Source organism: Pezoporus wallicus, unplaced genomic scaffold, assembly GCF_028554395.1.
Source record: "Pezoporus wallicus isolate ANWC-B61680 ecotype Strahan unplaced genomic scaffold, APGP_CSIRO_Pwel_v1 contig_5116, whole genome shotgun sequence".
Lineage (NCBI taxonomy): Eukaryota > Metazoa > Chordata > Aves > Psittaciformes > Psittacidae > Pezoporus > Pezoporus wallicus.
The window spans coordinates 667983-812161 of record NW_026642000.1 but is presented as its reverse complement, the minus strand read 5'-3'; the positions used below and the strand labels follow the sequence as shown (position 1 = coordinate 812161).

The 144179-nt window shown below is 44.3% G+C and overlaps 2 protein-coding genes across 4 annotated transcripts in view; one reads left to right on the top strand and one right to left on the bottom strand.

Moving 5' to 3' along the window:
* LOC130608520 (tubulin monoglycylase TTLL3-like) overlaps nucleotides 1–1022 on the top strand; it is a 2449-nt gene extending 1427 nt beyond the window's left edge. Inside the window, 5 exon segments of the mRNA XM_057426472.1 lie at nucleotides 1–32; nucleotides 236–409; nucleotides 411–481; nucleotides 579–778; nucleotides 781–1022. The exon segment at nucleotides 1–32 is cut by the window's left edge and continues 112 nt beyond it. Of these exon segments, the coding sequence (XP_057282455.1) occupies nucleotides 1–32; nucleotides 236–409; nucleotides 411–481; nucleotides 579–778; nucleotides 781–1022 (719 nt within the window).
* Nucleotides 1023–32424: 31402 nt separating this feature from the next.
* Nucleotides 32425–113689, bottom strand: TRABD2A (TraB domain containing 2A). 3 transcript variants are annotated; one of them, XM_057426494.1, is made up of 7 exons: nucleotides 113568–113689; nucleotides 105365–105925; nucleotides 59511–59657; nucleotides 57134–57308; nucleotides 44193–44283; nucleotides 38735–39007; nucleotides 32425–34016 (listed from the first exon to the last, which is right to left on the bottom strand). In XM_057426494.1, exons 1-7 carry the CDS (start codon nucleotides 113667–113669, stop codon nucleotides 33836–33838), a joined length of 1530 nt encoding a protein of 509 aa, XP_057282477.1. In that variant the 5' UTR covers nucleotides 113670–113689; the 3' UTR covers nucleotides 32425–33835. The 3 variants fall into 3 exon arrangements, with proteins under 3 accessions (XP_057282477.1, XP_057282478.1, XP_057282479.1); XM_057426495.1 differs by having other exon boundaries at nucleotides 38735–39004; XM_057426496.1 differs by lacking the exon at nucleotides 59511–59657.
* Nucleotides 113690–144179: the final 30490 nt, after the last annotated feature.

The following is a 144179-nucleotide window of genomic DNA, read 5'->3' as shown; positions in this document are numbered from 1 at the left end:
TCCAGCAGAAGTACTACCACTACATTGGTGCAGTGTGTGCAGGGCAGGAAGGTTTGGGGGGGAGACATACAGCATGGCAGTGCTGGTGCTGACCTGCTGTGCCACCACCCTGCAGTGAGCAGGCCAGGCTGGCACCCAGCATCCTGCAGTGAGAGCAGTACAGGGTCCTGCTGCAGCAGCTTCAGGGCTCCCCAGTGAAGAGGGGTCTCACCAGCACCATGTTTTCCCCACTCAGGGATCACCTGCTCAGTGGGTGGAGGAGGTGCTGGTGGTGGTAGGGGAATGTGCGGTGCCCTCAGTGCAGCTGGGAGAATGGGTCATGCAGAAGTACGTGCAGTGGCTGCTGCTCATCTTGGGCACCAAGTTTGACCTGCAGCAATAGCTCCTGGTGACCAAGTGGGACCTGCTTCACCATCTAGTTCTACCACAGCAACTACATGCACTTCTGCTCCCAGCCCTTCTCCCTGCACAGCCTGCTCCAGTAAGTGCCCACTACCCTGGTGCCCCAGGACCCCAGGACCCTGGCACACCTGGTGCCCCAGCGCCCTGCTGACCCTCCCCTGCTCTTCCCATACCAGCTCCAGGCACCTCTGCAATGTCACCATCCAGAAGCGGTGGAGGCTGGCTGGTGGCCAGCACCCCAAACTGTGCCACTACCTGTTCTGGTCCAGCCAGCAGTTCAAGCTCTACCTTCAGTGAGTGGGGCGTGGGGAAGCCTGGAAGAAGATGACCATCCCTGTCACAAAGGAGACGGTGGTGGCTGACCTGCGCCATGCCCAGAAGTGGTGGGGTCCAGCAAAAGCAGCTTTGAGCTCTACGGAGCCGACTTCATGTCTGGGGAGGATTGCCAGCCCTGGTTGCTCGACATCAACACCAATCCATACATGGTGCCCTGCTCAGCGGTGACCCGATGGCTCTGCACCACCATCCAGAGCGACACACCACGCATGGTCCTGGACCACAAGAAGAATCCTGGCTGCTTCACTGGTGCCTTCAACCTCATCTACATTGAGATGGGTTGAGGGGGGGGCATCAGGTGGGCACCCTGAGCCCCCACTCACCACCTGAACATGAGCAGCATGAGCAGCCAAGGAGGCCAAGGACATGCTGACCTGCATCAGCACCAGTGTGGCAGCAGGGCCAGGGCAGGGATTGGCCCCCTGTACTGGGCACTGGTGAAGCTGCACCTCGAATCCTGTGTTCAGTTATGGGCCCTCACTACAAGAGAGACATTGAGGTGCTGGAGGGGTCCAGAGAAGGGCAATGAAGCTGGTGAAGGGCCTGGAGCACAAGTGTGATGAGGAACAGCTGAGGGAACTGGGGATGTTTAGCCTGGAGAAGAGAAGGCTCAGGGGGACCTCACTGCTCTCTACAGCTACCTGAAGGGAGAATGGAGCCAGGAGGCGGCTGGTCTCTGTTCCCAAGGAACAAAGGATGGGACAAGAGGAAACGGCCTCAATCTGTACCAGGGGAAGTTTAGACTGGTTTTAGGAAGAATTTCCTCCCCAGAGTGTGGTCAGGCACTGAAACAGGCTGCCCAGTGAAGAAGTAGAGTTGCTGCCCACTGAGGGGTTCAAAACCTCTGTAGACAAGGCCCTCAGTGACATGGGTTAGTGGTGGCCTTGGCAGTGGTAGGGAACGGTTGTCCTTGATGATCTTAAAGCTCTTTTCCAACCCAGTTGTTTCCATGTCTCTCTGAAGGCAATTGTGCCTCTGCCTCCCTACTTGGGGCTGAAGCTTTTGGTGGAAGGCTACTTGCTAATAAAGCTCCAGCTGCAAGCGCAACAACCCCAGCCCAAACTCCCCACCTTCCAGCCTCTTGTCCACCTGGTGGTGCTCAAGTCACCTGTGGTGCCCAAGCCTCCTGTGATGGAGCCCAGGCCACTTATGGACACCAAGCCTCCTGCGGTGCCCAGGCCACCTGTGCTGGCCAAGCCTCCTCTGGTTCCCAGGCCTCCTGTGGTTTCCAAGACACTTATGGACACAAAGCCTCCTGTGGTGCCCCAAGCCACTTACGGACATCGAGCCTCCTGTAGTGCCCAGGCCTCCTGTGGTGCCTAAGTCCCCTGTGATGGCCAAGCCAAGGGGAAGAACCACTCAGCTCCCACGGGCTGGAGCAGCGCAGGTTGAGCTGGCTCCTCTGGGGCAATTGTGCTCCTTCTCCTCTGGCTCTGTCCTCCAGGAACCACCACAGCTAAACCCCCTGCTGCAGTGGGCTCAGGTTGCTCTGCCCCAGCATGGGTAGTGCAGGAAGATGGGTAAGTCCGGTATGTACCTCAAGGGGATTTAATCTGGGGGGAAAACAGCCAATGAACTCAATTATGTGCTGTTGCCTGTTATAAAACACTTCTATAGCCCATCAGCTAAATGCCCACCTCCACTACTCTGGGCTTTGAAAAGAAAATATGTGCTGTTGTGATGATCAGGGGAGAATAAAGTCATGGAAAAGTCAGCAGCAGCAGAACTGTCCTCAGGTCACCATCAACTGACCCTGACTTCCCTCTGATCATCACCCCAAAAAGGATGAACTTTGATGAGACCAGATGAGCTCAGCAGAGACCAGACGAGTTCAGCAGTGTTGTCATCAGGCAACAATCCAACACTACACACCATCTTTCCTGCCCTGAAAGACTGTTACAACAGACAAAGCCCAAAATCATTGACTGAATGAACTCCACAAACTTTATAGGGATGGTCCACGGACTAAGGAATGATATCTGTCTCTTTGTGTGTGTATATATCAAGAGACAAAAAGTGGTGGTACATTTTAAAATGTGGGACCTAAGCACCATGTGAATAAGGGGCAGATACTGTCCTGGGTTCAGAAGTAACACTTACTTTTCTCCTTAGTAGCTGGTGCTGTGCTGTGTTGTGTTTTGTCTTTAGTCTGAGAACGATGCTGATAACACACCGATGTTTTAGTTGTCGCTAAGTAATGTTTACTGCAACCAAGGACTTTTCAGTTTCTTATGTTCTGCCAGTGAGGAGCGGCACAAGAAGCTGCAGAAGCAGAGACAGGACACCCGGCCCAAACTAGCCAAAGGGGTACTCCATACCACAGCACGTTATGTCCAGTATATAAACTGGGGCTCATCTGGAAGGCCCAGATCACTGCTCGGGTTGGGCTCAGTATCGATCAGCAGGTGCAGGTGGTAAGCAATCGTATTGTGCTTCACTTGTGTTCATTCTTCCCACCCCCCCACCCCTTTCCTTTCGAGTTTTATAATCTTTACTCTTGTTATTTCCCTTCTTAGTATTATTATTAATGGTAATATTAGTAGTTTTGTATTATACTGTAGTAATTGCACTGTTCTTATATCAATCCGTGGAGTACACATTCTTTTGATTCTCCTCCAAATACTGCCGGGGGTAGGGAGGGAAGAAGAAGTGGGGAGAGTGAGCAAGCAGTTGCAGGGTGGTGAGTTATGTTTGAGCTTATACGATGACAGGAAGTCATAGCAATGAACAGAACAGAGTAGTTCAGTTAGAAGATATACAAGCAACATTTGGTCCAACTGCCTGACCACTTCAGGGCTGAACAAAAGTTAAAGCATGCTATTAAGGGCACTGTCCTAATGCCTCTTATATGGTGACAGATTTGAGGTATCAACCCCCTCTCTAGGAGCCTGTTCCAGTGTTCAGTCACACTCTCAGTAAGGAATTGCTTTCTACTGTCAAGTCTGAACCACCCCTGACACAACCTTGACCCGTTCCCCTGTGTCCTCTTACTGCGTACCAGGCTGTCGTGGTTTAACCCCAGCTGGCAACTGAGCACCACGCAGCCGCTTGCTCACTTCCCCCACAGAAGGATGGGGGAGAGACTCAGGAAGAGTAAAAGTCAGAAAAACTTGGGGTTGAGATGAAGACAGTTTAGTAGGTAAGGCAAAAGCCACGCATGCAAGCACAGCACAACAGGGAAGTCCTTCACTACTTCCAATCAGCATTGATTGTGATCTCTCGTTCCTCACTGCTTCAATCCAGGTGCCAAATCTCACCCAGCTGCTTGTGCCCACTGTCCAGCTGAGTGAGTCTGCGTGGCCTGGAGTGTTGTGCAAGGCTGTTGGTGCTGCTGTTGTTCCTGGGGAGTTGTCGAGTGCAGCTCCCAGTGACCGACCCCAGAGCTGTTGAAGGATTTTCCACACCCAGCCCTGCCAGGTTCAGGCAGCTGGGGCACCCAGGAGGCACGCTTGCAGCAGCAGCAGCAGAGGTGAGCTGCATGGGGAAACCTCTCCCTGGGCAGCTGGGAGGGCTTCCTTCTTGAGGGACCTGGGCATGTCTTCCACCCCTCGTCAGGCCAGACAACAGTCTTCCTTCATGGCCATGGAGCTGGAGACCCACTGCCCAATCTGCTTGGACAGCTTGGAGGATGCCAGCTATGTGATGCCGTGCCTCCACCAGTTCTGCTACGCCTGCATCCTGCGATGGGCTGAGAGCAAGCCCGAGTGCCCACTCTGCAAGTGGAGGGTGAGCTCCATTGTGCACTCAGTGAGGGCGGATGATGACTTTGAGGAGCACATCATCCCGCCACCTGCATTAGCACCAGTCATTGTCCAGCTGGCAGGAGGAGCTGAAGAGCACCCAGCCAGCCAACACCTTCAGCACCCTGAATCACCCCGACCAGCAGGGGCAGGGCCACTGCCCTTGGCTCCAGTGGGTAGCTTCCATACCTATGTATGGGCATCCCTTTTCCGTGTCTACCCCACTGTGCTTCAGCCCCTGCTGCCCTGGCTGCAGCAGGAGCTGGGGCAGCTCTTGGGGAATGCCCAAGAAGTGGCAGCAGCGCAGAGCCTCGTCACATCCAGCCTGCGGTACTTTGGGCTGGATGCAGGGGCTTTGATCCAGCTGCTGCAGGGCTCCCTGGGCAGGCACACAAGGAGGTTTGTCCAGCAGCTCATTGACAATGTCGTGAACAGCTGCAGCGGGGAAGCCCGACGTCGCCTGGGCCTGGAGGACTCCCATGCTGCCGGGAGGCAGGAGGACAGTCCCACAGTGGCCCCTGACCCCGCTGCCTCCTGATGCGGGTCTCCTGCCCCCCAGCCCGGCACTTCAGGGAGGTCCCGACAGCCCCTTCTCTGCCTCCATTCCCACCCACAGGGAGCAAGAAGAGGCCCAGGAGGAACCCACAGAGGTGGTGCCGGAGCCCTCCATGCACAGCCAGGGCAACGAGCGCTGCCCTGGGAGGCCCCGGTGAGCCCCAGAGAGGAGGGCCAGCAGATCCCAGGACCCTTCCAAGTCCCCCAGGAAGACACCCCGTCATCAGTGACACTGGGAAGGTGCCTCGGGACAGTTTAATGGCAGATGGGCCAAACATCAGCTGCAGCACACGCCAGCCCCTTCTGGTCCCAGACCCTAAATCTATTTAGCATCTATATTTAGTAAAAATATTAAAGCATCAAAGCTGTAGAAAAATTCTCTGTGTTACTATCAATGCCTTGTGCATTGCTATCCCAACCTGCGCTGCTTTCTCCCACTTCTCCTGGTGCTACGGCTACTGTTTCCTAATGTGTCCCCCAGGCCCTATGGACACTGGGATTGGCCTCTTGTGACAGGGGCTGCAGCAAGGCAGGAGCCCCCAGAAGTTCAACCAGGTAAAGTGCAAAGTCCTGCACTTGGGATGAACAACCCCAAGCACCAGCAGTCAGCACACCCTGCAGGCTGGCTGACTGGAAAGCAGCATGACAGAGAAAGGTCAAGGGGTGGACACCTAGCTGAACATAAGCCATCTTTCTTGTCTTCCATGTGCCTTAATATGGCCTCCAGGATGAGCCATTCTATTACCTTTCCTGGGACAGCACAGGAAGTTCCACCTGAACATAAGGAAGAACTTCGTTACTGTGAGGGTGATGGAATACTAGAACATGTTGCCCAGAGAAGCCGTGAAGTCTCTTTTGCTCCCAAAAGCCACCAGGACCTGTTACTGGGCAGCTGACTCTGCTTGTCCCTGCTTGAGCAGGTGGATTGTATTAGATGACCTCTAGAAGAGTTCTGACTAGAACAAAAGGAGCCAGAGTGCCAGCTACGTATCTGGGTGCACCAGCTTTTTTCACCAAAGCAGAAAGAACCACAGAAGATGCAAACCTCTCTCCTTCTATCTCCACCTAAAATGCAACATGACTCAAGAGCTTGATTAAACTCAGCAATGGCCAATGTCAGCAACCATGGGGCCTGGCCCTCTGCTCTTGCAGTGCCCCTTTCCCTTCAGCAGGGTGCCATGGGTCCTGGATCTGCAAGGCCACAGGGCCAGGACATCATCTGAGCACCAGAGAAACAGATCTCCTGCTTTTGCAGGAACTCTTCCCCCTCATTTGAGTACTATGGATCCTGGCCCTCTGGTCTTGAAGGGTGCTTTTGTTCTCCAGCAGTGCAGAAGTGAAGATTTGCTAAGGGACCATGTGTGGGAAAGCTTGAACATCTTGAGTTTAGAACTGCATGTAGAAAGGAAAAATAAGGTTTCCTTAAAAGCTCACAGACCTTGAGGAGAGTTAGAAAACTGAGATATGAACCATCTGGATCAGAAGAATAACAACCAACATCAGAAAGATTAGGAAGGCAGAAGTAATTTTGAAAAGCCTAACAAAACGGAAGACAACTGTTCCTAAAGGAACTTGATTCATTATAATACTAAAAAGCACACCCCCTGAGATAAGAGACCCTGACCTGTAGAGACTCTTGCTCATGGATCAGGCCAAGTAAAATATATATACTCTGTGCCTTTAAACTGAGACAAGAGCATGACTATAGACACAGACTGTTACATACTCAGAAACCCTGTACCTTCACTGTTTGAAATGCACTAAAGTGGACAGCTGGCAGGCTGAGGGTGTGTTGGCTTTGTGGAATTACCACCTAGCACCCACCTCTGAGCAAACATGAAATAAACAAGTATCTCCACTCTGCGTGCTAACTGTCTCTCTGCATACTGGGTGAAGATCCCTGGTTTTGGGACACTGACTTGAGCATCACTGAAACTGCATGACTGGTCCTGTTGGACCCACTTATTCAAGAGCCAAGGGACTCAGGCTTCTGCTTTTGTCAGGCCTCTTTTTCCCAATCGAAGCCTCATGGTGCCTGGTGCTCTGCTCTCGCAGGGGCCCTTTCCCTGATAAAAGTAACAGGGAGCCTGACGCTCTGCTCCTACAGGTCCTCTTTGCCATGATGCTAGTGTTACAGGCCCTTGGAGCATCAGGAGGCCTTGTCTACTGCTCATGCAGCATCTCTGCCCTCAAGTGTCATGGGACTTAGTCCCCTGCCCTCACAATGCCTCTTTCCACGAAGCGAAGTGGCATGGCACCCAGGCCCCAGCTCTTGCAGGGGACTTTCTTCCCATTTCAGTGACATGGATCCTCACACTGCAAGTTTGCAGGATCTCTTTTCCTTGACTAGAGTGCAATGGTGCCTGACCCTTTCCTGTGCAGGTCCCCTAAACCCTGATTCATGTCCCCTAGGGCCCTGCCCACAAGTCTTTGAGGGCCTCCTTCCACCCACTTGAGTGCCATGAGGGCTGCCATATGGACTTGCTGAATCCACCTCCACTGACTCCAAAACTGCAGGGCACCCAGGGACCGTGTGACCTTGCAGCTGAGCCTTCATTCAGGCACCCGCAGGCCCCAGGAGCACCCCGTGGAATGCCATGGGGCCTGGCTCATTGCTCATGCAGAGCCTCTATGCCCCTACTTGGGCACGATGGCTGCACACGGCTCCTGTGCCATGCGCAGGCTGCCATGGAGTCTGACCCAGTGCTCCTGCAGGCTGCTTTTGCCGTGGAGGTGAGCCCTCTGGCCCTGCTGGCGTCCTCCGTGGGGCCTAGCCCTCTACTCAGGCAGCCTCTGTTTGCCCTGCTCTGGCTGCCATGGGGCTTGGCAAGGCAGTCAGAGAGAGACAAAGAGGCCCTGAGAAACCCAGGGCAGACCAGTGGTGCTCAGCTCAGAGCAAAGAGGCCCTGCACGAGCCTGGCAGGATGACTGTGTTGTTGCTCTCACACACAGGTTTCTTTCTGCTCTTCCAGCCTTGCAACTGCCATTGCTTTTCCCCTGGTCTTTCGGTGTATCTCCTGTCTGGGACCACAGGCAGGACAGAGGGCCAAGATGAAGCCTGATGGGTGCTGAGCAGAGGGGATCACCTCTGCTTTCCCTGGTTAGGGGAGAATGAGGGGAGAAATCCCTGAGAACAAGTCAAATGCTGCCTTTGACCTCCCATGGGAGGTCATAGCAATGAACAGAACAGAGTAGTTCAGTTAGAAGATATACAAGCAACATTTGGTCCAACTGCCTGACCACTTCAGGGCTGAACAAAAGTTAAAGCATGCTATTAAGGGCACTGTCCTAATGCCTCTTATATGGTGACAGACTTGAAGTATCAATCCCCTCTCTAGGAGCCTGTTCCAGTGTTCAGTCACACTCTCAGTAAGGAATTGCTTCCTACTGTCAAGTCTGAACCACCCCTGACACAACCTTGACCCGTTCCCCTGTGTCCTCTTACTGCGTACCAGGCTGTCGTGGTTTAACCCCAGCTGGCAACTGAGCACCACGCAGCCGCTTGCTCACTTCCCCCACAGAAGGATGGGGGAGAGACTCAGGAAGAGTAAAAGTCAGAAAAACTTGGGGTTGAGATGAAGACAGTTTAGTAGGTAAGGCAAAAGCCACGCATGCAAGCACAGCACAACAGGGAAGTCCTTCACTACTTCCAATCAGCATTGATTGTGATCTCTCGTTCCTCACTGCTTCAATCCAGGTGCCAAATCTCACCCAGCTGCTTGTGCCCACTGTCCAGCTGAGTGAGTCTGCGTGGCCTGGAGTGTTGTGCAAGGCTGTTGGTGCTGCTGCTGTTCCTGGGGAGTTGTCGAGTGCAGCTCCCAGTGCCTGACCGCAGAGCTGTTGGAGGATTTTCCGCACCCAGCCCTGCCAGGTTCAGGCAGCTGGGGCACCCAGGAGGCACACTTGCAGCAGCAGCAGCAGAGGTGAGCTGCATGGGGAAACCTCTCCCTGGGCAGCTGGGAGGGCTTCCTTCTTGAGGGACCTGGGCATGTCTTCCACCCCTCGTCAGGCCAGACAACACTTATTCCCTCTCTTCCTTTCCTAGCACAACACCCACTGCTGCAGTGGCCATGAGAGAGAGTGGCTTGTCATCCCATGCTCCCTCCAGACCAGCACAGCCCGTGGAGAGCATGGCCATGGAGCCAGAGACCTGCTGCTGATAGGCTTGGATAGCTGGGAGAGTGCCAGCTATGTGATGCTGTGTCTCTACCAGTTCTGCTACACCTGCATTCTGCAGTGGGCTGAGAGCAATTGTGCTGTACATCATCTGTGCCTATTGTTTGTTTTTTTTTTACCCTTCCTCTTTTAGTTTTATATGCTCTCCCCTTGTTATTTCCATTATTATTATTACTGGTGGTAGCAGAAGTATTTTTGTATTATACCTAAGTTACTGGACTGTTCTTATCTCAATCTGTGTTATTTACATTCTTTCGATTCTCCTCTCCATTCCTCCAGGGAGCGTCAGATGGGAAGGAGAGGAGTGAGCAAGTGGCTACATGGTTCTGAGTTACCAACTGTGCTTAAACCACAACAGAAGAACAACCCCAGGCAGAAGCACATGCTGCAGGCTGCCCAGCTGGAAAGCAGCTTAACAGAGAAAGGTTGAGGGGTGGACACCAAGCTGAGCATGAGTCAGCAATCTTCTGCTGCCACAGATAAGAATAACAGTGTCCTGGGCTTCTCTGGGAGGAGTGTTGCCATCAGGTCAATGGAGGGGATCCTTCCCCGCTCCAGGACTGGTGAGCTTTCAGCTGAGGTGCTGGGTCTATCTCTGTGCTCCACAGTACAAGCGAGACATGGGCACACTGGAGAGAGTCCAACACAGGGCCTCTAAGCTGATGAAGGGACATTGGTGCCATTCAGTGGTGACCAATGAGAGAATCAGAGGCAGTGGGCACTATGCTGAGATATCGGCCACTCGTCCCAGTTTGGTATCATTAGCAAACTTGCTGAGGAGGCATGTGACCCTGCAAGTCACTGATGAATAAGTAAATCATACTAGACCTAGTATTGACTCTCGGGTGATGCCACTAGTCACAGGTCTCCAACTAGGCTCTAGACCACTGATCACAACCTTCTGAGCTCTTCCAGTCAGCCAGTTCCCAATCCACCTCATCATCTGCTCATCCCACTCACACTTACTGACCTTGCCTATGAAGTTGTCATGAGAGACAAGTGTAGAAAACCTTGCTGAAGTCCAGGAAGATAACATTTACTGCTTTGCCTTCACCTGTCCAGCCAGTTGTCCCATCACAGAAGATTGGTTAAGTGTGATTTCCCTTCAGTGAATACATGCTAACTATTTCTGATCACCTTCTTGTCTTCCATGTGCTTAGAAATGGCCTCCAGGATGAGCTGTTCCATCACGTTTCCAGGGACTGATGTGAGGGTGGCTGTCCTGTAGTTCCCAGGGTTCTCCTTGGCCTTTTGGAAGACTGGCCTGGCGTTCGTTTTCTCCCAGTCCTCAGGCACTTGTCATAATTGCAGTGGCCCTTCAAAGATGATCAAGAAAGGCCTAGCAATGATGTCCACCAGCTCCCTCAGCACTCATGGTGCATACCACCAAGTTTGTCTAAATGATCTCTAACCCAATCCTTCTCATGGATTAGAGATTCCTGAGGGCTAGCCTTAGCAATTAAGACTAAAAAATAAGACAAGCACTCAACATCCACTTCCCTCCCCTCATCAATCCAGGCACTTATCCCATTGTAGAAGACAATCAGGTCAGTTAAGCATGATTGCATGATTTCTCTTTGTTGGGAATCTTTGCCATCTATGAATTTTGAAAAATAAAAATCAAAGAACAGTAAAAACAAAATTCATAGTATGTTTAGTAACAGTAAAAAGTAACAGTAAAAAGTAAAAAGTAACTAAATGGAAGTATGGAATCCAAATAACCTCACCAAGTTCACTACATTAACTTTCCAAAAAAAGTTTATTGCTCTGATAGACACCTCCAAAACCTGTAGAAACAGCTTAGGAGTAGCCTGAAAGGCATAATGACCCAATTTATGTGTATTTAAAGCATCCACAGAAATAAAAACTCTTTTGTTTCTTGGTGCATGTAGGAGATAAACAAAAGGAATTAATTGGGAGATGTATCATTGCTTACAGTTTCCATTTATTAAATTAAATATACAGTTGTGGAGTAACCCTTTGAATTTTTGTCTCAAAACTGTTTATTTGCAACAAAGAACAAAAACTTTATTACTATTGTTATTTTGTTTATTGTTTATTGTTGTTTAACTTCATAGGACCTCTGATAATTCCATTATGCAGCCAAGTGTAGTTTTAGATCAGAGGAATGCCAACTCACAGATCTTGTTATGATGCAGACATCTAGGTGATGATTTTATTCACACCCTTGTGCTGTGAAACTTAAGAGCAAAACTTATCAGGTCAATAGAAAAAGAAAACGGAAAAAAATGGCATGAAAGCAGGGTGCTTCTGAAAGAAAGAGTAAACTAAGTACAAATAGGAGATAAAAATAAGGTTTTCATGGCATTTCATCTAGAAGCTGAAAGACCTGGGAAGTACTTAAACCAGACAAGTAACTTACAGCCATCATTCTTAGTCATAGATAGCCATCGCTTCTCAATATTTGTTACATTTTCTATTTTAAAGTCTTAGTAAATCATGGCAAGACATTTTACTATCCCAGGCATCTTAATTGTTTTCTATAATCTAAAGTAATGCCAAAAAAACAGACTTCAAAAAGGGTTTCAGCTTTCAGAAGAGTCTACAAGGGATAATTCCTGGAAGGAAAAACTCAAATCACTCAAATAAATGTGTACTTTCTCCACTGATATAATTCAGTATCTTGCCATCAGGGTTGGCAGAGGAAGAAGAATGTATGAAGGAAGAGGATTTGACAAATTTGAGAACCAGAGCTGACCAGTGAAATCTTTTGATTAGTTACACAAAGAAAGTAAACTGCTGTATACTTCTTATTCTTTCTAGCTGTGTTCCTTGGGTTTCCCAAATGTCACTTATCTATCATTTATTTTACACCAATGGGTAGGTATTTGCTGTTTGGATTATGGAGTGAATATGCCTTGTTAAGAAAGGGACATTTGCATTGCAGACAGAAATGTTGACATTAAAAGCCAATTGACAGCTCAGCAGAAGAGTCTGTAGTTAACCAACTGTACTGGCATGGTTTAAGACTAGATGTGAATTAAATATGAATAGTGTTTATTTCTATTACTGTTAGTAAGTTGGCTGACAGGCAATATACTACAAATATAATCCTAGAACCAGTTTTTAATGTCAGACTATATGGGTATGATTTAATATCACATAGTAAATCACACTGGTAATAACTTTTTTTTTCATATAACTCTATTAACATAGATTTGAAGTATGAAGTACCTCAATTTTGTGCTTAGCAGTAAACCTAAAAGAATTTCATCTGTTAAATTATACAGCTGAAATTTTGTTTGCTGTATTAATGTTTAATAGGAACTTGACTATGAAGCTAATTTTCAAAGTCACCATGCTCCATAATATGTCATTAGAATCACTGAACCATAAACTATAAAATAATTTAGGCCAGAACAGACCTCCAGAGATCTTGTATTTCAACCTCCTGCTCAAAGCAGGACTAATCAAATTAGATTTCTTGTTCAGTAGAGCACTTGTCTCTGCTTCTTCAGTACAGAGTTGACACCTTCAAGGATGGAGGCTCAACAGACTCAATGCAAACTAGTCTAGTATTTGCTCACCCACATGGTAAAAAAACTAAACCAAAACCAAACCAGCCAAACAAAATCCCCCACAAAAAACAAAGAACCAAACCCCAAACCAACAAAAAAAACCCTACAAAACAACCCAAAACTTTGCGCGTCCTGAGTCTTTTCTTCTACAGGTTAGACAAGAAAACCTGTTCTCTCAGCCTTTGTTAGTATGCCAAGTGTTCCAACCCTCTGACTGTCTTGGTGGCCTTCTACCAAACCTGACTCTAGTATGAGACAATCTACAGCAGAAAGTATTTCAAAATGTTGTCATTCTAATAAATAAATAATTCTTATATCACTTAACAGATAAAGAGCCCTGGAATGAACATCAGATGTAACTTTCTGTCCCAAGAAGAAATCTGGCCATTAGGAATTAGGCCACTGGACTACAGGGATTGAAGAAGGCTCACTGCTCTGCATGTATTCCTGGGAAGTCTCAGCACAAGGAATGCACAGCTGGCACCCAGCTCCCCTGAGCTCCAAGTCACTTCCTTTCAGCAGAATGAAGATACCAATGCAGGATTCACCAGTGCCTCTTAAAGGTATCCCCAAAAGTTGCATCACCACTATGATTTGGTTTTTTACCTATTTTTCTAATATTATCATTGATGAGACTAGTACTGTGAGGCTCTGCCAGCATGATAAGTGAGGTGAAGACTAGGCTGTGATTTGTGAGCGTGGGTGTGGAACAGAAGGTGAATACCGACACACATCGTCAGACCTTTTAACAGATACAAGATAGTCTGAGCAAGGTTTTGAAGCAAAATAAAGCAATATTTCCTCAAGAAAAGATACATTCTAGAGGGGCATAAGGATCCAAAAAAATAAAATATATTTTACTGATGGGTAGAATTACCATTGTTAAATTATGGCAAGCTGTCTAGCAATAGAAGGATATGCAAGTATAGAATGATTTAAGGATAATCATAAAGTGATTGCACAGCAGGTGGATGTTCTTAAAAAGAAAAAACCCATGATGAGCACAGCAGTGTCCTGATATGCTACTGCTCTGCATTTTGATTAACCACTCAACACCTAAAATGTGAAGTTGCAAATGTTGATATAACTATGCCTTTATAAATTAATAGCTGTAGAGGTGAAAGTGAATATACAACATGCAGCAAATAAAGAACTAAGCTGTGAGGCTTAAAAACTAACATAGGACATCTAATGACTATAGGTACCCAAGGCATGGTACTTCAGTAAGAAAATAATATTCATCTTGTTACTTCTGCATTCAAAATCATTACTTTGACATCTGCTCCACTGTGTCACTGGGTTTCTTTACTTTAGCATCAGAGTTTTCCTCAAACAGTTGTCTCAGAAAAATATTAAAATCTTTGCAATAGTATTCAGTTTCCACTAACTGACCATCAGAAGCAGAAAGCAAAAGTCAGGCAGATAATGTAATTTTGAATGCTCCAAGGAGGAGTAAAGAGTTTAAAAAGTATTTTGTACAGTATTTTTATGCAGAGTACCACTTGACAAATGTCCAGCTGTCATGAATGAGGTGAACTGCTTTCTGTTAACTACAAGGCAAGTATATTAAGTCAATCATCAAAGCCCAGGGCTAATTAAGGCAAAAGAAAAATAGTTCCCCGCGACATTAACAGTAAAACTGTACAAGTTGACGTACAGATTTGCTCAACTACACACACTTGTTTTCCCTGCTTGTCAATAGTTATCTGTGCTATTGTAATATCTCTGTGTAATTTAGGAAGGTTACTAAGACCAAATCCAGCCAGTACATCTTTGGAAATTAAGAAATACATTCTAAGGTAATTTTCTTACTGCTTTCCTAAGGTTATTGAAGTTTAAACAGACACAGTCAGCAAGAAACGTTTGCTTAGTTCATGACTGAAAAATGAAACTGTCATCTTGGACATTTGAGCACCTTTTTTTTTCTACTTTTTTGGTGCTCATATACTTATTTTACCAATCCTTCCCTAAAAGGGCTTGTACATATTTACATCTCCATAGCTGTGGCCTAAAGGCAGCTTGCACTCCTGACTTTGCACAATTTTTCTGACCATTAGCGTCATTAACCACAGCCTCAGGTTTGACATTGTCCAGACCCATTCCTTTTAGCTTTTCTTTGAAGTCCAACTAAGAGAGGAAAAATCTGTGAGGAAAAAAAAATATTTTTAAAGCATTTTGATCATAGTCTTTAGAGTAACAGAGAAGACTAGCTATTTCTGATTTTCCTGAAAAAAAAAAATCTCTATCAACTTGTAGTGCTTTGACCCTGGATGGACACCAGGTACCCACTCTATCATCCCCCTCCTCAACTGGCCAGGGGAGAGAAAATATAAGGAAAACCTGTGGGTTGAGATAAGAACAAAGAAAGATCGCTCAGCAATGACTATCTTGGGCAAAATAACATCGACTTGGGGAAATTAGCTTAATTTATTACCAATCAAATCAGAGCTGGGTAATGAGGGTCACGGCCTGCCTCACCATTGTCTGCACCAAGAGCTGCAGGGGAATCTCTGCTTCAGCACAGGAGCTCCTTCTCCCCTCCTTCTGCATTGGCCTTGAGGTCTGCAGGGCTGTTTTTCTCATGTATTCTCATTCCTCTCCCAGCTACAATTGCTGCTATGCAGCCTTTGCCCTGCTTCCTAAATACATTATCCCACAGGCATTATCACTGTCAGTGGTAGGCTTGGCCTTCACCAGTAGTGGATCCCACTTGGAAGATGATGGCATTGGCTCTATCAGACACAGTGGCAGCTTTTAGCAGCTTCTCACAGAAACCACCTCTGTCATCTCCTGCTACCAAAACCTTGTCATACAAACCCAATACACAAATCTTGCTATCAACTGGAATCAAAGCAGTTCCACAGCTTTTACTTAATGATGCAAGAATTTCCAAAGTAGAGTAAACACAGGGGTACTCAAGCATGTGAATATCAATGGGCTTCCAACAAACCAGATATGTCTTTTAACCCATTTAAGTGGAAATATGACTGCTGTTTAAAAATGAACCTATAGCTGAAGCACAACACAGCAGCACATTAAACATTTCAGAAGCTAGAAAAAACTTATGAACATCAAAAATATTTTTTTTAATTCTATCAAATCCTGTAAATGACCGTGTTCATCTTCTGAGCGCTGAATAAAATCACGACTCCGTAAGCAGAGTGAGGCATTCAGTATAATCAGTATGAAAGAAGTACAAAAGGAATTACTGATAAACCTAAGAAAGTTTAGAGGATGCCAAACAAACCATAAGGTTATTATGCTGCAAGCAATGAACATCTTTCATTTCAATTGCTGGTACACTTGAAATATTTGTGTAAGTTTTGAAGGATCAGACTAAGTTCAGAATTTAAAATAGAAGGTTGCACAGAAAAGCAGTCCATGAAGAAATCATACCCTTCTTGCTCTGGTCTGATAATCAGCAACAGCACAGCTTGTCAGGTACACAGGAGAAATATGCATCGCGGCTTCCACTTCAATGAGCCAGTCTTGTGCATCTCCTCAGGCGCCTAGTCCTTTGCCTCAGCTAACTTCAGGTTAATTTCCAAGTTAGTTATAAGGAGACATATTTCTGCCTACTTAATACCTTGTGAACGTCGTGCCTTGTTTATTTACTAAAAAGTATTAGCAACAAAGCCAAATATAATGAACTTCATTACCATAAAATGTTATTCCAGGAGGGTCATACCGGCTTAAAGACAGAATGCTTCAGTGCTGATCTAGGAGTCTGTATTTATTTTACACATTTCTAACAGTTTGTCTGTAACTTTCCTTTGTGGTACAATATACAAAGACAGTTTTTATTTTGTTAGTGGTAACAAATTAACATACTAAAAAAGAAACTTTTAAAATCATTATTATTATGTATTAACCTCAGGCGAGTATCATCCATGAAAACATTCTCCTGTTTTCCCGCATTTTGTAGGGCAAATACCAGTCTTGCAATCGGATCTGGACTGCGCAAGGATTAGCAGTTTCAGTCAGAATTTCCAGGAATTCATAATTCAGTAAAAAACAAGATCTGTTTTGTAAATTACAATAATAATAAAACTCAGATGAAACAGTAAGATGGAACATTCTCATACTATTTAAAAATACTGTATTTGGAATACATTTTGAAATGTAATTGTATGAAGTTTAAGTATTAAGTAAATGCATCTACTGGTATTCATGCTGTTGTTTTATACCAGGCTGAATATGAGCATGGAGAGCATTTGGTAGATGATTAAATGTTGTCATTATCTTCTTCCAAGACTTATTCATCTGTAAGAACATTTTTGCCTTACCAGGAAAATGCATTTGAATATCAGGAGCATTAAAAATACTTTCCAAGCACAGCAATTTTTTCTGACATCTCTACCACTCTTCCTAAAGAAATGTAAAAAAAAAAAGAGAAAAAATCCTGGCAATTATTGCCCAGGCTTAAGTCTTACAAATAAGAAAACTGAAAACAGAACACAACTTGTGTTGGGTCAAGCATAAGCATAAATTCTAATATTTCTGACAGCTATATAGCTAATACCAGTGGGAGAGTTTGTAGGTTAAAAATAATTATTTCCTTTCAATATTCCTTCTGCCACTGTTATTTCCAATTGCAGCAAAAGGTGTTGAAAAATTCAGTTTCACAAAATTGTTTTATTGTTCCAAAAACAAAGTATTTGCTTGCTGTCTTGTTTGAGGTATTTTCTTTCAGAGCAGAGTATTTATCTACCTCCAGCTGTCTCACTTTACCACTCGCTATAAATGTCATGCATTCAAACCACTTACTTTCCAGGAATCCTACATTTATGAAGCATCTGTACCATAAAGTATTTAGGTCTTCATAGTACAAAGTGTTTCATACAATTCAGATCTCAACCATTTGTGTGTGAAGACACCGTATACTTAAAATACTTCATTCTGTATCTATCTAAGCAGGCACACCTATCTATCAATTCCAGCATCTAGAAAGATAACTGCACACTATTTCCATGCCTCTACAATCAGCACAATATAACAACATTCCACAACCATTTGCTTGCCAGGTAAGGAACATTCTTAAGATAAAATCTAACCATAAATAATCCCATCATTATTTCATATCAAGGAAGTGACATGTTTTAAATGATTATTTATTTTCCCCAGATGAATGGATTTCTTATGACATAGAGCCTAGCTGTAAAACCATATCAGAGACGACAAGGAGCTCTCTTTTCAGCTGTTTAAATCCAATTGGTTTTATGAACTAAGATGATAACTTCCTCCTGCAAATGGTGGATGAGCCGACCAGGAGAGGAGCGCGCTGCTGGATCTCATCCTCACTAACAAGGAGGATCTGGTTGAAGCAGTAAGGGTTGAGGGCTGCCTTGGTTGCGATGATGGTGGAATTCAGGGTCTTGTGTGGTAGGACCAGTAGAATAGCAAGTAGAATTGCAACCCTGGACTTTAGCAGGGCAAACTTTGGCCTTTTCAAGCAATTGCTAGGGGAAATCCCATGGGCAAGGCTTTTTGAAGGTAAAGGGACCCAAGATAGTTGGTTGACATTCAAGGATTGCTTTTTCCGAGCTCAAGATCGGAGCATCCCGACACGTAGGAAGTCAAGGAAGAGGGCCAGGAGACTTGCATGGCTAAATAGGGAATTGCTGGGTATGCTCAAGTGGAAGAGGAGAGTTTACAGGTCATGGAAGGAGGGGCTGGCCACTTGGGAGGAATATAAGGCTGCTGCTAGAGGATGTAGGAAGGCAGCTAGGATGACTAAGGCCTCCTTAGAATTAAACCTGGCGAGAAGGGTCAAGGACAGCAAAAAGAGCTTTTTCAAATACATGGCAGATAAAACTAACACCAGTGGCAATGTAGGCCCACTGATGAACGGGATGGGTGCCCTGGTGACAGAAGATACAGAGATGGCAGAGTTACTGAATGCCTTCTTTGTCTGTCTACTCTGCTGCAGGCAGTCCTGAAGAGCCCTGTACCCCTGAGACCTTAGATGAAGTCAGGTTAATGGAGCGGTTTGCCTTAGTCAATGAGGAATGGGTTAGAGACCAGTTGAGCAATCTGGACATCCATAAACCCATGGGTCCAGATGGGATGCACCCGCGGGTGCTGAGGGAACTGGCGGAAGTCATTGCTGGGCCACTCTCCATCATCTTTACCAAGGGAAACGGGAGAGGTGCCTGAGGACTGGAGGAGAGCAAATGTCACTCCAGTCTTCAAAAAGGGCAAGAAGGAGGACCCGGGTAACTATAGACGGGTCAGCCTCACCTCCATCCCTGGGAAAGTGATGGAACACCTTATCCTTGGTGCCGTCTTAAGGCATATCAAGGATAAGAGGGTTATGAGGGGCAGTCAACATGGTTTCACCAAGGGGAAATCATGTCTGACCAATCTCTTGGCCTTTTATGAGGAAATAACACGGTGGATGGATGATGGCAGAACGGTGGATGTGGTCTACCTTGACTTCAGCAAAGCATTTGACACAGTCTCCCACAGCATCCTCACAGCTAAATTGAGGAAGTGTATACTGGATGATCAGGTAGTGAGGTGGACTGTGAACTGGCTGAAGGAGAGAAGCCAGAGAGTTGTAGTCTATGGGGCTGAGTCTAGTTGGAGGCCTGTAACTAGTGGAGTGCTTCAAGGGTCAGTACTGGCACCAGTATTATTGAATATATTCATCAACGATTTAGATGAGGGAATTGAGTGTACTATCAGCAAGTTTGCTGATGACACTAAGCTGGGAGGAGTGGCTGACACGCCAGAAGGCTGTGCTGCCATCCAGCGAGACCTGGACAGGCTGGAGAGTTGGGCAGGGAATAACTTGATGAAATATAACAAGGGAAAGTGTAGAGTCCTGCATCTGGGCAGGAACAACCCCAGGTTCCAGTGTAGGTTGGGAAACGACCTGTTAGAGAGCAGTGTAGGGGAGAGGGACCTGGGGGTCCTAGTGGACGACAGGATGACCATGAGCCAACACTGTGCCCTTGTGGCTAAGAAGGCCAATGGCATCCTGGGGTGTATTAGAAGGGGGGTGGTTAGTAGGTCGAGAGAGATCCTCCTTCCCCTCTACTCTGCCCTGGTGAGACCGCATCTGGAATATTGTGTCCAGTTCTGGGCCCCTCAGTTCAAGAAGGACAGGGAGCTGCTGGAGAGAGTCCAGTGCAGGACAACGAAGATGATTAAGGGAGTGGAGCATCTCCCTTATGAGGAAAGACTGAGGGAGCTGGGTCTCTATAGTTTGGAGAAGAGGAGACTGAGGGGTGACCTTATGAGTGTCTATAAATATATAAAGGGGGAGTGTCACGAGGATGGAGCCAGGCTCTACTCAGTGGCAAACAATGATAGGACAAGGGGTAATGGGTACAAACTGGAACACAAGAGGTTCCACTTAAACTTGAGAAGAAACTTCTTCTCAGTGAGGGTGACGGAACACTGGAACAGGCTGCCCAGGGAGGTTGTGGAGTCTCCTTCCCTGGAGACATTCAAAACCCGCCTGGACACATTCCTGTGTAACATTATCTAGGTGTTCCTGCTCCGGCAGGGGGATTGGACTAGATGATCTTTTGAGGTTCCTTCCAATCTCTAGCATACTGTGATACTGTGATACTGTGAACTACACAGCAGAAAACATTTCTTATTTTCTTTTCTTGGCAGTTTGCTACTCACTAGTGATGGAAAAATAAAAATAGAGCTGTTTCTGCCATTCATCTACATGTGTTTTAAGAGGTCCCATCTATCCTGAGGAGGCTACAGTTGCTATTTTAGTAGTGCTGTCATCAAAAGTAACCTTAATGAAGCAGTAAACAGTTCTCAATTTTGTGCCAAGATGCTCAGCCTTTATTAGGAATCAACAAGAATGAGAAATAGCAGATCTGTTTCCAGGCCTTTGAATGACTGCCTAGAGGGAAGGAAGTGCCTCCAGGTGGTCTGTGTCAGGGTTGGTCTGCACAGGGCTAAATTCAGATCTGAGCCAGCACACTCCTGCTTCTTGCTCTTAGTGCAAATGTGTTTCTATTTATGAGAAAAATATCGTACTGCAATAAGCACCGTAACTGTTTATGAGACTGTGGGACAACTATGAAAAGAAGTTTTGCCTTAAGAAAATATTTCGTCATCATAGGGTTATGAAGAATCCTATGCATTTAAATTTTGTATATGACATTTTTCTAAGAATCTAAGAAAATTTTTACTAACATGTTTTTACTGGATTATGCTACTGTATTATAGTTACTGCTGTTACTTTCATCTGTCCCACTCTGACATTTTTATGTTAAAGCATTTACATTTACTTGATTATTGTCTGTAGCACCAAACATAAATAATGGTGAGGATGAACAATAAATTCAGTTGCCTTTCAAGAAAATGTTCCGCCTAATTGGTAAAGTTACAAAATCTCTAAATCTAGTTATAATATTGAAATGTTTAGGTTTTAAAAATTAGATAAGTAACAAAATATTTTGGTAAGTGAAACACTCCTTTTTCATCAAAACTGACACTTAAAAGATTGCTACTTTTTTCCATTTTCTTTTGTAAGAGTACACAGTAGAATATTGCAACTACTTTTGTTCTCTTTAACTGAGTAACCACTACATTGTTTTCTCATTTGTAAAGCGAAGACTTTGCTTTATGAAAGCAAAGAAAGTTGCATACGAGCATGGCAGTGTGGGATTGAGCTGTCCATTTGCCTGCACCTTTGAAGTGTGGGCTGCACGCGAGGGATGGTGCAGAAATAACTGATGGGTACCACTGGAGGGAGTGGAGCAGAATCTGCCCATGGTGACTGCAGCCATAGACCTGGGAGCAGTGGGGTTCTGGGCCCCCTTGGGTACAGACAGCCCTACCTTCCCCTGGCAGGGTGAGCCACAGTGTACCTTTGAGGGCCTAGGACAAAACACAGATCTAGTGGAGACCACTTGCTGGTGACAGAATACCAGTGTTTACTGCAAGAATTAAATTAACACATTAAACAAATAAAAAAGCAACTCCATTTTGTGGAGGCTATTCTTCAAGAACAGCTGTATTTTTGGGTTTCTTTTCTTTCACCTTGTTACCAGACTTCTGTTGTTGCTATTGTGGGCCTATCATAAGTGTGCTGAAGATGGCATTTGTGTCCCCAGATACAACAGCCTTGCCTTTTGCTTTGAGATGGAGGAAAATGTTTAGTCCCACACCTAGAAGGCAGAACCTCTCTGGACCTCAAAGCTCTGAAATTCAAAGGACCTAGAGAAGGCACACCAAACAAGAAGACAACATTGGACAGGAGGACATGCACTGTATCGATATGCTTTGCCTGTTAATTGTCAGCTATTGAGGGCTTGAGCATTTCTGACAGTGTGCATAGATTTGTCACCTAAACAGTCTGTGTTTGAAATGCTGCATGACATACAGAATCAAGATTTAACATATGATTCCACCAGGTGAATGATATAAAAATCAAAGAGTGATATAAAACCCCAGTAGTAGAGCAGTAAAATCAACAAAATACAGTTGACAGCTTTTGTCATCACATCAGGAAGAAAGTGGTTTATCTTCAAGAAAGCAGTAGGGTTGGGAGTGGAAGTGGCTTTCTCTGACAGGGGGAGAGGCAGCAATAGCCTGGGGTCTCCTAAAGTAAGGTGATGATTATACAGTGTACATATGTATAATGCTTCCTTGTTGTCAGGATAGAATTCAGACACGTGGTATAATTTTCTCTGAAAGAGTGATTGTCCTGGTTTCAGCTGGGACAGATTTAATTTTTTCCCTAGTAGTTTACAGTGCTGTGGGTGGGCTGGGGGGGTTAGCGAGCAGTTGTGTGGTCATTATTTGCCAGCTGGGATTAAACTATGACAGTGATGATAAAAGCACTTTGAACTATTTGCAGATGGGTAAGATTTCAAGGTATCCCTCACAAGAAGAGGAACAAGGGTCTGTCCAGGATGTACAGAGTTGGCTGCCAACACTCTGGTCCCAGAATTTCCCACAGATACATGATACTCTGGGGACCTGAATATTCTGAGATAGATTTCCCATCTTTAATAGAGGTGATGCCTCTAATGGTTTTAGTCTCTAAGTGTACTTTTCACCACACGATTTTATCACTTCCATTGAAGCACTTAGATACACTTTTATACAGAACATAAGTGTTACACATTTACATTACATGGAATACATGTAACATACCCATGTGGGAAGGAAGAAGCCCTAGGTCCCTTCTTAAGAAAAGGGACAAGAAGGGACAAATAGAGCAAAACTACTCATCCAAAACAGTTAAAAGATATGTGCCCAAGCAAGAATCTGAACAAAGTATTCCAATTTCCTGTTTCAGCACTTTAACCATATACATGTTCTTTTCCCAAAGAGAACATGACAAAAAGAACAACAGACGTTGCACGAAGATGCATTATACAATATAAAAAACGGTGAGGATATTTTGGAGGCTTAGTAAAAACTTTGGCATACCTTCACCTTCATATATTTCCACCCTGGGTAGCACTGCTTTCCACAGAGATAACAAAAAACAGACATGTTTTAAGAAGACAGTTAAGAATTTGCTTCCAAATCACCATTCAAATGAACCAGCCAGGTCTGAAGAGTGGCTAGAAAAAGAAGAAGAAATAACTGCCAGGTAAACTGAGGCAGAGATATATTTATACCGGTGGTTGAAATAATTCTGGAATAAGATGTCCATAGCCAGTACCCAGGTTAGCTGTTCTAAAGCACTCAAGCAAGCTTTGCTTTGTTATGCATGATGAGTATCAGCTTCTAAAGCACATGGGCAATATCTAGTGTTAGCTGAGGGATACTGAATACTCCAGTAGCTTTGTGAAAGGCCAAACATCACCATAATCAATGGCTGTAAAATAGTTTCTGTGAAAAAAAGATCTTCTTACCTTGGCAAAGATGACATATCCCAGATATCAGGCAGGAATTACCACAAAAGGCACACATCATGTATTTGCTTGCTCTTTCTTAATGCCTGAATGCTGTTAGTAGTCAGTGCTGTTGGTATTCTGTTCAGACTTCGTAACAAATAGTCAGGAACCTTGGGAAAGCAGGTTAAAGGAACACAAGTTACATGTTTTAGATAAAGAGGGGTTTTATCCGCATGAGTAATGCTACGTTGGACTAGCTAAAATGAATAACAGAGTTCCCACCATCATTTAACCTGCAAATCCTGGACAGTCTACAAGGAGGTGTCCAGAACGTCTTTCTTCAGTATCAGTCTATGCTGATGAAAGTCCAGGAAGCCAGGAATACACTGGCCCTGCCAGGGAGAAGCAGAAATACTGCCCTGCAGAATAAGGCTATTTCTGGATAGGAATGGATGGATGGCTTGGTTAAGTAGGAGAAAGAAAGTAGGACCTGCATAGAGTGGCTCAGAACTTCAGGTAGGTAATGAAGAGATCATAGGGGATGACGTGCATGCTCCAGACATCCTCTTCAGGATGATGGACAATGGGAAGAGGCTGTGTTGCAAAGATCATTCTTAAGTCATCAGCACAGCTCAGACCCTCCTGCTACCACAGGTGCCTTTACACTGTTTGGTGAGGTACCACTTAGCCTAATTTCTCCCCCTTTCCTCCACTGTCACCTGTGACCCAGCTTCTCTAATGGCCATCTTTCTTCCTTCTGACACCAAGGCCCTAGGACCAGCAGATATATGCAGACTTTCTGAAGAGGCTTAGCACTGGCCAGATCTCAATCACGCTGTGCCTGAAAGGGACGATTACTTCTTTTGCTGTGTGGCTTCAGCCTTCTCCTCCTGTTCCAGAACAATCAGTTGTCTAAGCTGGTGAGAATCTTTCCCTTGCCCTTTCTGGGGACTAAGTATTAAGACCTGGGGAGATATTTGGGACCCCAAAACTTTTATCCAGGCCACAATACTAGGCTAGAATTTGTTCTCTCAGCAGCACGTTATACTGACAGTGTTTGTCTTCTGAACCCAAACAATCTTGACAGGCCAAACACTATATTCACTTGTTTTACATCACAGCTCTGAGCACAATTAGGAGAACATTATCTTTACGTTCCCATTTATTTCCAAGAGGAGGTGGGGAGGGAGAAGGCAGCATGTGCTCAGCTGGTAGTATTTCCTCAGACAACAACAAAATGTGTTGTTACAGCTTGAGACTAACAGGTATGGAAGTCCAAGTTACACACATATCTGCCTCCAGCAGGCATATCCCATACGCTGCTCATGTGGCTGCTTTCAGATCAAACCAGCAACTTTTTGCATGGCAAACCATAATTGTATGAGGTGCTAGGGAAAATCCATCAGGTTCTTTCACAGGATGAGAACTCACTTATCCCTGTATCTGCTTTGGGATCCAGCTAGCAGCCACACTCACAGCAAGACATAGATGATGGTCTGCAAGCTATGAGTAAGCTACAAACAGAGATCCTGAGATGCTGTCATCAGCTTCCTCTTTCACACCACCATTTGGCTCAGTGCAAGGTGCTGGTGGCTACAGCTGTATCAGGAGGTCAGATGAGCTTCAAGTGTCATGTTAGTCATCTTTACAGCATCACCTGCAGTTTGTCCTTCTGTTTCCAAGGACAGTAATACGGTTTTGTTTTTTGGTTTTAGCACCATGGACTTAATTTTATCAAAGGAAGCTTTAAGGTGTGAGTTTGAAACATTCTGCACCCCAGCCTGCGCTCTTGCTACGACACAAATACAAATTGCCAACAACAACAAAAATCACTTGTTTTTCTCATTCTGCTTACAGTGCAGTAGCTATTGTAAGGGTATGTGGAAGGTAAGAGCATCTGCCCCATTAAAGTTATCTGATCAAGGACCTTTTCAGTGCAAAGGGGATAATAAATAAAAGGGGAAGTGATAAGCAAGAACACATAAAGACACAAACCTGGTAGAAAACAGATAAAAGAGACGATGTCAAGGATAAAAAGACTCTAGTTTCTAACTGATGGATGATTGAAAGAAACTTCCAGGCACAGCTTTAGAGATGGCCACCTGGTCTTTTTAACTGATAAGAAATGGGAAAAAAGAGGAATGTTAGGATTTGAGATATTCAAGTGGGTCTGAGAGGCTACGCAAAATTTACAGAGAAATGTTTAATGGAAGGGGATTGGGGAGGAACAAAGGGGAACAGAATAGAAAGAAAGTAGTGTAAAAGGAGCTGGTTGTATGTAAAACATTGCTGATAAATACCCTTGTCTGACCACATCCTGTGCCTGATCACTGAAGCTGGTCCTATTTCTTATTAAATCTTTTAACTACAAGGGTGGGGATCTTGGCCACCAGTCACTGGGACAGGAACAGTGTATGTCCCTAATACCAGTAACTGTGAGGCACTGAGGAGAACAAAGCAGGTGAGAGGCTCATCTCCAGTGGCTGGAGTGGGACCTCAAATCACAGGTGCATGTGCCTGGCACCATTTGCTGTGGGGAAGAAGAGGATCTATATCTTCTGCAAAACTGTTGTGTGCAGGGGTGGGTGTACTTCACTGGCAAACCTCAAGCTGGACCAGCCAGCTAGTAGGAGGTGCTTGGTCTGGGCAGAGGTACCAAGTGGGCAAAGTGTCTGTGTTGGTAACTGAGAGGACCCATGAGTATGGGGTACCTGTAAGATGAGTATCTGAGTTCTGGATCCGGCCGAGATGGTGAGTAGAAGACCTGTGAAGCATGTGAAAGTGTTCAGGATCTGGATGGGGTGGATGGACAAAGGGGTGGGTTATGCCAGTACAAGGGGTGGGTTATGGCAGTTCTGTGTGAATTTATGGATTAGGAGGAAGAATGGGGAACACAGAGAAAGAGGGAGTGCACACAATTTTAATAATAAACTTCCAGCTTTACCAGTTGAAGAGTAAGGTGTTACTTGCTTATGTTTTAGGTGAGTCCTTGAAGTACCCAGGCCTGAACAATAGGCCTTGAACCAAAGCTGAACTCCAGATGAAACCCACAACCCAACAATGTATATATCTAATATGCATAGCACTAATCATATATGCAATGTATTGTCCATCCATTTTAATATGAATATATTTATACATATTTTTATGCCAATCTATAAAAGCTTTGTTGTAATGCTTATTGTGTAATAGTAACCAGCAGAATGACCCTTCTTTATTTAGAGACACATTGCAAGGCCAAAAAATCAGACATCTGGTCTTGATCAGAAAATAGATACTCCCTTGTTGGGAAATGCATGATTAAAGTTAAAATAGATAGAGATACTCCCTTATTGGGAAATATGTGGTCAAAGCTAAAATAGATGGAGATACTCCCTTAGGCTCCTCCTTAAGACCTGGTCAGGCTTTGGGGAGAATCCAACAGGGAGGGTGACACCAGATGTTTCCACACCTGAAGTTTTGCCAATGTTTATTTAACTATATAAAATCTGGACCCTCTTGCAGTGACTTTGGAGGCCTCACCTATGGGTGGACGCACTGCATAAGACCTCCCGGTTGCTAGGACATGTTCTCCAAATCCTTGCAGAATTACCTTGACATAGGCAGTAAAATAAGCCTACTCTTTTGTTGGTGACTGTGTCCTTTCTGTTGACCCCATCAATTGGTAAAACAGTCTGGTAGGTGGGTGCTGTTGAAGGAAGTGCCTTATCTGTGGCAGTGTGTGTGACTGACCACATCAGTGTCCTTTGTCCATACATGTATGCGTATGCATGTGTCTGTCTTTAGCATACGCTCTCAGCTTTGCTGCTGGTTGAACCTGTCAATGGGAAAGCAGCAGACGTGTCCAACTGTCTGGCACAGAGACCTCCAGGTCACTGGAACAGGGTCCAGCTGCCAAGTAGGAGGAACCCCCAGAATCTGGAGCTGCTAGAGGTGGAGGCCTCTATACTTACAATACTGCTTAACGTGTGTCCATGTGTTTCACCTCATGAAATAACAGATCCCTAGATAGGCCTGGCAGGATACGTATAGCAAGACAGAGGTGCCACAGAGACCTCTAATGCATTATGTTTTTCCAAATGAAAAGACTGGTATTAAATACCTCCAGTTCTACAGGGTACTTACTCTGAATTTAAAAATCAGAACCAGTGCATCAAGAGTTGCAGTTCCCAAATTGCAAGCATGAAAAAAATTCAAAACAAATATGAGTTTTAATGAAATTCAGGAAATTTCAAGGAAATTCCAAGTCAGATCTTGAATACATTACTAGAGGAAGTCACTCAGACTAAACAGCTAACAAATTCAGTAAAGAACTGGGCATTTGAAGAATATTCAGCCTATTAGCAGCCACCACTGAAATTTTGGAAGGGGTATTTTTGTCCTCTTTTAGCCTGTAAACCAATCACTGTACTTTAGTCTATCACTGACACCTGGCTTCATGGGCAAATTATTGTGTACACCTGAATGTCACCTGGATTATTGGCTTCAGTTCCTACTGTCTAGGTGCTGATCTGTTGAGACAGAGGTTGTCAGCTCTTCTGTAAACTGCTTTATTTGCCTTTATCTATTTCTTTTCCAGATATCCAGTTCTTGGTCTAACCACATGCAATGTTGTCAGAATTCTCAAAACAACTGCTTTTTCTCAAATCTTGAGTCTTGCCATATAAACTAACTCCAGCATTACGGCTTTACCTCACAAGCAGATAATGGACAACTGCACCCACAATAATCAATAAATAAGCAGTGCTGTGAATTCAGCTCAGTAGAGGAATTTCATTCTGCTTCAACTCCACACATCCAGGCAATTCAAGCATCAAGCTTGAAAATGTGGGAGCAAGATTGAAGAGGTTCTCCCATCCGCTAGACCCTTCAGCAAAATACGAATGGAACTGAGGCCACGTTTGGTGATTTGTGGTGACTGTATTTTCTAGTATCATTATGAATATGAAGAAACTTCACCAGAGTGACACTGGTCCTAAGTCATCTTCTAGAAAACAAGTTCCTTCACAAAGCACTCATTTAATGATTGTATTCTAAAGCCATTGGTAGTACAAATTTACTGGTGAGCAATATAAGCTACAGAGGAAGCACACAACACAGCAGAATAGTGACACATGGCGTTTATAGGAAGCTAACATTCCAGTGTAAGTGTAATGTGGGGAAGACAGCCTGTTTACATGCACATCTCACAGGTGCCTGGTTATGGGTTGTCTTGCTAGTAATGGAAATGCCTAAATTGTTCTGAATGGGAGGGGGTTTTGCACAGTAGCTAAGTGCTTGTAAACTTTAAAGCCCCAAGACAGATAGCTGGTTTATGTGGCCTGCTAAGTACAGATGTGGAACTGCTGTACTTTTGCTACACATCTTTTTACCTTTCATGACAGTGTAGGAGCCTGATAGTCAAGATTTTGTTGCTTGTAGAATTTCTGCTCCAATTCTTTTAATAGTCTTTGTTAGTATGATCCTCTTAGGTGTAAGTTTATGTCCCTAAAGCTACATTGGCAAATAATTACCCAATATGCAACAAAAGTCCAGCACAAAACTTCATGTGCCTTCCACATGGAACTGTGGACAGGCACTCACTTCTGGAAGGTCTCAGGAAAATTCCTTGCCCAGTATCAAACCCTGGGGCAGCCCAATAACTTCAAACTTATAATAACATTTCACTATGTGCAAATCAGACATACAAAATGCTTTTCCTGGGATGTTTGCAAAAGATGGATAATCACTATAACAGAAGTTGTGACTCTGTGTATCACCACATCTAATTGCAACATGACTTGAAAAGAGGGGCTTATTTTCTTATATTGCTAATTTGAACATAATCAAGACATTTCATTTCCACCATTTCTTTAGAAGGGGCCGCCTCCTTCCACTGAACTCTACTCAAATGTTTATAAGATTACAATGAATAGTCACTAAATTAGTCAGAGGGGCTTTAAAAAATTAGAAGGTTGGTTTCTAAAAGAAGATGAACACTGTGGTTTTTTTTTATCTGAAGTGTTCAGCGCAGCTTTGTTTCCCTGCTAATCACAGGGTCAGGCTGTTTTGTCTCTATGAGTATGTCTATACTATCTGGTGCAATTCCACAAAGGGAGAATAAGCTGCCAGTCTTCAGGGACACTGGCAGCTAAACAGACCAGCCTCAACCTGGCCCACTGTCTAACCACAAGCGACACTTTCAGAATTCTCAAAACAACTGATTTTCTTGAGCTCAGTTCTCAAGAAGACATACACCCTTTAGGTACTGCCTAAACCTGCACAAACTAATCTGGAGTCAGGGTGGGGGTGCAGAGGAGTAGGGAGAACTGAGAAGATGCACAAATAGTAACATTTGTCAGGAAAAAACAGTAAAATGCTGTTTCTTTGTTTCTTGTCTTCAGCTGCATAAACTTCTGGTGACTTGATGGGAGGGTGTTAAACAAAATAAGAGATAATGCATAAAAGACCTGTAGTCATTTGTCACAAGCATCAGCTGTGACAGCAAAGTATCTGTCATCCTGGTTATTCAATTACTTATGCATCTACAGACAAATTATATCATGACACATACAAATGACACTTTAAAATCCAAAGCTTTCCCCTTTTGCAGTGTAGGAGGGAACAAACTTTTCATGGCGTTTACAGGATGAAGCAGAGTAGAAAGGCAGAAAACAGTAATCAGTGTCACCATGGCTATAACGAGATAACTTTTTTAAAATTAATTTTCATGGCTTATATTTTTTTTGTGACAAAGGGTAAATGACATGTTTTATCCCCATTTCTAGATAGCAAGCAACCGGCAAAACACATCTTCTATGGCACATTCCTTGGTTATCTATATAAGATACTCTACTGACTGTGTCACAGTGTTTTTAATTGCTGATTAAAAAGGGCCTTGACAACCCAAAGACCTATACCAGCTTGCTATCTTACTTATGGAGTAACACAGCTTATGGCTTCAACTCCACGGGGAAGAGAACAGACCAGACACAAAACTACCCCGTTTTTCAAGAGCGGGATCTGCTCTTTCAGTGCCTGGCTCTTTTTTCCCCAGCTGAAGAGCTCTGTACAGAGGGAACAAAAGGAGTGCAGAGAAAAAACAGAAACAAAGTGCTTAGATTTCTTAATTTCTTTTTATTTACCTGCCTTCTGTAACTCCTGCACTTCTCCCCCCCTTATCTGTTAAAAGTATGATTTTGATATATGAATGGTTAAAACCAGAAAAAAACCCAAAACCCAAACCCTCTTTCCAAAGTTTCAAGGTGAAAAGAAATAAATATGAATTACTAAGCAAGTTTTTTTTTTTTTTTTCATTAATCTGTGTTCTTTCATATTACTGCACCTTTAAAATAGCAAAACTCTGCAAGGTCCTTAAGACATATCAGAGGTTAGAGTGCAGTTTATGCAGCCCCTCTCATATTGTTGTAATTATTGCTTAGGAGGCATGTAGACATTTTTAGACTCTTACCAGAAGAACAAGACTTTTTTTTTTTGTTTGTTTTTTATTTCGGTAATTTTATTTTTCACATCCTAATCTGAAAGGGTTTGGAAGTAAACCAGCACTGGATCATCAGCTCTCTGTGGAGCATTCACAGTTCACAGAAAAGCTGTGACAGATAAGACCACATTGTTGTGTATGAAAGCACACTGGGAGAAGTCACGCCTCCTGCAATCCGTCACAAGAAATCTCTGTTGCTAACCAAATATCACGTCATAAAATAAAACTTCAACGAGTTAAAGATACCAGGAACAGAAAGGAAAAGCTGTGAAATTGCAGGAGGTAGCTGGTGGAAGGTCAATGAAGCTCAAAATAAATAGTGTCTAACACCTGGTCCATTTCACCAGCAAACAGAAATAAAGTGCAAGTGCTGACTATCTCAGGAAGCAGGAATTCATGAAGAAGCCCTTTTCCAGATGAAAAGGCCTTTTTTTCCTACCTATGTACATATAATAATTAAAAAGCAGATATGTCATAACACAGTAGTGCATTAATCAAGATGAGTCAAGCAACAAATATCCACAAGAATTCACAACACATGGCTGAACATCGGTGATGGTTATAACCCTATATCCTCCAACATCACAATTTAATCCAGAGGGTGTGTGGAATTATATTATCAAACCAGCATATTTTGAAGTGAGTAGGTTTTTAATTTCAGCTAATAACTTCACAAATATCAGGCTTCCCAACAGAGAAATAGAAATCTTGACCAAAACAAACCCATGGCAAGAGTCCCAATCACTTCAAAACAGATCTGTTCACTGAGAACATTGGAGACATGATTTATGAAAACAATTCAAGCAAGGAGGGGAACAGCAAAGTGCACAGACTAATTAGGAAGTACAAAGGAAAGGAAAAGGGAGAACAGGATGTTCAGCTATTACAAGGAACGCTTTGTTACAGCACTTCAAGGATGTGGAGGCACCTAGGACAGGAAACAACGCACAAGTTTCAGCCCTTGCACTGAAGAAGTATCTGCACCTTCGCAGTGACTTCTGAATCAACTCTGTTACTCATTACATGCCTGACAATCCCAGTTGTGAGGCAGCAAAAGCTGCTGTAGCTGTTTAGGAGGGACAGATAGAGGGACAGTGAAGTCTTCCAGGCACATGATGGGAATGCTTGTTTTCCTGATGCTTTGTGGCCCAGAGAAGGGTGGTACCTGGGAAGACCTTGGGCATCAGGATGGATCCTCTGGCTGTTTCAATTCTGGCAAACTTTCCTTGTTCTGGAATTAGGAAGAAACAACTGGACACAAATCTAGCACTCTCCAGTGGTCACTGTAAACAGCTGAGTAGCATGTGCAGCTGCTCTCTGTAGCAGTTACAGTTTCAAGACTTTGGTGTCTCAGGACCCATGACCAATGACTGGTCTGGAAGTGAAGGGTAGGAACCTCTAATTTAGTTCACTGGTATCAAACCAGGCCCCTGAGACCCTCAAAAATACCTTGACAGAATTTTATTACTTTGCAGAAAGACTCCCAGGATGCAGCCTCTGTAGGCACACAACCCATCAGTTCCAGGACATCTCTATTTCTCTGACACAGTCAGACACTTGGAAACAGGCTGCAAAATTAGCTACACTGCCAGAACTGAATTATCCATAGTGCTTCTTTGGATCTCTTGTTATTTGTGAGTGGTTTATAATTACTATTCCCTCATGCCAACCTAACAAAAACTTTGGTGGCTGTTCCACTCAACTCAGCTCCCCTCACAGAGGCAAAGCTCAGGAGAAGCCACGGAAGAGAGAACACAGGGAAAAGTCAGCCTGGGGCTACTTTACACAACAGCTATTTTACACAGGGGGAAGCGAGGGAGAAGCAATACAATGCATAGGCTAGAAACTGGCAGAACACACTCTGATGCTAGTGTGTTTGGTGGCCCTCTCAGATGCCCTGGTAAATACACATGTATGTGCTCAGTTTGTCAGGCCTGCAGTGCATCTTTGCAACTAAGGAAAAGAAAGCCCTTTCTCCCCCAAAAGTGAATCCAGCTATAAAATAACAATATATTAGAAAGCGAGTGAAAACCTGCACCTGGGCTTCTCAAACCACCTCTTGAGAACTTACTTTGAAAGTGTCCAACATTATGACTGTGAAGTTCCCCAGGCTATTTGTTTTTCTTAAATGTACATTAGTTCGTGCTTACGAGACTTGTCTGGCTACTGGAGGTTCAGGTGTACCCATCTTACAACAGCACCAAACAGACAGCAGAAATATTCTGTTAACAAGTCTTTACTGTTTTATTCTATTGTAGAAGGTGTTGTCATGAACCTCTATATGCAGTGATCTGGAGCCCTAACAAGCAAGAATTACAAGCATTACCAGTAGAGACATAAAATACCAACCTCTCTTTCCCAGCTGCACTCATATGACCAAAATATTCTGTTCTAATAAACAAGTTAGTGGTATGTAAATCATTTTACAAGGCACTGAAGGTGAAAAAAGTGTAATTTAGTTGGGCTCACACAGCTAAACAACAGCTATGTTATAGCAACATTATAATCTCCCCAAAGCATTATGGGATAACATGAAATCATTCTTCTGTAAGAGAAGGATAAATAACACTTTTATTAAAATATCTTCTCCTGTATTGGGCAGGTCAAACCAGTTAATAGTGTTAATGATCCAGACTCAGGAAAAGGAGACAGTTTAAGAACACCCAAAGAACAGGTGTCCCACTCAGAGTCTTCTATTTTTGTTTGGTTTGGTTTTTTTTTCACATAAGTTTCTTTTTTGCTGCAAGCTGCAGAGCCCTGCAGCTTGACTCTCCCTATGTTTCAATGGAGCCTTATCATATGCAAAGTCAAAGTCAGTAGTGTAAGGAAGAGAGAACAGGAGAGCTCGTAAGTGCTGCCAGTGTCCGCATGAGCATGACTGGACCGTCCGTGGCCCCGGGGCTGGGGTTCAACCGTGATGTAGCCATTAATGATGCGGATGCGGGGAGGAGGGTTGGTGTCACTGCAAGGCAAGAAGAGAACGTCAGTCCAGACTCAGCCCACAACTGCCTAAAGCCCACAGAGCAGGAGGTGTTCAGCCTCTGTGCCCTACTTTCTGTTTTCTGGGCTGCTAGGAACAGTCTCTCATAGTAGGACTATGTTTCCAAATGACAGAGTGCTGCCTCATCCCTTCCTTACATGTGTGGGCAGCCCTCACTTCAGCCCACGTGGATTAGGGTGCCCAGATGAACTGCAAAGCAGTCTTGAGGGAGAGCAAGGAAGAGATTTAGGAGGCTGGACTCAGGTCCACCCAGCCAGCCTCCCCACTGCCCCCACACAGCCAGTCAAGACAGCTGTATTCCTAGCACCTTACAGCTACACAGAAACTAAGTAAGAACCAAAAAAGCTTTGTTGCAGAGGAGCGTCACTGCAGCGACATTTGCTGAGCACAGCAGGAGTAAGGCACCTGCTTTCAACTGAATCAATCCATCTTCCCCAGCCATGCTTCAGCATGTGCATATTAGCATGGACCAAACTGCATCCTGTACTGCATATTCCCTTCAACAGGTCAGGAATTACAAGGGGGTTGCATGACATGCTTTAAGGAGAGAAAGAGCCGTTTCCAGAAATGTATTCTAGAGTCACTGGGAAAAGATCACAACATTCCAGAGTAGCTCCCAGTGTTGAGCACTCTGAGGTGGTGATGAACAAGAACTGAGCCAGAGCCTACATGATGCTGAACACCCATTATGGCAAAACATGATGGAGGAGAGAAATTTGTATGCTCCAGGATGCTAATGCCAACTGTCCTGAACTGAGGAAGCTCCCACACCATGGCAGGTCAGGAGTCAAAAGGGTTAGATACCACAAAGGTGTTGCTCTCTTTGGCAAAGCATTGAAAGCCATGCTTGACCTCACAGCTATGAGGCTGACATATACCCCAGGGCCTCATGATGCTGTGTGAGCCAGAAGACAAATCTGGCCAAAATTAAAAGCAAATCTACCTGCCAGATAGAAAAGTAGAGTCATTTCTCCTCCACCCACTCCCTTTTCTTGCTTTATTCTGGCCATCTGCATTAAACAAAAATGCTTTGATTACTTGAATTGAAGGCAATTAGTATCTTTTATTAAAACGCTTACCCTTCCATACCCAAAGGCCCCACAGAAAGTTTGAACAATAACTGAAGAGAAGCCAGCTGGCAGCACATCAAAGAAACACAGCTGACAGCTGATGCATATAATCAAAGCAACGCTGCCAAGCCCACTGCAAGACTGTATGAAATCACTTGCGCAGTGCTTTTCACATTGCCGGCCTCACAGAATGGCCCACACATAAGAAACCTGGTAGGTTTACCTATGCCTGGGCGGCCCGGGCGATGCGCAGTGCAATGGCTGAGACCGCCGGTGAGACGAACTCTGCACAACGTGTGAGCTTGCGCCGTGTTTCAGTGGTGACATGTCGCGGCTGTGCCACGAGGTGGGGCTGTCAGCTCAGCCCACTGATGACTAGGCAGACCGCAGAAGCACGGCAAGGACCGGAAGGGGCGCGATTCCCCCCTTCGTTACAGACACAGGTGGGGACCGTGCGTGGATGACAGCCACTTCTCACGACAAAAGCAAAGAATCCCAGAATCCCAAGGGTTGGAAGGGACCTCAAAAGATCATCTAGTCAAACCCTCCTGCAAGAGCAGGGTAACCTAGCATACATCACACAGGAACTTGTCCAGGCAGGCCTTGAATATCTCCAACGCAGGAGACTCCACAACCGCCCTGGGCAACCTGTTCCAGTGATCTGTCACTCTCACAGTAAAGAAATTTTTCCTGATGTTCACATGGAACCTCCTATGCTCCAGTTTACACCCACTGCCCCTTGTCCTATCACTGGACATCACTGAAAAAACCTAGCTCCATCATCCTGACACTCACCCTTTACATATTTGTAAACACTGATGAGGTCACCCCTCAGTCTCCTCCAAGCTAAAGAGTCCCAGCTCCCTCAGCCTCTCCTCATAAGAGAGATGTTCCATTCCCTTAATCATCTTTGTAGCTCTGCGCTGGACTCTTTCAAGCAATTCCCTGTCCTTCTTGAACTGAGGGGCCCAGAACTGGACACAATATTCCAGATGTGGCCCCACCAAGGCAGAGTAGAGGGGGAGGAGAACCTCTCATGACCTACTAACCTCACCCTTTCTAATGCACCCTAGGATGCCATTGGCCTTCTTGGCCACAAGGGCACATTGCTGGCTCGTGGTCATCCTCCTATCCACCAGGACCCCCAGGTCCCTTTCCCCTTCACTACTGTCCAGCAGGTCAGCCCCCAACCTGTACTGGTACATGGGGTTGTTCTTCCCCAGATGCAAGACTCTACACTTGCCCTTGTTGAATTTCATCAAGTTCCTCTCCACCCAACTCTCCAGCCTGTCCAGGTCTCACTGAATGGCAACACAGCCTTCTGGTGTGTCAGCCACTCCTCCCAGTTTAGTATCATGAACGAACTTGCTGAGGGTACACTCAGTTCCCTCATCCAGGTCTCTGATGAAAATATTAAACAGCACTGGCCCCAGCACCAACCCCTGAGGGACTCCACTAGTCACAGACCTCCAGCTAGATTCTGCCCCATTGACCACAACTCTCTGCCTTCTTCCTTCCAAACAGTTCTTGATTCACCTCACTACCTGATCATCAAGCCCACACTTCCTTAGCTAAGGAAGCATTTGGTGCTCCCATATTTAGGCAGTAGTTTTCCGAGCTGTCACCAGCTTCGCTTTTATCTCACTATTGCATTGCAGTGGCTGCAATTCAGTATGTACCCCTCATGTACCTCCAGCTTAGCCACAGTAGCACATCCTCCCAACTTGCCTCTTCTTCTGAAGGCACTGGTGCTGCAAGTGCATGCATATCTCACATTAGGATGCTCACTGACTTCCCTGACCTTCATGAGAACATCTGTGTGTGAAAAACTGCATGTGTCATACCGCACGCATGATGGGAGCTTGGGATCATAAAGAGTCCAGATCATCCCTTAGCATTTCAACTCAACAGACTGTCAACAGACACCCAAAAAATAGTTCACAAACAGCTTTTGTGAACTGTAAGGTAAATGATACACTAAAAGACAAAACCAAATCTGATATTTGTGTTTGTTGTACTAGTAAATCTTGAACTCTGTGTAGGTGCATGCAAACCCCCGTGTGCATTGTTTCCCTTTCTCTCCAAACTACTCACACTCAGGCTGGAAGGAGGAGCAGAGACAGGGCAAAAAAATACTCTATTAGAGAAGAAGGTGAGTTTAGTTTAAAATGTCTGAATGCTTGGAACAGAACAGCTGCTGCACCTGCTTGGAGCCAACCTGGGCAACATATTACTCTAACTAGTGGTACAGCTGTGACCCAGCGACATGACAAAAGAGGCATAGGAGAACTCAGATATATACTCAGTGTCTTGGGGAGCAGGAAGAAATATTCTTCAGAGTTAAAAAAAAAAGGGAATGTAGAGGCTTAATTTCAAGAACTGCAGGCTCTTCTTCATCATCCTGACCTGTCTGGTTAGTCACAGTACCAAAAAATAAAATGCTTTCAACCTGAGTGTGGCAGAAACACAGAGGGACAAAGTACAAAAGACAGCAGACTCAGGCCTGTGCGTTATCTGACAGGAGGTCACCATTAAAGTACACCTTCAGCCACATGCCTATAGCTACTATAACTACTAAGGAACAAGTGGGCTTTTTTTGCAGGCTGCTGTAGTTCTTGAAGGTGAGTAAGCTCTTCTAGATGATAACAAGGGAGTTTGTGTGAACCTTTGCCTCATAACACACTCCATTTTTATATTAACTCCATCATCCATTAGGTTGCCATCCCCCTTTCCAGATCTTCAGTAATACCATGGGGCTTGCATGATTTTTAGAGACTGGAAGAACACAGAGACTGGAAATACTGCATAAATACTGTCCAAATGCAAGGAGCATATATGCCAGGTATGACATTTTCCGCATATGCAGCAGCTCTTGGATAAAGGTCAATGGCTTTGGTATGTACCATCTTCTGCTGAACACAGCCTTCTGTGATAAAGAGGACCACCATATGCTCACAATCCCTCAATTCCAAACGCAAAGTGGCGCAGACAAGACTTCCATTTGTATTATGCCTAATTTTTCAGAAACCTAACCTAATGCAGAAGAAGCTATTTTGTTACTAAAAGCACAAACAGCCTTGAGTAAATATTTCAGCAAGAACCACAGTGTGGAGGCGGTGATCTTACAGGAGAATGGGTATTTGGTACATGAACTCTGAATAATCCCAAAAGATACAGCAAGGCCATGAGAGGCCTGAGGAAGCTTAAGCAAGCAAGATAAGAAGAAGCTGGAATTCACTGACTTATGAGAACTGTGGACTGTTGGCAAGCTTTCGAGGTCAAGTTCTCACACCTGTGCTTAACCAATTATATGTTAGTCACTAAGGGTCTTCAAGACATGTATCCAATCATAATATGCTAAATCACTGTAAGTGCAAGTAAGCAATAGTATATAAGGAGTTAAGGCTTTGCAATAAACGGCTTTTGTGTGATCATATTGATCTCTGACTGAGTCCATATTTTTTCTGCAGCACCATAGTGAGGGAGAAGGTCAGACCCAGCCTTCAGTATATATCTAGCCTTTGCAGAAGCTTGACATACTGGATTAAGCAGTCTAAGTAAAGTCCAGTTTGTATGACAAACCCTCCTCCCTTCCCAGCCATCAGCTACCTTTCCTCTAGGCGAACCCAGAGGTCGCTAAACTGTCTCAATCTTTGCTTCTTCTGCTGCTGCTTCCTCTTCTTTTTGTACTTCCTGTCTACCTTCTCCAGCACATCAATACCATCAGGGAGCAGCACGTGAGGCAGCAGCTCTTCTTGCTCTTCTTCCTCCTCCTCCTCCTTCTGGGGATGCAGTGGCAGTGGGAGCTCCTGGGACACAACGTAGGGACCATGTGCCAGCGACGATGATGAAAAGGCTAACAAGGTTTTGGTGGGTTTTCTGCTGGAAGAAAGAGGGAACACAGACAATATTTGAAAGTGCTTTTGAGGCAGAATCCTGGTACAGATACCATCAAGGCACATATAAACCAGGTGTTTCTCCCTGACATTGGCTGGATGCTCATTTCTCTGCCTTGTATTCCTGCCCCATCGTCTTTGAGCCAATTTTCTGATCAAAATAGTGCTCTTTAATGAAAAAAAGCTTTGGAAAAGAGGTAATCTGGAACTGAGGAAAGACTGCAGTCTGGCTCAGGCTGGAATAACTTTTGAGAATAACCTTGCGTATCTAGAAAGAACGAAGAAAGAAATCGCCCTTAAAGTCAGAGAAGGTCAAGACTAGACTCCTCTAGTCTGATGTACTGCAGAATAGAGACCAGATTACTCCTTTCAGCAATTCCTGCCCAGAGCATGAGAAAGGTGCAGGGACAGGACAACTAAGGCACCCCAGCTGAAGGAGCGAGTCCTAGATCAACAGCTCCCACTAGTGGAGAAGGAAAGAAATGAGCTAGTCTGCAGAGCGCTCGTGACTGCAGAAATGCATCTTCAAATTATGGTCTTTGAATAAAATGCCTCAATACACCACTAAGCAACCCTTTGGGCCATGTAGTCTGCAGCAGATTAGCTGTGGCAATGTCAAGTTCACCATTCTCTCACCTTTTCTTTCATGAAGCCAGATGGTACAGAGCAGCCAACGCATAGCCTTTATAAAACATTGGGTGAGGAGGTACGTCTGACACATAAAAGACAAGAGGTCAACTCACTATTGTGGCATTGACTTCTAGTCTAGGTATTTACTGTCTCCATGATGATCTGCAAAAGGAGATAATGCTATTTTGCCACTCAGGTGAGCAGAACAAGAAGTATGAAATGGTGGCTTTAAAGGGGTACATCAGTCAAGTATGGAGGTCCATATGGAGGGGAGGAGGCTGAGCAATTGCAGCTCTCTCTCTGTTCACAATGAAGAAGTAAGCTTTGCACACATAGCAAGTAATAAGGAGTAGGAGTCAGGACTCCGGGTTTCTAGCTGCACAGATCCTGTATTAGACTGGCAGCATTATCCAGATTTCAAAGCAGCTCCAGCAAGATACTGTTGTGAATCTATGTGCATGCATGAACTCTCTCACAAGGCAAATCTTGGAAGCCCAAAGGACCACTGTTGAGCCCAGAAAAAGCTCTAAGGGCTATTCTTACCCAGTTTTGTGCAAAGGTGATGTATTAAAAAAAAAAAATAATTTGTTCCACCCTGATTACTCAAGCTCTGTTCCCTCATATTTGGAGCAAGCAACATCTCCTCATCTATGCTCCCAGGAAGGTAGGCTGCAGTCTCTTATTGACTCCTGGCATGGTACAAATACCTAACTGATCTTTATGGCTACTTCATGAAGAGAAGAGATGCAGGAGTCTTCTGTAACAAGATAAAATTGGAGACTGGCTTGGGTTGAAATTCAGAGGTAACAGAGAGCTAACAGAAAGGTAACAGAGGACCACACAGTGCTGTGCAGAAACCTGGTTTCTCTCAGTGAAATCTTCCCTGAACCACAGCATACTTCCTTTCTCCCTTGCAATGGCATGGAAATGAGGAAGTTGAGAAAGAGGCATGTTTCATTGAGGATGCAGTTTTCAAGCTAGCCCATCACTGTGGGCCTGTCTCTTTGGTAGAGAATAAAGAGGGCCCAACCTGAAGAAAAAATGAAGTTGTAGACTGGAATATGAAGGAGAGAGTAGATGGAAAATGAAGAGGATTTTATCTTATTTCCTGCAAGGAAAATCACAAGTTGATCATGCAGTACACTTTATGTGACAGAGACTGGCACAGAATGGGTCTTGGGCTATCGATCACTTTCAAAATCCTTGTGATTCTCACTCTCTCATCTCTGAAGTGTCATGACCCTTTGGCTCTCCTGCACATCTTCACATCACCCCCTTTAATGGCCTTACACAGTGACCCCCCTGCCAGTTGTCTCCAGTGACCTGATTCGATTTTTCTGAAGGTCCTCTGCTTATGTTTCCCTTTTCCCCTGTTTCTCTTCACTGTGCCTGTTCCTTAACTGTGAAAGTCACTGAATGCTCACCAGCCCTCTTCTGTAGATAAGACTGCCTTGCTGCCTGCAGCCTCCCCTAGCAAACCCATGGCGATACCATGCTGGAGCTCAACATTGCCAAAGGCACAGCCAAGATTATCTCCAAGCTGCATGGCCAGTCCTTTATTCTGACTCCTGCAATCTCAAAACACGATTAATAACAGACAGTCATATGCATAACCTCCTTTGTAACACTTCCTGCAGGCAATTCTTCCAGGGACTGACAGTGAAAGGCACAGAGATGCAAAAGTACATCCTTCGTCCCCAAGGCCAATTCCTTCTTCCAGCACAGCAGCTAAGCAAGGAGTCAGGAAGCACCTTAATTACAACTGTGATTATGTGATGAATATTTTATAATATATATATGCATTCTAAAATCAGGAACAACAGTTAAAGCCCAAAATAAGACAGTAGGAGGTTGACTGAACTTGTGGCACTATTTATAAACTCTCCTTTGTGTTACTGCATGGTTGGAGCACCTCTTTCACCTTCCTTGCTTTGGTGACACCACAAAGAAAAAGTCCTCAAACTCCACACGCCACTACCAGCACTAATCCCCTTCCCCTGCATATAAGCAGGACACCTCAGCAGTTGTATCTGCAGGTGGAATTGTGTGACTGCACCCAACAGTTTTCCTGTTACAGAAAAATATGCATAATGATCTCTCATCTTTCTGCGTTCACAGATGCAAACGATGCCTCACAAGAATCTTTGGGTCTAGCCAGAGTACATGAAGCTGCGAACTGTGCTGCTATTGCACAATGTCATGTTGCAGGGAAGGGAGACAACTGCAGACTTCTTAATGCTCTTGTTTCAGGACTACTCAGCTACTGTATCTGACAGTAAAACAGCCACTTGAATGCTCTCAGTTCAACCACTTCCAGTTCATTCTTCTCTGAATTTTGTCCTGTGAAATAGTAGATAGGCACTGACTGGACCGACTGCAGCACTGCCATCTAGGCCAGTAGCTGGATATGGTTTTATTGAACAGACTGGCCTGGTATTTGTTCCTACAAGCTCAGTATAGCAATGAAGTGAAACCCATCATCCAAACCCCAAGACTCAGACATACTCTTCTGTACAGGTTTTCCCTCACCTCAAATGCTCTTCTCCTTTAGAACTCACATTTTTCTTGAAACTTGTTTTGTATTTTTAAATCTCTTTTCAAGTAATCCTGAAACATAAACACCTTTTCCCAAAGAAAACACTAAACTGCCATCTTATTTAGCTTTTTCACTCAGCTTTAAAAGACTCCAGGAAATATGTTCTGTCCAGTAGCCCTAATGAAATGTTTGAGATACAACCAATATCAAACTGTGGGTTTTCAAGGCACAAGAGTCACTGGCCTAACAATGAACACCCATGATGTGGTTAGAAAACTGGGTACCAAACCAGTCAGTGCCAAACCACTTGGGTTCCAAACTACCCACTGACACCTGTCTCCCTGATGAGTGAGATCTAGCCCTCCTTTCCACAGTTGTCTGCTCTTGACTTCCTTACAGTTATACCTTTACAGATCAATGTTGGATTTTCTTTATTCTCAAGTACATCTTAATCTATCTTCCTTTAAGCTTCAAAAAGCTGCTATGGCTGTTTTTAGGAATACCTAAGCTATGAACGTTCTGGGTGATAAAAAACAGTACCACAAAAGTTTCAATGCAGTCAGTTTTTTGATTATCATATAAATACTGTTACACTGGATTGTCTAATGTGACTTAAGTGTTAAGGACAATGAAGTCTTGTGCTTAAGCATATGGAGTTTCTCCACGTCAAACTACCTGCCCATTGGTGGCAACAGCGTTAGGAGTTGCATTCATGTGCTCCTGAGGATGAGTCTTGGCTCAGTTTGTTTCAGTGCACAGAAAGTTAATGATGTATGTCCATGTCAAGAATCATACCAAAACATGACTTGCCAGAGTTTCAATCTCCTGGTCTGAAAAAAAACAGCAAACGTGGTACAAAGAGAAAGGTGAAGCAACCAGAGTATGAGAAAAACATCTGTTATTATTTTGTACCACAGAATAAGAACTATGCACAAAGGGTGATCATCCTACCTGAGAGTCCCATATCAGAAATGTGGTTGAGATGTAACAGATGAAGATGTAAGGCATTTAGATGTAGGCAGACATAAGGGATGAAGATGTAAGGGACGGAGATGTAAGCAGTGAGGGATAGCCTGCCTGATTCCTGGCAAAGAGGATAAAAGCGAAAGAGTACCGTATCTGGGATAAAACCTTGTTTTCACTGTGGTCTTTTAGCAGTGAATATGAGAAAGAGCGCCGGTATCCAGAGACACAAGAACACGTGTTTGGCAAGAGTCTGGAGAAGGGGAGACAAGGATTGCAGACCCTAGGATGGTGGCAAGAAGTACAGGAAGCGGTAAGTCTAGAGGACATATAATTCTCGGCAGAGCATGGAGGAGATTATTTAGCATTCTGTAGTTACTGAAACCATGGAGATGGATAAAGGCACCCAGTGAGAGATAAAAAGAGAAAGGGTGTATCCCAAAAGACAGCTGCAAGATGAACCAGAACAGCAAGTCTCTTGGCTTAATAATACAGAAGAGAGCAGGGGACATGAGAGCAATCAGTCATGGGGACAGCTTGCAAAGAGGCTGGGTTGGATTCTGGTCAGTCAGATTCCAGGCTGAGAGAAACTAGAAAGAATCAAAAATAGCACTGTAAAAGAATGGAAGTGTTAAAATGCAGGGCAGTTAAACACTTGAAGGAAGGAGGAGGTTGGAACCCTATATGGTATAAGACACTATCCAGATACGACAAACCAAACATGCATACTCTATGGTTGTTTTTTTAATAGTTAAAAACTAACAGCGCAAAAATATTTTTATTTTATAAATAAAGCCCAACATAACAGTATAAAAAACAACCAAAAGAAAAAAAAAATCCTACAAAAAAAAACACAAAAAAACCAAACCCAAAACAAATAAAATCCTGTTTCCAAACTGCCTCATGGAAGAGAAAAGCAAACTGCTGGGGAGGAAAGACAGAGCCCAGCTCATTGTTAGGGATAGTTCCAGCTGCCATTACCTCTTCATGATTGTTTACCCACCCTCCCAATGGCTGCTCACTAGATAAAAGAATGTATTACTTGTTGATGGCTTGTCCAGCTGGAGTGTGCTCTACCTCGTACCCTTCTCTCCTCAAAACATCAATCACTGTGTTGTTCCCCATGAAGTGACCTGCATTTAAGAGAAAAATGACATCAGAACTCAATGAGCACATGGAAAGAGAGAGAAGAACAACAAAGTCCTTCCTCATCATTGGAGGCTTGCCACACTCAGGACAGGTAGTGTTTTATCACTCGCCACCAACATGCACCAGAAACACAAGATCTCTAACAAATGATTGCTTAGCTTGCCCAAGGTCACTTCAATTACCACATTCTGCCTCTCTAAATGCAGATGTGACTAAAATTACTCTGGTCCCACAAGCTGTTGGATTATCTGGCCATTTTCAATTTCTTGGGGCAATAAGAAATGAAGTTGAGAGACACCTGTTCAGGAGCAGCACCGAGTCTACAACTGGTAGTGGTGCAAACCAGATCAGAATCTGACCACAATGAATGCATCATTTTAACATACTCTGGCATCGTAAATGCACTGAGATGTCAGTCAGCATCATTAACAATTTTTAAGTTATTAAGAATCATCCAACTGCAGAGACTGGAAAATAGCTCTGAAAGCCAATGAATTAGATCAACCCCTTTCATTCATTTGTTTAAGCCATCAGGGACAGAAACATCACTTCAGTTGTGTTGACAACATTTTTGAGTGGACTTAACCTAGCTTACGTCTGCCCCAATTCTGATTTATGTCTCTGCTCCATTTTCAGAAATGGTGGCTGGTCAGCCCATAATTCAGTATCATAGTGAGTAAATGATTACTCAAAGGGTGCAGGAGTTATTCCTAGAGGACTGTATGCTCTGCACAGTGATCTGCATGCTCACTGACTTCCACCATCACTCTGATACCTTATTAAACAAGGCTGCTGAGAAGCAGATGGACAACAGAAGCCTTGTACAGTTCCTCATAGATTTAGCTTTCTTGAAAACATTTGTTCATTAACCAGCCTAAATTAATTAAAATTAAGCTTTGAGAAATTGTCGTATTAGAGAGCTCCCTTGCTTCTCTAGATGTAAGCAGTTCTAAAACTGATAAATAACTTCAGGAAAAAAACTTGGTTTTTGTTAATATTCTTCGTAAGTACATGCAATCAAAACACCAGAATGATCCAAGTAGCAAGGAGATAGAAAGGGAAGTCCAATAGTGATGAGATTGACAGGGCACTGTACCAGATTTATGATTTCTCACTCCAAAATAGATTCAATGAATTGGAGCACAAATTTCCAGTTTCTCGTGCCATAACACCAAGGGCTTATGAACTACCAGCTTAAAGCATCACAGTTGGATGGTGTCATTTGAGCATAGACTTTTATCAAGATGAAGGTTCCCTGAGATCCTAAGAATGCAAATAATCCAGCTCAAATGAAACTTTTCAACCAAACACTGCAATGCATGCTCACTGAGTACCATATTTTCTCACCCAGTAACTGATTTTCCTACAGCTCCTCTGCCTTTTTGCCTTCAGAAAGAGTAAAGCTAATGTGCCATTATGTGGACTTAATACAGCTGGTATCTGGTTTTGCCAATGGTTGAGGCCCAGATCAGTTAACTGAGAATTAGCTCATATCAGCAAAACCACCAGATGCATCAGGGAACAGGAATGACTGTAATTAAACATTTTAACTAAGTAAAAGTAGCCACTGGAAGGCCAACAGAAGGTATATAAGATGCCAGACCCTATATATTTAATCTCCCATCTTTTACAAAGAGAAAATGTATGTGCAAAGGGAATGGGGATTCACTCTTCCTCCCCTGCTTCTAGATAATAGAGAAAGGGGTGATTCCCAAAGGTGATCCAACCCTTGTAAACAAGGATGAGGTAAGACAGCTTAGACTTTTCTAAAAGTGCATCTCTATTAATGAGGATAGGGGCAGTGTATACAGCAAGCTCATATTAGGTACCCGTCTCATGTGAGCCATGTTGGATGAGCTCAGTGCCAACCTCAGCAATGAAAAGCCAAGGCTCTAAACTAATATTTTCCTAATCCAAGACTTTCAGGCTGAAAGGAACAAGACAAAGATAAGCAATCTATAGTGGCAAAATAATTTTCTTCATGGCAGGTTAAAGAGCTTACAGTCTCACACATTTCAAGAGTGAGCTACTGAATGGCTGCTCATATCACATCACCAAACATACTATCTCCCATCAATCTTTAGTTACGCTTGTTCAGAGCAGTGATTTAGACTGGTGTGTGGGAAATTACTGTAGCATATGGATGAATCCCATTTCAGTCAGCCTGCTTGAGTGATTTCCTGAAGCTGGGCCTTAATCTTCTTTTTAATTTGATGGAGTGATAAGAATACCTTTTATATCAATCATGTGCACAGGCTTTTACAAGAAGCCTTTGCTCACTGTTGCCAATGCAATGAGTTATGTCTGCATTGGAAAGAAAAATGATGTGCTAATACTCCACAAAAGAGAACAGAACAAATGAATAGATAAGTGTGAAACAGATGCATACAAACAGGTATGTGATACTAGATTGTTCAGAAGACATGACCAACCAGGAGCTGCTCAGGCTAGGTATATAAAAGGATCAAGAGATGTCAGTGTTTGCTACACAAAAGGTATACCATGTGTGCTTTGTGAGACAGAGCTGGTCTGGGGCTCAGAGGACCTACAGGCTCAACCTGAGCTGGGTGCAAAATGAAAAAAGGAAAGAAAGGAGAGGGTTTGAGGTTCAGGACCCCACCAGAGTCAGCACTTCTGCCTCTTTCCTGGGAGCTGCCACAAAAAGAGCCTGGTGGCACGTGAGAGACCTGATCATCAAAAGCAACTGTGAAAAACGTAAGATTCACTCTTCAAGGTTTAAGATTAAGCAGCTCTCCTGCAAGGAAGACTTAGCCCAAAGTCACATGACAGGGAGTAGGCCTCTTTCACCTGTTTTCTACTTTAGCCTAACACACTTGAATGCCCCCAAAAGAAAAGCCCTGGGCCCTGTCCCATCAGAAAGCCTCCTCTTTTCTTTCTGTACGCAGCCCTGCATTATCTTCACACCACTAGGTGAAGAGATGTATCTGTGAGGTCAATTTACCCTGGTTGGGGGTGGGGAGCGATGAATCTCTATTCTTCTGTGTTCAAGCTCAAAGAGAAACTAAGCTTAGCCATGCACTCTACTGGAGAGTAAATAAGACCCCAGCCCTTAATCTACCCTGAAAGGAGATGGCATGCAGGGACCACAACAGGCAATATGCTCAAACAATAATGCTGTTTGACTGACGTGCACTTGTAGACTAGTCTACACATTTGGAAATGCATTGATAGCTCCTGACCTTCCTCAGTAGCAGTACCCAATCCTGCAGAATACAGGCTACTACTGTTGCCATAAAATCCATGTCCCCTGCTTGCAGCTTTTATTGCCAGTGCACACAGAGGCATTCTCACCTAGGCATTCTCTCTGCTAGGACTGTGGGTTTCAGCAGAGGCTCCTGAACATGAATTTGAGCCATCATGAGGCTGAAAATTTTCTCCATCTAGTGAAATGGATAAGGAAATGCTGCTTAACAGAAGTTCTGCGTCTGTTCCTGATTTTTTTTTTTCATATAAAGAAAGATTGTAAGACTGTGGAAAACTTACTCTCTGAATTTCAGCAAAATCCACAGTTTCAAGCTGACACACAAATTGTCCTGGCCTTCTCTTTAGAGTCATTTAAAAGTAAACTCACAAGCCCACATAATTCTTCATGTCTGTTGTGTTTTCCTTAATAGAAAAATGGCACTTCCCATCTGTCTCAGAAACATGCCAGGACCTCACCACCTACAAATGTCCCAAGACAATGAATCACTGGACATCCATGTGAAGAAACAAAAATGTTTGTTAGGAAACCTGATCCAGAGTGCTGACCTACAAGAAGTGGTGGGAACAGCTACAGCACATGATCCTAATAGTGCAAAATGGCACAAATAATTCTAGCCTCAGGGGAGATCAGAAATCAGGATGTTTATCTCTGGCTGGGTAGGGAACACTCAGGACTTCTGGTGCAAGAGACTCTATGGGTCACTGAAAAAAATATTTTCAAGAATGATTTAGAGATACAGAACTTACAATTATTCAGAAAATTCCTGGAAATGCCCATGGCAATGGTCATCTACTGTAATTTTTTTTTAGACTGCTTCCAAGTATTACACAGATAAATTCATATAACATGCTCCAGAAAGGTGAGTATGACACCTATAGGTGGCTGGATTACAGTTACTGGCCTGTAACAAAGCCATGACATGAGGCAGTTTATTACGCTACCCATGAAAAAAAGCCCCATGAATAAGAAAAGAGAAACTTCAGCAAAAATTATCAGTTAACTGTGAGGCACAAAGGACAGTTCATCCCCTTCTGTGTGCCTCCCATGGCTGGGTTCTTCTGCTGCCCTTTCAGTAATCAAAGTATTCTCTAACAGCAGTCTGTGAGCCCAATAAACCCATGGAGAAGTGTTCAAAATTGCCAGTGCTCCCTTAAAGGATGCAAAAGCAAGCACAGGAGAATTCCTGATCATCTGGAGAGCAGGGACATGCATGGCCCAAGTGAGTCCCACACGTATCTGCAGTGGAAAACTTAAAGTTCAGTGTATGGAAGATCCAGCCAATGATCTAGAGAATGAAGTGTACTGTCTCAAACAATTTCGCTGGATGGAAGCCAAACTGCAAAAGAGAAGATCCTATTCCTCCTACAGGTCCAGATCCCTTTAGGGTTCATCAGTCCACGAGGTGGACAAAGACATCATACTGACATCAGGTGCCTGATGAAGCTGAGTTCCTGGAAGACACAGCTCTTGGGACCCAATGACTAAGAATGGAGACACTGAAAGTACTCGTACAGTGCTCCAACCCACAGTGTTCCCACAGGCAAGAACTCTTACAGAGGCATTTTCTTCATCTCACTCCATGGTCTCTTATTCTCTGAAAAGAACTGAAAGGAGTGAAATACAAGCAACCCTGATGAAAGAAAAGGATGCTCCTCCTCATCCCCAAATCTCTACTTAGTTTAACCCTTTTGCCACAAGGCTAGGAGACAGCTCATGCTCTGTCACATCAAGTGACAGGCAAAGCAATTTTTCACACATATCACGAAGTGACCTCACCCTGCTCTCATATGGTGAGCAGAGAAAGATAACCCTAACCATATCTTACTGGTGAAATTTGGCAAGCCATATTGGAGGCAGTCATACCATAGCAAGCATACAGACAGCCCTCAGCTTTGTGTAACCAAGATATTATCAAACCCTGTTTATAAAAGATCCTCTGCAAAAAGGCAGAGAAATTCCTATATAATCTGGCCACACCAGCAGGGGCAACATTCCTACCTGAGCACCCTTGAAGAAACCTCTACTTGGTGATTTCATTTGAAATTCAGGGGCAAATTTGCCTCACGCATGCACACAGGTATACTTTTAAAGTACATGTTGGGATGCAGAATATGGAGTCACTTTACCCAGTTAGTAAAGTTATGAAGGGAAAAAAGGGTAGACACAATATTTAGAATGACTCAAAGAAAGAGAAGCAAAGCGGGTGATGCGAACAACTAAGTTGCAGATTAGTTGCCTTTAGATGCCTGCTTTCTGTACACACTGTGTAAAAGGGAGATACTGCTTTCAAACATGAGCACCGTGCACCCATGTGGGGTGTGCTCACACTTCACTTCTCCCAGAATCAGAGGGAGGAAGTCCTGTGGAGTTACACTAGACAATCTAAACAACATATGGAAAACAAGGGTAATTGATAAAGCAGCTAGGCTTCACGATTTGCCACTGAAATTAAAACTATTTCTCAAGCAGGAAATGTTTAACACTAAATCTAATATAAATCCCCTTGCTTTTAACAGTATTTCCAAATCAGGAAAAGCTAAGGTACCAGAACACAAACTAAAAGACCAAGAGCATAGTCCCAGGAGTTCCCATTTTTACCTTTGGACAAAGTCAAACCTCCTGATAATGACACAAATTAAAGCCAGAAAAATACTTCCCACTGATTATAAGGCCAAGTTTATAGCAGCTACAATAAGGGAAAATTTTACAACCCCATTTTGTAAAAAGTGAGTTACAACAAACAGCTTCTGTTCAGTCAGCCTTAGCCACTGGGGCTCCATCGGCGCTGGCATTTACTGAGTTTTCCACTGTTAAAGTCTTAGACTCATTAGGGAAGGCAATCCTCAGGTAAGTGACTATACTAGAAGCCAGTATTATGTTAGCAGTAAGGGAAGAAAATAACCAATGCTATGTTTGAGCTGCAGGATTCACAGCCACCTCTGCCACTGGACCTGCTCCCACATTCCACACCACTGCTTGTTTTCCAAAGGTATTAAGGACTTGAAATCCCACTAGCTTAGAACATATTTTACAAGATCAAAGTTTTCCTACTATAGCTGCCCAATAATGGTAGCAGCAGGTTTACCTCAGCATCGATAAGAAGTTGATGGTTACCAAACTGTCAGTACCTGAGCAGAAACAGCACACAGTTGTTTGACTTGGCTGATTTTGGCAGTTGCATTAATACGATGGAACAGAAGTTTCTGCCACTAATGGAGGAATGTAAAGCTTTGCTCATTTCATGTGTCAGAGATGTCAGAAGGAGTGCCCTTCATGTGAACCCTGGGGCTCTGGATGTGGGTCCTGCCTCCACACAACATTATCTATCCCCTTCAGGGGTTGTTGTCCTAATAAACCCTGTCATTAGCATTCTGCAGACTCAAAGAGGCTACTAAGGAAAACAGCCTCAAAGCTGCCGGGTTGTATTTGGCATTCTCAAATTACAGAGGTACAGGCACACCTTCAGGGACTCAGCCTTTCCTCCCACCCAAAGAGACAAAAATGATGCTGCATTCCAGGGACAGAAGAAGTAAGTGGGCAATCAGCAAGTCCTTTGTGTCCAAGGGAGAAGCAAACTGGCCTCACAAGACTCATTTACTCTGTTCTATCATTATCTTCCTGCCCCCTTCCTCCACTGCCCCCTTTTTGTCCACTTCTAGGATCTGCCAAGATTCAGCTTCTTGTGGATTTTTTATTAGCTTCCTCATTACACTTTTCAAATCCTTTATACAAGGCATAGATAATTTTATGTTCCCTGTGTAAATCCACATCTTCAGTCCTAAATGTACTGATGGTAGGGACAAAGTTTCCATGCTGGGTTCTGAATTACTGCTGAATTTCAACAACAAACTATTATCCCATTTACCGGGGCAACTTTCATATTCCCATGGGAGGATTTTATTTGGTTTTGTTCTACAGGTGTAAACATCTACACAAGGTAACAGAGACATCCTGGGCTTAGCACTGCTGATTATTTTTACAAACACTAGTCCTTTCTCAAATCTTTTCTTTTTCAAAGATAATAAATCCTGTGACTCTTGCACAATTTCCCATCAAAAAATGTGAGATGTAACAGCACATTTCAAGCTGTAACACTGACCAGCTCTGCATGGAAACAACACCACCTAACACACCATTCAGGGCAGAGACTCAGCACAATTCCTTTTTTTTTTTTTTTTTAATATAGGGAGCAAGAGAAAAGGCATCAGACATGCCTGTGGAGCCAATGCATTTGGCACATAAGGCTGACACATAATCAACTAGTCTCCCAGAACGCAAAGACTGCCTCAAAACCTACAGAAGTTGGAGGAAGCCACGTGGAGGACTACAGCAGACCCTGGGATAACCATAGGTGTTCTCTCTTTTCCTTGTCCAGGTGGGTAAGGTGACAGGTTACACACCCATCTTCAGCCCAGGCAGGGTCAATTATGCTTCTGTTTGCATATCCAAGTTCTTTTTCTGCATGTTTTTGGATCATACATCAAGCAGCTGAGAGTTAAGTTTAGTTTAGTGAGTTATCAGTTGACTCAGCTGCTGGGAGGGCAATGAAGATCTGGTACTCCTAGCTGGATTGCTAATTTGGATATTGGTTCATTAGTCTGTTCGTAACAATTGCTTCTTGAAAGTCTTGTGAGGGGCAAGCAGGTAAAGACGAGAAAAAAAAACAACCTGTCCCTGGAGGTTTGAACCCATGTAGTCTGAGTAATGCTAAATAAACACATTCATGTTTTCTTCAGTAATTAGAAGAAATGATAGCTGAAGAAGTTTTCACCATCATCTTTTCTTACTGTTAATGGTGGCTTGCCAACATCCACTATAAAGTTTCAGAACAATTTTTTTTTTTTTCAACAGCAGCAAAGCAAAAAATAACCTCTGAGAGAAAAAGGAATTTGGTAGTGATTATAAGATTAAGAGGACCAGCTTCTGAAGTTGTCATATCAACCAGTGTCTCGATGAAGTCAGTCATTTCATCCACAGGGATATAAAGCATCTTAAATCCCTCTGTACTTCTTATTCATGAGCTGGCTCTTCTGGAGTTTGTCAGCTGTTCAAAGAGGCCGAAGAGACTGGAGGGAATTTTAACTTGGCTCCTAGAAACTCTGGCTTTACCTGAGGCCTTGCCTGTCATAATAAAGTCAGTCTCTCATGCCACTAAGTATTCTTCCTCTTCCATAAAAAAACCCACGCTTTTTTTTCCTCCTCTCTCTTATTCTTTATTCTTATTATTTATTCTTATTTATTCTTTTCTTATTCTTTAGCCACTTCAATAGAAAGTAAGCTAAAGCAAACAAGCCATGCTCATCCTGGAATAAAAGTGACCACACAGAAGGAAAGCAATCTAGAGTTGAATCTGCTGAAAAACATCAAGGGAAACAAGGAAGTTTTTACTGATACCTATAAAATGTAGACTAGATAAATGTCATCCCAGTGGTGAAAGGACAGGAGACCTGATAACAAAGACTACGGAAAAGGCCAAGGTACTGAGTGCCACTGTCACCTTCTCTACTGGTAAAGCCAGCTTTCAGGTACCTCAGGTTCCTATGACTAGGGAAGTCCAGGGCAAAGAAAGTTCACCCTGAGTGAAGAAGGATCAGGTTAATGAATGTTCAAACAGACCAGACATGTACATGTTTTGACAGGATACACCCAGAGGAACTGTAGGAACTTGCCAGTGTCACTGCAAGGCCATCCTTAATTGTCTTTAAAAGGTCATGGCAATTGGGCAAGGTCCCTGAGGACTGGAAGAAAGCAAGGATCACTTGTATCTTCAAGAAGGGCAAAAAGAAGAATATCTGGGGAACTGCAAACTGGTCAGCCACACTCTATTCCTGGGGAAGGTGATGAAGCAAATTTTCCAAATGTGTTAGGGACAAGAAGAAGATTGGGAGTGGTCAGGATGGATGACCTGTACAAGTGGTAAAACTTCAAAGCACAGCAAGACAATGCAGCCCTCTCTATGTCAATGTGTACCTCTTAGACAAACAAAAAACCTGACTAGCTGTCTACGGAACCACATGTGCTTGACTTTGGTTTAGCATCCAGGTCTTGTATGCCCCTTGTGCAGTTGAGAGAAATTAAAAAATGCACAGAGAAGGGAGACTGCTTGTGAAAGATTATAGCTGGCTTTGACATTTCACTGCAAAAGGGAGGAGGGCTGGCTTGTAACTCTAGTGGTATCATACAAAATGGCCTATCCACAATTAGGATAAAATACTTACTAGGCCTAGCAGAATGCTGCTGGCATTACCAACTCTCTTTTCCCATACTTTTCTCTAATTCCCTCAGATTTATTTTGGCTTGAAACTTTTCATGTTTGCATGTTGGCCAGAAGTAAAGCTATTTTGATAGTTCCAGCAAGATCTGTTGTTTTTTAGCTCTCCACTTTTGTGCAAGTTTAAATTACTTCCAAACAATACCAGTTTTAGAAATGAGCTCTGTGACACATATTGAACAGAATATAGGGGAAGTTTGTCTGATCTGTTAAAATGTAGTGAAAGCACAAAATACGCTGGATCTAACAACCAAATCTATTACAGTCCAAATTACCACATTGTAATTCCATGTAAGAAATTGACATCTGTAGCCATGCAGCTGTATTAAGACCTGCAAAGAGACAGGAGCTTGCTTTGCACAATGCATTGCACATCTCTAAACCATATCAATCCACTTAGATTATAAAATAAATTATTAATCTTTTCTGATTTTCCCCCATTTAAAATAAAAATACAACTAGTTGTTTAAATAACAAGAGGGGGTATTTGTAATACCACAGTAACTGACAAACCATGACCTTATTTGGATATATTGTTGGTAAAACTGTTTTCAGTGGTGTTTGGCTAGTGGAAAAAAATGAACTTTCTTTACAAAAAGCCTAGCCCTTTTAAAAATAAAAAAACATGGGGTGAAAAAATCTGGAAAGAAATAACCAGAAGTGTTCTCATTCTTAGAACCTGGAGACCCTTCGATATCCTACTAACATTTTAACACAACCTAGTCCTGATAACTGGCAGTTTATCAAACTGATAAATGGCAGTTTATCAGCCATTCCTGGAAGATACTTTTTCACTGATGTCCAGAAAAGAGAAAACCACAATGCGGTGATGATTATTCCTGTTCCCACAGCCTTTCTTTTTCTCTTCCTCTCCTACAGGTCACTCTAACCTGCCTTATGGAAGCACTTTCCTGGAACCAATTTCCAGTAATTAACATCAGTACAATACTCAAGCAGTGCTCAAAACTGAGGACATTTGTTCATCTTAACTGCTGTTAGCATAAAAACAAATCTTCCACAGAATTATCTATCACGTACACCCATCTTCATGAGCAAAATGTTAAATTAGCTTGCTGGAAAACAATAAAATCTGCACTCATATTTGTAATGTGCACTCAGAAGACCTCAGAACTCTCTTCTGTGTTATATTACGTGATGTTACTTCTTATTTCGGCAATTAAGTAAAGAAAAGAAACTTCCATGCAGTCAAACAAATGTATAATGAGGAACAGTGCTGATAAAAGCAGGAGGCTGGCAAAAAGCATGACAACAGAGCCTGGACTATTATCCAAGACAATTAGAGACAATTTCAAAATTAATCTAGAGTCCCCAGAGAAAATAGGGAACTTGTTTAGATTGAAAATTTTGATGGAAAAGCACAAGAAGAGCATGCCTGGTGCTTAGAGATCAAGTCATGTGCATATAAGCCACAGATCAAGGGTGTTCATACAGGCCCAAGGCTCCAGGCAGTGCAGCAGTACAGCACTGTTGGGTAAATCTTAACTCTGCTCTACAAGAAAAGGACATCAGGGGAAAAGGAGGGGCCAACTGGGAAAAGGAAAGTAAGAGGAAGAAGGAAGGCAAGAATCTAGAAAGTCTGGTAAGGGTTTTAAGACTGTCATGAAGGTTGAGAACAAGAGAACTGGGAAAGACAGAGATGTGTCCTGCTCCTGCAGAGCTTCTGGGCTCTGGGGCAGAGCTGTGCATACTAACTACAATGAAGACAGTCTGGGGCAGAAGAATGGCAAGAGAAAGAATTTGATGGGAAGGGGAGACAAATGACAAAAACGCACCTTAAAGACATGATTTGTTCAATGCAGCTGCTGGTAGGCAGTGTGTGTATGCAAGACGGGGAAACGGCTCTCTTTTCTCAAAGGATCCTGCTCCTGGGACAGGACAGACTCAAAGTGATGCTTGCATCCACATCAGTCCGTTTGCGTGGACTGCTCACCGCTCAGCTGTGAATAATTTTCTGGAGCTCAAACATCTGTGACTAGCCTGCTTTCAGAAAACTGGCTACTTGCGACCGATGCAAATGGCACTCAGGATTGACATATGCATCAGTCAGGAACATCAGTCCAGCAACAACAAGTGCAATCAGAACATCAGCAGTGCAATAAAGCAAAACCCTGGCCTTAGCTTACAGACAAACATGACCAAAATCTACATAACTGAGCCTGCTTCACTGCCCTTTCTGGCAGAGAGTAGCACAGAGGAATGATACTGCAGGAAGATAGCACATTACAGTCTTCATGCATGCCTGAACAGACATTATCAGCCACCTTTCATTACCTCTGTGCCCTCACACACAGCACCCTGGTGAGGGTGATTCACACAGACTTCAAATACCAATGCTTTTAGAGTGTTTAAGTAAAGTAAATAGTTTCTTTGCCTTGTCTAGATCTTCTATGCTAACTAAAGCAGTAGCCACTAAGGCCAGAAAACACCACGTGGATCCTAACATGAGCTGCAGTTCTCCCCCTTTTCCAAGGCCCATATAGTTCAGGGTGGAGGGGATACTACACTTCTCTGGGAATTAGCACCTGTCTTTTCAAACACTGATCCTCACTTCCAGTCCCTGGAGCTAGAACAAAGAACAGAAATCATGGCAAACCAATCCTATTTACACCCTCCACCCAGCCCTAGTCTGAAGTGTGGGTGTTAACCCCACTGAGTGGGTTAACACACAACTGCTGCTGGATGTGCCTATAGATTCCTGCTGGCTACTACCAGGCAGAAAATTGTCAGTTTCAAAATTGGGCCAAATGCTCTGCTCCAAAACAGTGGCAGACACAACTTCCTTGTAGTGGAAGCACAGGAAAGAGGAAAGGAGTGGCAGCAGGAAGAAAAAAGGTGAAAGTGCCTTTCCTTTCCCTTGCATTTAATGAGCCTCTTAGACTCACACAATTTGGGATGTTATTCTTTTTGGATGTGCTCTTGAAAGGTTTTTTCAAGCACTGGTGCAACCTCTGACTTCCTAACTTTTACCTCAGCTCCCTGTTTCTCCTACACTTGGCTGGCCAGACCATAAACAAATGTGTCCTTTTGTGTATGCATTGTAGTTTGTTTAGTACCTTTGGCTATGCATGTATCAAATAGGTCTGTAACTAATAAATATTGCAATCAATGCATACACTTGTGAGCTCTTTGAATCCTGAAGAAAAACAGTCTCCTACACTGAAAAAATCTTCCTACTAAGGTACAACAATAAGGGCAAAGCTGTGCCCACCATGGTAGAAGTACTGACCCTTCTTTAAACTGAAGCAAGCACATGCAAAAAGCTTCTAAAAGATATGGAAAGGATGTGTTCAGCTTGAAGGGCACCTCAATCACATACCCGCTCCAAATGCAAAGAAGAAACTCTTGTCTGGGTACTCTTCCAGCAGGTCCTTCACCCTCCTGCCCATTCGCTCATTTCGCTTATAGATGAGCTCCTGACGGAAGTAGCTGTCTATCTCCTGGGCAGTAATACGTTCATGGGCCGGAAGCGTAGCATTAATGAAATTTGGGACCTAGATAGGGGAAAAAAAATGTCTTCATGAAACGGGCATTTATTTCACAGGTAGCCATCATGCACAGGCATTGCTCCATCACTGAATGTGCTGGTTGCTTTGCCCCTCAAGGCACATCCAATAGAACAAAACCCAAACAAAGACCAAAAATGACTCAGCAAACTTCTAATAACGCATAGTGCTTCATTTCTCTCAAAATATAATTTCATAAGCCAACCAGCTGAATTATTTTTTATGCAGAGTCAACAAATACTCTCAATTTGCCACAATATAGATCGAATTATTTTTTATGCAGAATCAACAAATACTCCCAATTTTGCCACACTATAGATCGAAAAGCCAAAAATATTTGCCCCTGGCTATCTTTAGCTACATACCTCTTCCTTAAATTACCATAGGTATGACATAACTATAATGATAATTACACTCTTCTAAGAGAGTATGACTGCTACCCCAGCCCTCAGGCTGTCAAAGAACTGTGCAATTTGAACTAGTTAACAATAACATTCCCAAACTTTCCAAAAGAAGAGGACCAGATTTTGTCAGGAAAGGAAGTATTACCACCTCCAATTCCCCTGTCCACAAGGTATCTTTTAAAATACTTGGTTCTGCCCCTGGGGTCCCCAGGACGGCTGTGGCTGCACACTATCATGACCTCCTGCTAGGGAAAGAAATGCGGGCCAGCTATCCTGGCATTCTAGCAAGTAGCTTTGGGCATTGCAGCTAAGGGGACCTCTAAGGAAAGGGCATACAAGCAGTGGTTTCTGGGGAGCAGAGCCGCTAAACCAGGTACTTTGCCTTGCAAGACTGCAGCAGCAGCAGAGGCTCTGGAGCCACTCAGAGACTATTACCAACCATTTTTAAAGAGTTCTTAGCCCACACTGGGTCATCTACAGGGCAAACATGGAACCAAATATAATTTACAGAGAAGTGCTGCTTAAAAACACAGGCTGATAGTGTTGCAGACTACTACTACTCAGCTCCACTGTGAGGGATAATACTCTGCAGTGGAGTCCCTTGTGAAAGTGAAGGGTAGCTGCTCCTTCAGACATGCATGTCTTGGCAAGAGGTGCTCTCTCCAAGGATCTCAAGGCAATGTCACCTGTCTGCAGTTTGTAACACCTCAGCAGAATAGTGAAGCATCAACTGTATGCTCATAAGGTGCTGGCCTCCTTTGAGAAGCTCTTTGAAATCAATGAATGAAGTACACAGTGTAAGAGCTAAGCAGTGTTAATTACCAGGTTGTCCTGTCCAAGGGCAGACAGGACAGGGAAGTAACAACATGTGTGCAAAGCTCAGTGCCAGAGAAGCAAGGGTTAGTATGACAGTATTTCCAGCTCTGTAGCACTGAATCATGTATATCAAAAGGCCATAAAAATGCTTATTCAGCAGGGCAAGCCCAGGTACCAAAATCTACTTGCTCAGCACTGTGAGGCTAGAGCCTGTTTCCGTTGATGTGGACGAAATGTCAGCGCCCTGTGACCAGAACAGAGAGACCTGATGTCTCAGCCCGAGGTTAGCTAATCTTACAGCCCAAACAGGCCAAATTGGTCCCTGCTGGGCATTTTCTTTTGGTTTAAAGATCAGAGCATTGCATTCCACTGTGCTGCTTAGGAAACCGTCTCCATAAACCAAGTCTGAGAGGCCTCAGAAGGTTTTCTTTTCTTTAACATTCAGTCTAAATCTATTTTTGCTTTGTTTCACCCCATTTCTCTTCTTTGGGCCTTGTCCACAGTACACAATCATACTGATAGGGGACATTAAAAGCTTGCAACTTGCCCAGCCTTACACAAGTGTCCAAGTCACATTTCTCTGTCACTATTTGCACAAAAAAAGCCTGCTGCTGCTCTCTGTTGGCACTAAGTTTGCTTATATCTAAGCTAGCATAATTCCACAGGATCCTTAAGAAAATAAAGGATTAACTCATAGAGCTTTGACACTAAAGCAAACATGGCACTTGTCCAAAAGGGAAAGCCAGGCGTGGCTTCGCTGCTTGTGTGCAGCAAGGCGGTGGGGGGGGGGGGGGGGGGGTGATGCAGACTCTTGGGACAGGAGGTGCAGGAAAGCAAATGCGCAAGGAACCAGCAGCATGGCCTTGGCGCTCGCCTGCAAAGGGCCTAACTGAGGAGAGATGAGCATGAGACAGGGGTTAGCACTATAGGGACATATGCATAGTACAAGGGCTACGGTGGTAAGACTCACTTGAGAAGCATCATGGTTGAAGATGATAGAGCTGAGGTCTCCACAGTTGTAATGCTTGATAAGGTCTTCTGTCGTATAGGGGATCTGTAAACTGCCTGCTCGGAGGCTCTCCTGCTGCAAGAGAGTCTGATTCAAAGCAAAGACCACCTGAGGAAGGGGGAGAGAGAGGAAAACACACAATTCCTGGTGAGTTCTCATCTCACCCCTTGAACAGGTCACAGATACAGAACCACCTGCCGAAGGCTCTCTGCAGCTGCTCACACTCCAGTCCACTCATCACCAACCCACGCCTCCAGGTCTGCAGGTACTCACAGCTCAGGCCTGCTCATAAGGAACTGACTCACCACACATAACTCCAGGAGGTTTTGCCCATAGATATTGTCCTGCGTTCAGCATTAGCAGTCATTTTTCTCCTTCTTGGCAGCTGGTGCAGTGCTGTGTTTTTGACTTTCGGCCTGGGAACAGAGCTGGTAACAAGGAGGTTTTGGTTTGGCCAAGGACTTTGTGAGCCTCATGCTCTGCCAGGGAGGAGGGGAAGCTGAGAGGAAGCAGAGACAGGACACCTGACCCAAACTGGCCAAAGAGGTATTCCATACCACAGCACGTCATGCCCAGGATGTAACTGGGAGTTAGCCGGAAGGGCTGGGAGACTGCAGGGTTGGAGGAGGTATCGGTCAGTGCTTGGTCAGGCTGGGGGGGTGAGTTATCGGTTGGCTGATGCTGAGGTGTTGTATTCTCTTCCCTTGTTATTTCCTTTATCATTGTTATTATTGGTGGTAGCAGTAGTGATCTGTGTTATACCTTAGTTACTAAACTGTTCTTATCTCAACCTGTGGGAGTTGCATTCTTTTGATTCTCCTCTCCATCCCTCCGGGAGTAGGGGAAGGGCAAGAAATGGGGGAGTGAGTGAACGAGCTGTCTGGCTGGGTTTAAACCCTGACAGAGTTTAATACAGAGGATTCAAAGGGGCAGCCTGAAATGGGAGCAAGCTTGTTTCCCTAGGCAAGTTTGCTGACCACCACAGAGCCCTAGGGCCTGATGGGCTCTCATCTCCACAGCTTCTCATGGCTTCTCCTTATTTGTACTTTTTTCCTCATTTGCAAGGAACACTAATTGTTACTGTTTCCTGCTCTGTATCTCCTCCCACACACCCTGCTTGTTTCTGGCAGGAATGGCTCACCAGAGCAGGCTGGGGAGGGATAGTGGCTGCTACCCTCCCGCCAGTGAAGTCCGAGGTGAGCTGCCCAGCACCCTCCACCAGCTGACTGCCTTCTGCAGTCCCTTCTCCTTGACACTTGCCTGGGAATGCAAACACTACCTGTTCCCTTTGCCTCCAGCTGAACCACAGTGGCTGCCACAGCTCCTACCCCAGGCAGCCTCTCTCTTGACCAGAAAGGCAGATCAGCAGAGGTCTCCTGCAGGTGTTACTGCTTCCCCACCTCCAGCACGCCATGTCTCACCCAGGACAATGGCCTCAAGGGCCTCACTCAGAGGGGGCTGCCGATCCAGCTGCCTCCCTCCTGGGGCAATGCACATCCCGTGAGGATTACCGTCAAGTAAAAGGCACAAGACAGCAGCTTGCAGCAACACTAGAAAGGGGTCTCTGGACCCAAACAGGTGACGCAGCCTCTGTACCTCCCCCTTGCTACTACAGCCACTGCAGCAGGCGGCCATGAGACCCAGGGAGCCAAGGAAGGACTCAGGGCATAAACTGCGAAGGCTGAGCATGGGATGCCAGCAGGCACCTGGTGGGGTGTGGAGCTGGCTACTCACCTGCAAAAGCAGCAGCTCTCCATCAACATGCGGCAAGTAAAACACTGCAAATCTCTCTCGAACAGAAGCTACCACTGATTAGCACTCCATAGACAACTGTAACAAGCCTTTCTAATCATTTCTGGCTTATTTTCTGTATTTGTAAAGGAAGTAAGCTGAGAGATACTGCTGGGGTCTTGAAATATTTCAGAAATTACCCTTTGGGAGGGTTATTTTCCAAGCTTTGGGACTCCCTGCAGCCTGATGAGGGCTCCTGGATATTTGCTCAAATATCATCAAAAGCTTTCTGGAATTGCAGATACTCACCAACACCATGTAACTCACTCATGAGTAAGCGTACTCTCAAAGTTCTAAGATCATGTGAACCAAATTTTGGGATTACAGAACAGGGCAGATGTGGGAATGAGAGGCAATTTGCCTTCCCCGAGCACAACAACCCATCTCCTACAGAAAGATGCAGGTCCTACCAAACCTGAAATCATGCTATCCTCACTACAGCTAGAGTGCCTGTCTGGATCCAAACCACTGTGTATTTAACTGAATATGAAATCACATGACTTAGCATTAGCTCTGGAAGGGTGTTCATGAACAACAACATTGACTCCCATCTCATGTTTTTTAAAAAAGCAAGAATTTACTTTATTGGTAAAACTGTACCTGATTACAGTACCTGATTACACTCAGTCAGGTAAGTCACATCAAACTAACCAGTGTCTGTCTTGCAAAGGAACTCTGTTTAATTTGGAAGTAAATTAAGCAAAAAAAATTGAAACCACTTCATGTCTGAACAAAAGTCTGTATGTAGGCTGGGGTTTATTGTACCCTGAAACCATCACTTGCCATTTGTTCCACTTCCCACACAGAGAAGCTCTAATGGATATTAATGACCAGATGAGATTCACTGAGAGACAAACCAAATCCATGCTGAAAATATGGAATTCCTACAGCCAGGACTGCTAGGTTATGCCACAAAAATCTTTTAGGTACAATCAGTTCAGCCAAAAACACTTTTATGGAAATGGCTTATTTTGTAAGTTATATGACTTATTGGCTTATTTTGTAAGTTATATGACTAACATCACAGCACCTGCTGGGACAACTTACCATTAAAGCAATATGGCCCCTTTAGACTCAGCAGCCTCTGAAACACTGACCAGTCAGCTCCTGTCCATAGAGTAGGAGTAACACCTGTGATGGTTTCCTAAGCTGGTCAGGTAGTGCTGCCTCAATGTAGAGTATGCACATCAAAGAGGTTTTGCAATCTTTCCTATTTGATTTTCATCTGAACACAAATCAGTGGAGGGTAACCAGTTCCTGTGGAGAAAACACCAGCCTGCTGGGCGAGACATGAGAACAAAGCAAATCTTCCTCTCTTTGCTGTACTCCTACAGCCTGTACTCCTGCTGTCACTTGCTCAGCATGCTGCCCTCTGCTCCACACACATCTCTTCCCTCCTGTGCTTCAGGTGAAACATATTCAGTCTCTTCACCAAACAGGCCTGGCCCCGTTCATAGCAGCCAGGTAGAGCCACACAGGCATCTTCCTTCCTCATGCCCAACCACTGGAATTAGGAAATTAGCACACTGTAAACTACAAACAGATCACGAAGTCTGTCTCAAGAGTGTGGCTTAAAACTGCAATTACTACCTACAGTTACAGAGAACTACCACACATTTACACAGAAATAGAGACAACTTGTCCCTCCTCCCCTCATATCTGTAATCTTACTGCTGGCATGCCACAAAGCTGTTCAGGTGAGGCAGCTTTGGCAGGGAGTTTGTGTGGAACTGCATGGGCTGTTTTTCTTTGGCATGGCGAACTTCAGAGAGCTGTTCCCTGCCAGGTCAGACTTCCCCATGAGCAATGTTTTTCTCCAGCTGGATGTAGACCTGCATCCTTTCACTGTACATAGCTAGCACCTGAGAAGGAAGTCACAAATAACCACCTGGAGCCCACTCAGAGGGAGGACATTCACCTTGGCACTGTGAGGGACAGAGGTGGGTTCAGCTCCTTTGATGACAGCAGCAGCAGCTCAAGTCCCTCTGTATCATTCAAGATCACAGTACAAGGACTGGGAGCAAGAAAAGTCAAGATATAAAATGGGCAGAATTCAAAAAAGCATCAATGTCCTTGACAATTAGCCCTCCCTAATGAGTTATGGTAGCTTTGCATAGCTGGAGAACAGGAGATGCTGTTGCCAAAAATACTCTCCACATCAGCTGGTCTCAGCTGAAAGCATCCGCTGGAGGGGGATCATGGCACACCTACTGAACAACTACACAGGATTAGTATTTGGGATCAGTGTGTGCTTACAGCCTCTCAAGAGAATGTGCTTGCTATATCTCTCCATTTCTGTAACTTCTTGGGAGAACTGTAACACCCCAGCAGAAAGAGAAGAGGTCTGGGGGTAAAGAAGGAGGAGGTCTTTGCAGTACCAGGTGCTGCTTAAAGCTGTGCCCTGGTGAGAAGGTTATCTGTGGTAAATAGTAAGGATAAACACTGTCAGAATGTCAAGAGAAGGAAGATTCCTGAACCTACTGTTCTTAAAGGATTTAATTTGCTGAGGTGGGTCTTCAGAAGTTGATAACTCTTACCTGTCATTATTTCTCAAAGAAAACATTAGACTAGGTGCAAAGCGATACTTAAGGAAAACCACAGCCAGACTCTGTGGATTGTATCCCAGTCTTATTTACCAGATGTGAAAAGCTGAAGAAAGTCAACAGAGCATGAGAAGCAGGGACCAGATGAGCAGCTGATCTGCAACTGCTGTATTTGCTTGGCACAAACACTACTTGCCTTCCTAGCTCCCCATTCAATCCTGCAGTCCTTTCATTTCTAGTAAGTCAAAAAAAGTAAAGAAGATGACAGAAAAGAAGGAAAGGTTTAATGAGAAATTTTCAATTTTGCTTAAAAATCAAAACCAAGAATTTGCACTGAGCTGTGCTCCTCCAACAGGTGGTACAGAAAGTATTCATCTGTCTTCCAGGTATCTCTTGCATTGCACTGTTTTACTAATACCAAAATCTTTCCTGTGTTGGGATCCATAGTAATGACATTCATCCTCCTTACAAAACTATTTTTCCTTACTTGCCCCCCCCCCCCCCAGCAATTCTAACTCTACTCTGCTCCATTAAGTGTATTCATACTAGCATCAAAGCATCTCCTGAAAAGATGTATTCGGAGAACAAAAGTAACAAGTTTATTAGAAAGGGATTTTTTCCTCCCACCTCCCATTTCCACTGTGATCTCTCTGTCTTCCCCCAGCCCTCTCCCTTTTTGTACTGTGGAAAAAATCGATTAAGCTCTCTTGGTATACATATTGCTGCAAGCCTCATTCTCCTCCTGGAGATTTCTTCAGCTGTCAGGGACACTTGTCCCCTTTGCTAGCATTGTTGGAATGGCCTGCTAGGCTAAGGGGGTGGGGAAAAGGGGGTTAGAGCCCAGCAGATGCCTTTTTTGTCAAAGACAAAAGACCCCCTGCCACCCTCTCCACTTTTCAGCACTTTCATCCACATTGGATCAAAGTGCTATTCTGCATATGAAAGGAACCTGGCATTATGTGCCTCAAATTAGCCTATCGCCATCCCGCTAGCCTCCAAGTCTTCCTAACAAAAGCGCTCACATCTGTTCCATCATTTGCCTTATCTTCGAGGTTTGGTTTTTTTTCCCTCTCTGCTCTCAGTTTTTGAGGGCCATTCAGCCCCTTGAATTATAGTCTGGGGGAGCATCTTCCTTGCTCTGGGATCGCTCAGCCGAACAATTTGCTTTTAATTGTCTTAAGGAATCATGGGCTGCTTTTAGGCCATTCCCAGTGACTAACTGCATCCATTACGGCTTCATTCAGCCTCTTGAGCCAATTCTTCCCCTCGTCCTCCTTCTCAAAAGCGTGTTTATCTCCTTGCTCTTCACCTGGAGGAGACCATTGCTTCTCTGGGCCAGCGAACACCACTGCCCCAAATCAAAGCGAGCCTCAAATCAAAGGCATCATGACTATGAAAGTCAATAATCCTCCTTTGTCATGATAATGGTTCAGCAGCCAAGTGCTGAGAAGAAAGTGGGATTCCTCACTTCAGTGTGACTCAGCTCCTTAGATGTCCAGTGCTTGCATCTCAGCTGCCTTTGAGGCAGAAAGTTGAGACTGGAATTCTCAGAGCCTGGAAACCTGAACTCATCTGAATGAATGGTTATGAAACCTGAACCTGAGACACAAGGAATCCTGCAAACACCAGCCTGCACACACAGGCAGGAGATATCCGATTTTGACAGGGACTGAGGATACCAATAGGAGATTTAACTCGCCATCTGCAGCCTCTAGCCAAAGGCACTTTCAGGGCTCTTGCAGCAGGTGAGATGTTCCCTCTGGCCCCTCCCACAAGCTTTTATAAAGAAGAGAGAAAAAGGAAGCAACTTCCCAAGCTTGGAAGACTTTTGTGAGAGATTGGATTCAGGTGACTAGAAGAGACATGTTATCCAAGGAACTCACCCAGAGGACAAGAGACAAACAGTACAAGTTATTGAAACAAAAGAAAAGGAAACTAATCCAGGCTACAATTTTCCCATGGGCTGGGTTTTATTTATGGCTTTTGTTCTGAAAAGCCAGCATACAAGCAAATGGCACATCTCTTCCCTAGCATGATCATCTAAGGCACTTAGATGACACTGTATCAAAGCAGACATAAAGATGCTGACAGAGGTAGTGGCAGTGAAGAATTTGGTCTTTGGTCTACTGACAACAAACTCACCTGGTGCCAGATTCTTGGAGTGTGTTTTTCCAGAACCAAACAAAAAGACATTCTGAAATTTTTGGTTGTTATCTGAGATTTATATCAAAAATACACAAGCCAACCCTTCTCTAACTAGGAGCTATAAAAACAAGGGACTTTCAATAATTTATCAGGTACTTTTGAAGCAGTGAATGAATTTATCATACTTCTCTTGATACAGGAGGATGGTAGATAATGCTGAATAAGAGGAACACTGCTCATAGCACTGCTAGAAGTGCAACTCATCTACTGCATTAATACACAGCCTTTCATCTGAGTAATTTACATTGATTTCCAGGCTTTTATGTTTTCAGTGACAGCAGAAGTAAACACCCCACTATGTGCTAAATGTGGAATAGCAGTGGAATAGATTGTTCCTGTTCCACAGGTCAGCTTGTACTTCACAGCTAGACACCTCCATGACCTTGCTTGGACTTACTCCAGTCTTTCTGTAGGGCTGTGTGACTTGCTGCTGCACCTTGCTCCTGAGAGATCATATAGGTGCTCACTGGGGTTCCTCCTCATGCTGCAGGAATGCCTGAAACTTTCATGAAGTTCATCCTTGTGCAGAAAACCTGTGCTTTGTGCTGGAAATGAACTGTTGATGCATGTTTGCATTTTACTAGAGAAGGATCAAACTTTTTTTTTTTTCTATTATTATTCCATCTTTGTGAAGGAGCTTCTAAACAGATACATTTTTACTTCATCAAACAGAACTAGGAACCAGCCCTTTGTTTATTTTTCAGGTTTCTACAGTCCTGAACCAAAGTTCAAAGCAAACTAATGGCCTTTCAACACAAGATACTTGTAACTCCTGCCTGTTTCCTACACAGTATTTCTTCAGTTAGCAATGTCCAGCCTATTTTGGATTAGCATTGCTGCATAGCTCCTGAACTCAGGTCAAGCTCAGACATGGGAACAATTAACCAAATTCAAAAGAATTACTAGGAATCCAGATTTCTCTTAGGGTATGCACACTTTCCAATTTACATGACTGTCTAACTAGTATACTATTAGTAACGGTTTCTTTCTTTTGCATAATTATCTATTTTACAAGACACTTAACACACCCATCTCAAAACTGTATTAAAAGAATAACAGTTGCAAAGCAAAGACTTTGAAACTAGGATTCCTTGATCTTAGACTGGATATACTTTTAAAATTCAACACCTGCATTGATTATTTTCTCACCTGTCCTCTCTACCACAGGCCATGCATAATTTAGGACTAAACCTAACCGTGCCTTGTAAGGTTGCTAAAAGATTGTATGCTTTAGAAATGCAGAACACTTAAGTTTGCAACAACTCTCACCAGGTTTTGTGCATCTTTTTTATTGGAATGGAATAATTCAGAAAAGCAACTTTTCATTAGCTTGAGTGCTTTTCCCTTTCTGGAGAATTGATGTACATTATTTGCATAATTCACATAAGCATGAGCAAATCAAGACTTAATAAACACTGTAGCCTTGCAATGTGATGAATGAGATCAGATAGTTATTGTATGCCTTTTGGTTACCATGCACCAAGATACTTTGGATTTTCTTGAAGTTCTGCCAGGTGGGAAGGCAAGTTCAGTATAAAACACTCAGCACCGATAAAACATATTTTCCACTCAAAAGAACAATTAAGCCAGGAGTCTGTTTGCTGTTCTAAATAGAAGAACTTTGAATCACTGTTTACATAAAAAGCAACTTGGAGCAACTTTAACAGAAACTTCATGCTTCAAATGGAGCACTGCAGAGCGAGATGACCTTTCCAAGATACACAGGTGAAGGGAAGAGTTTACATCTGTGGTAGACTTGCCAAGAAAAATCTCAAATGAGAACTGCTGAGATGGTCTCTAGCTGGTTTCAGGCAGGGCAAAGGTTGGACCCATGAAAACCCACCTGCTGTCAACACAATCAAGGAAATGCTGAGTGTTCAGCACTTTCTGAAAGGTAGGCTGTTTATTGTTAACACGTATCTGGGTTTTCTGGTTTACTTTGGTTTTCTCTTTCAGTTTTGTTCCTGAAAGGGATTACTGCACTCCAACAAGTACTCCTTAGGGTGACTGTCTGAGTTCAACTGATTTGCAAGCAATCTCACAGACCAGGTAAGCTATTGCTTACTTTGTAAGTCAAGAGAACCACGGTGTATCTCTAAACTCATACCCTTCACACCAACAGAACAGAGATTTCTGAATCATCTCAGTTAATAGTGTGAACAGAAGTCTCAATAATGAGCTAACCCAGTGTTCTTCAGTGCTTTTGAGCCGTAAGATAGTCAAATAATTTTTTTAAGGGCCAGGGCAGGTCACATTCCCCACAGCAGTTCCAGCACATGGTCATATGCACTCACTGTCAGGATCAGTTTCCTGGATAAACCTTTGTACAAGGACCCCTGAGAAAAGCAGAGGTATCTGCCAAGAGCTCATCTTTTTCACAAAGTCACTGGGATTATAAAAGTCTGACTGTTAAGATTAAAATAGCCTAAGATAAGCAGGAAGGCTCTGCAGTATGACAAAACATGGTGTTAAGAAGATAGCATGGCAAGATGTATCTCGTGGGCATGTTTCACTTTGGCATTGAGAAGGAACACTTTGGTAGTCTTCCTGGGCTAGGGAGAGGAAAGGTTTCACAGAAACTGAGCAGAAAAGCTGTAATGCAACTGATAGCAACCCAACCAGCAACTCCATGCATGGAAAGATGCAAGAATATATTAGCTTAACATCTGCAGCTTTCAGCACCAGAACAAAAAGCTCTGGTGCAGTCAGAATTATGCAAAAGATTTTAAAGACATAATGGGATGTGAATCATCATTTTCCAAATCCAATTTTGGAAATAACAGACAAGCAGTATTGCACAACAGCAGTTGCTTGCTGAATTATCTGCTAAGACTGTGTCAGAAACAAAGTAACAAGCAGGTATCAAGTCAACAAAATTTAAGCAACAACTGTTTATCCTCCCCAAGCTGGGTAAATTCTAACAAGCTGACTTTAGACTAAAAGGGTCTTTCCCAGGAAATTCCAAATGATTTAATTCCTTCTATACTTCTTTTTTTGGACAACAAGCCCTCCAGAAGGTCTATACAGCACAGGCATGAGGTTTGCACTCCAAAAAACCTGGTCTGAAAACTTCAAATTTGAATGAGAACACCCCATATAAAAACTCCTGGGTTAAACTTCATTACGACTATCCACCCCAAATAACCTGTAGAAAGATGCCTCCCTCCTGCCTCATTACACATTTACATATCATTACTAATGCGCATCTTCTCTATGTCAGGCAACATCTACTAGAACTCCTTATGCTCATGTCTCTTCAGTTAAACTCTGAGATGCAGTTCCTTAAGTCATGTGTCTGTGCTGTGTTGTGGCACTTGATTAATGACAAAAGAGTTCAGAGATTACCTCACTCTGGATTGTGACACAATATATTACGAAAAGAAGGTACCCATCCCTTCAAAAACACTATGTGCCCCCACCCATAAAGCTCCTATAGGGTGTTTTTTAAATACATGAAAGTATTCAAATGCTACCCCTAAATTAATATACAGGAAAAATAAAGTCAGCAGTGAGAAACTTGTGTCAGAATCCAATACATAGAAGAAAAAATCTCTTTTATTAATAAGCTTCTACAAATTCCTCATTGTACCGCACCAGAAAAATGCTGCCCTGCTGTCTTCATCTTTAACCTTTCCAACTAGGAACAACTCCTGAGACAAAGCTGCCTCCTGACAACAGGACATCTGATACTTGCTACCCTGCAGTGTATCATTCCTAAATAGGAAAGCAACACACTTTTACTACAGTCATTAACAGGGGGAGACCCCACTAGACTGGCTCATGTCACAGCTCAAAGGCAGCTCAACCCAGCCCTTCTCAAAAGACTACACACAACAGTATGCCACAATACACAATGCATCCCCATGTTGGTGTGTTTTTCCACCACACGCTATCAGTATTATGTTTCTAAATTGGTTCTCATTCACCTTTCAAAGCAGCTGTAGCTCCAAACCTACTCTTCCTTTCTAGTAGTTACTCTTTTCCCAGCAGCATTAATTTGCTTTTTCACCCAAGCTCATCTTTGGGTTTTTCTGCCTCCTTACATATGAGATGGACAGGGGACTCAGTGAAGACAGAGAAATGTCAATATTACTTCTTCCCCAATTTGTTCAGACACAGCAATATTTCAGCTTGGAAGAAAAGCCCACAGAAACCCTGCTGGTGTAGGAATCTTCCTAGACATTACCCTAAGAACACTCATCCAAAAAATCACTCATCAGCCAATATGAGACATGAGCTGCTCTCAACAATGCTAGTCTTCTAGGCTTTGCACCATTCAAACAAATAAACACAAACCTACCAGGACAACACAGATTTCCTGTTCAGAACATCATGCTTATTATCTTGTAAACACACTTGATGTTGAAAGTTAATTCACATCCACATCAAACATTTTGTTAGGGAACCTTACACAGAAGAACATCTGCTCATGACAGATAAAACAAGGAATGAGATCACTATGCCTCAAAACAGCATTTCAAACTCCTGTATAAATCAAAAAAAAACCTGAAATGGGATCAAGCCTCCAGAACCTGCTGAGAATTTGAAATTTATGAAATAGGAAACTTGCATTTCCCAAGAGGTTTCAGAAGTCCCTAGAAGTTTTGCATAACAACCCCACTGTAATCTCTGTAAGCCTAGTGGAGATCTATGAAGTCCTGTGGTTACAGAGGTGAATTCCAAGGATAGAGAACATTAAAGCCTTTTGTCATGTGCATGCACATTACTGTCCAAAAAATTCAGTCATAACCAGGTACAGATTTCCAGCTCAGTGGTGTGGCAATTAAGAGTAACACTCCTACTAGCATCTCATTTTATTGTTTCTGCTCTCAGTCTTGCACTCAGAAACAGGATTTCATACCATATGAGCGCACTGAGCTGGTTCTGATACACTGGCTGAAGCCTCTCTTCCTACTGCACAAACCTGAGCTCTATATAAATTCCTTTCCTTGACCATGCCAAGCCCCTTATTCCAGACTTTGTCTTCCCCTTCTGCTTGTTTGTGTGTGACCTGTTTGCATTCAACTTGATTGCATGACTAGCCAAATAAGCCCCAGAATCAGTGAAAGTGCCCTTGTGGGTCTGGAGACCAAACAACATCAGCCAAAACTCATTCAAACACTCACAGTTTTTTGCTGGCCCGAAGGTGGGGAGGAAAAGGATGGGGCTCATACCTGATGGTCACAATCTAGGTGCTCATACTCACATGCTAGCTGCCATCACATTTGGTTTTTATAACTAGGTTGTCCATGCCTCCCAGAATCAATGGAAATAGGTGTCAGTGTTTCAATACCAAATTCAAGTTGCAATGGTGATATATCAGATTATTCTAAAAAGCCAGTATAAATGCCAGGTGACCAGAAGCATTGAGGAAGGAAGTGCTTCCACACCCATCCTTAAATGGTTAGAGTGAAATCAAAGGGAGACAACTCACTCCTCTGGTATGTCCCCTGGTCAGTATCAAAACTTAATACCAAACCCAGTACCCAAATCCTTTGCAACCCCCTTGTATAATCCCTTCCAGGAGGCCTTTCAGATGACGTAGACAGACTAAAGCTGACTCATCTAATATGTACCACAGGAAAGTGTGTTTACAAACAAAAAAATAGCAGCACCACTGGTTGAGAGGTGTAAACCTGAGTCATATACCAGGGCTCACAGCTAGTATGTGCAATTGCGTATATGTTCCTGAGCATTTCAAACCAAGTAAAACAAGAATTGAAGGTTGTACGCCCTCACAAATAACTCCCTTGTTCCCTTTCTTTGGCTATGGAAACTAACAAACCATTGCAGCTTTGGGACATGGGTCATGTCCCAAGTTCTCTTTTTGCAACAAAGATAATCACATAAATGTCAACCCAAAACATTATTCCCTTCTGAGTCTGTCGGCTAGACACCCAGCCTCTGATCAGACTGTATCACCCCTCTTCAGAGAGGCCCTTAAAAATATTATTAGCACTTTCATTTTGTATATGGGAAGGAATATACAGACAATTTTACTTATGCCTCAGTTAATCCACCCTATGTTTTTGGTTTTCTCAGCAATCACGTAATTCTGCTCTAGAGGCAGTCGAAGTTTTGTCAGTACAATCTTTTATCTTGAATGACCACCTAATACTCAAAAGACACTGGGCGAACCCTCAGTACACTATGTAAGGGACATATTTGGTGCATCTCAGTATTTAAATTCTGGTCAGACAGACCAGTCATCCAAGGACATCAGATGATAGTCCATTAAATGACTGCACATATTAAAAGCCATCATCAAAAAACAGACCTAAGCAATCATGAAATAAAAATAATTAACACTTTAAGCCTAGCATAATTTTCCTCTGCCGGTGGAATTGTTGCAACAGCACTGCACAAGATGGCCTGCAATTCTCCAGCACCACAAAGGGCTAATTCAATTTCAATTTAAAATAGCTGAAAAACATCGTTTGATGTAAGTGCTGCCATGTTTGACCTTTTGTTACATTTCAGAATTATTTTAATGCAAACTTTCTGCTTAACAATTTCCAAGGACATGCTTTTATCTTGTTAATGACTTTTAGTACATTTGCCTAGTCCAGTTTTCTTGTTATATCACTTTTCTGCATGAATGTTCAAAAAGGCTGACCAGAAGTTCATGGTAACCTTGTGCTGGCTCCTTCAGAAACCTTGGCTGCTCCTGCTGTTTTCAAAATGGTTACTTTTACCAGGTATCTTCTCACCCCGCTCTCATCAATAACTTGCTGGTTAAACCAACAACAGTTCTATTCTTTTCCTGATAGTCCATAACAGCACTGGCTTTTAACTGAAATGTTTGCTTGCTTCAGCCTTTCTGCCATCATGAAGAGCTTCTCTATTATTTCCCTTTCCTGCCTCCACAGCTTTTGCTCCCCTGCTGCAAAATGGTGTAATGAGTATTTCTGCAGAAATCTGGCCACCAGAGAATCTATTTTAAAACACTTCTTGCTCACTGCATTTTCTTATCACACTAATTAGACCCCCTAGCTTTACCTACCCTAGAAGCAAATCCTCCGTTTAACAAGTCAAGTAAAAAGAGCTGAATTCAAATGAGCACAGATCTATACAGACAATGTCCTTAATTCAGAAGGGAACGTAAGCACAAAGCATCAGCTGCAGCAATAATTGTTTTGGTTAAACCCAGTAAGTCCTCTGAAGCTTTTTGATGGTTTTGAGTGGCAGCTAGATATCTATAAGCTACCTGAGTGGGGCGGGAGGGCACAGTAGAAGGGAAGTCCCATGTCTGCTTCTGTAAAGTTTTTTACAGTCTTTTAAATTCCTAACACAAGAAAATACCTCTGGCTTTTGTCATGAGGTCTTCAACCTCAGTCCTGTTCTCTTTAAAAAACCTATAATGGAAAATTGTGTGTTTTAAAAAGGTGCTGGCAAGCACTATAGTTAACACAAAAGAAGCTTTTGCAGAAAGCACGCACTCTAGAGCAGAGAAAAAACAAACAACCCAAATGCTACCATGGTTCCTCTTCATAAAGAGTTAACTGGATGGATGCATCAAGCCGGCTGAAAAGAGCTCACCAGAACTACCAGAAATTGGACCATGGGCTGGCTGCTGGCACTAAAGATTCAAACTGCAAAGGTGTTCCTCCTCCTCCTCTGCAGAGGATCTCAGGCAGACTGCTGCAGCTGCTCAGGACAGAGCTTCCAAAACATTTGCTACCCCTCATTCCAATGCACAACAAACATGAACTTTAGCTAGTACCACCCTGTGTAACATGTACCACCCTGTGCTACTAGCCGCATGGCTCAGAGAATCCAGTCACATACGGCTTGTGACCTCTGCAACACTGCAAAAAGTCAGATTCTGCAATCCAAACACTCTGTTCAGGATCACTGCACAAATTAGTATAGCTGCGCACACTAAAACATCATAATCCTTTCACATTTCATTTTATTCTCAGTACGTTCTAACACTATTTAATATGTATTTCCTATCCAGCAAAAGCTCACGGGATTTACTACATTAATGGCAAGAATGTGCTATTACAATTCATTTTCAACATTTCTACAAATTTGGATCTCAGGACCATGGTATCTCTGGAGCTTCCAAATGAAAAGGACACTGAAATCAAAGGAATTTTTATACTTACAAACAGGCAATATGTTTAAGCAAGTGAATTGATGAGGTCTTCCCAGCACAGGGGCTTTCACTGTAACTGAATGTGCCTTTCTGCTAAAACAACAAAGTAACAAAACTGATTGTGAACTCCTGGCTATCTCCATACATAGAGATTTATTATGACAAATACACTTTTTTGTTGTTGTTTTAAATTCCAAGGTCAAAAGGGGCTTCAGAACTTCCTTGGAAACAGAGCAATATTTCATAGCAATTATGGTAAAATTAAAGGATAATCTCGGATCAAATGATAATATGGGAAGTACAAAATCAAAATCAATAAGACAAATGTGGGGAATTACTGGGAAGGTAGCCGTGCTATCACACATCATTTGTGGGTAGCAGGGCACTGGAAAATTTGTCAGCAACATGATGCTTTTGAAAAAGGCAGTTTCCAAGGAGGTAATTGCAAACACTGAAGTGATTAACCTGTCCTATCCAGCCCTGTTAGAGGCGTCTGCCAGACTCTTGCATCTAAATTTGGACACTGCTAAGACAGAAACAAATTCGGAGTCCAGCAGGCAAAAGGAAGACTGTTCAGAGGTTTGAAAACATAAGCTACATGAAAAGATGAAGAAACCAGCTTAATTCAGAAAAGAGAAGCCTGAGGGAAGGAGACAGGTGCCACCACAGTTTACACTGCCTACAAAGAGTGGTTAACAAAGGGAAAGGCCATCAAGTTGTAGCCCACAGCTTGGGGATGACAAGAAGATACCAATTCAGCTTGCAATAGCAAGTATTGTAGCTATGTGTGGAAGCTAAAATGGGAAGGAATGGAGTGGGGATGGATTCCCCAGGGTCACTGCATGGTCTCCACCACTGGATTTAAGACGCCACTAGCCTCATTTCACAGGCGTCATTTTGGTGTGTATCTCCTGCCCTGGGACAAGATTAATTAGTTTTCCAGAGTTTCAGCAAGTCTTTTTAGCTGTCATAAACAAATGCTCACATGGTACAAGTAACTGGACACAGAGAGACGGACTGCTGTTGGGAAAGGCTGAGAGTGCTCAGCAGAGCCTGGATTCAGAGCACAGCTGGTCCTTCTGCTCCCAGTTACAGTTCGCAACTCCCTGTGAGCCACTCAAATGGTTTCCCTGGTAGCCACAAGATTAAGCTCCCGGCTGTCTCCTGTCTTTAAGAGACTGCATAGGGGATTGTCATGGTTAAAGCCCAGCCAGCAACAAAGAACCACACAGCCGCTCACTCACTCCCCCTCTTCTTTCTCCCCCCCCTGCTCCTGGAGGGATGGGAGGGAGAATCAAAAGAATGTAACTCCCATGGGCTGAGACGAGAACAGTCCAGTAACTAAGGTATAACACAAACCACTACTGCTACCACCAATAATGATAAGGGACATAACAAGGGAAGAGAATACAACCTCTCAACACCTGCCAACTGATACCTAGCCCAACCCAAGCAGCAGTCTAGCCCTTCCGGGTAACTCCCCCAGTTTATATACTCAGCATGACGTGCTGTGGTATGGAATACCCCTTTGGCAAGTTTGGGTCAGGTGTCCTGTCTCTGCTTCCTCCCGGCTTCCCCTCCTCCCTGGCAGAGCATGAGACTCAGAAAGTCCTTGATCAGAGTAAACATCACCAAGCAGCAACTAAAAACATCAGTGTTATCAGCGCTGTTCCCAGGCTGAAAGTCAAAACCACATCACATCACCAGCCATTAAGGAGGAGAAAAATGACTGCTACTGCTGAACCCAGGACAGTATCCACCTCTTATTCCATACCATTCAAGTCATGCTCAGATCTCACTGTTTTCAATATACCATCACTCTTGACGCATATATACATATATATGTACATACACACACACACACAGAGATCATTCCTTAGTGCAAGGACCAATCCCTATAAACCTGCTGAGTTCATCTGGTCCATGATGTCAGGCTCCATCTCTTGTAACAGTCTTTCAGAGCAGGAGAGACGGTGTGCAGTGTTGGACTGTTGGCTGCTGATGACACTGCAGGACTTGTCTGCTCGATGCTAAGCTCATCTGGTTTTGTCAAAGTTCATTCTTTGGTGGGATGATGGTTGGAAGGAAGTCAGGGCCAGTTGCTGATGACCTGAAGACATCTAGTTGGTGGGCTATAAAAGTGCTACATAGCAGGTAACAGCATACAATTGAGTTCATCGGCTGTTTTCACCTAAAATCAAATCCCCTTGAGGTTCAAAGCAGACTTCCCCATCTTCTCGCATTACCCACCAAGTATATCCGTGTCCCTGAGCAAAAGCAATCCTATGAGTGGGTTTACCTTTAACTTGAAGCAGGAATAACCCAGACTGTCTTCCCCAGCACATTCTTTATGTGCACCACAGGAACTTTATCCCCTTCTACAGTATGTAAAAGTTCTGATTGGGCTGGGCCAGCCCTGTTGGCAGATCCTCTGGTGTTGACCAACCAGGTGGCCTTTGGTAAGTGTGTATCTCAATGTTTGAAAGTCCCACCACCCACTGCTCTCAGTGTAGTTTTTAACAGCCCATTGTACCGTTCAATTTTCCCAGAGACTGGTGCATGGTAGGGGATGTGATATACCCACTCAATGCCATGCTCTTTGGCCCAAATGTCTATATGTTATTCCGGCAATGAGTCCCACTGTCTGATTCCATTCTCTCTGGGGTGCTGTGTCGCCACAAAATCTGTTTCTCAAGGCCCAGGATAGTGTTCCGGGCAGTGGCATGGGGCACAGCGTATGTTTCCAGCCACCCAGTGGTTGCTTCCACCATGGTAAGCACATGGCGCTTGCCTTGGCGGGTTGGTGGCAGTGTGATATAGTCAATCTGCCAGGCCTCCCCATATTTATACTTCAACCATCGTCCTCCATACCAAAGAGGCTTTAACCGCTTGGCTTGTTTAATTGCAGCACATGTTTCACACTCATGAATAACCTGGGCAATAGTGTCCATTGTTAAGTCCACCCCTCGGTCACGGGCCCATCTATATGTTGCATCTCTGCCCTGATGGCCTGAAGTGTCATGGGCCCACCAGGCCAAAAATAATTCACCTTTATGTTGCCAATCTAAGTCCATCTGAGCCACTTCAATCTTAGCCGCTTTATCCACTTGTTGGTTGTTCTGGTGTTCCTCAGTGGCCCGACTCTTGGGTACATGGGCATCTACATGACGTACCTTCACCACCAGGTTCTGCACCCAGGCAGCAATATCTTTCCACAGTGCAGCAGCCCAGATGGGTTTACCTCTGCGTTGCCAGTTGCTCTGCTTCCATTGCTTCAACCACCCCCACAGGGCATTTGCCACCATCCATGAGTCAGTATAGAGATAAAGTACTGGCCACTTTTCTCGTTCAGCAATGTCCAGGGCCAGCTGGATGGCTTTCACCTCGGCAAATTGACTCGATTCACCCTCTCCTTCAGCAGTTTCTGCAACTTGTCGTTCAGGACTCCATACAGCTGCCTTCCATCTCCGATGCTTTCCCACAATACGGCAAGAGCCATCAGTAAACAAGGCATACTGCTTTTCACTTTCTGACAGTTTATTATATGGTGGGGCCTCTTCAGCACGCACCACCTCCTCCTCTGGTGACATTCCAAAATCTTTGCCCTCTGGCCAGTCCATGATGACTTCTAGAATGCCTGGACGACTGGGATTTCCTATTCGAGTTCGTTGTGTAATTAGTGCAGCCCATTTACTCCATGTAGCATCAGTTGCATGATGTGTAGAGGAGACCCTGCCTTTGAACATCCAGCCCAGCACGGGCAGCCGGGGTGCCAGGAGGAGCTGTGCTTCAGTGCCAATCACTTCCGAAGCAGCTCGAACCCCTTCATACGCTGCCAGTATCTCTTTCTCAGTTGGGGTATAGCTGGCCTCAGATCCTTTGTATCCCCGACTCCAAAAGCCGAGGGGTCGACCTCGAGTCTCCCCTGGAGCTTTCTGCCAGAGGCTCCAGGTAGGACCGTTCTCCCCAGCTGCAGTGTACAGCACATTTTTTACATCTGGCCCGGTCCAGACTGGTCCAAGGGCTACTGCATGAACTATCTCGCGTTTAATTTGCTCAAAGGCTTGTTGCTGCTCAGGGCCCCATTTAAAATCATTCTTCTTCCGGGTCACATGATAGAGAGGGCTTACAATCGAACTGTAATTTGGGATGTGCATTCTCCAGAACCCCACTGCACCCAAGAAAGCTTGCGTTTCTTTCTTATTAGTTGGTGGAGACATTGCTGTTATCTTGTTGATCACATCTGTGAGGATCTGTCTACGTCCATCTTGCCATTTTATTCCCAAAAATTGAATCTCCTGTGCAGGTCCCTTGACCTTACTCCGTTTTATGGCAAAACCGGCTTTCAGCAGGATTTGGATTATTTTCCTCCCTTTCTCAAAGACTTCTTCCACTGTATCCCCACACACAATAATGTCATCAATGTATTGCAGGTGTTCTGGAGCTTGCCCCTGTTCCAGTGCAGTCTGGATCAGTCCATGGCAAATGGTAGGGCTGTGTTTCCACCCCTGGGGCAGTCGGTTCCAAGTGAACTGGACACCCCTCCAAGTAAAAGCAAACTGTGGCCTGCACTCTGCTGCCAAAGGAATGGAGAAAAATGCATTGGCAATATCAATCGTGGCATACCACTTGGCTGCCTTTGACTCTAGTTCATACTGAAGTTCTAGCATGTCCGGTAAGGCAGCACTCAATGGTGGTGTGACTTCATTCAGGCCACGATAGTCTACTGTTAGTCTCCATTCTCCATTAGACTTTTGCACTGGCCATATGGGGCTATTGAAGGGTGAGCGGGTCCTGCTGATCACCCCTGACTCTCCAGTCTACGGATCAGCTGATGGATGGGAATCAGGGAGTCTCGGTTGGTGCGATATTGCCGCCGGTGCACTGTTGTGGTCGCAATTGGCACTTGTTGTTCTTCAACTTTCAGCAACCCCACAGCAGAATCTTCTGAGAGACCAGGCAAGGTGGATAGCTGCTTCATTTCCTCTGTCTCCAGAGCAGCAATACCAAAAGCCCATCGGTACCCTTTTGGGTCTTTGAAATACCCTCTCCTTAGGTAGTTTATGCCAAGGATGCATGGAGTCTCTGGACCGGTCACAATAGGGTGATTTTGCCACTTCCTCCCAGTCAGGCTGATTTTGGCCTCCAGTACAGTCAACTCTTGGGATCCTCCTGTCACTCCAGAAATATGAATGGGTTCCACCCCTTGACAGCTTGATGGCATCAGGGTACACTGTGCACTGGTATCTAATAGAGCCTTATACATCTGCGGGACTGATGTGCCAGGCCATCTGATCAACACAATCCAGTAAATTCAATTGTCCCCTACCTCCACCTGGCTGGAGGCAGGGCCCCTCTAATAGTGATCACAATATTGGTTACTTACATCTTGTTGAAAGGGATTAGTCTTCTTTATCACAGGAACTGGAGTAAAATCAGCTCTTCCACTCCATCTGGGAACCTGCTCACCAGAGACTGAAGCTACAGCTTTCATGGGATGATCATCTTTAACCTTTGTTCTCCTCTTTAATTCATGCACCTGTTCCTCTAGAGCTGAAGTAGAGTTTTCCATCCCACTTTCTCATGTCTTCTCCATGATCCCTCAGGTAAAACCACAGGGTGGCAAGTAGCGCGTACCTCCTATATCTTCTCTCGAGCAGTAGGACGCCTTTTGTAATTGTTGGGACATGGGTTTGTACACGTGAGGAGCTGGATAAATCAGATAGATCGTCTCTCAATTGTTTGAACTGGAACAGTTTTTCCACAGCTGAAATGATGGAAGGGGCGAGATTGTCTTCAAACTCTTGGAGTTGAATTGTTTCATCCACTGTTAGTGGTGCTACGTCATGCCAGGTTATTGATGCCAATGAGTGGGCATATGATGATGGTGCACTCCATGTAAATTTCTGCCACATGGGTGGCGTATATTTGACTTCATCTGGATCTACAGATGCATTTCCAGCATCCAGTCTGCGATATAGCATCTCTACAATGGCTGATTCCCTCAGAGACTTTCTCTATCATGGTCCAGTTGGCTAAACAATTCATAATATCGTCCTTGTATGGAAACCTTTCTTTCACAGCTGCCAAGGGCTGCCTCCAAAGGCTGAGGGACTGTTTCTCTTTTGCAATTGCTTTGTCAATTCCCCCTTCCCTAGCAGGTGATCCCAGCTGCTTGGCTTCCCTACCTTCTAGTTCATGACCATCAGCCCCATTGTCCCAGCATCGGAGCAACCAAGGGATGATGTGCTCCCCTGGATGATGGGTAAAATTTTTCTGCATATTCTGTAGCTCAGTTGAGGTCCAGGTCGAGTAGTCACCTCTTCTTCTTCCTCTGATTCATGTAATAATAACTCTTGTTCAGATGCTGTCCCATGTAGTCAGTGCACTGGTTCTTCATCTTTCTTCACTGTATAGGTTGTTTTTTGTGCCTCTTGCTTGCTTTCCCCCTTATGTACAGGGGCAACTGATAGTGGCACTAATGGGCCCTTAGGTTTAGCTGCAGTGATTATCACTGTGGTTGGAGTGGCTGCAGTATCTGTTGTCAGGGTTGGTGCAGTTGCTGCACTTGGGGGTTGAGTAGCACCAGCAGCTGCACTGACTGTTGCTGTTGGGGTTTGAGTTGCTGCTGTATTTGTTGCTGGGGTTGCTGTAGCTGCTGTGCTTGGAGTTAAGAGTAGCTGCATTGTCTGTTGTAGTCAGAGTTTTAGTAGCTGCTGTACTTGTCACTGGGGTTGGTGTAGCTGCTGTACTTGGAGTAGCTGCAACTAGTCTGTTGCTTTGCCATCAGATCCAGGACATTTTTTTCCCTTTGAAGATGCTGGATAGTGTTGAACAGGGCTCTGTAAGTGTACGCCAAGCCCCAGCACGTTGCCATGATTTGTCCCTCTCTGGTATGACCAGGATGACCACACACCTCATTTAAGTGTTTTACTAAATTTTCCAGATTTTGCGCTTGTTCAGTGGTGAAGTTCCAAAGCACTGGAGGGGCCCACTGGCCTATATATATCCCCATGCACCCTGCCACTCATGACTGTCCAGCCTCGGGGAAAATCTCTTGGTCCTCCTATATCGCTGTCTAACCCTAGACAAGACCCAAACCTAACTCTGTTTAACTCTCGAGATCAGATGAAATGGTCGTGGGTAAAACACACTCTGTATGTGTGCCAACAGGGTGATCCCCATCACAATCAGCAGGCAGATCTCAAGGGTACCCAAAGGCCATTCAAAACCTTCAGAACTCTCAAATGATGCTGCAAATAGTCTGGTGGGGGAACAGGGAGTGTAAAAGAATGTCTCCCCTTCATAGGTTGACCACCCGAGGAGTTAAAAAAAAGATGTGCAATTGCTAAACACTCCATTATATACCTCCCAAAGTACAGAGGTGATGACCACACTGGGAACGCAAGCCAGATCAGTTTCATGATCTATGAGTCTATCGTATTAGAAGCCATTACCCTTATATCGCAAATCTAAGTCCATCTGAGCCACTTCAATCAGTTTATTTTATAAACCTACTTAACATACAACGTGTCCTTGTTAAATTACCTGTTAATTTACTTACTGAACAGAAACCATTCATGTATATCCACAGAGCTCACAGCACTCATTTTCTTCCTATAGCATAGGCAGATTCACAGCGTATTTCTAGCAGTCAGAAAAGGTTACTAAGAACCTGACTGCAGTCAAGGAACGACATCAGTGTCTGCCATGCATGGGTCCCATCCACAGGTCTCCATGGCAGAAGAAAACAAACAAAAAAACAAGTCTCACAAGAAAAGTTATGACTTCTCAGTACTCCAATCTTTCCTGATAAACCATCTCTCTGCCAAACCCTGCCCTTGTCGTTCTCAGATCTTCTTCACACATTTGACCTCCCATCATGCTCCTGCTCCACCTTAGCATGTTCATGTTCACATGCACATGCACACTCCATTTGGCCACAAACTTGTAGTGCTGAGGGAAGCCTGAAGACCATTCCAGACCATTGTTACAGAGCAGCTAGGGCTGCTCCCCAGCACAGGACAGCTCCAATGGGGACAAATGTAGCACATTCACCTTCTCTCTGGGACTCAGACATAGTAGACAATGCATCCAGCATTGACAGCCAGCCCTAACACTGCTGAGGCAGAACAGCAGCTGTAAGACCTCACCCACACTAGCAAGCTAGGAGACACACACACACAAAGCCACAACCTCAGCAGCATCAGCAGCACCCCAAAGCTGCATCCCTGGTACAGGCTGTCTGAGGATTTTACTTGGAGACAGTCAAAAAGCAGGATGAGAATGCGTGCACAAGCAAGCGCCTGGATGCTACTGCTGCCTGAGGGGATGGAAGCAGGACAGCAGGTTGAACAGCAGAAGGAATAACAGTAACCAGCAGTTCGCCCACATTTTGCCATGCTACCACACAGCCAGATCCCACATGCAGAAATTCAGTGGCCAGAAGCTTGACACTGTCAGCAGCAATCAGCAGGTTGCAGAAGGAAGGGCTCCTTCAGGAGAGGGATGGCAGAACAGTCCACAGAGCAGAAGCAAAAGCCAAGTTTAAATCTCTGTAGAAGATGGGAATTACTGCCAAGGTGTTGCAGCATGCCTAGTCTTACCACGTGTACATGTTTCCCTTGACTAGAACAGCACCAGCTGCTCTTACCTTTGCCTGAATCATAAAGTTCACATATTTATGGGAGAAAAAAGCAGACAAAAAGGATCTTGTGACTTAGCATTTACTCAGACCTCAAATTCTCCAGAAAATTCTTGGAACTTCCAAATATATCCAGAAGTCTTCTTCCAGTATGGAAGTATGAACTTCACATTGCCTTCTTCAGCACTGTATTTCAGAGCAATTCACAGGTAGACTCTCTTCTTTCCCTACTGCCTTACATAACCAATGACTTGAAAGCCCAGAAGAAATCCGTATGCAACAGCTGGATCTTTCAGTGACTGCCAAGATGGCAAGCAAAAATTTGTTCTGAAAAGTGCTGGGCAGAAAGAAATCAAAGCTGTTATAGTGCAGAACAAGCCCAGGAAATCAGCACATGGCATATCTAGCCAGATCTGAAAGTCACAGTGAGGTTTTTCAAAACTGGTTCTCCAAAGTTAATCTGTGATTAAGTACTTATTGATTAAGTGATTGTGTATCTGCATAAAGAGAGACTGCACATAAAAAGTCCTGTTCCTCTTTCAGCCCAATTCAAATCTTTGTGAGTCAGTAACCATAAAACTAAATTTAGTTTTCACAAACAAATATAATGGGATAACAATTTAAAAATAAGTAATTTCAGAGCTACCAAAAGGATTTCCAGCTATGTAAAAGCCCTTCTAGGTCACCAGTTCTCAAAAAAATTGAGATTACAGCCATACACTACAATTGAAAAGGGAGATCTTTCCATAGCCTGGCAAATTCAAATAGAAGAAGAAACCCTTTCCCACCCACTTTTACTTGTAATATTAAAATCCACAGCTGAGAAAATATGATTCCTTGGCCTGGGCCTATGAATACTCTAGAGAGCACAGAGGACTGTGCTGAAGAACCATTTAAACTGCAGAACTCCATAGCTTATATTCTCCCATTTAAGCTTCCTCCTGTTTTGTTTCCTGTAAGGACAATGCTACATCATAACATAAAGTGTGAAATGTATGTGCAAAAGGTTCACATTTCCCTCTAAGTTAGATCAAGTTTTCAACAGCTAAAACCAACCCCACCACTCAGGATATCTGGAAAGTGGTTGTTTGCACCTGTCTTTGTCTATCCTGCTGTCTCTGCTGTAAGCATAATCCATGGAAAACACACTCAGCAAAGCATTTGGAAAGCAAGCCATGACCTTTACCTCTGCTCTAGGCCAAAAAGCATGCTGACGCTCTTCCTTTGCATCCTTGTTACATAGCAACGAGGCTGACAGCAAAGCCAAATCAACAAGAAGCAAAGAGTCTTCTCACACCCAGAAATCTGAGCAGATACATTGCACTTCCCTAACTGCTGGAAAAATTACTTGTTCACAGCTCCTTCTGCAGTGACACTGATGTAACAACACAAGCAAAGTAACTGTCAGGAGATTCAGACCTAACATCCTCTTACAAACTGTGTCACTGAAAAGAGCAAGGGTGCTTTAAATAGCTCCTTCAAAAATCCAGCACTATACAGATTTTTGTCTGTCCCAGACAGCCCTAATGAGCAAAGCTTTTCAGATGCAGAGGACATAGGAGTCCAAATCCCACTGAGACTAATTGGACTTGTTCTTATAATCCACTTAGCACCTCCTAGAACCTGCTTCAGCCAACACATACCCACTTACCTGGCAAACATCACATAGAGGAGCAAAGGGTGTGAGTTCTGCCTTCACACTGCAAGAAGCCTATAGGAAAATTGTACAGGAACTTCAGAAGCACTTTCAAGCTACTTCTCAGGAGACTGCTGCACTGATTTGCCAGATGGTGTTTCAGCACACGTCAAATGCTCCTCTCTTCAGCTTTGCATCTGCTACAGCACCAGCAGGCACTGGGCATTACTCCCTGCACTAAGCACAAACCCACAAACATGAACCATAGGCTTGAACTAAAAGTTATCATGACCCAGCATCACTCATTTAACCACAGGAGACAAAGCACTCAGGAACATTAGGTTCAGACCATATAGAAGCATCTGCCAGATGCCTCCTGAATCTGAAGAGACTTATTCTCCTGCTATTATTCAACATGCCCATAGGTGACAGAAGAGTGAAATACTGTTCCAGTCTCCAGCATAATTGAATTTACACTTATCAGAGCCCTGAAAATAAAGAAATTCTGAGAGATTATCTGCCGCCACCCCTGGCCCTCGAATTACATAGAGTCACTATGGTGCAGCACTATGCCCTAAAGGAATTATGTTTTAGAAGATAATCTTCTCAAACACGACAATCTAATTCCTGCTAAAGGAACAGAGATCTATTAAGAGGCAAAACACAATTAAGACATGCTACAGCTGGGTCTTTGCAATACTGGTCCCCTGTCAATCCTAATGAAATCTGTGCTTAAATTAAACAAACATAACAAAAATAAATTAACAACATAACAAATTAACAAACATAAATTAACAAAACTAAATAATTTAATAGGCAAACATTTTTTGATATAGAAAAAAAATAACAAACAAGAGCAGCATTGCCTGAGGTTAACACACACATTAAGAGCATAGTGAAAAGAGTAAGCAAAACAACCCTATTCTAGTATTTCCTTTTCTCCTAGGCAATTACTTGGCTGTTGCTTACAGAAGAGATTTTATACCCATCCACAGAAGCATGTCTGTTGTAATTCTGATGCATGTTTCTACTTTTTGCCATTAAAAAAAAAAAAAGAAACATTCTTAACTCCTGAAAGAAAATATGTGAAATCTATTTTATTATAATATCATTACTGCATAGGAAAAACTAGACTTACTGGGGAGTTAAGTCCACCTCCCTGCTATTTAAAGCAGAGAGACTGCCTCACATGTCTGGTTTGCTCTGCAGTAAAAACAACCTCTAAAAGGCTACCAAAATAGCTTTGTTACTACTCAGAAAACCAGATTCTCAAGCTAGGAAAAGATCAGTTTCTCAGGAGTCCTTAAAAAACTCAACCTAGAGTGTGACTAAAGCATGTGTACAGGGTATACTTTATTTTGGAACGCCAACGGCAGAAGCAGCATGCTATTACCCACTCTGTTCCTGTGAACTCCTTTCTCACTGTTGTTTCCAAGTACTGGAACAGTGTATTCATTGCAACATTTTCACAATGGCTCTGCACAGCACCATTAATCCTGATGTTCTACAAGGAACAGAGGGCACAGAAAAGGCAGTGGCAGGGCTGGGAACTAAAGCCAGGTCTTCCTATTGTAAGGTTTCAGCCTGGAGATACCAGTCACACTTTCTGTCACATACCATGCCATGGCATCCTGCAAAGGAAAACAATCCTTTTGCAAAAAAAAAAAAAACCAAAACAAAACCAAACAACAAAAAACAACAAACCCCAAACAAACAAACCAAACAAACCTCAAACAGTCCTAGAAGTTGTCTCTTTCAAACTATCAAGACTACATCTGACAGTTTGGGGGGTTTTGGTTGGTTTTTTTGTTTGTTTGTTTGTTTGTTTTTCCTCCCAAACTGATGTCTCCCTGACCTTTCATCAAAACTGTTGGCAGAAGAGAGTCCACCTCAAATCCTCAGAACAAACCTAGTCAAAGCCCTCCACAGAGCTGCCAATGAGGAATTACAGTGCAGCTGTGAGGATGGAGGCACAGACCCAGAGGTAGAGTGCAAGCTGGATCGTTTATTGAACAGATTACACGATATTTATATGCTTCCAAGCAATTAACCAAGCACATCTGTGTTTGCCTTGCGGTTACATCAGGTGAAAGGTCTATCTGATCTTCTTATTGACATCCTCCTTCCAGTTCCGACGTCCTTGTTCCTTGCCAGTTCCAACATCTTCCAAATACCAGTCAGGGACAGGTCACTCTTAATTGCCTGCTGTAGTTCCTCCTTCCCATGGTCACTCTTACTTGCCAGCTGTAGTTTCTCATTCCCATGGTCTCTGACAGCTTTGATACATTCTAACCCCCACATGCAGCCACAGCTGGCTTAGAGAACATGCATGGGTGAGATGGGGAGGGTACTACATCATGTTGTCATCCTGAACAAGACAGGTGGAAGTCCACAGGAGCACAACAGCAACAGCTGCCCCTGTAGCCCACAGGACCTCTTTGCAGAAACTTGCCTCCAGCCATTCCTTGTAAGTAAGGCTCTCCATCTCCTTCTCCGGATTACCAAAGCCTGTTCTTCTCACACTTCCCATATCCAAGTCCTACAACAGCATATGTGCTCTATGCTCTTCTTGTTCCAAGGGAAGATGCATTTTGTATAGGTAGGGCACTTGGAAAACATGCTACTCTGCAGTGAAGGGCCCAGGCCAGCCTAGATTATGCTTGAACAGCATGCTTTTCCTCCGAAACTATTACAGTGAGCTAATTAATTATTCAGAAGCATGCGTTATACTCTGATTCACTCCTTTATGGTACTGCATCTTGTTCAACTCTTCCTCCTGTCTAAACCAGAACAAGATGCTAGCCAGGCCTTGGCTGCATGCATCAGCTATGCTACCAGCCCACCCACTGCTGGGACTTCAAAGCCTACTTGCTGCTCTTGTGCATCCACATGTGCCCCAGCTGCCTAGTGAAATGCTACACTACTTGCCTGTAGCATAAAAAGTAAAAGCTATAAAACAGCAACCTCGGAGGGTACTGAAGCTGGAAGATGTTTAAGAAGAGGCAAACATTTATTTAATTCAGCTGACATGATTGCCATGCTTGGACATGTTTGAACCCGTTTATCAGAAGGTCCAGATAAGCAGCCACAAAAATCACATTACAAAGATGGTTGAACGAAAATCTCTCTTGCAGATTCAGTCCCAAATTGGCCCCTTTTCCTGGGCTGTTTCTCATTTCTACTGAAGTTTTCCACTTGCAATTTGAAAGATTAAAGGACATAACAGATGAAGGGCTCACTCTGTTACACACCTCATTCTCCTGTAGAAGACAAAATGATCTATTTTAACAGTACCCCACTGATGAGAGTATGTCTGGCTCTTCCTCTGATCCCTTCTTCTTTCCTTGCTCCTGACTGCATACTGCTGCATGCGTTTCCACCATGATGTCTCTGGACCCTTCTCTGATTTGTAAGCCACTGAAATGTGGCTCTTTACAAGAGCAGCAACAGGGCTAGATGGCTGCAAGGTCTTCTGAGTAATGCAATCCCTAGATTTGGGAATGACAAGCCTGCAAGAACTTTCATAGGCCATAATTGATAGATGACCCTGGTAGCCAGTGGTACACTGCCTCCTCCAGTTGCCTGCTGCATCCACATACTGTCTTTTGCCTAGACTTACCCTCAGGAGTCTTCTCCAACTAGAAAATCCAGTGTATGTTTTGTATCTCCATACCCAGACTGTGTTCGGTATTTGGCTCTGGAAAGGTTATCTGTTCTTGCCTTGCTAATGTAGGCTAACTTCCTCTTATTCTTCTTAGAGGACAGTGAAACAGAGCAATTCCTTCATCTCTGTGCCCACCTGGTCAGCATCTTCTCTGTGCTAACCAAGTTCAACAGAATAGCTGTAATGCAATCATCATCCCTCAGCAATAATGTACCTCTAGCTCAGGAAGTCCCTATGCCTCATAATGCCAGAAAATGGGAGATCATACAGGTGGAAGTAAATTTATGCATGTTTCATTTCCTAAGTACCCCATGGATGAAATCTAGGTAGAACCATGACTCCTAATTTTTATAATTAAGCAGTGAATGCAAAGCTGTCATTAAAGAGTCAGGCTGAGCTGGGACAGTAGGAACTGCTCTGTTCACTCTCTGTCCAGGAATTTCATGTTTCATTGCTCACTGGAAAACACATTAAGTGAATAAAATCTGTCTTGTTGCACAATTTGCAGTGGTAAACCCTCCTAGCCCAGGAGACAGGAACTGATCTACAAAGCAGAACAGCAGCATCCCTTAACACATCTGATTAGATGAAGCACAGAAACGCATGTTAAATTCAACAGAGTCCACAGAGTAGCAAACTGGAAATCAGGGACAGCCAGACAAGACAAGAGAATGGAAAGGTGAGACAGACTTTTGTCAGCTACACAGCAAGAGGACTCTGCTATAATAGGCCACACCATTAATAATTATAGATGCAACACTAGGCAATCGTTGGCACACTTCTCCGGTCAGCTTCCTGTACAGCATTATAAGCTTGCACTCAAATACAAACCGTAATGGGCTACGCCTGTATCTATTTCTGCTTTACGGGCTGTTTTTCAACACCACAACTGGACTGCTTGATCCCAACACACCCTTCTCTTGATTCCCTGAATCTAGAAAGCCCTGCCTAGCCACAAAGTAGCACAAGGAGGCACTGTCTTGCAAAACCATGTGGTATTCTCACTGTCTCCCTAGGACAATTTATGAGGCTCTCTAAGGGGGCCCTCAAAAGACCTGGACATCTGAAACTTTTAAGGGATAAATGAAGAGTGATGGAGAACATCAAGCACCTATCTCATGAGCTTAACTCTACAGTTAAGCACTGCTTTCTGTGGTTGCCACTTCATTTGCCAGATAATGCACAGCACAAGTGACTCATCTCTGCAACATTTCATCAGCAGAGCCTGGTGTAAGCCAAGACCAGACACCTTGAAAACCCTGGAGGCCAAATTCTGCGAGCTTGCACGTTACTTGAAAATCAGATAGAAACAGCATGAGCAGATATTCCTGAAGTGCAAACACATAAATGCAACCAGAACTCTACAGGGCATATGAAGTGACTGCCAATGGCACAGCCTGGAGAGGTAGAAGGGAAAGCAGTGATGCCAAGACTAGAAGCTGGTCTCATGTGCACCCTCTCTCCCTTCCTTCATGACTCTGCAATACCTCTGAAGCTTAGTAGTCTCTGTCCTTGAGAAATTTGACCTCAGCCTTCACTCATGCACCATTTCACAACCCATCTTCCCATAGCTGCTCATGCTGCATGGTCCTGAAGTCTAACCCAGCAAAGGAACTGCTTGACTCTGGCTGGGACAGAGCTGTTTCCTGTCACAATTCTGCTGCTGCTCAACAAATAAGATGGCAGCTGTCCGAAAATAAGATCATCTTCCGGGTAGGAGCTAAGGATGAGAAACGGATAGGCTTCAGCACCGCTGAGACCTAGAGACTTTACCTGATTTTCATTCCTGTAAGTCTTAGCAACAAGATAATACCTTAATTTTCCAGTGCCACTCTCCTTGGAAATCACAGTAGAGATAAAGGACAACTGCTTCTACCTAGATCAGTCTGAGGCAAGTACAGTTTCTGCCCTCATTAAAAGTAAATGCAGTAGATTTCTCAGAAAGATGCTTTCCCAACAGCACTAACTCTCAGCTATGAAAGCCCATCAACAAAATCCTCTGGTACCTTCTGTAGTCAAGATAAAGTTCTTGCTATCAGCTAACTAATCTGGAATTACTCGCCTCTAAGGACTGAAGTGAATGGAGGAAAACAACTTGGCCAGGGCAAATAAAACTGGACACAGAGTAAGCTATCCACAGGATGTTTGAAAGCCCTACATAATACTTACAATAGATAAGACTCACGCACTGGTGGCTCTTCAAGTTTCTATTACACAACCTGTGTCCAGATTCTGGAATGATAAATTGGCCAGTTTCCAGGGAAGCCAAGATGGATTAAGAAATAATGGGAACAGAAAACAAATTTGAGTTCAAGCAGACCAGTCGTGCTGAAGCACAGTCACGCTCTGGCAGTGTAGCGGCAGGCATTTGCAAACAGAGACACTGGGGCTGAAGAGGATCTTGGTTAATCAGGTGCAAGATCCCAGTTTCAAAGCCAATGTATCGAAGGAAGGGATGCAGGAAGTGAGAGAGAGAGGTGCACTTTATCAAAAGCTTACAGACAGGCTCTGAAGAGAAGCACTGTGTTAACCCCCTGGGACAAAAAGGCAATGCAGACAACTTTTGGCTCATTGCACAAGTCCTTGAAAAAGGCAGGTGAGCACAGAAACCAGGAACCTCGGCTGGGGAGGAAATGCAGAGGAAATGCAGCAGCACTAGAGCACATAGCCTTGTTCTCCGCCTTGCATCAAATTTCATTTTTGCTCCCTCTACCAGGTTCAAGCTGGTAAACGTCTGTGCAGCTCCCACCACTGCAGACCCTGGGAAGCATTTTAACCCTCTGTGGAATGGCATTTTCTATGTAGAGCACATGCCCTGGTGAATCCATTTCACCTGCTTATGCTCTGTCCTCTGCTTCCCAGCTGGAGGAAAGAGAATTCCTTTTTACCGCACAAGGAGCGGTCAGTGAGCGGAAACCTAAACCTTATTATCCCGCCCCTCCCCACATCCTCTTGATGCCTCCCTGCAGCTCTGGCTGTGCATCCACAGAGCACATGGATGTATGAATAAGACCAGGAACACAGTCAAGCACAGAGGGCATTTTCCATGTAGTGTTTAACAAGATTGTGAGAGGTGGGTGGGAATCTGGGCTTCCTTCTCAATCATCATCTAGAAGGTAAGACCACCACCTGGTGCACATATGCTGAGCACAGGAGCACAGTGGTGAAACCTGCTGCCCCAGCTCTGCAACTGTCTGCCAGGACATCGCACATGCTTGCACCTGATGCTGGAGGAGAAAACCTCCAACAGACACTGACCCCCAGGAGGTCTGTGGCATTCCAGCACAGAGCTTGGCATGAGTATTGATGTTCTTGCAGAGCTGATGCCTGTAACTCACTGGGCCAGGGAAGTTTGCTTAACAGCTGCCTTTGCTTTTAAACCTGAGCCCTGGTGGAGGCCAAAGAGCTTCATTGGAGTCAACCCTCAGATGCTCCACCAGTTCACATCAGATCTGTCCAACTGTCTTGCGAATAAATGTGTCTGAGTATTCCCAAGAAAAAAAAAAAAAAAAAAAGAAGAGAAAAAAAAAAAAAGGCCAAATGTTGATAATAAACTGGAAAAAAGAATACAGTCAGGAATACAGTTAAAAGTCACTTCCAGCTCTGTCTCTTAGTGATTACCCCAAAAAAGGGCATGAGCCCTGTATTCTGGGGGAAAAGATAGAAGTATGCTTATCCTTAAGGGGAACTGGACTGATTTTCCCAATGCCTGCGGAGTTCAGAGGCAATGGGTAAAGTGACAACAGCAAGAATGTAAGACATTGTGACAAAGGCATGTGACTACAGAACTAGTACCCTGCAACGTTACACTACAGAAATGTGTACAATATGCTTGATACATGGAATTGGTGATTTCCCTTGATGTGATGCCTCTCTGGAAAGCTGTGTCCAGGGAGGGATAAAAAGTGAAGCTCGGCCCCATCACCTGCACAGGGGAGCATCTGTAAACTCTGTGTACACCAGCTGGGCTTCCAGAGGGAGGTATTTTCCATAAGGCCAATGGACATGTTTGTATAGAAAACTAACATCAGAATTTATTCCTAGACTTTTCCCATTTCTTCCAAAGGGACTGAAGCACAAATTCACTGGTGTCTTCAGGAGATCCTTTCCTGACTTACACAAGCTCTGCATCAAGAAATGACAGCTGACTTTTCACAAAATCCATTCAGACAAGACTACTGGTACCTTTCTGATTTCCACCATCTACCTGCTTCACCTTTGGCCAACTTCATCTGCACGCAGAGGGAGCTCTTTGCCAGGCTCCGAGTTTTTTCACCAAGACTAGTCACAGAGGGAAGAAAAATCAAAACATTCCCTTCAAAATCACAGCCTCCAGCACTGAGCTCAGCAAAAAGTCTGCAGGGTGACTCCTTCCAGAGAGACATCCCTAGAAGAAGGATATAAACAAGCATCAATTATAGACCAGCACACATCTCTTACAAAACAATGGTGTCTGTAAACACCAGTCTCCCGTCTCACAGTCACATAGACTTTAATTCACTTAGGTTCCTGACCTGCTAAAGGACGTAATTCCTCTACATTTTAGATGTCTGCTTAGCTACTGCATATGCATGATCACACATGCTGGCACTGGAAAAAGAAAACGTGCTTTCTCTCAAGGACTTTCCCCAGTAAGCCCATAACTTCTGGAAGCTACAAAAATATTATGCAGCCACAGACAATGGGCTGCTGTACAGGTGACCTGGCTTCCCTAATCCACCATGACAGGGAACAGATATGTTGAAGACAGGTCTTCAAAACACTGTAAAGGCTTTGAAAAGCTACCAGCCTGAAAATTGCCTGAGTAAGGCAATGCATTTGGCCAGTTTCCCAATCCTCACTGAAGATGGGGAGGACAGAAGAGACATCCCCACCTATCCACAATGCTATCTGTAACAGCAGCACCACACTGACTTTTGGAAAGTTTTGCAAAAGCTCAGTGAGCTCCAACTCATGCTTTGGCCAGCTGGCCAGGATTCACTACAGCCTGAAAATGTTAGCTTTTAATATCAAAATGTACTAGCCTAAAATAACAACCAAATTTTAGGCAAAGGAAACTGGATTGTCCCAGAAGATTCATTACAATGCTACTGTGCAGGCATGCTGTAGCTTTTCCAGACAGTATGAACAATTTGTCTCACAAAATCACATTGGTCTGACAAGGCCAGTTTTCTATTGAAGGGAAACTGGCTAGCACCATTTTGCCGTCTCTCACCTCTTTACCAGCTGAGAGCCTATCAGTCTTTTTATGCTCTGAAGAAACTGAAGTTTGGGTAGCCTGACAAGTTACCCATTGTCCCAGAATAATGCTGATACAGTAGGTTTTTTCCACTCTCCTGAAGTTTTTTTGAGTACTTATATTGATGATTCAAAGAGCTCCTTGGCTTAGTCTCTAAATATTCTGGACTGTAAGTTAACCACTGCTAATGTTTTGTACATTAAAGGAAAAAAAAAAAGAAAAAGACACTTAACATTTTTCCTAATTACTGTAAATAATTTCTTACTGGAGCAGAAAACACTCCCTTATGACAAAGCTATGAACACAGAGTGTTCTCCTTTCCAAACACCACAAAATAGTTACCGGTTATTTCTGCCCTTTCTTTTTCATGAGGACAGTTTTGCAACCCTGTTCAGTATGGAGCTTGTACCACTGCTAGTATTTCATGAATCCCTTATACATTTGAAGAATCCCTTCTTTTGTTCCAAACCCACTGCCCAAAGGCTCTTCACTGGTATACTTCAGTTCTCTTATCAGTTGTCTGCATTTTCTCATAGATTACTTGTCCACGTTGTTTCCTCAATTTTTCCATTCATTGTATTTTCTTTTTTTTATTGCTGCTTTCATCTCCTCCGTTAACCAAAACAGGTTTTTTGTTTTGTGTTGTTTTTTTTTTAACTAAAGAATTCATCTTTGCAAATGCAAAGTTGTGGTTTCTCAGGGACCTAATATAGGATTCTTGAACAACTCCCAGTTATCATTCACATCTTTATGCTTAAGTTCTTCCTCCCACTTTATTTGGCCTATAATTATTTTCAGTTTGGGGAAATTGGGCCACTTTAAAGTGCCAGTCATACATATTATTGGTTGTGACTATATATTCCCTTTTCACATAGAAGATTACAATTACTTGTATCAGCCACAATTACTTGTACCAAGGCAAAAATCCTTTTCAGTTCAGTGATTAATTCATTTTTGCTAACCTGGATGAGGTCTGAAACTGCATTACTCCAAGCCAGCTGTGATACCTTCTAGATAGTGTTATTCAACTATGCATTACAGGTGAACAGGTTACTTCCAGTGCTACAAAAATATACCTGAAATAACTTAATTTTTTCTTCTTCATCTCTTCTGGTAGTTTCAAGCAGCTGCTCACCCAGGCATTGTGCAATACTGATTAACAAGTACTTCTGTCTCTTGTGATGTTCATCGGCTACAACCTTAAGCTTTCCATGTCGTCTTTTCTTGCCTTACCAACAGTTTCACAGCAAATAAGATGACATGAGGTGTCAACCTCTCTTCTTCATTTCATCTTCCCTAGAAAACATGGCTGTAGCTACTTTAAGCATTGCAAATATGCAACTCATCCCACTGGACTCCAACTGTAACAATAGCCTATTTATCTTAATAACCAGGCTTATAAATTCACACAAAGTTGTCAGGCTAGGGTAATTTGATCACAAGCTACTGTACACTGGCTGAGCAGCAGAGACTGTCCAGGAGCCTAGACTTAAGCTATACAGTATGAACTGTTTCAGCAGTAATGCCTCCATCAGCAGCTCCCAAACACTCCTTACATACCTGCATTTTATAGAGTCAATCCTTTATGCAGGCACTTGGGAAACTGAATATGCACTCAGAAAACTGCAAGTGCAGTACCCAGCGCAATTTTTTTAAATACTCGAGCAGTCATAAGAGCATGGACTGGTGAGAGACTAAGAGAAAGCAGCCAGACTGGGAGGAATGGGTCTGCTTGCTCACCTCTCACCAATGCAAGACTGACAGGTATGCCACCTGTCTACCAAGTCTAAAGGAGAATATAGATATACCTTCTCAGGATATCTGCAGCTGCTTGAGTACAGAAATCTCAGCTGTAGAAGTTCTCAGAGAGAATTTTACCAGACATATCAACAGTGACAGGACTTCAGTTCCTCTCCTAAATAGCTACAGAGGAATTTGGTATGTTTTCACTTTGGGGGATACCCTGAAACTCCATGGGCAGGAACTTCCCAGGCATGGAAGTCTGGGGGAATTTTCATATGCCTATAGGCATGGGAGAGCACAAAGCCGAGATTAATCAGTGCACACAGGTGGTCAAACTGCTGCACATTCTCAGCAGAATAGGCTGCTTTGGCCATAATAAGGTAAACCTCTATCAGTCTGGCACTGGCTAACGGCATGTCTTTCTTGCTGGTCAAGCAGGCTGGCAACCACAATGTCAAGCCTTTCCAAAGCTGCACAGCCTCAGACGTCTAGTGAAAGACCTGGGAGAGTCAGTTTTGTGCTGATCCTGTGCAACTGCAGAAAGCTAAGATGCTTTATCCCTCTCTCTGCTACTGGATTCTGACATAACTTACCTGCCCTTCTGAATATGCAGCAGAGGGGTAGAACTGTAAAAGACCAGTGGACTTTAAGCACCTGAGACATTTAGCCAGCTTCCCCCTGAAAAAAACAAGTAGAAAGGAAGCCCAAAGCAATAACAAAACCTGTTTTTCACCCTGTTTCTTCAGGTGTACCAGGGAGCCAGTACTCAATGGCCTGATGAAAGGTTTGCAGGTGGAGAGGCAGGAAGATGCTTAGGACAATGTCCAGATACAAGCTCAAATTTTGACAGCAGTTACAATCTTTAAGCAGTTAATCCAGTACAGCTGGCAAAGGTAAAGTTTTTACATGAAACAACTGAAAATTTGGCCTACACTGAATCAGAGGAATCCAGGGCTCAGTAGCATGGTCCTCAACAACACCCTGCACTGCGACATATTCAGCAGCAAAACACTTGCAGGCCTGCAGCAGTCCTGGTATCTCAGAGCTTCTGGTGTTATTTATAGAATTGGTTACCATAAGAAGTCCAAACACTTCCTCTAAGCTGGCAGGAAGCTCTTCAAAATTCCCCAAGGTGCCAGGGAAGCAAAGCAAAGGGAGCTGTAGCGATGCAGTCCCCTGCTGCCTTGCCTCAAGAGTGAGTGTAAACAGGCTTGATCCACACTCAGAGCAGGCTCCTTGCTCAGGCAAGTGAAGCACATGATGAGACCCATTTCTTTGGTTGGGGCAGAATGGCTCATCCTGTGTGACAACTCAGTAAGCCAAGTGCCACTTCTGAAAGGTGGAGGGGGCTGACTGCCTGGGGCACTCTGAAGACTGCAACAAGGCATGAACCACACATCTCAGTGGGGTCTCTCACTACAGCTATTGCAAATGGACAGTGTGATGATACCTCACCACCAGACATACCATCAAGTAGCACTGGGGACATAAAATTGCAGGCTTATTTGCAACAAGATCAGCCAAAGTTGATGCACAATTGTAAACTCAATTAATTTGAGCTTTGACAGCCTAACTGTCCATAAAGTCATATAAATATTTTTCCCACCTGGTACTGTCTGGGGGACACAAGGGGATTGGGACACACTGATAAATTATAAGTAATCCACACAGAAACTAAGGGTTTGAGGAAAAAACAGGCCCTAGCACTGAGCCCACTGATGATGCTGCCTCTGTGCAAAAAGAACCATGCTCAGAAAGCAAGCCAGGTCAAAACAAAAACACATAGGAATGCCTTTAAAAATAAAAAAGAAAAAAAGTATGAAATTATTTGGTAGAATATTCCTGTAATGTGTTTACCAGACCTTTCATGTAAGTAAATTCTGAAACAACATATTCCTTTTTTTTTTTTTTTCCCAAAAAATAATTTGAGTTCTGGCCAAAGCTAACAATCCTGCTAATCTTGTTAGAGCAAAGGAACCGAGAAATGCACAAGGCCAGCTACCTAAATCTTCCCTTACAGTTAAATGACAGTATTGTGATCACAGAAAACTGCAGACCAAACATCGTTAAACATTTGGTTTTAATTGACAGGACTGTTCTAAAGTTGTGTGGATGGATCCCTCCGCAAACCTCTCCATGGTTTCAGACCTCTCAGTCAACTGCTCCCCACGTGCTTGTCTGTTTACATTTGACCTCTGCATGCTCAAAAAAAAGAGATAGGCCTCATGAAAAGGAAGGAAATTGGGATGTCTAAGTGCTCCAGTGGGGACACTGCCAAGCTTTGGTTGGCTGACCTGTTCAACTTCCAAGACAATCTCTTGTTCTCAGTGAGCCAGCGGAGCTTGGAAGACATTGTGTCTGAGCACCAGCTTTGACTGCCACTTGTCTCAGGCTGAGGCTCCAGGCACCCACCCTGCATGCTCCAGGAGACTGGGCAGATGCATCAAAACACAGAGCACAACCCAGGCTGTGGGCGCTGCATGCAAGAGCATCACAAGCACCAGGCTCAGGCCTTGGACGAAAAGGGCTGTTGTGCTCTGGGAGCACCATTTCACCTGGCAACCTGGCAGGAACAGCTGCCGTTTTCTGAGGGCATAGAACACGCAGGGGTGATGGCAGCACTAAACCAGGAGATCACCTGCCCTGCCATCAATCTTCCGAAAGCAAGCAGGACAACCAGGAGGAAGGACAGTGGGCAGCCAGTGATCAGCGCTCTCGGCAAAGCCCGGCACCAGGCAAGCCCTGCACAGAAGCATAGCACCCTCTCTCCAATGATGGCAGAATACATATAGATTGGCTCTTTCCCTGGCACCTGTCCTCAGTTCAACCTGTCAGGGGCTGAGGGATGTCATGAGCCAGAGATAGCACTTGGGACATGTATGAGAATCCCTAGGACTAGGCTTCATCCATCTGCCTAATCCCTTTGTTCACGTGTCTTAGTGTCTGAGCATCCTTCATCCAAGCATGCTTTAAAAGAAAGATGTTTGTGTGGGCATGTATCTACCTGCTAAGCCTGCTGCCTGACCATAATTTTACTGAGGGACCCAATCTTTCCTCTGTTATCAAAAACAATTAAGAATTGTTCCTGCTGCCCTCTTTCTGCATTAGTCCAGAAAAAGCAATATACCTCTTAAAATTGTGCATCAGCCTCATTCTACTTTTAGTCAACCTTTCCAAACTAGCTAATAAAAGCCTTCAAGAAGATTATAGGAAATAATTATAGGATTATAGAAAATTGCAAATCAACAAGGATAATGGAAAACATACCCTTTCAAAAAAATTCTAGTAGCTTTTTGCAAGCTTTCAAGCTTACTCAGTAAAGGCAATAGCATCAGGGAACAGACTTCTGAAAAGTGTATGGCAATAGGAATTTAGAGAAATACAAACCCAACACATTACACACTGAAGACGCAGGAAACAGAAATGGTAGTTTCTAGTAGACTTGAAAATGTAAATGATGATGAGAAACAATTGTGCAAACTACTAAGACCTCTTCAGGAAAAGTTCTTTACCGTACAGCATTCAACATACATGTCAACAACTCAGAGGGAAAAAAAAAACAACAAAAAAAAACCAACAAACCCAACTCTATACCATTAATGGATTTTGCAGATAAAATGAAGGTCAGGGAGCAAAAAATTTAGGGGAAAAGAGCAGAGGTGCTGTGTAATCTGTATCTCCTGTTAAACACTGTCTGCTGGCTTGCAGTTCATCTTCACCATAGAGCAGACAGGGACTGTATGACAAGGGTGTCACTCTCTCTTTCCTGGGAAACAGTGAGGGTAAAAAAGACTTTGAATCCTCAAAGCATGAGCTCTCAGAAAAATCACTGCGCTGACAGAACCACAGACAAACAGCATAAACATGGAAAGATGAGGACAGTGACAATACCACTGCACCAAGCACACATGTGACAGCCACAATGTTATGACAGATGCTGCTAGGCTTGGGAAGAGCTAAAGGGATAGTTAAAACTTAGAAAATGTGCCCCACTGGGAACGGCTCAACGGGTTCCCTTTGTTTTATTTAACAAAAAGAATATTGAAGGACAAACTGATTACAGTTGCAGTACCTGCACAAAGTAGAGAAAGTTGATAACAGAGGCTCTTCGGTGGAATACAAAACTTCACAAAATCCAACAGCTGAAAGCTGAAGCTGGGCCCTGCTTTTTGAATGTGTCCATGTTTCTTGAAGAAAACTAAAAGTCTTCAGAAACACTGCCACAAGACAGGAACTCTTGTCACTCAGATGCAGGAGCCAAGTGAGATCCCCATGGACCTGGCAATCCAGTCTAGTCCAAAAAGGAACAGTCCTACAGCTGCTGGATGGGACGGTGACGGCACTGCAGTCCAATTCTTAGATCAGAAAGGAAGTTTTTTTCTACAGCTCTGCAGGCATGTGCCCTTAGGCTGTCTAGTCAGGTTGCAACATCGCTGTGTAAGGGAAAAACTGGAAACTACAGCCCCACACTTACAGTTCAGTGGACCTTAATGGCCTGTAAGTGGTGAGCCCTTAGGATCAGGCAAAGACACAGCATCAAGCCACCCTGATCGATCACTGTAAGTCTTCACATGACCCGAGAATGTATAGAACAAAGCTTACCATAGAGGCACCCGACTGCCTGACCAGCTGAACAACACAAGCCCATATCTCCTCCCTGCTCCATCCTCCTTACTGTTGGTTGAGTTGCTCCAAAAAGCATCCAGCCCAGAGCTTCCTCCTTTGCCTTTGAGCAGCCTCCGATGCCTAGGACCCCTGAGCCTGATGACAGGGCAGTGCTCTTCTGCAGCAGCAGTACTCTTCCCCCAAAGCTAAAGGACTTCAGGTGTCTTGGAAAGACACTTGGCACTGCCTGCCAACAACCCACCAGCCTAGTGCTGACTTGCCAGAGGACAGTGGGCTAATTCAGTCAGGAGCACTTTCAGAACAGTGTACACAACTCATCACCCAACCCTCATTAGCTGGGAAAAGAGGAAGGTATATTGGCATGCTCACACCGGGAGCTAGACACAGGCAAGGGGCCGTCTGTGGGAGCTCCAAGGAGAAACAAAGCCATGTTTACTACCTGACATCTTCTAATATGTGCTAGGCAAAAGGCATTTTTGGTGGAAAAATCCACCTAGCTGATAGATGTGCAGACTGCAAATGCAAGGAGCTTACAATGGCACGTGACCAATGCAAACTGGTGCCACAGCAAAATCTGTCGTTTGGGATTTCAAAGCTCTACCGCAGAGTCCAGGCTGTTTGAAACAGTCTGCACCCCTCTGAATGAAAAGACAGCAGATCAGAATCCCCATTTTACTCTCACTGAGGGAAGTACACTGAACTCCCCTGGCCATTAATAAGATCTTAATTAAACTCTAATTATGACAGTAGAAATATGAAGCCTTAACTACTTTGGTTCCCACCAGCCAGCACATTCTCTATCCCTGATGTCTGCAGGTATGTCTACATACAAACTGAAAACAAAACCAAACTTGGGTCATGGACTCCAGCAGCCAAAGAGGCAAATAAGATGAATTCAGTTGTTTCAGTTCATGTGCAGAAAACCCTGATGTTCCCATCATCTGAGGAGGAAGGGCTGTTAGTGACACATACATCTTGAAGTTACACCCTCAGGGCAGAAGATGCAATCAGGTTACCACAAGTAGTGTCCCATCCACCGCAATTAGTGTCCCATCCAACTTGTTCAGCAGTAACTGCTCTGCTCCTCTGTCAGTTCTTTTATCAAGCAGCTGCTCTTTGCTTTGCTGCAGGTTTGGATCTGAACTACTTCTTGCAGAGTGTACACCCTGTTCCTCTCCTTGCTCTTTTTTTTCTCCGAGGTTCTCTGTTACTGGTATTGTCAAAGGTGAACCCAAACCAGGATTTTGTGAATGCAAACACTGCCAGATCTGACCTCATCAACCCCAAAATTAAAAAGAAACATAATTGATCACCTCAATGTAGGAAAAAAAGCCCTTTGTTTGAAATAAGCGGAGTAGCACAATTCTTTCCAATTTCATACCGTATCTTTTGGGCCTAATTTCAAGGCATCACTGCTGTTTCTGTCTTCCTTAGAAGGCGAAAAACAAATCAACCAACTCTTCCCTCCACATATAACATAGCAGTGGTGTCTTGGCTTTCTACTTTCCCCACAGATGTGGGCTGCTTCTAAATAACAGGTTTATACCAGGGGCTATCTAGGGTGGCCTTTCCACTGAAGTGGGCAAGAAAAATGATGTTGCTGTTACATAAGGATGGTTGTATTTGATAAGCAGGAGTCCAGTCGTAGTTAGTGGTCCAGAACTTGGAAGTGCTGGGAACTAACCCTTCAGAGAAAAGCAGAAATCTCTCAGTGCTTTGTTGCTTGCAGAGGTTGCTCTTTGAGTAGAAAGATGAACAATTAATGTCCTAATTAATGAAAAATGAGCAATCCTAGAAGCCCTTGCTTCATTTTCTATCTGTAACTTACCGTATGAGGAAGTGGCTGAAAAATGCAAAAGACAAGACTTTCAAGTGCCCAGTCCCAGAGCTGGAGCCAGAATTTCAGGAGCAGTCTGCCTTTAGTGGCTCCCTGCTCATCACCCAAGCAGCTTTGAAGACTTCTTTTGAGGATGCAGCCATGTATTCAGATACTCAGGCAGGAACAGAGTTGTGGAAAGGTCTAGATGCAGGAAAGCCACTGGAGAAAACAATTCTCAAATAAAAAAAAAAAAACAAACCACGAACTAATAGGTAGAGTCTTCTATCAAGCACAGCTTGTTTACAAGCAAATGGCACAGTACTGGCCAAGGCTAGCTCATTTTCTGAGCCAATACCAAACTGATGTTTGTGACATTACAGCTGGAGCCAACAGGAAAGTTGCACAGGCTTTAGGCTGAAGCACTAGTGCCTCCAATCCAGCAAACGTGTAAGCACATGCGCAACTTGAAAGGAACAGCTGGGAGGTCTGAGGGACTGACTCCAATGTTGGAAGTCCGAAGCAGCAGACTGTGTAGAGCTACAAAGCCTTTTATCTGCTGGAAGCCCAGATGATGCTAGGAATAAGGTCTGCATCCTTTTAGGGCATTGCAACAAGAGAGGCATCAGAGAAGGTGGGGTGGGGTAAAGAAGTCTTTAAGACAAACTAGGATAAAAACAGCATGAAACAGGAAAATAAACACCATGGCCTTGGCATTGAGACAGCCTAATCTCTCCATATTCCCTAAAGCTGCATAGACCTTGGAACAAGAGAAGGTGACTGAGGGGGCATTAAAGCACTTCACAGGTTGTGTACACCATATAGACATTATACTTTAATGGCCTGTCTATGCAGATAGCCAGCTTAAGCCCAGCAAGAACAAAGAGATTTGGCAGGTAAAGTAGAGTCATAAACCAAAAGATTAAAAAAAGGAAACTGGAACAAATACTGCCAAAGAAGAAGAACACCACATAGGTAGTGTATGGGAGGGGGGTGTTTATTTAAATTTTTTTCCTCTCTCCCCTTGCAAGAAAAATGACTTCTCTAGCTTGGGTTTGTTCACACTTCACAGCTACTGAGCTCTGTGCAACCCCATGGACATAATCAATTATGAAGTTCTAGACTGACCTGCAATAACAGACCCACACCAACCAGGCTTTATCCTATAGTCTGGATTAAGAGAGGGACCTTTCTAATAGTAACATATTGTTTGTTAGTAGCCTGGGAGTCCTTCTCACCAGGTAGTTCAACTATATCATAGATGAAAGAAAGAGCAAACCTTATGCAGAAACTTCCTTCACTGTGCTGGAAGAAAAAAAAAAAAAAAAAGAACAAAGAAAAGTAAACCAAACCACAAACCATTTGTTGCACAGGATTATACCATTCCTTATGGTTTTGCATCCCGATTTTCCCCAGCAGAAGTTTGTAAGCTATCCCTGTGTGTTCACCCACTTGAAAGGCAGACACAGACGCGGTCTGATACTGGGGGTTCCCAGTAGGTAGCAGCACAATACCAAAGGAAATAATTTTCAAAGATACTATTTCAGTGTCTTTGGTTTATATTAAACTCATAATTAACTGCCTAAGCAAACTGAGAAGAAGGCTCTGCAATCAAAGATGTACAGAATTACCACCCATGAGAGTTTACAAGTCAGGTTCTGAACCAATCATGAAACTGGCTTAGAAATAAAAATTATCTGCCTCTGGTTCTCCCTTTTCCTCAAGCTGCATGCGTCAGAAATCTAGTAGTGAGGGCGCGAATCTGTGGTGCAGTAACAGGTCCAGACCTATTCCCAAAAGGCACAGCGTGCTCCATCCCCTGAAAATGAGCATGTGCAAGAGGAGCTGCACTTCGCACGATGCACTTGCACATCTCCACCCACCTTGGGGTAATCACAGTCTCTGATTTTTCTGACCAGGGCAAAGTTTCTCCGGCAGTTCTGGTTACCGCGACAACTTCAGCTGGGCTCTCACAAGTATCACAAGGCTGGGCAACTCTGGATGTTGCATATCTGTGTCCCCCACCCCCTGCAGCTTCCTGGCTCATTTGCAGGTATTTATTCCAATAGCAAACAGCACAGCAACAGCACCTCTTTGAAGAAAGCTTTGTGAAGGCCTAAAGTGTCAACAGCTGCATAAATTTAACAGAGACATAATTTGCAACCTGTATTTCTCAGCCTCCTTACCACTTGCTTACAGTGGAGAAAGCACATCCAAACCCTCCCCTGGTTTCTACCATACTAAACCAGAAGAGTAGGGTCAGCAGAAGAAAAAATACATGCAATAATGTTAATAACATCTCAACCAGATAAGAGGTAGAAGAGATGAGACTTCCCAACTCATTCCTAGGTTGGCTGTGAGCAAGCAGCAACAGCACAAAGTACAGTTCCACAAAAGACTGGAGATGTGAATAAAGCTGTCCATCTCCAAACAAGGGAAGAGAGGAGTGCAGATGCACTGCCTGCATTTAAGGACTGCTGTTCTATTCCCCGCCGTGTGCTCCTCCACCAAGACTGGGCTGGGGTAGAAGCACTTCTGACATCTGCTCTGAACTACTGTTCCTGCTCTTGCTGGGCTGCACCTCTGCTTCTGCCCCTTCCACCCCTTCCCCTCTAGCAAGGGAAACTGCACTAAGGTACAGGCCCTGCTTCAGGATGCAGAGGAAAGGTTCAGGCATCAGCTGAAACTCCCACGTCCCATAACCAAAGTTTCTCCCACCTTTGGATAGCAAGCCATGCTGCAATAGTAGGTCTCACCTATTCCTAAGCAAACACCACTTCCTCTCCCCAAACTAGCACCAGCCTGCAGAAGAGGTACCCCAGGCCAGAGAACAACCTTGTGCCTGGTTGCGGTCCCACCAGACAGACACAGCGACAGATGCTTCTCTCTGGTGTATTTAGTTCAGAGAGGACCACCCCATCCAACACGTGGACAACACATAGGCTGTTCTACTTGCCTGGTGTGACACTGCATGAACAATGGTGCTAAACTCAATTTGGCTGCAAACACAAAGGCACTTGCAAAAGGGACTGCACTAGCCTGTGGAGGTCCCTGCAGGAAGCTGTGCTGACCCTCGCCTGGTCTCAAAGGAAGGAAAACAGAAAAAGAAAAAACAAACCCCAAAAACCCAAAACCCTTCTCCCACCCCAAAAAAGCCAAACAAACAAAACAAAACAAACAAAAAAAAACCACACAAAGAAAAAAAACAAAACCCAAAAACCACCAAAAAAAAACACTCCCCCCAAAAAATGCCTGACTTCAAAGAAACAAACAAAAACGAAACAAACCTCCCCAAAACAACACCAAAACCAACAAAAAAACAAACACCAAAACAAAACCCCACTTTTCCCAGTGCAGAGGATGCCCCCAGTGCTTACTTCTCAGCTTTTTGTACTCCACAGTGACTCTGCTTCCCACAAGTGATCACACCTTACTTAGCTATTATTCTCACCTAGCTATTACAGAAGTCAGTTTAGACACAGAGGCCCAACCTGCCCAAGGCTCCTACAGGGCATCTGAGCTGGGGTCAGAGAACAGATATACAAAGGTTCAGTGCCTCTTAGGGTGGATCTTGCTAAGAAAGAGGACAGGGGTCTTCCCAGGCCAGGTCTAAATGAATTCAGGACATGCCCTTAGCTCCTACACCTAGGAAACTATCCTGAGGGCACAGGCAAAGGCATGGGTTGCATGGAGCAAACACGAGTGTCTGGGTAGAGCACACTTACCCCACGCCCCAGCCCGTGCTCTCGCTGCTGTGACATCCACCCAAGCAGCCAGGCTGGCACCCTGCACACCACTCCGTCTCACCTGGGAGAAGTTCAGCCCATTGAGTGGGTGGCACTGCTCCTCCACTCTCTCCACAGCACCTGTTTGCTTCCTCAGCCGCTCTGCTTCCTGGGCCAGGTAGAGATCCAGGACAGGCACACCTCGTGACTTGATGTCCACCTCCGTCAGAGAGTTCACCATCAGCATCACCCACACCGGCCTTTTCCTCTCCCAGTTGCCAGCAATGGCATTGAAGAGGTAATCTGCGTACAGTCCTTTGCCCCGCTGGTCTGGGCTCATCCAGGATGGTATCATGAGCTTGACATACTCCAGGTGCCGCTTGAGCCGGTGGTAGATATCACGGGGCAGCACGTCCTGGAGGTTCTCCCCCTGCGGCAGGAGCTGGCAGCTGGTGAGAGCTGAGATGGTGTAGGGGTCAGTGAGGTCCAGCTCGAAGTACACAATGTGGCTCTGCTGGAAGGCCACCTTGGAGTTCTCTGGGATGAAATCCCAGACACGTGTGTATGGGACATGGATGGTGCCAAAGAAGTAAGACGGGGGATCTCTCTTGATGGTCCACAAGAAGGAATTCAGCTCACTTTGCTAGGGGAGAGGGAGACACAGCTGAGTACAGATGTTTATACAGGACCACTGTAGTACAGGCCTTAAGGAAAACATGTTGCCAAGCCAACAGGTCACCTGGCTCAGCAGCTTGCCGGCATGGACTTTTCCTGAAGTGCTTTTGCTCACACAGAGTCCTCTTTGACCACCCTTTTCCCAGAGGTCAAAATTCAATTTTCATCAATTAAAAACACAATAAGGCTAGCCTTGGCTTTCTCCTCCTCAAAGGTAACACTGGGTCTTCTCAACAGCCACACCACCACAGCTCATCACCTGAATATCTGCCAAAACCAGCAGCAGAGCACAGCTCAAGCAGGCTACGCTCCAGGCAAGAGGCTTATCAAACTTCCACCATTTATTGACATCAGAAGCTGATATCACATTGCTGAAGCAGAGCAGGACAGCAGGGTTTCAATCACCTTCGCCTTGATGTCTTTCACCTCAGCATAGCAAGAACCTTTAATCAAAGAAATGGCTGTGACATTTAGTCAGAGGGTGCTACAGCATCTCGGGAGAACTTTCCACTCTGAGGAAGAAACCAAAAAAATGAGTAACACAAAACACAGCTGGCAGGCAGACTTGCTGGAGCAGAAATACAGTTGTACAGGGATGTAGCACATGGCAGACAGGCAGACAGTCAAGACCCATCACAGCCCAGTTCTCCACTCTCTTAAGGAGCCAAGAAGCATATGCAATACCTTGGAAAATAAGGGAAAAAAATTCTATAGGCCAGACACAGCCTGTGGTTCCAGGGCATACTCTTACAAACACAGAGGAAGAAAAAGCTTCTTTCTTTAAATTAGCTTTTTAAATATTTCAAAAACCACAACCATCACAAAGTCAGAATTAGACCTCAAATTTATTCCACTGCAAGATGTGCCTCACAACATACCGAGGATTACCAGAGTACAGGGCTGTGGTGAAACCCTAAGCAATCCCACATGGCAGGAGGCAGACAGGGCAAAATGGATCCTGCATGCATCCTGCCAAGTCATTTTAAACCAGCAGCAGGCATGACCTCTGTCACCTACAGCATGCACCCCTCTGGTGCTGTGGTCCTCACTGGAGTGATGAACGTAAACTGTTCTGTCTGAACAGACAGGAAAAGGTAGCCTTTGCACGTCTAAGTAAGAGGACAGGCTTCCTGATGCACTCAAAACATCTGGTCAGCCTTTAGCCAGAAGATAACTCTAACCTCAGCTTTGAGGCTAAGCATGCATGCATGCTGATCCAAGCCTGCCCAACTGCCAAAAGCAGAACAGGCTGCTTGGAGGAATTTATTGGAAGCACACTGTCTATAAATTTCTGATACTAAAGACCCAAGGTCAGAAAGGTTAATCTTAAAAGACTGCTCTGCAATGGCTCATCCCAGACAACCTCCTCCAGCAGCTCTCTACATCAAACCCAGGCCAAGATCAGGCAGCACTTCAGCAAAGTGCTACCACAAGTCCAGCTTACCAGCACAGACCAACAAACCAAGTATACTCTAAAGGGCTCTTCAGATGGATTGAGTGCCTGAAGGATACTTCAAGCCTTGATAACACCATGCTACCCCTCTGGATCTTATAGGACAGCCCTGGAATGCACTTCTGAACAACAGACCATAAAAACTCTCCTGAAGACCATGGGAAGAAGGGAGAACAAACCTGATGCAGCACCCAAACGTAAAAAAAATACAGGGCAAAAGATGAGTATGAATCTGACACAGACCCAGCAAGAGCACTGGAAATGAATACACAAAGAGGGAAATGAGACAGGGCTCACTCCTGTCATTAGTTGGAAGGATAAAATGGAGACACACTGCCTGGTAAGAAATGAACTGAAGCAGTGGTCAGTCAGCTTCCAGGAGGAAGGAGCAGAAGTGTCGCTTGCTATCCATAAGCAAGCAAAAAGACAAGACACCTGGGACAGGCACTAGGTCGGGAGGTCAGCCCTCCTTCACTTTTCACAAGTCTGATCATGTATGAGGCAGTGCACAACAAAACCACAACTGCAAGGATTTGTAAGCAACAAGTGGTCACCGGCCAGCTTAAAACTTCAAGTCAGCTCCTGAATAAACCTAGCCAGAAGGCTCAAGACTAGATGAATGGTACTAGTCTTTAATGTGGATCATCAGCACTGCTCCTGACTACTGCACACAGGCAAGTTAGTAAGGCTCTTGGCATTGTACCCTTACTTTTTATTTGCTTTTTAAATTCCCCCAGCTTTCACAATTGGATACTGAAAGCAGAGTAATACTGCCAGCTATTAGTGGTACCACTCAGTAAATCACACATGCCACCAGGCACAGAGTAAATAAAGTCTCCCTTTAAAGAGCCTGCAGCACAGGCAGGGGAAGCAGGATGAGACCTAGCAAAACTTCTCACACAGTCCTGGGGACTGAGACCTTACAAAACAGAGCAGCTGGGCACTCTTGCTGATGCTTCCACACCAACAGGAGCAGTCATGAGCTTGGCAACCCACCCCAAGTGCCATTCAGACCTCCCTTCTCAGAATTACTTGCAGCCAGCATGAGAGGAATCAGACAACAGGCCTCAGTTTACCACCATTTACAGCTGTCTGGGACATGCTAGCGCCTCACACTCCTTTGACATTTCTTTTTCCCAGGCAGAAACTGGGGTTCCAACACTGCTTTACCTCCATGGCAGACCCCTGTAAACAGCCTGCTACTGCTTTGTGTAGGGGGGATGAGGAAAAGCCCTTGGTGTGCCTGAGCAGGTCAGTTCTTTCCCTGCTGTACCTTCTGGCACTGTCTTATCTCTTGTCACCTCCTGGCACTCACGTATGTTTCACTGCAGCTTCAGAGAGGGAAAATCAAGGCTATAATTTCTCCCCAAAACCGTAAAAGGGAATCTGTTAAACAATGTTCTAGGTGGGTGTGAGATAGCACAGGAGCAGTGCTGAGGCTTGTTCAGCTCTGCAGTACACGCTGCCACTGGCAGCGCCTCTCTCACCTCACTTCCCCGAGCGCCTGCAGTAGATAAAGATGCTACAACCTAATTTTTCTTTGCAGTAGGATCCTTATATACAGCTGTTACACCAGGAAGGGGTGCTTTAAAACTAGTGTAAATTACAGCCAAAGTGATGTCTGGAGGCTTAAGAGAGCTGGGTTGTATTGCTCCAGGAATTCCACTTTCAGTAGCGTAACAACAAAAAGTCAGGTTCACGTATATATATAATATATATATACACTTAAGTTTAATATTTCTGTCTCCATTGTTTACAGGTCATTTACAGGTGATACTCACTGCATTATTCATGATGGGAAAAACTAGGAGCAACGGGAAAAAAATGAAGGGGCAGCCTCAGTAAGAGTGGCAGTCATGCAAGAGAACACAAATCTCCCAGTTTGCTGCCATACCAAGACCTGGGGCCATGTCATGCTAGCCGTACCAGCCCTCCTTTGTGCCTCAAGTTTAACCTCCCACTACATAGTGCCAGATCAAGGTACTTCTGGACGCTCAGCACTGTGGCACAGTGTCCTCTTCCCAGCCTCATCACCCCAAGTGACAGAGAGCTGGCTGTGAACTGATTAAGGATATCAGCCAAGCCAAAAAACAGTTTGAAATAAAAAAGGAGAAAGGCTTTGCCTCAGCCAGCAGGGAAATGAGGGAGAAGGAAAAGAAGCTGCTCAGGCTGACACTGTTACTGAAACAATGCACCGGGACCTATGGGATTTACTCCCTACTGTGAGACTGGGAAGCCTCCCTTCCCAACCCAAACACCACTGCCTGCCAGGAGATGCAATGGGGACACAAAAGACCAGACAATGCTTTCCCAAAACGATGGGACAATAGAGTCAGGCACTGCCAAAATCATCAAAAAACATGATGCACATCAAGGGTTTTTCCTTGGCAGTTGAGGAAGGGTCTAGACAAGAACAAAAAAGTCCTGAAGACCTCGAGAGTAAAGTGATGTATTGCAGATCAGTAGCTGAAACCAGAGCTCATATCCTAACACCTGCTCTCTAATCACATACCTGATGGCACTGGTGCCACTGGAGACTCCCATGACTCTCTGCCTTCCTTCTACCTGCTTCACCAAAACACAGGCTCTAACTGAGAGGTAGTTTCATTATCTTTCCAATAGATTTATTTAAAAATAAAATAAAATAACCCAAACAAGCAAAGAAACAAACAAACAAAAAAAAAAATCAACCCCACAACTCTCCGTTTCTGTTCATTTTAACTACCTATAGCAGATTGTTTTTCCAGAATGATTTATAGATCCAGCCATAGGATGCAACTTGTAGTCTTCAAATACACAAATACCACTGCGTTTGTCAGATATCACGCATCATTTCATGTGAGGCAGTAATGATTCTGCTGGAAGAGTGTTGCCAAAGAGGATCAGAAAAAGCACCACCTTTCTTCCAAGAAACAAGCTCAAATTGGGCCAAATGACATACTGACTGTCAAGAGTAAAATTACGGTAAACATACAGAAAATATTGCAGCAAAAACCAGAAGGAACAAAGAATGCAACTAGTGGCAGTGCTCTGACTACCTGGAAGAAAAGCATGGAAGTTTAAAAACAAACATATTGATGAAGGCAGGTTGTGGTGATATTGGGTACAAAGTCTCAGAGAGGAAGGAAAACTGCTGTCCAAAACCTGAGCAACTGGATGTGAACTCCAGACATGGGAAACCTACACCTGCTCAGCTTCCTTCTACATCACTTTTGCTTCCTCCCGTCGTCTGTCAGTCTCATCTATGTAGACTATACATCATCCAGCACAAAGTATGTAACTCACTGTACAGGCAGGTGCCCTCTATGGATTCAGTGTCTTTCAGGACACCACAGTGTCTTTCAGCCCCACACCCACATCTCCCAAACCTCGTATCAGATCAGGATTGGATTATTTCTTGGTCCGCAATATTATCCTGATTTTTCTTTTTTTTTCCTTTTTTTTTTTTTTTTTGCTTGCTACAGAAGCAGAGCACATGGCATGCAGTATTTCAGCCAAGCAGGCAGCCCTATAACCTTCCCTATATGGCTTTCTCCCTCCTTCTTATCTATCTTGGCATTGTATCTTGTCATGTTCATTTATATCTAATTCAGGCAAAGACTGTGCTTTTACTTGCCACGTAAAGTGCCTCATGCATCTACTGTAATGCACACAGAAATGCTAGGCACATTTTTAATAATCATTCTCTTGAGGTTTTGCCCACTTGCATTACTGGCATTCTCAAACTCAGCTTAAGACTGCAAGCAGAACTGGCCTGGAGATAAATACTGCACTGGCTACAACTATCAAAAGAACATGCATTCACTCTCCGTTTGCCAGAAGGAAAAAATAAAAATAAAGCCTTTAACTAAAAGGCCAAGGGTTTGGAGTAGACAGATCACTTGCTCTGCCAAAGTGCGTGTATGGGGAAAGGTAGCTATTGAAATCGATTGTCCCCCCATCAGAAACAACGCATCATAAAACACTAACCAGCTACAAACACAAACATTCAGCTGTGAATCCCTGGATTCTGGCTTTAAATTTACCAGTACACTCCAACATTAAACAAAACGAGAGCATCACCAGACCACATTACTTAGCAAATGGAATATAACCCAAAGGATTTCAGCATGGTTTATTTTAGATTAACTGTTCTTAAAGCCTTCCTTTCTTCCTATATATCTATTAAAAAAAATATGATGGGACATATTATTGGTTGCAGCTTTAACTATAATTTGGAGTGATGATGAGAAAGCCCTCTGAAGAACTGTATGATCATGCCTTAAAATAGCAGCTTCTCTCTCACAGGCACTGATGCACATATTTCTTTCATAACAGAAGCTTTAGGCAATCTGACAAAAAGAAGAAAGATAATCTAGAGACATAAGAGATACCATAAAGAATTAAGATAAAAAACAACAAAAATCCTTCCCTGATAATGCAGGGACAAGAAGGAATATTCTTTCCAAGAGGTTGGTGTAAATATTAATAATGATGCACCCAACATCTTTGCAAATAAGGCAGACATGGCCATTCCTCTACGTCTTACCACCACCATCCTAATGATCCTAAGAAACAGCCTGCCAATGCCAAAACTACAGGTGGTCTCCCATTTTAATGACAGAGTAATCAGCAGATAATGAGATACCATTAACACATTTCACCTCCAGATTTGCTGGTAACTGGCAGAAGTCCAGTCAATAGCTCTTGAGGGAAACTCCCTGTGTGTCCCACCAAATTGGTGAACTACCCATTTCTGCAAGGACCTCTGCTGCTCAGGCTGTCAGGGGCTGTTCCCTTCCTTCTCGGTCTCACTAGCTCCTTGCAATTGATTTGCACCAGCCCACACCTTTCACACTTCATGCCCTCAAGGGGAAGAGTGCCCTCACTCCAGAGGCTTGACCTGGCTTTATGGCAGTGTGACGGCTGGCCACCTACAAATCCAGTTCACAGACTGGCTCCAGGCAGAAGCAAATTGGTAAGGCACCATCCCCCACAGCAGAATTAAGCTCTGTCTAAGCCAAGCTAAGGCAGACACCTCCAGTGAGGCACATACATAGCTTGGCATAAGGTTAAATTGGCAGTGCCCTAAATTCCTGAGAAATAACTCAGCCTTCTGCATGGGGAGCACCACGCTCAGCTGGACGCATCAAGGTCCCTAGACCAGAAGATGCATGTGCAGGTGAAAGAAATGTCACAGAAGAGACCTTCATAGTTGCAAAGCTTTCTCACACCTACCCTGCAGTGAGGCTACTGTGATTTGGCATCTTCCCAGTGAAGCAGGTCTGCACTTCTTAACAGATGTGCTGGAGGAGGTAACCCTGCCTGGGGCAGGAGATGAACATAAATGGTGAGACATATGTCCCAGGAGCCTCTCAGGTGCACAGCACCTCCGGTCAGGCTGCTTCCAGGTCCAAGCAGATGCCAACAGACTGCACACATGGTATGTTAACGCTAACAGAATGCATCAGAACAAAGTAAATTCCTCTGAAACTTCAACTAGAACTGTTTTTTAACCAATGCCTGATTTTTAATGGAAATGACACCCTACTCGCAAGCTCCACACTGGCCAGAACATCACGCCTAACCTGCAATGGGGACCCTCAGCTGTGCTTGTCACCCTTCAGAGCCAGGCCAGCCCACACTGCTCCTGGTTAGTACAGTCAGGCTGCTCAAGTTAGAGGAAGAGCGAAACCTAACACAACTTAGAACTGTCCTTCCACTTCAGGGGCACGACCATTTATTGGTCCGAACCTGCTGCACCACGCCGGCGCTCAGCAGCAAGGTAAGGGGGTATAGCCTTGCCCTACCTCCAGCGAGGGATGCTGGCAGCAAGTCAGTCCAGGAAAGCCCGTGCCGCTGCGAAGCGGCGTAGCTCGTCCAGCAGGGCGAAGCAAAGGGTTTCGCTGCGGGTCACCCCAGGGTTTTCCCCCTCTGTCAGGGCCCAGCGGTGATCGCCCCACCTGGTGCCCAGCCCCGAGACACCACCCGTCCTGGCCCGTCCCGCCCAGTTCCGCTCCCGCCGCACACCGGGCAGAGCCGCCCAAGGGAAAGAGACCGCCGTGCTCCCCGGTCCAGATCCGGACCCCCCCCCAACACACAGGCAGCTCTCGCGCTGCCGGCTCCGCAGCCAGGTGCGGTGCGGAGGGCGGCAGAGCCCCGCCGAGCCAGCTCTTACCTTTCCTCGGAGCGGGCAGGCGGCGGGGCCGCGGCTCTGGCGCGCTGTGGCCAGCAGGAGGAGGGAGCCCGGCAGCAGGCAAAGCCAGCCGCGGCGTACCATCCCCGCTCTCTCCCACTTGGCACAAGTTTCCTTCTTCTATTATTTTTTTCCCTTCGCCTCTATCCACACTTCCCTTTTTCTTTCCCTCTATTTTTATTCGTATTCTCCTTCTTTGGCCCTTTTTATTATTTTTATTTTTTCCCTCTCCCCCCCCCCCCCTTTTTTTTTTTTTTTTTTTTTTTTTTGACGGTAGACTCAACACCAGAGCCCTCGCAGGAGCGGCCCCGTCCCCTGGCCAAGCCCTCCAGCCGCTGCCCCCTCCTCTTAAAGGGTCCCGTGCCGGGAAGGGGGAGGAAGGGGAGGGTGCGCGGCCCGCCGCACCGGGGGCGGGCAGTGGGGCGGCATCGGGTGGGGGGGAATCCCCCGGGCCCTGCCGCTTCCTCCCGGCTGAGGCAGAAGCCGTATAACGGCGAGATCCAGGCTGGCCCCGGGAGGGCTGGGGCGGATGCGCCCGCTGCCCCGGCAGCCCCCGACGCACCCTTCTGTACCCGGGGTCTAGGGGAAGGACTCCGACGACCCCGTCCCTTGCCTCCCCTTTGCCCTGCCTGCCTCCTGCCTTTCCTGCCGGTCTCTGCCCAGCGTGCAGCTCTCCTGAAGTACATAGATATCTGAATGTTGTGATTTCTCCCCAGGTCTCTTTATTGTCTGTCATCTTCGGACTGAGGAACTATTTTGACTCATTCTTGTCTTCTTGTTTCAAGAAGCCCTGTGCCAAAACTGTGTGTCCACTGCTGGTACACTCTTTAAAAATGCACCAAAGACATATTACCATCTTTAATTGCAAAATTCAGCCATGTTTGCTAAGGAGATTGTTATTTAAAGCCTCGCGAAAGTACGTATGGCTAGTAACTCTTTAAGCTTTTGAGCAAGAAATATGCCAGTATTTATTCTGTTGCAAATTCAAAGAATAAACTTCCATGGCTTTCAAGATACTTGCAATAGGATCTTCCTGAAAATTTTAATATGGCATTTATAATTCACATAGAGCAAAACTGTTAACACCTTTAGGGCTTAAGCTAAGAAAACCTTTGAAGTTAAAATATTAACTCTCCATTGCCCACCATGGTGTATGGTGCTATTCCATGGTACATTCCCTCCTGCACCATCCCCAGTTGTTTTAGTTAAGGACTTCCAAACACAGAAGAAACCAAAACCTGTAGAAGACATAAACAGAAAAATAACAAAGGTCAAAGGAAGAGGGAAAAGATGCTACTCTATGAACTGGCATCTGCTAGGTTAAGTAGCAGAATAAGGTGCTGCTCTTCTTCAGACTGTCCTCCAAAATGCATTTCTCCATCTTCTCTCAGTAACAGTATTTTTACCATTTCTACTTTAGTAGAAATGTATGCTCACTTTCCTGTGGGAAGAATGGAGATGCTTCTGCCTTTTCAACAGCTGGTGGACCTGACCTACCCCTGAGATGGGTACACTGTGTGAACAACGATTGTTTTAAAAGGCTGCTATTAATTTCTCGACAATGTTGTTCTGTCTGTGGAAATGCCATGCACAAAGCAACAGGCAGTCTGCAGACCAACTGTTTCAGGCTCTTTACTGACTCAAATTGTCATTGTTTATTTAGCTTTAGCCTATTCTTACTTCTAAACTCATCTTTTCCAATGCCAGAGATGCAAATATCTGTCCCTAAGATAAAATTTAAACCTAAGGTTAAACTGTGGTTCAGATTCAATGGCAAAGTTCCCACCAACTTGAAGAAATTGTCATTTTTTACATTTGATCAGATAGCCTAGATTTGTGATGCAAAGTAACTGCTTCTAGAAGAAGGTATCCAGAAGAAAACCCCTTCACTGTCTTGCCTTGTCCTATATGCATTACTATATTTCTTAATACATTGGATTTTGAGAAGAATGACATCAATAATATGTGTAATACGTCTTTTGTTAGGTCTTGCCAACCATTTAGAACAAAAAGCATTACCTGACAAACAGTATGGCATTTATGCGATAGACAGCATTTATAATCCCTAACTGTTTTAATTGGTATGCATTTTGGGGCATGGAAGCCAGATAACATTCATACAATATCTAGATCAAGCTATAGAGAACAAGAATAAGTCTTTCATGGCTTAGAGAGGTGCTGCCAGACTGAATTCCTACTTTCTGTGTGACCATTTTTAGTCGCTTAAGGTTCTAAAGTAGCAAAATACATCACACTTTCTGAAACACACAGCTCACAGGCATACAGGCAATGCAGATTAAGATGCTGCTTGGCTTTATTTTTGATCTGGTGGGAAATGCATTCTTTGTGGTGAATTGCTAGTGGAAAATAGGCAACGAGGAAGCCCAAGTAGAATGTTTTGCAGAGATTTTCAAAGTAATTTATACTTTCACTGCAATGTTTTGGTAGAAAACCACATCCTAGACCTATTAACAGAAACCTAAGAGATAAAACCAACGTTTTTATTTAACAAAGCCCCGTTCATAGAGTGACTGGGATTTGTTTATCCCAGTCCCTTCCAAAATTATTTCAATACGCCTTCAGCATGTGCTTAAGGCTAAGCATGTGCTTATGTAAGTTGCATAGAAAAGGTAAACTGCAGCACACCCTTAAATGCTTTTCTGATCAGGGCCTTAGACCCCAGAGAGTCTGTGACCTGAGCTGTCTGGTTGGTAGTTAATTCAAGATAACTGGAAGGACAGGCCCCACAGCCATGTCTCTTACAATGTCAGAGTTTAAGCAGCTGTCATACACAGGCAGTTGCTCACTCTCACATCTCAAGCTTTTAGGCATGCCTACAGGTGGAACCAAGTAGTGACCTGGGCTATGTGTGAAAAATAGCTTGGGTTTGTTGTCTGGGGCTTTTTTTGTCAGCTGACATTTAACTTGAGTCAGTTTCCCAGGCTGTAAGAGAAGTTATATGGAAATGGTTGAGAGTCTGTCAGAGGCAAAAGCCTCCTCAAGTGGGTGTTACTGCTGACAGATCTGCAGAGGATCACAGTCCAAAGTTCTGCACATGCTGATTTAGATGGCATGTGTCCATTTGCACACATGGCACAGTGCATGGACAGTGCGTACGCTCCTGACAGACCTCCAGTTTGTCCATAGTGCCTTTGCTACCTAACATTAACAATGTTAGGAAATGGGAATGGGAACGAAAGCCACCTTGTACAGCCAAACACAGCAAGCCTTGAGTGAAAGAAGCTGCCACAAAAGCGATTTGCACAGTCTTCTGGACAGAATTATATTCACACTCCATTAACAGGCAGGTCAGCTGAGATTTACCCACTATCAAACAGGATTTGGCTGGTTTTGAATTCAACATAGATTTTAAAAATTATTAAACACGAGGATTTATCACAATTTAAAATTATGAGGAAGATATCATAAAGTAGATAATAAAGGAGGCAAAGGACCTTTCTTCACCAAGTAGAGAAAAAGTACTCTATCTGCATTTGAAAGGAAGTTTGCTTAGAAGGATTGATGTGGACTTCAGAGATTCAGGAACACAGAGCCCCAATTATGCCTCTAGATAAAAAGGGTTAGTGAACTTTGTAGTATGTTACTGTATGAAAGTGTTAGGTCAGCTGGAAGGGAAATATGGGGAATATATTACAAAGTGAAGTGGTTACATGTAATTATCAAGTATAGTCAGCCAGAAGCCAAATATAAAGACTAAAGAGTGGAATTCTGTTCTCTAAACACATCTTAATAATAGTAATCTCAATTTGAATGGAGAGAGAAAGCTAAACAAAAATAAATCTCTTAGGCATTGAAAGGAGGTGAAGAGAAAGTACATGACCAGAACAGGGAGCTCTGAATTGTGCTGGCCCCAACACTTTAGAAGTAGAAGGGAGGATCATTTGAAGCCAGGCTGGAAAGAGTTAAAGGGCAGCTTACAAACCTCTTTCCCGAGTCTGAAAATAGTCTTTATAAGAGTGCTATCAAAACCCAAACTGTTTAAAAGGTGAGAATAAAATGCTAACAAATTAGTAAAAATATTGTGAATTATTCAGCTATTAATTCATAATGTGAGGACAAAAAAATGAAAAGCACTGTCAAGATAAATATGATTAATGCATTATTTTATTGACTACAGTAAAAAGGGACCCCATATCTCATGCATATAGGAAGTACTGTATATCTTGAGGTGTTCATATATCTGATTTGCATTGTTAATCATACTGCAACTAAAGAAGCAGAAACAGACCGAAGCACAAATAGTTTGAGTGATATCAACTGATTTTGTCCACAAAAAGGCATGTTCCATGCCAATCAGTCCATCACTAACCCTTGCCAGCTAATGCTTTAGTGCTGCTCTGGTTGAGTATTACTGTACCATGAAATCTCAAGTAAGCACATTGGCCAAACCTGCTCTGCAGGGTGGGAAGGGAAATGTAGGTCCCTGAAGGCTAGTCCATCTCAGGGAATGGTAGCTCCATAGCTAATCCATAAATGGCCCTCAGCCTTGCTGGCTGAAAAAAAGCAGCTTAGGTGTTGGAAAGGAGAGATGCAAGAGTCTCTCTTCTCTTCCCACTTGCTTATCAGTCCCTTCAGTGGGTTGGAGGAAAGATGCAGCAGCAATCAGCCCTGGAAGCCCAGGTGGATCCTCGTCCTGCACACAGAGTCATCCACCTGGGAAAGTAGCTTGAAAGCCTGAGCCCCTCAGGAAGGATTCACAATGTGTAAAACCTCCAGTTTACATATGTAAATTTCTGATGTCTTCCAGAAAATATCAGAACAACTTCACTGTGGAACAACTGAAGAAAGCCTAAAGCAGGTAGAAATGCATTTAATTCAGCTTATCCATAAAACTAACATGAGTTTTTCAGGATATCTTTTGGGGAGAAAAGCTATCCTGATTTTTTAGCAGCTGTAATTAAAGACTTCCACAAAGAGGGGAGGGTTTTTTTTCTGAGAGAAAACTTTTTTTTCTGGTTTTCTAACTGGCTTTAAAAAAAATTAGCAAAACTGTCAGAGTTGAAGACACAATGTAGGCAACACTCGAACTTACTACAAAATGTTGTCTTTGCAGTATGTAAATGGTCTTCTTTTTTTATATATATAGATATATATAAACAGACACATACATGGTGAACATCTCCTTGTAGTCAGTAAGGCAGAACAGAGTGCATCATGGAAGTGAAGTTCCACCACAAGGGAAACTGCATGATTTTAATACAAAGTTCAGCGGGGCAGGACTTTTCCATGGGGTGGTGGAGCTCAGGTCAGGCATTTATGGCACCACAGAATCCTGTTGTGCATGCCCATTCAAGCCTGACTTCTGAGAAGCACTTGTGTGTGTCCTTGTATGGCACTAAGCCACTGAGTGATCCTGCTGAGTTATTTGCTATATAAATGTGCACAAATTTGCTATATAATGTACAGGAAATGACAGTCCTTGACTCAAGGCATTTAGTGCTCAGATCCTGCAAAGATGTACATAGGCAGTTTGTTTCACACACTGCAAAATGTCCCAGGAAAATTAAAGACAGCATACTGAAAAAGTTTCATACAATTTAGGATTAGCCTTGAGCTCTCTCAAGAGATCGCATAGCTGGATATGAGCCTGTCAGGGATTATCCTTTACTTGACTGTAGAAGTTCTTCTTTTTTGTCAGCCCAGCAGTGCAGCAGAGCTTAAATTAAGTTTCTATTCTAGCTCTATTTCATTGCCAATTTTCCTTTAGTCAGCACTTGCTTTGCTTTCAGACAACTGGGAATTTTCTTTCTCTCCACTAAATATTGAGGAAAATTACTTCACTTTCTCATTGGGGTGGTTTGAAAAAAAAAAAAAAAATCACATCAAAGAAAAGAAAAAAGGGACAATAAGTGTACTTTCTACTTGTTCCCAGAAATGGCACAACTCTAGCTTGACTATTTTTAATGCTGAATCTATTTGCTGAAACAGCATTTGGGATTAGGGAGGGGGGCTAATAACTGCTAACTGCCCTTTAGTCATTGCTATTGCACCTAGCTTCACAGAACAGGTAATCTCAAAGAGCTGGAAGAATGTCCAACCCTTACTGGGTAGGGTGACCATTCCTGCTGGAAATGCTGTAACTTTCTTAGCCAGTCTGGATCTGATTTGTGCTCTCTCCACCAAGAGCTCTGTCCAGGGCTTCAGTGGTCACAGGATCACTCCCAAAATCCTGTGTTAAAGATGTGTTACAAACAGAGGCCAAATTACCTCCTCTGTGCCCGCTATCATGACATAAACCAATTTTTTTCATCATTATAGTGTTGTCTTTCAGGTAAGTGAGTTGCCAGGGACATGAAAGCAGCAGGAGTAAGTTCAAGCTCAAGACCAGGAGATTTCTTGGATATATACTTGAAGCTTTTGGACAGTACCACAGCTGAAACAGATCTCTACTTTGAGGCTGAGGTCTAGTCAAATGCACTGTTGTGTGGAAAATAAACCCAAATGAGACCAATCAAAGGAAACCGAACCCTCCATTGTTCTATGTGGTTAATACCAAATATATGCAAAACTATTTAGGAGGAAAGTCCTGGGGAGACAGTTCTTCTCAAAGCTATTTCCCCATCAGGTGAAAGACCTGGTCCTGAGCCTTCTGTACCATGCCATTAGCAAGCCAGAACCTGGTACCAAACCACTAACAAGCCAGCCCATTCTTCCCTTGACCCAAGGCCCATGCACTGAAGTTACTCCACTCTCTCTTTGCCTTGCAATGGTCAACAGGACTCAGACGCCATAACTATCTGCAACTGTTTTAAACCAAAGCCTCATTTTTTAAACCTCAAGGGTTTTTGCTAGAATGTGACATAAACTTTCACACTTGAAGGTAAGATTCTGGGTGGAATAGCCTAATATTAACATACGAAGCAGAAGGACTTGTGCACCTCATCTACCCTCCTTTCAGCCAGACAGGGACACATTCCATAGCTGGAAAACACAAGGTCCAAAGTAAGAGTTACACGAATCCCCCAGACCTTTTTGTCTCCACAGCCAAGAAGCAGATGAGCTGGCTGCTACTCCCTTATCCTCCCCAGGCATGGGGCTGGCTTTTATCAGTGGCAGAAGCTCACCCATAGGCTTACCTCATCTGCTTTCTGGAAACTGCACAAAAGGGTCAGAGCTACTTTCCTGAGTCCGACTGCACAGGACTGCAGCCCAGGTGTGTGCCCTTGCACAGGCAGGATCTGCATAAGATACTGAGAGGGATTTTAAAGAGCACTCAACATTAAATCCAGTCTTCTTTCTCTGCAGATAAAGGGATTTGGAATGTACTGTTCTTTGCCTCTACTCCTCTGTTAATGCATAAAGACATTGTGACCAGAAGACGGAATCATGATTTCTGTGGGTGCACCCTAAAGGATAGGATCATACTTTTCCGAGGCTGGTGTCTTCACTGTTACCCATCTTTGTTAAGTTCAGGCCACTTTACTGGGATTCAGGCTTCAGTAGTTGTCACAATATCTGTTAGACATGATGAGCTATCTGACCCTGGGTCCTCCTGCTCAATGGGGGCCAACATCATAGGCCAATAGCAGGACAATATATAGACTCCACACAAAGCATTCATACTGGTACCAAGCATTTCGTACCATGGTGAACCAGCTCTCACAGTTCTGTACAGAAGGCAGAAGAGCTGTATGTGCAAATAAAACCATCTGGGTTCAGTACAGGAATCTATATATTGCCCAGTTCTATAGAAGGACCAAGGAAAGTGCTAGTTTTTTTGTGGACTCTCACTTCCTGGTCCTATTTGACTGATTTACAGATGCCAGACAGTTCGGTATAGAGCATTAAGAAAAGTTACAGATAGCACTTTAAATCCAGTTGAAGGTTTTTGTTTTTTTTTTTTACCTCTGCTCTCTTCTTAACTTTGGCTCTTTCCATTGTCAAACAATTTGACAACAAAGCAAGAATGATCTGTACCTGGATGTGTCAGGCTGTCTGTGGACAGGTACAGCAGCACGATGGAGTGACATTCATGCAACTGAAGTAGAAAGAAAATGTTTTAATATCATCTGTACAGAGACTGTGTTCTAAAGATAGCAAGATTTTGGGAAGAGATGACGTCAAGGACAGTAGCATTTCCTAACTGGCTAAAAATGTAATAAAATATCTTCAGCTGAATAGCAAGTCTTGTAAGATATATCCTGGTCATTCTCAGGCCAGAATAACAGAGAAATGGCCAAACGAAGGTGGGAAGAGATTGCATCATTTCTCCAAATATTTGACTGTGAATAACTCATTAAAACTGAACAAAATTTTCGTTATGTATCCTGTAAAGTTAGGCCTCTATATGGCTGTTGCCTGAATGAGAATCCAGACAAATGCACCCTAGCAGAATTTCAGTTACTGATGAGGAAAGGGGAAAGAGCCCAACATACCCGTTCTGCATTTTGAGACTACGATTCAAGAGTTTTTCTGCATGCCAAAAAACCTTTGACACCAGAACATGGCTTTATTCACCACCTGTTTTACCCCATGGCCGCTGTGCACACCGGTTCAGCAGCCTTGCTGCCTCTGGTATGCCTTCAGTCTTTGCATTGCCTTGTTATCTATTGCATTACCCACATGATTGCTTTCCTGGACCTATCTGGCAAAGAAGTTTCCTGCATGTTTTTACTTACCACACCCTCAAGATGCTCCACTAATAAGGACTTCTTTCTCCCAGCATCTTGCTCCTTCATCCTGCCTACCAGTGCTGCCAGAATGCCAGTCCCAGCCTGGCAGGCCTTGTGAATTTGGGCTCAGTGCCTTGCACACACAGCAAAATCACTTTTAGTCCCAGGCTGGCTGCTTAGAGCTCCCAGAAGTGTCTACTCACTGGTGGAATTTAGCTGCAGACTGACTAAACTGCAGTGGATACTGGAGCACCAGTTATATATAGAAGGGGTTTTCCTAACCATATGCTTACCTCAAGTCAATCTTTCCCACTAAGATAATAACTTGTAAATAAACCCCATCATCAATTAAAGGATAGATCTCTGATGAGGAGTGGCAGGTAGGGCACAGAGAGAGAGGACAGTGCCTTAGAAAAGGAGCATGGAAGGTGCCACTGCTCTGGTTTTGATGGTGAATCACAGGTGTGTCAGGATAGAAAAAGGTGACTATGTGTCCCACATCCCAAATGACAAATTCCTCTGCAAGGTGGCGATGTTAAAAACACAAGGGGTAACTGCAGTGACAATTCCAGGCCTGTGATAAAAATCATCCTGCAAGGAAACACCGTCCACATGCTCATGAGGAGCAGGTAATATGCCTGTAGTGAAGACCATAAGGTTCGGTTTTGCCAGGACATGTTCTTCCTGTGCTGGCACCCAGAGGGTTCTAAAAGTGGCCTGGAGGCTGTAACCCTAAACGCAGGGAGGAGATCACACTTCCTCATGAAACATGCCCCTGGGCCTCCATAAATTACAGAGACACCCTCAGTAAAGGCTGGAGGGGTGGCTATTTGTTTTTCCTGAAGAACTCTGGCCAGTGTTGATTCATGATGCTTGCTTAGAAGTGCTCTTTCAGTGCATTTGTGTGAGACAGCAACAGCACATGGGCCCTTGCAGATATTAAAAGCATGGCAGGACCTCTCCTGAGCAAAAAGGGTGATAATCCTTGGCCAAACCCCAATGGAGGAAATGGGATAATTTACACCACACTTCCTGGGATTCTCCTAATTGCTCCTGTGGACACAATTATACCTTGTCACTTCCTGCCTGGGGGTCAAGTCATCCTGGCTTTAATGCACCCTTCTTGCTTCCCAGTACCTACCCAGGGGTCAGTTTCTTGCTAGACTCCAGCAGATTTAAGAAGACCTGCTTTGTCAGATCCCCTTCAAGTGAATTGCCATATTTACTCAGCTAAATAGCTCAAGAGCCTATTCACCTAAACATTTGCCTTTTACCCTAGCTGTATCACCAGATGTGATAAAGAGCTCACCTCCTGCAAAATACTGCACTTGAAATCAACTTTGTCAAATTCCTGCCTGATCCAAGTCTATTGTAATGGGGCTGACACTCACGAACTAGAAGGTAGAGAAGCCAAGCAGCTGGGATCACTGCTTGGGTTGGGCTGGCCATCGGTCGGCGGGTGATGAGTGGTTGTATTCTCTTCCCTTGTTATTTCCGTTATCATTATTATTGCTGGTGGAAGCAGTAGTGGTTTGTGTTATACCTTAGTTACTAAACTGTTCTTATCTCAACCCGTGGGAGTTACATTCTTTCGATTCTCCTCCCCATCTTTCTGGGAGTGGGGTGCAGAGGAAGGGGGGGGGGAGGGAGTGAGAGAGCAACTGCGTGGATGATTTTACAGCTGCGCTTAAACCACGACATATGGAAGGCGGGATTGAGTGCGCCCTCAGCAAGTTTGCCGATGACACCAAGCTGTGTGGTTCGGTTGGTACACTGGAGGGAAGGAATGCCATCCAGAGGGACCTTGACACGCTTGTGAGGTGGGCTGATGCCAACCTCATGAAGTTTAACCATGTCAAGTGCAAGGTCCTACACCTGGGTGGGAGCAATCCCAGGCACAGCTACAGGTTGGGCAGAGAAGAGATTCAGAGCAGCCCTGCAGAGAAGGACTTGGGGGTGTTGGTCAATGAGAAAATGAACATGAGCCAGCTTCAGTGTGCGCTTGCAGCCCAGAAAGCCAACCGTATCCTGGGCTGCATCAAAAGGAGCGTGACCAGCAGGTCGAAGGAGGTGATCCTGCCCCTCTACTCTGCTCTCATGAGACCTCACCTGGAGTATTGTGTGCAGTTCTGGTGTCCTCAACATAAAAAGGACATGGAACTGTTGGAACAAGTCCAGAGGAGGGCCACGAGGATGATCAGGGGACTGGAGCACCTCCTGTATGAAGACAGGCTGAGGAAGTTGGGGCTGTTCAGCCTGGAGAAGAGAAGGCTGCGTGGAGATCTCATAGCAGCCTTCCAGTATCTGAAGGGGGGCTATAGGGATGCTGCGGATGGACTCTTCATTAGGGACTGTAGCAACAGGACAAGGGGTAATGGATTAAAACTTAGACGGGGGAAGTTTAGATTGGATATAAGGAGGAAGTTCTTTATTGTAAGGGTGGTGAGGCACTGGAATGGGTTGCTCAGGGAAGTTGTGAATGCTCCATCCCTGGCAGTGTTCAAGGCCAGGTTGGACAGAGGCTTGGGTGACATGATTTAGTGTGAGGTGTCCCTGCCCATGGCAGGGGGCTGGAGCTAGATGATCTTAAGGTCCTTTCCAACCCTAACTATTCTATGATTCTATGATTCTATATTGAGGTCTTTCTCACAAGTAGACTAGCTTCAGTTTACATCACGATGTCCTCTTAAACTGGTTGCACAAAGACATGAGGGCAACTGAGTCTTAGAAAGCTTTTTATGCTTGGCTTAAATAAAACAAGAGTAAATCCAGGAAAGTAAATCTATCTAGTCTGACTTGAACACCTTCTGTTCATTCATACAGAAATTCCCACTGCCATATTTAGTATTCTGTCTATTATGCCAAGTTTGCCAAATATCAACAGTTAAGAACAAAGGATTGCAGGTAGGGTCTTGCTATGTAGCTGGTTATGCAGAGGCTTAGGCACCAGAATCCCAAGTTAGTTCTGTTGTGGCAGCAGGAAGGAGAAAACCCATCCAAAATGGCATTTGTATCTCAAGTAATGTGTGTTCTGAGTCCAAATTCACTTTTGGATCAGCTTCAGAAACTCCATGTCATTAGATGCTTTGCATTGTTCTTCTCAGTGTCTGTTTTCTTCCTCAAAAGTAGTTTTTTATTACTGGAAAAGATCTCAAAAGCTCTCACAGCGCCAAGGTTGACCTCCATAGTCAGCAAACTGTCCTAGCAGTAATGTCGCTCATATTAATTTCCAGTGTTGCATGCTCAAAAAAGTGAGTAGGATTCAGACCAGGCAGACATTGGGAAAATGCACCTATGTCTATGAGTACATTGAGTGAATGAATTACTCAATATTAGGGGCTGATTTTGGGTGCAGCCTCCAAAAATTCTGCCCAAATGAAACACAGTGAGAGACATCTTTGAGGCCTGGATTACAGTCTTCCATTTGTCATTTCCATCTAGCCAGTTGCTGGGTGTTTTATCATTACTTATTCTTTAGATCATTTAGAGGCACAATTTCAAAATCCGTCTGGTCCATCACACTGCTGTTTGTTACCGGAAGACTGTAAGCATCTGGAGCACCTTTCCCTCAACATAATGGAAAGGAAATGTTCTTGCTGGCTTTTTATTTTGTTTATGCTGCAGAAGTACCTAGTTCTAAAATAAAAGTGACCAAATCCTTGCTTGTGTTTCAAGTTTAATAGGTAGTTACAGATTGTTACTACAGCTTGTTATTCAGGGACATAACCAGTTCTGTTACTCTTCTATTTTATGTAATTTATTAGTGTCCTGGGTTCAGCAGTAGCAGTCATGTTTCTCCTTTGTGGTAGCTGGTGCAGTGCTGTGTTTTGACTTCCAGCCTGGGAACAGTGCTGGTGATACCGGTGTTTTCGGTTGTTGCTAAGTGATGTTTACCCTGACCAAGGACTTTGTGAGGCTCATGCTCTGCCAGGGAGGAGGGGAGGCTGGGAGGAAGCAGAGACAGGACACCTGACCCAAGCTAGCCAAAGAGGTATTCCACATCACAGCACGTCATGCCCAGGATGTAACTGGGAGTTAGCCGGAAGGGCTGGGAGACTGCAGGGTTGGAGGAGGTATCAGTCAGTGCTTGGTCGGGCTGGGGGGGGTGAGTTATCGGTCGGCGGGTGATGAGTGGTTGTATTCTCTTCCCTTGTTATTTCCTTTATCATTGTTATTATTGGTAGTAGCAGTAGTGATCTGTGTTATACCTTAGTTACTAAACTGTTCTTATCTCAACCTGTGGGAGTTGCATTCTTTTTGATTCTCCTCTCTGTCCCTCCAGGAGTAGGGGGAGGGAAAGAAGGGGGGGAAGGTGAGTGAACGAGTTGCCTGACTGGGTTTAAACCCTGACAATTAGATCTGAGCTGGGCACACTTTCAGCAATCTCACCTTTGTCAGTTACCAGTCGAACCAGGCATAAAGGGCAGAAGCAAAAGGAATATGTCTGAGTTTTCCTGGTAGAAAATGCTGGAATTCATTCCTTCTTTGTCCACAAGGACAGCTTTGCAAAATCACCTCATTCACTAAGAGATATTGCCCAGTGCACTGGCCTGTGAAGCTGTCTTAGATCTAGATGACCGCGTATCAACTTTCCAGTGCCTCATTTTAACGTGGTCATTAAATGTGGGTAGTTAATGTGCTTTCATGCCTCTAACAGGGGGGAGCTCCACAAGAGTAAGCACCACTACTAACACAGTATTATGGCTAAGGCATTTCATTGCTTCATGACACTGAGCTGGTGGACCCTGCTCACAATAACTTTGTGAGGACCATGCTCGCATCACACTAGTCTGAAGAGATCCTCTCGCTTATTGCCATGAATCACCTACTAGCAAAGGAAGGATCCCTGGAGTTCATCTGGTCCAGCCCCCCCTAGTCCAGCAGAGCCCACCTAGAGCCAGTTCCCCAGCACTGTGTCCAGATGGCTTTTGAAGATCTCGAAGGAGGGAGACTCCACCACCTCTCTGGGCAACCTGTGACAGTGCTCCGTCACCCTCACAATGTAAAAGAGATTCTTGATGTTCAGAGGGAGCTTCCTGTGTTTCAGTTGTGCCCACTGCCCCTGGTCCTGTTACTCTGCACACTGCAAAGAGACTAGCTCTGATTATTTGCACCTCCTTTCAGGAGATATTTATACACATTGATGAGATCCATGCTTATCTCTCACTTTGTGTCTTTCTGTTGTTTGGGGTTTTTTGATGGGGATTTTTTTTTTGATGCAGAAAGGCCTTTCCTCCAAAGGAGATTTCTTCCCCCAAATGACATAGTACAGATGAAACAGCTCATGCACACTTACCTGAGCCATAGCCTTTAATAAGAAGATTTCCTTTCCCATGTAGACATCTGTGATCTCATGCAGGGGGTGCCTACAGAAGAGGTGATTCATTCAGAGGCAACAAGCTGCTGAATGACTGCTCTGCTCCTACAAGGATTAAAAGGCAGTCTGAAAAGCATTTATCCAGACATCACAGTCATATTGGGAAGTTTGAACTACCACGCTAGCAAGCTTTCGTTGAGTTGCAGGGGGAAGACCATTAGAAGGATGATGGCTGTGATTTTAAACTGTGTGGCAGATCCCCTCTGTCAGCTATAATAGCCAGAAAGCCCCACAAGGCTGTTAGAGCAAGACTTCACCTCTCTCAGTCTCAAAAATGCTGGGGTTTTACCAATACTGCCTGTGCAGAGAGACTCTGTTCCCACTGCTTTCAGAGCAGCATGAGGAACTAGACCATGACCCGCTCTCAGCAGAGGATCCGTGTGCTGGCTTTCCAGATATAGTGGAGTGCCTCAAGGGTCAGTACTGGGACTGGTATTATTTAATATATTCATCAATGATTTAGGTGAGGGAATTGAGTGTACTATCAGCAAGTTTGCTGATGACACTAAGCTGGGAGAAGTGGCTGACACGCCAGAAGGCTGTGCTGCCATCCAGCGAGACCTGGACAGGCTGGAGAGTTGGGCAGGGAATAACTTGATGAAATATAACAAGGGAAAGTGTAGAGTCCTGCATCTGGGCAGGAACAACCCCAGGTTCCAGTGTAGGTTGGGAAACGACCTGTTAGAGAGCAGTGTAGGGGAGAGGGACCTGGGGGTCCTAGTGGACGACAGGATGACCATGAGCCAACACTGTGCCCTTGTGGCTAAGAAGGCCAATGGCATCCTGGGGTGTATTAGAAGGGGGTGGTTAGTAGGTCGAGAGAGGTCCTCCTTCCCCTCTACTCTGCCCTGGTGAGACCCCATCTGGAATATTGTGTCCAGTTCTGGGCCCCTCAGTTCAAGAAGGACAGGGAGCTGCTGGAGAGAGTGCAGCGCAGGGCAACTAAGATGATGAAGGGAGTGGAGCATCTCCCTTATGAGGAAAGACTGAGGGAGCTGGGTCTGTATAGTTTGGAGAAGAGGAGACTGAGGGGTGACCGTATTAGTGTCTATAAATATATAAAGGGGGAGTGTCACGAGGATGGAGCCAGGCTCTACTCAGTGGCAAACAATGATAGGACAAGGGGTAATGGGTACAAACTGGAACACAAGAGGTTCCACTTAAACTTGAGAAGAAACTTCTTCTCAGTGAGGGTGACGGAACACTGGAACAGGCTGCCCAGGGAGGTTGTGGAGTCTCCTTCCCTGGAGACATTCAAAACTCGCCTGGACACATTCCTGTGTAACATTATCTAGGTGTTCCTGCTCCGGCAGGGGGATTGGACTAGATGATCTTTCGAGGTCCCTTCCAATCTCTAGCATACTGTGATACTGTGTGATACTGTGATATGGTGCATCAACAGCAGTTGGAGTCAGAAAGATGTCTGTATAAAGCTGTTACCTTGTAACTTACTACCTGCTGCCTGGGTGATCACATCTGCCTTAAGACCTCACAGCAACATGCTGCTATCACTTCCCATGGTGATGCAGAAGCAATGGAGAGGTAATTGAACAAGACAGATATTTAGTTTGTCCTCTCACACACTGTTAGGTGACCCTCTGAAGTGAGAATTGCTGAATTCTTCACTACTTGCTGGAAGGACAGCGACAAGCCCCAGGCCCAGGCTGAATTTGCGCTACTGAGTGAATACAGTGGTTGCTGTACCAGATATACAAAGTCATAAGCCAGGCTGTGTTGTTTTGCATATCACTTTAAAAAATAAAAATTAGTCTTCTTAATCATCATCATGCATGTCTGCACTTCCAGAGGTTACTAAAAAGTGTCCAGAAGAGCACAAGTATTTCTGATGAAGACTGCAATAACTACTCCTGCACATGACCCAGGGAAGAGGGCAGTAGGAAGCAATGAGGAGTGGGGTGATCGGTGTAAATGCAATCACAGATTAGCAAGAAAATGTGACTTCAGCTTCAAACAACAAACTCTAGTATCACAGCTGTGTTTGATTCAACATGATCTAAAAGCCAAAGGAGAAGACACCTAGAAATGTTCAAATCTCTGTTACAGAAACACACTCAAAACCCTCCCCTGTTTTCCTGCTGAGATTTCAAAGCCGTTTCTGGAAGATTTCATTACATGTTTCATTTATGCTTTTGGTGATGGTAATCACAGATACAGTTATTTTTGCCAGGGACAACTGCGTTCTCGCCTTTTTGAAATGTGGGCTTTCACTCTCCTATCCATATTCAGCACCATAACTGTGCCACTTAAGAAAAACAACTGCAAAAATGTGATCAGAGGAACAAAAAGGTAGAGCTAAAAAGATGGAGGGGTGAGAGGGAACAACTCTTACTGTGCTATGTAGTTTCTCTTTTCCTACTGGTTGGTTACTCAGCCCAATCAAATGCAAGTCAAACAACTGATATCTGATGTGTTTTCCAGATGGATCAGCAGTGATGCATATCTGATGCACAGATGTTTCAACTTGGATTTGCTAGCTATCCAGCAATCAAACAAAATCCTGATGCTGATCATTCACAGGGGCTGCAAAAATAAACTCCTCTATCCAATGCAAATAAATTTATACCTTTTGCTTTTGGTCAGCCACAGCAGTGCTCTCCTGTGGAAATCAAAGTGAGACTTTCAGCTAAGATGGTGGAGTTCGGCAGTTGGCTGCATTGTAGGTATTGCTCCCTTGAAAGGAAAATCCCTGAAGCCATTTCTGAAGCAAGGAAACTTTGTTTTAGCACAAAAGGCACCTTTGACTATCATCAGCACTAAGGGATGTGTTTGAAATCAAAGTCACAGCTGCTAAACTGGTTTGTTTCTTCATTCAGTGGGAAGATTCAACCACCCTACCAAAGGGCTGTGTACTCAAGGGGAAGCAACACTCAAGGTTGCAGCTGCAGTGTCACACACCGTCAGCCTGGCATCAGCAATAAAATCGCTAAACCCTCTGTTATCTGTGTCAGCTTAGTGTTGACAATATATTCACCATCAGTTCTGGTACTTGAAAAATCATGGGACAGGCCTGAAAATGTCAGATAGAAAAATAACTAGAGGCGGAATTTGTTTTGTATGGTTTTGAGTTCTTGATGAATCCAGTTTTCACATTCTTCATTGTGATCACAGCTGTAATCAGTGCCTGCTTTATGAAAATTTTGGTTGTCACCAGGGTCTATGTGACTCTGGACTTGGAAGGATAATATATAAACAAAGTATCCAAAGTCTTCTCTACCTCCATGAGAGATATCAAATCCTGCACCAAAAAAATTCTGAAGGCAGGAAAACTTTGTCAAAACTCTTCGCCTGTGACGTGGGACAATGATGTTCACTAGCAGCTGGGAGGGTAATTGTCTCAGGAGTCCCAAACATCATGCCTCCTACACCGTTTGTGCTTCCCAGGTGGAAAGCTGCTGGCCTTCCCTGTGCTCACAACACTCAGGTAGCAGGCTCTGAAAGATGTAAATTAACTCTCACCCTTCCTGGCTTGCAAGGGTCAAAAGCAGGCGGTGTTGGTCCTCACTGAAACAGCCAGCGTGTCATTCAGAGAAGTGATCCATCTTGCCCTTTCTCCTTCTAACATGCAGTACAGCTGTTTCAGACAGATACCTCTCAAAGACAAACCTGCCCTTTCCTGACACCACTGGGTGTATACAAAGCTGAAGTGAAACTCATCTTAAGCTCTGCACTACGTGTATTTATGCTGCCATGTAGAAATTAAAAGATTACAGAGAGCTGTTGGATTACCTCCTCTTGGCAAGGACCAAGTCATCTGATATCTTTTTCCTGGACTTCTAAACAGCATCTGAACAATTGCTGATCATCAGACTTCACCTATTCATCACAGAGACATCCCAGAGGACAAGCCAAAGCACTCCTTCCTTATGACACATACTCAAATATGGTGATAAGCAACCTGGTCTCTACCACTTGGTCCTTTATGTGTTAATTCCTGCTTACTGATCTCCATTTAAAGGCCCCTTTTCAAGTCTGGCCTGTGATAATGTACCTACAGAGGTAAAGACACAAAAAGTACATGAGGGAGTAAGGCCTTGTGGAACAAGATTGAAATAGGAGGAAACTTAAAATAGGAGGGTATTCTTAGTTACCCTGGTTTCCACACTCACCTATGATCTCAGAGCAGGAGATGAAAACAGCAATCCCATGTGCACACTGTGTAGTGCTCTCAGCTTGGCAAACCTCAGCTAAATGCATCCCTGCAGGATTGTGCCCACTAGGTCCTTCCAACCTGTGCTACTTCCACAGACCTCTGCAGAAGTCATGCATTAGGGTCTGGTGTCTGAGAGAATGTCACCCCCACAGTAACAATTAAAACAGATCTATTTCCAAATTGTTGCACCTGATAGGAGACAGGTTGATGTCATGTGTCATTCTGCAAGCATGGAGCTGTCATCCTGGAAGGAAAGTGGGCATTTTTCAGCTATCAGATCTGAAATGCACTTTGAGATTTACCCTGCCTTGGCCTTTATTTGCTTCAGTCCCTAAATATACAGAGTAGCCAACAAGGGTTTTCATGTGCTTAAAAGTTAGTTGTGGGTGTGAGTGCTTTGCTGAGGCAGAGTTGAGAGCCTGACCCCGTGATACTTCAGTCTCTTGTCAGTAGATTCCTCAGGACTCCTATAACCAACCAAGGCTGATAAACCCCATACGGGGAGGCCAAGCAAGCAGCAAGCAGCTGTTTTGCTTTATTTAAGGTACAGACTGTTCACATTGAAACTCTTTCTCAGAAAATGCAGGTGCTGCAGGCCATAGCAACTGCAAGAAGGAAGCATAGGACATGTCATAAGCAGTGCCATTATCAGACTGGCAACAGCTGGTGTGCAATGACAGGCAATGCTGCTCTCAGTACCAAAGAAGAAGGATGGGAAGGATTCTTGGAAGTCATTCTGCAGTTGCAAGAGGAACCTACTGCATCTTTACAGCTATATCTAGCTCCCCTTTGATCCCAGTAACACTGGAGGGCAGGAAGGACCACCAGCCGGCATAAAGATGGGGGAAGTGGCAGAGACATTGGTGCATGGGGACAGCTATGGGGCAACAAGAGCAAGCACTCAGTGGAAGAAGAGGGGCTTCTCACAAAGGTGAAGTTTCATAGCCGGGTATCTTCACATCCAAAGGAGGCCCTAAGCCATGCATTGAAAAAAAGGCACTTGAATATAATAATTACGAATTGGTCTGCAAAGATGCTAACCTGAATTTCAGTTTCCAAGACCTTCAGCTCACCCAGTCCTGCCTGAAATCACATCCCAGTGTCTCCAGGGCGCTCAGAGCATGGCCAAATAGAGAATGGGCTGGGCTGCATGGGGCTGCACCAGAAGATGTCATGTGGAGTAAAGGCAGGGAAAGGTATAAGCTGTGTTTTCCTCACTTTATATTAGGTAAATATGCAGAGTTGTCAGCAGGCACAGCATAATTTACAGATACATCATGGAAATGTTGCTAATCTGACACAGCTTCACATGGGCCTGCAAGTGGTGTTTCTGGTGCTATCTGGACAGCAGATAGGTGTCACCAGCCTCCCTTCTAAACTGTTGTACCACATCCAGTACTTAAAGTACTCACCAGCTGAAGGGAGAACACTTCCTAGATGTGTATTATATTACTGTCAGCCTACTGCTGCTCTGATCAAAGAAGTTCTACATGTCCCTTTCTGTGCAACTCAAATACAGCATTTATGTTATTGTTGCACTCACTCTTCATCACTTTCCACAAACTGGTAGAATCATAGAATCATAGAATAGCTAGGGTTGGAAAGGACCTTAAGATCATCTAGCTCCAGCCCCCTGCCATGGGCAGGGACACCTCACATTAAATCATATCCCCCAAGCCTCTGTCCAACCTGGCCTTGAATACTGCCAGGGATGGAGCATTCACAACTTCCCTGGGCAACCCATTCCAGTGCCTCACCACCCTTACAGTAAAGAACTTCCTCCTTATATCCAATCTAAACTTCCCCCGTCTAAGTTTTAATCCATTACCCCTTGTCCTGTCACTACAGTTCCTAATGAAGAGTCCATCCGCAGAATCCCTATAGCCCTCCTTCAGATACTGGAAGGCTGCTATAAGGTCTGCATGCAGCCTTCTCTTCTCCAGCCTGAACAGCCCCAACTTTCTAAGCCTGTCTTCATACAGGAGGTGCTCCAGTCCCCTGATCATCCTCGTGGCCCTCCTCTGGACTTGTTCCAACAGTTCCATGTCCTTTTTATGTTGAGGACACCAGAACTGCACACAATACTCCAGGTGAGGTCTCACAAGAGCAGAGTAGAGGGGCAGGATCACCTCCTTCGACCTGCTGGTCATGCTCCTTTTGATGCAGCCCAGGATACGGTTGGCTTTCTGGGCTGCAAGCGCACACTGAAGCGAGCTCACGTTCATTTTCTCATCGACCAGCACTCCCAAGTCCTTCTCTGCAGGGCTGCTCTGAATCTCTTCTCTGCCCAACCTGTAGCTGTGCCTGGGATTGCTCCCACCCAGGTGTAGGACCTTGCACTTGGCATGGTTAAACTTCATGAGCTTGGCATCAGCCCACCTCACAAGCATGTCGAGCTCCCTCTGGATGGCATTCCTTCCCTCCAGGGTATCAACCGAACCACACAGCTTGGTGTCATCGGCAAACTTACTGAGGGCGCACTCAATCCCACTGTGCATGTCAGCAGCGAAGATGTTGAATAAGACTGGTCCCAACACCTATCCCTGAAGGACACCACTCGTTACTGGTCTCCAGCTGGACATTCAGCCATTGACCACAACTCTTTGCATGCGGCCATCCAGCCAGTTCTTTATCCACCGAGTGGTCCATCCATCAAATTGATGTCTCCAATTTAGAGACAAGGATATTGTGCAGGACAGTGTCAAACGCTTTGCACAAGTCCAGGTAAATGACATCACCTGCTCTACCCCTGTCCATCAGTTCTGTAGCCCCATCATAGAAGGCCACCAAATCGGTCAGGCAGGATTTCCCCTTAGTGAACCCATGCTGGCTGTCACCAAGCACCTTGTTGATTTTCATGTGCCTTAGCATGCCTTCCAGGAGAATCTGCTCCAAGATTTTGTCAGGCACAGAGGTGAGACTGACTGGTCTGTAATTCCCCGGGTCATCCATTTTCCCCTTCTTGAAAATGGGGGTTATATTTCCCTTTTTCCAGTCATTGGGAACTTCACCTGACTGCCAGGATTTTTCAAACATGATGAACAGTGGCTTAGCAACTTCATTTGCCAGCTTCTTCAGGACCTGCGGATGGATTTCATCAGGACCCACGGACTTGTGTACATTCAGGTTCCTAAGGTGGTCTTGAACCAGATCCTCTCCTACAGTGGGCCCGAGGTCTTCATTCTCACAGTCCCTGCGTCTGCCTTCCAAGACTTGGGTGGTGTGGTCAGAGCCTTTGCCAGTGAGGACCGAGGCAAAGAAGTCATTCAGAACCTCAGCCTTCTCCAAATCCAGGGTAGCCAGTTCTCCTAATAGCTTCCAGAGGGGACCTACATTGTATCTAGTCTGTCTTTTATTCGTTCCGTACCTATAGAATCCCTTCCTGTTATCCTTAATATCCCTAGCCAAGTTTAATTCTAACTGGGCCTTAGCTTTCCTAACCTGGTCCCTAGCTTCCCGGACAACATCCCTGTACTCTTCCCAGGCTGCCTGTCCTTGCTTCCACTTATTATAAGCCTCTTTTTTTTCATTTGCATTTTCCTCAGGAGCTCCTTATCCATCCAGGTCTCCTGGCCCTCCTGCTGCACTTCCTTCTAGTTGGGATGCAACACTCCTGAGCTTGTAGCAGGTGATCCTTGAATATCAACCAACAGTCTTGGCCCCCCCTGCCATCTAGGGCTATATGCCATAGAACCTTCCTAAGCAGGTTCCTGAAGAGGCCAAAGTCTGCTCTGCCAGTCATGAGCCATTTCCAGAGAAGCCTTGTCTGTCTGAGAGGGCACAGGTGACACTCAAAGTCTGCAGTGGGAGGGAGTGTGTGCAACCTGTGCCACCATTTGCCATGACAAAACATGTTGTTGGATGGTCATGTACTCACTCTCCTCTCCACTTGATACTGCTTGTGCCACCAAATGAGGAGGCTCTTGTGGAGAAAAGCCTGGCTTGTGTGTGTGCGGGCAGCACATGGTGACCCCCATCCATGGCAGAGCAGAGCTCACTCTCCACTGAGGTCACATTCAGCAAAAGCCTTCATGAAAGCAGCATCAAAGGTCATATTTCTGACAGAGTCAAGAGAGGTAAGGGAGAGGAATACTTTGCTTCCAGAGTAGGCAGCACTAACCAGCAAAGGCATACAGTCCATGAGGCTTGAGGAGGTACAGTTAATTAGTCTTCTGAGTTAGGGCACAAGGGCTTTGTTAGCATATACTTATAAACAGGCTGCTGATGAAAAGTGCTGTTGCCTGCCACACTGGCAGGACTTCATCCTCCTTGTAAAATTCAGCCTTTACTGGGCTGAACGAGGTCCTTGGCCCAAAAGCACTTAAAACCACTGTAAGTCTCTCCATTGTTCCTAATACCATATACCATATTTTTCAAAGCTCATCCACTCTCCTCCAGCAACATTTAATAAAAGTTGTTCCTCACAGAGGGGAAGGAGGATGCAATGTCCCCCTGGATCCCCAGCAAATCCTCCAGGGATACATAGAAACAAACCAATGTCAGCATCTAAGTATTACCACCACTTCTGTGAGGCAAGTCACCCACGTCCAGTTCTCTGGGATCACAAAAAGAAGACAAAAAATTCTCAGCTGCATATTCCATCTGGTACTAGGGAAGAGATCGACTTCTCCCCTCCCAAAGCATTCTTTCAAGGGCTTTTTGTAAAGAAAGCTCCATGGTTATAAATCTCCCTGGAGCCACTTGCACACACAGACTTCACGTTAATGTACCATAACAAACTTTTCCCTTTCCTTTTAGCAAACGAAGGGTGAAGGTGTGTAAACTGGAGTTTCTGAGGTCACTGGCTCATAGGACAAGGGATATGACATATGCTTTACATTGCTTTAAGCTTCAACTCTGAAGCCTGTGGGGACGTTCTTGTTCAGTGCTGGGCTCACGCAGGCTGCCCTCCTGAGTCTTCTTACTCTCCTTTGGGTGGGATGCTGGACACTGGTGTAAATCAGGAGCAACTTCCTTAGGGACAGTGAAATTATTTTCATGAATAATTGTACATGAACAAGAGTTGCATCAGGCCTCACACATCAGAAATAAACCACTTCTAGCAGAAAAAAACCCAAACCTTTTATTTATTTATTTATTTTCTTCTGAGACTACTTCTTGAAAGATAGCACTCAAACTATTCAGACATGTTTTCACTTCAAATTCTATCTAAAGAGGCTTTGGGGCACACAGACTAACATCATGATTAAGCAGGAAATAATCCTAAATATCATGTCCCAACTTGCTCTGCCCATCCTTCTAACCCCCTTCACTTCCTCTTGCCCCTGTCCCCTCTCCCTCTTACACATGATTTTCAGAAAAACAGTATATTTCCACTTCCCAAGGCTGGAAGCATTACATCTCTTCACCAAATCAAGATTTCTTCCCAGCTCTTCCTTTTAAAGAGGCAGTTTTAAACCTTCTCAAAGCCAAGGATTAAGAACAGGAAGAATATTAATGGAGTTTATACACATATGAGTATGCGTTTGGGCATTCATAAGAATGGGCTACAAGATTCAGTATTTTTTAAGACAGTCAGTCTTACATAAAAAACCCTAAAGTTCTCAGAAAAGCCTGTCAGCATGGGAATCAAGACAACATTGCCTTCTTCCCATTAAGCAGCTATTCATATTGAACAGTGGCAAGAGTTCCAAAGGCAATTTGCCTACAGATGCTTTTGGCTTCTTCCAGAAACAGTAGTATTTCATGTGCGGATTTTGAGGTAAGTAATTTTGAAAGGGCTTTTTTCCCACCTATTCATAAAAAAGACACAAGACTGAAAGATTTATCGATCAGGAGGCTGCTCAGTTTTTATCTGGACTGTTGAATGTATGATGCTTTTCTCAGAAAGAATAAAAATACCTCTTGGAGTCAAAGGAATATACTGTGGTTTTTCATTTTCTTTTTCTTACCCAAACACAGCCTCTTTGTCATCATAGTCATTTTTCAGGTATGTAAGAGCATCAAGGATAGAGAGCTGGATTTAAAAAAGCCTAACAAACCCCATGAAACAGAGAGCCGAAGGATGAATAGTCCATCTTTGAACAAGAGCCCATTAATGAGGAAATCCAGCTTCAAGGTCCTGTTCTGGTGAAGGGACACTCAATATGGCAAAAAAACCCACTCATCCCAGCTCACAGCAGAGCGTGTTAGAAAGGGCTGCTTTCATGTTCATCTGTTACAGGACTGCATTTCACTTAAATAGAAGTTTGCTAGACTAGGGTTTGGAGTGCATCTTTAAGCCTCCATGCCCTATACACCTTGCAGTTCTATTCAGGATCCAAACCATATATTAATCTGTGTTCTGAAAATGTCTCAGGTCTATTTGGCAGGGCACTGATGCATTTATATGGCCCTGATGAGTTTCTGTGTCTAAGCCAACGTGATTAATTTATGTTTGTTTTGTTTTGTTTTGTTTTGAGAAAAAACAGAGAGCTGCAGCTCTAATACAGCAAATAGCTTGTCTAAAATAACTTCTGGAGACAGCATTTAGAATATTAGTAATTAATTGCTTTCTTGCTTGTTAGACAAAAGCTGTTAGCAATAAATGGAGGCAGGGAGGCAGGCTTCAAATATTACAAAGAGACAAAGTTATAGTTCAGAAGGGATTTTTCTAAGGCATTGATCTTAGCTCTCCCACAGAAATCAGAGATGAAACTCCCACTGAATTAAATGGGGACAGATTTAAGCCAGCATTAAATGGCTTGTTAAAGTTTCTGTCTACCTAGGGATCTGACAAAATGGTAGTATGCTGCAGGAAATCCTGACTCAGTGTTTGGCTATGTATATCAAGTACCAGAAAACACATATTTGACTGAAGAGCAAAGAGAAATTGCTGTTCAGAAGGACACAGGGGCTGCTGAGCAGTTTGAGTCAAGCTGTTTCCTGAGCAAAACTATGGCCACGTCCAGTATCCCCGGTGTTTGGGTAGGGGCACTCCTAAAGGTCTCTCTTCAGGCTCCAGAGCTCAACACTCCTCAAATGCTTTAGGTACTGAGGCAGAGGTTAGTGTCAAAAGTGTGCTTTATAAGGGTGTTCTGCCAAGCTTTTTGGAAAACACCTTGGGTAAAAACACAACAGAGAATGTCTCCAAAAGCTCCTTCGCAATCTCAGTGCTTTCCGGTGCCACCAGCCCTGAGAGCACCCTGCATCTGTCTGTCAGAGCTGCAAGACATTTAATCTCCACTCTGCCACAGCAGGATTAATATTTTTTTTCCCCAAGGTCAAAAAGCCAGAAGCAGCACTTTCGGGTCCTTTCATGTGCTCTTGCATCAGTAATTTGTTACTATGTGGTGGAGAGTTGTCACACCAGAACCCCCCAGAAATTTATACACAGACAGGCTGAATTCAGATCCTGACTTATAATGATGCCAGCGGGAATCGTTTTTGCCTCCTGTCCGTGAACATCTTGCTGCAAAGATGCTAGATAAAGCCTGGAGGGAGTCTGGCTGAGTGCACCAGAATAGAGTAAAAATCTCGACTCCCAGTAGATGGCACCACCTGTTCCACTGATTTTTTTCCTGTGGTTAGCGCGACCGCAGCTCACAGGCAGCTGCGTCTGCAGAGCAAGAGCTTAGCGGTCCTTGAAGCCCTGAGTTCTGGCCTTTACTGGAAACTGGCATCCAGATCCGCACAGTGATACCACACCTTTGAAAGAATGATGACGCACCAGCTTTTAAAACAACATAGCCATAAAAAAGGGCAGCTGTCCCTTGTGTTCCACATGGATGTCTGCACGGGCAGGGCTCTGTCCCGTCCTCTTCAAACCCACTCCGTGCAAATCAGTTCTTTGCCTAGGGAACCACGGGCTGCATTGCCCCTTCCATGGAGAGATGAGGTTATAGCCCCCGGCAGTGCAAAGCAGCATGCTCTATAGAAGAATTTCCTCGCCTGCAAGGTGGTAGGGAAACGTGTGATGACATCAAGGCACTAGCAACCGTGTCTCTCACTGCCTGGAAGCCCAGTGCCTATTCAAGGCCAACAGCTCCCATCTTCCTTGGGGAGATGTTGAGTTAACAGACACACATACGCATAAAAGCTGTAATGGTTATTTTCCATATGGATTTAAAAATTCAGCATAGTCATTGTATCAATTTATTCAGGAGACTGACAGTTGTCTAAACACACAGCAGGCTGAGAAAGATGGCTTTTCTCTCAAAGAATAAATTATTCCTTACTAATTAATTACAGGGGAAATGAGAACGTGCGCTAGTGTTTAAGATGAGAAAAGCCAGGCTAAGCGGGAAGGCTGGTACTGCTGAAATGTGGTGTCCCAGGGGATGAGGGCACCATTTCCAGCTCAGACACAAGTCCTGTGTGACCCTTGGCAATGCACACAGCCTCTCTGAGGCTTTTGTCTGTGCCGTTTTACACCACAGGGATCAGAGGTGCAGGTACATGACATGCCCCAGGCAGTTTGTCCATACTGTGTCTTGTGCCTCCGAAACAACTGCAGTAGTCTTTCCCTGGCCTCCCTGTTCCAAAGCAAGCCTGAAATTGTGAATGGCTGCCGCCCATCTCCTTAACAGTATCGGTCAAAACAAGCATACATTCACTCTTCTCTTGGCATGAAACCCAGTTCAGAGTCTCTGTCTTCCTATTTAAAATGCTGCTCAGCAATATTTTTAAGAGTCTAGAAAGCAACCTTCATCAGCCAGTTGTGAGAGACTGAACTGAAATCAGACTCCATTGTCCATTGTCTCAAAGATTGGAATGAGAAGCTGAGATGGGATTCCACCAATCCATTGTTTCAGAGATGGGTGGGAGGAGTTGAGATAAGACTGCAACATCCATTGCCTGGGAGAAGGGTGTGAGGATCTGAACTGGGACTCCATTGTCCATGGTCTGAGAGATGGGTAAGAAGAGCTGAGATAAGTCTCTTCTTCCCATTGTCTCAAGGATTGGTGTGAGGAATTGCTGTCCATTATCTCAAGAATTGCTGCAGCCATGTGCAGTTGAAGAGGTGGCCACAAGACCATCAAAACTGGTCCACCAGGAAGGTGTAGTATGTGACATTAAGAGCAGAAGTATTCCTGCCAACTCATAATAAAAGGGGGAAAAAGGCATAACCATTGTAATGAGTAAATTCCTGTTTGTTAATCAAATCTTGCTTGCTTAGGAGTTACTTGCTTAGAGTTACTTGCTTGCTTAAGAGTTACTGGAAAATTACGATGCTTTGACATTTTGCTTATAGACCGCGGGCATCCATTAAAGTAAACGATGTATGGGGGGAAGGCGATAAGGAGTCTTCCTCCCCACACCCACCGGGAGACAGAATGAAACCCCGAAGGAGATAAGGAGCCTTTCTCCCCACACCCACCGGGAGGCAGAATGAGACCCCTTATCTACAGATCACACAGACACAGAGGACGCCAGGAGGTGCCACGTATATCGGATGAAGAAGAGTATAAAACCAGTGACTTTGGGGAAGTGGGGTGCATGCCGTTAGCGGAGCGGAGACTCCCCAGGCGCCCAGCGCTGTTTTGCTTGCCGTCGCTTGCTCAATAAACCGATTTGATTCATTGGTCTGGCTCTCGTCAATTTATTTGAGCCACATTCTAAAACAACCATGGAAGACACCTCTGTGAGGACACCCTCCACAAGGATACCCACCCACCTTTGATGACAACTACGGACTCTTGGGAACACTGCTCTCATATTGACTACAGGGGGGACTCCCACCACCAACAATGACGCAGCGGACCCCTGGGACACCACTGGATCCATGGTGGTGACTATCTCTCTCTCTGCACCCTAAACTCTTGCTAAATTTCTATCTTTTTTTCCAATCTTAACTATTGCTATCCCCCTTTTAATAATAATTTCCCTTTTTTCTAATAATTATTTTTTCATAATAAACCAACTGATCCATTATGGTACTTGACCTCATTTGCATCTTAATTTCACGCTTGGGATTATGAAGGAAACAGGTCCAACACTGGATTTTTCTCCAGTTCAACCCTGACATTTAATTGACATCATGGACAGGATCCCTTGCAATGAAAAGTACCGTAATGTCACGTAAAGTGTAAGGTATTGCGTGTCTACTTTTCAGGGGTGTAAGGGGTAGATTTTGTTGAAATAGATGTGCTGGATCCCTGAGACAACTGCCCCAACCTGTTGCTCTTTTTATTACCTCTTGGGACTTAAGGAGTGGGTTTTGTTGAACCAAAACGTGCTGCATCCCTGAGATTGTCCGATTCAGAAATGAATAGCGGTGAAGCTGCGCTTCGGGGCAGAGATGTGTTGCATGGTCTTTTAGACAAATGTAATGCTTGCCCCTCTCTGGCAGGGGTGAGGTGGGCAAATTAAAATTGTCATAATTTGCAAAGCATAACAGAGCGAATAAGCGCCCTGCAAAGGAACACAAAACTGCACCCCGGAAAGGGTAGATCAATTGTCTGTGCCATACTGGATGCCAGCTTGGCTGCTGCAGTAGAGGCTAGAGAAGAACAACAGCTGAATCTCAGCTCATACAAACTTTACAAGACCTTGTCCAAGCCCTGTGGGAGCAGGTAACTTAAAAGAACAGTTAGACAAAGAGAAAAATCAGGCTAACTACTTGCAATTAGCCCTGAAAGAGCAACTCCTTGCAGAGAAAAGTGCCTCTCCACAGTCCGAGAAAACAAGTGAATACCCCCACAGAGACCTCGAAGAAAAATTAAACGTTCCTGCTGCTTCTCTCTGCCCCTTGATAAAACCAGAATATACTTATGAAGGCAGAGAGAATGAATTCCCACAAATTAACACCAAAGAGCTTCCATATACTGCTATGGAATCAGATAAACTTAAAAAGGAATCAGAAAACGAGCATGTTTGGAGAGGATCGCTGTCTGGGGGAGATCAGATTTTACTAAGTGAGAAAGAAGGTGAGTGATATTGGGGGCCAGGAGTGTTTTTAACCAGTGGTGATCACTGTGCACTCTGGTCCTTAACTCAAAGAGCAGCTTATTCGGCTGCAGGACTTAACCCTTTGGAAAGAGGATTTAACCCTTTGGACTCCCTTGCCATCACAGGGACAGTAGACCAGTCAGTAGAAAATGTACAGAAAGTAGCATGTCTGAAAATTATGTATGATCAGGAACTTAAACTTAACAGGAACTTAAACAGGAGTCCCCAGTGATGATATTAGTCAATCCCGAATGTATAACTCCCCTCATTTGGGGTCTTGCCGACTCCCTGAAAGCCGTGGGGATCCAATTGCAGGGAAAGATACAAGCAACATCCCAAAATGAAAGGGCTGTTGCTCCGTGGAAGGACTACTATCACCTGATAAAAGACAGAAAAGAAAGTATGGACATGGATTCCCCAGGAGTTGATTAAATATGGGAGAAAGTAGCATCAGATCAGGTCCCACAAAACTATATTTCAATATTTCTAGTAAAATTGATACTAAGGGACTGAGGTGAACCGAGGTGAAGACCCCTCCTTGCCTGCCTAATGGGAAACGCGTGACACCCCCTACTTGCCCAGGAGGTTGAAATACTCCTAATAAAAGGCAAGGGTTGTGAACACTGGTGTGGTGAAAGGGTGTTCCTAAAGATTTAATGGATGCATTGCCCACTCGATGGTACTAGAGTGGCCCAAAATAAACCTCATGGGCCCTAGAGAAAAGGAAAAATATGGAAGGCCGCAGTGCCCCCACCACTTACTAGCTCCATCCCTTGATTGTCAGCATAGGGGTGGAGGGTGGATATATGTTCAACAGCTCACTGAAAATAATTAAGGTGAATTACTTGTTTTGTGGGACCTGATCTAGTGCTGCAATTTTCACACCTGTGAGCCTCTCAGGGACACAAGGGGTAAAATTTTGACAAAGGAAACTTAACATGTCACTCTGAGATGACTACCCTGCCTATTGTTGTATTTCACTTTGCATTGCATGTGTACCTCTCAAGGCCATATGGGGTGGGGCTTGAGAAAACAAACCAGTTAATTTCAGAATTTTGTTAGATGGTTTTTGCCTTGGTTGAGACTGAGTACATGCATTGCAGATTGAGGTATTCAGCATATCCCAGGTGACATTGCAAAACTGTATAGCCCTTGACTTGCTATTAGCTTCCCAAGGAGGTATTTGTACAATATAAATACAAGCTGCTGCACATATACAGATCAGAGCAGCAAAATACCTACAGATTTGGCTGAAATTTGGGAACAGACATATCTTGCACCAAGTCACTAGAGACGATACCTCAGGCATTTTGAAGGGTTATAGTACAAACTTAACCTCTTGGCTACCAAACTGGGTATGGTTAAAGAATTTGTTTGTAATAATTGTAATAATTATAATAATTACAGTTTGTGTTTGTACCTTAGCAAGCATGATTCAATGTTGCTGTTCACAATGGTGTTTCAGAAATAAATATGGGAAAATAATATGAGATGAGTCTTATAGGGTATATGTGAATCCTGTA

Bases quoted from the DNA above. Each gene is read 5' to 3' on its own strand.
- TRABD2A (XM_057426494.1), bottom strand. From the start codon at position 113,669: ATGGTACGCCGCGGCTGGCTTTGCCTGCTGCCGGGCTCCCTCCTCCTG. The intron at 59,658-105,364 runs GTGAGACGGAGT...CCCCTTCCTCAG, and splicing joins ATGGGCTGAACTTCTCCCAG to GTGGTCTTTGCTTTGAATCA. The intron at 44,284-57,133 runs GTATGTGATTGA...TCTTAAATGCAG, and splicing joins CTTCTTTGCATTTGGAGCGG to GTCACTTCATGGGGAACAAC.